Source organism: Pseudophryne corroboree, chromosome 2, assembly GCF_028390025.1.
Source record: "Pseudophryne corroboree isolate aPseCor3 chromosome 2, aPseCor3.hap2, whole genome shotgun sequence".
In the NCBI taxonomy this organism is placed as follows: Eukaryota; Metazoa; Chordata; class Amphibia; order Anura; family Myobatrachidae; genus Pseudophryne; species Pseudophryne corroboree.
Window position 1 is genome coordinate 636305032 of NC_086445.1, and position 144179 is coordinate 636449210.

The 144179-nt window shown below is 44.5% G+C and overlaps 1 protein-coding gene and 1 long non-coding RNA gene across 3 annotated transcripts; one reads left to right on the forward strand and one right to left on the reverse strand.

Moving 5' to 3' along the window:
• Positions 1-4311: 4311 nt before the first annotated feature.
• Positions 4312-104871, reverse strand: LOC135041395 (uncharacterized). The gene is made up of 5 exons (XR_010235038.1): positions 104621-104871; positions 101820-101901; positions 98414-98567; positions 98001-98136; positions 4312-4460 (listed from the first exon to the last, which is right to left on the reverse strand). It is a non-coding gene; the product is annotated as an uncharacterized LOC135041395 (long non-coding RNA).
• Positions 94070-102127, forward strand: ELF3 (E74 like ETS transcription factor 3). Of its 2 annotated transcripts, none has more exons than XM_063954932.1 (9): positions 94070-94170; positions 95475-95645; positions 96241-96468; positions 96790-96870; positions 97086-97172; positions 97317-97397; positions 98046-98162; positions 98432-98627; positions 100883-102127. In XM_063954932.1, exons 2-9 carry the CDS (start codon positions 95483-95485, stop codon positions 100995-100997), a joined length of 1068 nt encoding a protein of 355 aa, XP_063811002.1. In that variant the 5' UTR covers positions 94070-94170; positions 95475-95482; the 3' UTR covers positions 100998-102127. The 2 variants fall into 2 exon arrangements, with proteins under 2 accessions (XP_063811002.1, XP_063811003.1); XM_063954933.1 differs by lacking the exon at positions 94070-94170 and adding an exon at positions 94808-95143.
• Positions 104872-144179: the final 39308 nt, after the last annotated feature.

The window sequence follows — 144179 nt, forward strand, 5'->3', positions numbered from 1 at the left end:
GGGATTCGATACCGGGGACACAGTACCTCAAACAATTCTCTAAGTCCCTGTGAACTAATGGTGGATACCGGATGCACATCTAACACCAACATAGCTGGCAAGGCCTCAGTTATCCGCTTTGCAAAAGGATGACTGCGGTCATATTTCATCTTCCTCACAAAGGGCTGTTGGACAGTCAATTGCTTAGTTGAAGTAGTACAAGTGGTGTTCTGACTTCCCCTCTGGGATGACGATCGACTCCCAGCAACAACAACAGCAACGGCAGCAACAGCAGGCGTACCACTCAAGGATCCTCCGGAGTAATCCCAGTTAGTAGAGGACTTGCCAGTGGCATGGCCTGCAGGAGGAAGAGGAAGTTGACAATGAGGGAGTTGGTGGTGTGGCTTGCAGGAGCTTGGGTACTAGAGGAAGAAGGTATTTAGGTGTCAGTGGACTGCTTACGCTCTTACCCAAAGTTTTACAACTTGACACTGACTTATTATGAAGCGCTGCCGGTGACGTATGAGGGTGGATGTTCCTAGGTGGTTAACATCCTTACCCCCTACTTATTACAGATTGACAGAGGCAACTCACGGCTTGATGCCTGTTGTCCGGATTTGTGGAGAAATAATTCCACACCGAAGAGGTGGCTTTTTTGGTATATTGCCCAGGCATCATAATGGGCTTCTTCATCCCACGGACCACAGGTGTCTCCCCCGGTGCTTCATTTAAACAAACCACATCACCATCAGACTCCTCATCGTCAACTTCCTCCTCAGTGCCAGCAACACCCATATACTCATCCTAGTGTACTTCAACAGTGACATCTTCAATTTGAATATCAGAAACTGGACTGTGGATGCTCCTACCAGCACTTACATAGAAACATAGAATTTTACGGCAGATAAGAACCACTTGGCCCATCTTGTCTGCCCCTTTTTTTTTTACATTATTTTTTTTCTCTAACCTTGTTTGATCCTTATTTCTTTGTAAGGATATCCTTATGTCTATCCCACGCATGTTTAAATTGCTCCACTGTCTTAGCCTCTACCACCTCTGAAGGGAGGCTATTCCACTTATCCACTACCCTTTCTGTGAAGTCATTTTCCCTCAAATTTCCACTGAACCTCCCCCCCCCTCCCCCTCCTACAGTCTCAGTGCATGTCCTCATGTCCTATTGCTTCTCTTCATTTGGAGAATGTTTCCTTCCTGGACTTTGTCAAAACCCTTGATATGTTTGAAAGTTTCTATCATGTCCCTCCTTTCCCTTCTCTGCTCCAAACTATACATATTGATATTTCTTAGTCTTTCTGGGAATGTTCTGTGATGTAGGCCATGCACCATTTTAGTTGCCCTTCTTTGTACAGTTTCTAATGTATTAATATCCTTTTGAAGATGTGGTCTCCAGAATAGAACACCGTATTCTAGATGAGGCCGTACCAATGACCTATACAGTGGCATTATTACTTCTTTCTTTCGGCTGCTGCTGATTCCTCTCCCAATGCAGCCAGGCATCTGACTAGCCTTCCTCATTGCTTTGTTACATTGCTTACCTTCCTTTAAGTCACCTGAAATAGTGACTCCTAGATCCCTTTCCTCCTCAGTAGTTTCCAGTATAGTGCCATTAATACTATATTTAGCCTTTGGATTTTTGAGACCCAAGTGCATGATTTTGCATTTTTTGGCATTAAACTGTAATTGTCACACTCTGGACCATTCCCCTAGTTTACCTAGATCCTCAATCATTTGTTTTACCCCACCTGGTGTGTCTACCCTGTTGAATACCTTTGTGTCATCTGCAAAAAGGCATACTTTCCCTATAATGCCATTTGCAATGTCACCAATGAAGATATTAAAAAGCACTGGTCCAAGTACAGATCCCTGGGGTACTCCACTGGTAACATTTCCCTCCTGTGAATGCACACCATTTACCACAACTCTCTATTTTCTATCCGTCAACCAAGATCTTATCCATTCAATAATCCTAATATCCAATCCCAAACTTTCAAGTTTATTTAGCAGTCTGTGATGTGGAACAGTGTTAAAAGCCTTACTAAAGTCTAGATAAGCTATATCCATGGCTCCACCTTTAGCCATCACTTTAGTGGAACTAGCAACAGACACCTCCCAGTTTACATCAGGAAGATTAAAGTCTCCCGTGATTATTACCTCTCCTTTTAAACCACTAAAGTGATGATTTTTCCCTTCAAAACCATTCATAACATTGTTTTTTAAATAATGTTTAATTTAATATAGTTTAAAAAGTATTTTTAGAATATTTAAATACTATATTATGCACATCTGCAGAACGGATGTCCTCGTCAAAAATTTGGGGATACAGTGGGGCGGAGCAGTTGCATGTCATCTGACCGTGCCAGTTAAGGTGTTAATGCCATTTTAGTTATGTCCTGCAATAGGTTCTTGTCGAGTTTCTCTTCCTGACCTGCTGGCCTGTATATCATGCCAATACGAATAATCGACTTCTCCCCTGTTTTTATGGTCAGCCAAAGGGCCTCAATTTTTTCTTCAATACTTTGTATTGAGGTAGTATTTATGCTTTTTTTACATATATTGCTACCCCTCCTCAGATTTTTCCAATTCTGTCATTCCTACATAAAGTATATCCCGGTATAGCTATGTCCCAGTCATGATTTTCATTGTACCATGACTCTGTAATTGCCACAATGTCTAGATCATCCCTTGTCATTATTGCAATTAGTTCTGGGATTTTACTTCCTAAGCTCCTAGCATTTGCACACATAGCTTTTAGAGTTTTGTTTGTGCTTTTTCTGTTCCTAGCTATGTTCTTCTCTCTGCCTGTTTGGTTTTGATCTGAATTATCTTCTGTGGCTATGCTTCCTATTCCCTTTGCCTGCAGAAACAATACCTCTGTGTTGGGGAAGCAGATTTCTTTATTCCTGTTTGGTTCACTGCCCCCCTCTGTTAGTTTGCAGGGGGCATGCAAATGGTGGAAGGAGCCACCTCTTCCCGTCCAGTGTTGGGAAGGCCAGACATCACAACCGCCGACACACTTGGACTCTCCTTGGGGATTTGTGATACCATCTTAAAACGCACAGTTCTTTTCTGTGCTTTTTCCATCTTAACTCTTTTCATTTTTCTAGCGGGAGGGTGAGGGCTTCCATCGTCATGTGAAGCTGAACCACTAGTCATGAACATAGGCCAGGGCCTTAGCCGTTCCTTGCCACTCCGTGTCGAAAATAGCATATTGGCAAGTTTACATTTCTCCTCAGACCATTTCCATTTATTTTTTAGGTCATTTTACTGAACCTTGGCTTTTTGGATTTTACATGCCCTCTACTATCACATTGGGCACCGGCCTTGGCAGACGACAATGATGGCATTTCATCATCTATGTCATGATTAGTGGCATCAGCTTCAGCACTAGGAGGAAATGGTTCTTCATATTTCCCTATTTTATCCTCCAAATTTTTGCTCTCCATTATTTTTCTGGAGTTATATAACAATATGCGGTACAGGAGAGCATACATCACACAGGGCAACCCCTGTGAAAAGTATTTAGATTAAATATTAATAACCCCTTTATTTGGAGTGAATAATATACAGCACAGGACAGCACCACTGCACTTATTTATATGGCAGCACCACTGGACTGGATTTATACACAATTATATGGCTGTATATGGAATTATACAGCAGGATCACTGGATTTATACGCCAGTACCACTGGAGTTATACAGCAGTACTACTGGACTGGAGTTATATGCCAGTACCACTGGAATTATACGGCAATATCATTGGAATTATACGGCAATATCATTGGAATTATACAGCAATATCATTGGAATTATACAGCAATATCGCTGGAATTATACGGCAGGATTGCTGGAATTATACGGCAGGATCACTGGAATTATATGGCAGGATCACAGGAATTATATAGCAATATCACTGGAATTATACGGCAATATCACTGGCATTATACAGCAGTATCACAGGAATTATACAGAGATATCACTGGAATTATACGGCAATATTACTGGAATTATATGCCAGTATCACAGGAAGTATATGGCAGTAACACTGGATACAGAGGACACCACCACTGTGACTGGTCACTGGACTGATGCTGCACAAGACACTACCCGTGGTCTGATGCAAGACAACACAGCAAAACTGCAAGGGACTTATACAGCAGCACTGGGGACATATAGCAGCAGAGGACACCACCACAGTAACTGGCTGGACTGATGCAGCATAAGACAGCACTGGAATCGCCACCCCACTTTCCTCACTTTCCCACCCACACTTCAAATATGTAAAGGGACATCACAAAGAGTTATCAGAGGAATTATTTATTAAAAGAACACAGTTTATGACACGTGGGCACTCGCTGCGGCTGGAGGAAAGAACGTTCCGAACGCGACGCAAGAAAGGGTTCTTCACTGTTAGGGCAATTAGGATGTGGAATTCCCTGCCAGGGAACGTGGTAATGGCGGACTCTGTAAATGGATTTAAAAAAAAGGATTGGATAAATTTCTGAATGAAAATGATATCTAAGGTTATAATATTTAAAATATCAACATGATTAATCCAGGGGTTACATGAGTTATAGTAGTTAACTAGTCATAAAACATTATTCAGCGGGTATGTAGATTAATCACAACTTAATACACACGATGGGCAAATTGCCTCTTTTCAACCTCAATTGCTATGTTACTATGTTACAGACACTGGGGACACATCCTCTCACTACACTCTCAGAGACTGGAGTGAAAATGGCGGCGACGCGCGGCTCCTTATATGGAATACAAACTCCGCGAGAATCCGACAGCGGGATGATGACGTTTTGCCTTGTTCTGGTTTCCGAGTCAGGCAGGAAAACCCGAGCCTGACTCGGATCCGGGCTCAGAGCATGAAGTCCGGTAGGGTTCGGTTCTCTGGGAACCGAACCCGCTTGTCTCTAGTTCACAGTATCCTGATTCAGGTCTGGAAATTCCTTGCCTTCATTCACAGTCTGCTCACAGCTCTGGACTCTTGTCTGAATTCTGGACATTTATCAGTATTTTATGCCTGCTAAACTTTCATTGCTGCAAGTATATGCTGCCTTGCCTTGAACTCACAGCTAATTGTCACAGACCCTTACAAATTATTTACAGTAAGTGAACTTCGTTCCAGCATTACTGCAGGCCAGTGAGCTATGGTTTCAGGGGCAAACGTAGGGTTTACTGTGGCTGGTTTGTTTCTTTATTTACTGGAATCCGTGAGTGCCGCAACTTTTGGTTTCTGTACATTACATTGTGGAGGCACCGGGACAAGTTTCATTATTAATATTTGGAGTGCCGGACCTGGCTCTTGTGTATATGTGTGTGTATATATATATATATATATGTATATATATATATATATATATATGTATATATATATATATATATATATATATATATATACACAAACAAACAAAGAACCCAGCACTCACCAAAGTAAACTCACTTATCCTCAACAATTCAATAAATAAATGATGGGGGTTTAGTTAGTGGATTGGCCAATGCACGGAAGCCTGCACACCGATCTCCAAGGTACCCCACCTTCATGCAGGTCCTACACTATCACAGAGTCTTAAAACCTGACTACTTCACTGCTGTTACACACATCATCTGCCTGCTAGATTTAATGTGTACCTGCCACACCTTTATGGCTTTTAAAGGTACACTAGTCACCTTTTGCACTGGCTCAAAGATGATTGCTATATATATATATATGTGATGCAGTGTTTTCCACAATTGTGGAAATGATAGTACTCTCCAGACTTCTTAGATATTTAAAAGTCAAACAATTTATTTGCCAAAATCGTGGTAATAGTTCAAACAGTTCCAAGGTAGGAAAATGCTCACAGAAAAAACCTGGTTTCCAGTTCCACATTATCTACTGCTGCTGTACTGTTGACATTTGTGACTCTGCTAGACTTGCTGTTACCTTGAAAAAGGTCCTAGAACGGGACCGAAACGTTGGTGAGCATATTTCCTGTGAGCATTTTACTACCTTGGAACTTGTTGAACTATTACCACGATTTTGGCAAATAAATAAATTGTTTGTCTTTTGAATAGCTAAGAAGTCTGGAGAGTGCTATTATTTCCACAATTGTGGAAAACACTGCACTGGACTATGCGTCCCTCTCTATATATTATATAATATATATATATATATATATATATATATACACACATACATACATACATACATACATACATACATACATACATATATATATATATATACACATACAGCACTCAGTCAAAAAAAAACACGTTTACGCATTAGTGTGGTGCCAGGTCAAAAAGTATTATAATATCACTCACTTTTCCATAGAGAGAAAAAGCAAAAACCAGCACTCACGATTCAGTTGAAAGCAGAAGAGGATTTATTCTTCAATACAAGTCCATCAGTGATACATCCAACAACTGTGGCCACAGTTGTTGGATGTATCACTAATGGATTTATATTGAAGAATAAATACTCTTCTGCTTTCAACTGAATCGTGAGTGCTGGTTTTTGCATTTTTTTTCTCTATGGGAAATTGAGTGATATTAAATGAATATATATATTTGTCTCCGGCTGGCACTCAATAGCTAATGATATATCTTTCACCGGTGCCCTCGCAAAAACTGCATTTGTAGATACTAGTGATGTGCACCGGAAATTTTTCGGGTTTTGTGTTTTCGTTTTGGATTCGGTTCCGCGGCCGTGTTTTGGATTCGGACTCGTTTTGGCAAAACCTCCCTGAAAATTTTTTGTCGGATTCGGGTGTTTTTTTTACAAAAAACCCTCAAAAACAGCTTAAATCATAGAATTTGGGGGTCATTTTGATCCCATAGTATTATTAACCCCAATAACCATAATTTCCACTCATTTCCTTTCCAGTCTATTCTGAACACCTCACAATATTATTTTTAGTCCTAAAATATGCACCAAGGTCGCTGGATGGCTAAGCTAAGCGACCCAAGTGGCCGACACAAACACCTGGCCCATCTAGGAGTGGCACTGCAGCGTCAGACAGGATGGCACTTAAAAAAAATAGTCCCCAAATATATATATATATATATATATACTGGTGGTCAGCAAAATTCTGCACTGTCCACCTACTATAATACTGCGCACAACTACAATGCAGCACAGATATGGATAGTATACTTGATGACACAGAGGTAGAGCAATGGACTACTGTACCGTACTGCTATATATATATATATATATATATATATATATATATATATATATATATATATAGATAGAATGAACAGCTGCTCCGGCACTCCATGTAGTCCAATGCTGGACTGATGCTGCTCTGGTGCCCTCCCCGACCGGGAACCGGTGGCATGCAGAGAAAGAACTGAAGCGGCACTCAGAGACTTGTAACAGCAATCATATATTTGTGCAAATAGTGCAAATCATATCAACTTTTCGGGGACCTGGTCCCCTTCTTCAGAATAACATAAGTGCCAAAAATGGGTGTTTAAATAGACAAGACAAACACTTACCCCCTGACCCCATCCAATCTGCAGCTGCAGCGTGTCCGTCTGGCCGCCCTTTCATGACTTCCGCCCGGCTGCTCGCGTCTCGGCGGGACCGGAAGTGATGTCACGAGTGCGAGCCGCGTTACCATGGCTACCACTCGAGGCTTTGCTCGCTACCCGAGTGTCATGCCCTGGCCGCGTCACTCAAGCTACCTCCAATGCGTCCGCCGATCCCGCGAGATCTGGAGCCCTGGCTAGGAAGACATTTGCGTTACCATAGAAACGCTGTCAACTGTACAACAATACGAACAAAAGAAAAAAACGTAAAATAGGTGACATGTTAAGATGACTTTTGACAGTCAATGTTACATTAAAACATCAATCTAAAAATGCTGGTGCAAACTCTACTATACAAACACTTAGGGACATCTGAAGGTGCAAACAGGAAAATGTACACAAACGGGTCCAATTATTAAAAAAAGAAAAAGAACCTGCTGGATGTGACAAAAATTCTAAAATGGGCACCTCCTGTATAGCAGCTAGAACTAATGTTAATGCCTTATATTTTGAGAATAAACTATTAGTGACATCGACACAGAGCCCCCAAACTGAGTTTCACTAAGCGTGGTGTCGACAAGCTAGGACTTAACCACATTCACAAAAAATTGATTAATCCCTGATTGTCATTAAGCCCCCCAGGTTTCAAAGTGTTAAGCCTATGGATCCACATGGACTCCAGCTGTAATAGCTTACGTCCCCGATCACCCCCCCGCATTGACTCGGGGACGTGATCGATGATGCGGTGTTTGAACGTGGCCATCGAATGTCTGAATGTCACGAAATGCTTGGCCACGGGCTGTTCCCCACTACCCGATGCCAAAGCATTCCCGGATGGCTAGTCTGTGCTGTGCCATTCTGATTTTAAATTGGCATTCTGTTTTGCCGACATAATATCACCCACATGGGCAGATGATGGCATAAATGACGAACTTCGTACTACATGTGAGGGGCCATTTGATTTTATACAACTTCCCTGAAAAGGGATGAGCTATGGTAGTCCCTGTTGACATGTGGGAACAAGTAGTACAACCAGTGCACTTGAAGCAACCATTACGTCTAGTGAGAAAATGTGTGGGATTCACTCTCAATTTTGCCATATCAGTTTTCACTAATATATCCCTGATACTTCTTCCTTTTTTATAGTTGGGCATGATGCGTTTATCGTGTAGCATTTTTTACTCCGGATCTGATGTTACAATGGGCCACAGCTGGTTTAGTTGGTGTTGCCTTTCCCTGCTTGTCACATCGTACTCACACACCCAAGGGATGATTTTAGACATGTCTTTGGTGTGCTTAGGTTTCTCCAAGGCATCTCTCTGAGTAGCCTCTGCTTTCAAGCGGGCCGATCATATTAATGACCGGGGGTAGCCTCTTGCCAGGAATCTATCTTCCATTTCCTTTAACTGACCTGTCTTAATGGAATCACTGTTGTTGGCCCTGCACACCCTCAGAAACTGGGAGTATGGAAGGCCCCTGACGGTAGATCTGGGGTGGAAGCTGTCGTATTGCAAGATCGTATTGCGATCGGTTGGCTTTCTGTAAAGACATGTCAGGATTTTACCCTCCTGAATTTTAATTAAAATGTCCAGAAAGCAAATTTCGACTGGGCTACTGGTCATAGTAAGTTTAGCCGGGTTGTCAGATTGATTGTGTGAATCAATCAGCGCACCTAACTCCTGTATCTCACCTCGCCAAAAAATCAACACATCATCTATATATCTGTAATAAACAAACAATCTGTCGGCAATGGTTCTATTGGCTAGAAATAATTCACGTTCTGTTTCCCACATAAAGGCATTTGCGAACGAGGGTGCCACGGAAGACCCCATGGCACACCCCGTTCGCTGCCTGTAGAATTTACCGTCGAAGATGAAAAAATTGTGTGTCAACGTGAAACATAACAACTCAAGAAAAAACTCAATGTCTGGCCCAGTGTACCGTGCATTCCCCACTATGAGACGTCTCACAGCCTGCAACCCCTGTTGGTGAGGAATGCAGGTATACAGGCTGGTGACGTCCACAGAGGCCAAAGACACATCAATGGGAATTTCATCAAAAGTGCAAAGTGTCTGTAGCAAAGTGCTGGAGTCCTTTAAATATGTGCAAATACCTTGAATACAAGGTTGTAAGTAAGTGTACAAAAAGATGGCCACCGGCTCACACAGAGACCCACGAGCAGATATGATGGGTCTGCCCGGGGGTCTCTGTGCGTCCTTATGGACCTTGGGAATGGTATAGAATATGGGGACCACCGGTTTGTCAGGTAACAGCTTATGGAGGATGTCTGTTGAAATCAAATCTTGCAATTTAGCCTTTTCTAGCAATGATGTTAGTTCTGCTTTGTATTCTGCGGAGGGATCTTTGTCCAAAATACAGTACGTCTCGCTGTCGGCAAGTAATCTCAAGCACTCTGTTGTATAATCTGTGGTGTTCTGCACCACTATGGATCCGCCTTTATCGGCTCCACGGATTATAATATCCTTTCTGTTGCTTAACGCTTTTAGAGCTGATCGCTCATCATGCTGCAAATTGTGAAATTGACGTTTCTTAGGATGGACATCTGGACTCTCCAGCATTCTGTTAAAGGTTTTAAGGGAAGCGTTGGTGGAGACTGGATCGAACCGTGACTTTGGGCCCAATTTCTGAACTCTTGGGGGCAGTGGTTCCTTGGATGGCAGTGCAGGTTGTTTACCAAAGTGCTCTTTAATTTTTAAAGTGCGGTGCAGTTTAAACGTGCTAATTTTGTTTTTGAACTCATCACCATAATTGGTGGGGACAAACGTCAAACCTTTGTTAAGCACACGTATTTCAGATGGTGATAATGATGTGCTAGACAAATTAAAAATTAGTGCTTCTTCGGTTTCGGAGGCTTTGCTTTGTTTTTGCCTTTGGTTTTGTCTCCCTCGTCTGGTGAACTGATGTTTCTTCCTCGACCCGCGATGATAGCGCGGGTCCTGACCCCTAAAGGGGTATTGCGCTTGGAATTTGTTGCAGCCGCGCCATGGGTGTCGTCAGAGTCGCTGGCAGAAGTTGTGCTGGTACCTTGCCACCTCCTTTCGCGGCGACCTTGGAAAGGTCTGGGTCTACCCTGAGTGTTGGAAACATTGCCCAACCACGGGTACACCCTGTGTTGAGAGTAATCCGTTTGCACTTTGTGAAGTTTTTCCTTTTTAAACTTTAATAGGTTCACTCTATACAGCTCTACCTGGTCTTTTAATTTAGACAACCATCCACTGGCATCCTCGGATGCTAACAATTCAGCATGGTCTGTTTTAAACTGTGCAATGAGGGCTTTGGTTTTTTCAAACTCCTTAGTGGATTCCTCCACCACTAGTAAAATTAAGTCCATTGAGCACTTATTTAAAACCGAGACCCATTTCCTGCAAAATTCCATGCTGTAGCGCCCAATAGTTGGGACATTGTGCACCCTGAAGCCACGGGGTAGCTGTTTTGCTCTGTAGTAGTCGGATAATGTCCTGCTGTGGTATAAATAAATAATCCACCTCCCTTTTCATGAGGCGCAACAAGTCCAGCTGTGCCTCCTCTACAGATGTAATTGCATTCTCAGTAAACGCTGGATCTTTGTGGAGAATGCTTTCGGCTTCTAAATCCGAGAAACTCAGCGTCTCATGTGTGTCACAGTGTAATAAAAATGAGGTAAAATCAGTCTGTTCCAAGACCGGAGCTGCCATGTCGAAGTCTGTGCCCAACTCAGTACTTGAATAGTGCAAATAACGCTGTGCAAATTGTCGCTGTACACACCTAAGATGTAGTGCAAATGTGCAAAAAAGTGAATGGTGACCTGGAGAAGAAGCATTCCTTTAGAAACAAAGATGTGGGTGCCTTGAGCTGGAAACCTTAATGCATTGCACATGCAGCAGGAACCAAATGTAGAATGAACAGCTGCTCCGGCACTCCATGTAGTCCAATGCTGGACTGATGCTCCTCTGGTGCCCTCCCCAACCGGGAACCGGTGGCATGCAGAGAAAGAACCGAGGCGGCACTCAGAGACTTGTAACAGCAATCATATATTTTTACAAATAGTGCAAATCATATCAACGTTTCGGGGACCTGGTCCCCTTCTTCAGGATAACATAAGTGCCAAAAATGGGTGTTTAAATAGACAAGACAAACACTTACCCCCTGACCCCATCCAATCTGCAGCTGCAGCGTGTCCGTCTGGCCGCCCTTTCATGACTTCCGCCCGGCTGCTCGCGTCTCGGCGGGACCGGAAGTTGTACAGTTGACAGCGTTTCTATGGTAACGCAAATGTCTTCCTTGCCAGGGCTCCAGATCTCGCGGGATCGGCGGACGCATTGGAGGTAGCTTGAGTGACGCGGCCAGAGCATGTCACTCGGGTAGCGAGCAAAGCCTCGAGTGGTAGCCATGGTAACGCGGCTCGTACTCGTGACATCACTTCCGGTCCCGCCGAGACGCGAGCAGCCGGGCGGAAGTCATGAAAGGGCGGCCAGACGGACACGCTGCAGCTGCAGATTGGATGGGGTCAGGGGGTAAGTGTTTGTCTTGTCTATTTAAACACCCATTTTTGGCACTTATGTTATCCTGAAGAAGGGGACCAGGTCCCCGAAACGTTGATATGATTTGCACTATTTGCACAAATATATGATTGCTGTTACAAGTCTCTGAGTGCCGCCTCGGTTCTTTCTCTCTCTCTCTCTCTCTCTCTATATATAACCACAGAACTAAAAGACATACATTAGATAAACATACAAATATCTAAATAAAGTATATAATGATACATGAATATACTCCACCTAGCAAGGCAATACATAAACATTGGAACGGGGGAAGCTGATGCAAGTGATGCATGCATTAATCTAAGTGGCCTCTGTGTGGATATTATATGTACTCTCCAAGCCTTAAAGTCAATGATCAAATTATTCTCTCCCCACATATTAATTAGTTGAACTAGGACTACTTCATTTGTAAAAAATTCCAATTAATCTTCTCATTAAGCCCTAAAGGTTGCAAAGTATTAAGCCTAATAATCCACCTAGCCTCCAATCTATGTAAAGCTAGGACTCTATCACCTCCTCTTGGTGATTCCGGAACGTGATCAATCATTTGATATCGAAGATCAGATAGTGCATGGGACTTATCCCAACAATGTCTAGACACTGGTTGTTCATTTGCGTTACCCGTTAAAGCCTGACTGATATTAGAGCGATGTAACGCCATTCTTTCTCGTAGAGTGCGGGTAGTCAAACTCACATATATTAATTTGCAAGGGCAGATAATAACGTAAATAATGAATCTAGTTGTACAATTTAGAACATGTTTGATGTCGAATCTATGGTTAGTAACTGGATGGCTGAACCATGTTCCTGTGATTAAGGCTGAACATGTAATGCAAGAGGGGCATCTATAGCACCCTGGTTTTTTGACCGATCCAAAGATGCCTGGTTTGGGAGTGTAATCAGTGATATCAGTTTTCACTAATATGTCGCGCAAATTGCGACCACGTTTATAACTCATCATGACCTGTGTGTTCTGAAAACACGGTAATAACTTGTCAGTTTTGATTATAGGCCATAATGCTTTGCTGGCTCGGGGTATAACCGGGCTGGCAGTGGAATATCTCGTAGACCAAATAAATTTATTCTGGTCGTCCTTCTTCTCAGATGAAGCCTGAAGTATGCTCATCCGATCTTTACTCAAAACCCGGGACTTAGCTTTACTCAAATCTCTAATGTCATATCCCCAACAGCTAAATTTATTGACAACCTTCTCTAAGGCCTCGTCCAACTGATCAGGATCGCTGGTGATACGGGCTACCCTAAGCATTTGGGAATAGGGCAATCCTTTCTTTAATGCCACTGGATGGTGACTACTGGCATCAAGCAGTGAATTACGATCCGTGTCTTTATAAAACACAGTGGTACTCAGTGTACCTTTTTTCAGATGGACTGTAACGTCCAAATAATCAATTTGATCAGGTTTACAGGAAAAAGTAAATTTGATGGGACCTGGCATCTGATTAATCTTTTGCACCATTTCACAGAACAAAGTAGCAGTACCCTTCCATAACATAAATAAGTCGTCAATATATCTAGTAAACCAGATAATATTGTCACTATATATCGCATTTTCAAAAATTAATTTCTGTTCTTGGTCAAACATGAAGACATTGGCATAGGCCGGTGCCACGCTATTGCCCATGGCACAGCCCGCCAGTTGAAGGTAAAATCTACCATTGAACAGAAAGTAATTTCTGGTAAGTACCAATTCTAATAGTTTAAGAAATAAATTTTTTTCAAGACCAAACACGACATCAAGCTGACTGATGAATCTATCCATGGCTTCTAACCCCTCTCTATGTGGGATAGACGTATAGAGAGAGGTAACATCCATGGTGCATAATAACGTGTTATCAGGCAATCCTTCAAATTCTCTGATCTTTTTGAGGAACGTGGTGGTGTCTTTCAGATAAGTATGTCGTGTGATCACGTGCGGTTGGAGGAGGGAATCCAAAAATTCTGCTGTCGGTTGGTATAAAGATCCCCTGGCCGACACTATGGGGCGGCCCGGGGGATTTACAAGGCTCTTGTGGACCTTAGGCAAGGTATATAGGCAGGGAACGATGGGATTTTTCGGAATGAGTACATCCTTGAGCTTCAGATCCAGCAATTTATCAGAGACCGCCTGGTCTAACACAGTATTAAGTTCTTTCTGAAATCTCCTAGTCGGATCATTCTCCAGTCTCATGTAGGTGTCCGTACAAGCTAGTTGTCTCGTAATCTCCTGAACGTACTGTACTCGATCTTGCAGTACAATCCCCCCACCCTTATCGGCCGGGCGGATTATAATGGACGTATCCCGACTCAGATCTTTCAAAGCCTTACGTTGGTCATATGATAGATTATGATATATTGGTTGTGGAGTGCTGATGAATCTATTAACTGAGTCGTCCATAAGCCGTCCGTACGTTTTAATCGATGCGTTGTGGGAGATAGGGTCAAATTTAGAGATATGATATTTCCGAAAAATATGACTCGCTGAATCAGATGGTAGTTGACTGCTTGTGTGTTGATAAAATTTCTTCAAACGTAATTTCCTATTCATCTGATGCATATCGGCCTGCCACTCAAACGGGTCATGATGATTGGTGGGGACAAAGGAAAGTCCTTTATTCAATACTTCTTCCTCAACGGATGTTAGGTGTCTTGAAGATAAGTTGAAAATCAAGTTTTCTTGGACTTGTTCCCTTTTGTTGATCCTTTGGCTTTGTCCACCTCGTCTCGTGGGCTTGGACCAGCCTCTGCTCTGGCCCTGGTGGTAGCTCCTAAAGGGGGACGTTTTGTTAGAGGGACATCATCTGAGTCTGCGACTACAAAGTCGCTGTCGCTATTAGATGAATAATGTCCTTTATCAGGACGTCCTCGGCGTTGTCGACTTGTGCTACGTGACTGCGCTCTATTGTTGGATTTAGCAGAATCCGTACCCGTCAGCCATCTATAGACTTGAAAATCCTCATAGTCATTCTGAACCACCTGTAGCTTAGATTTCTTGAATTTAAGCAATTCTTTTCTGTGATGTTCTATTTGTTGTGTTAATTTCGCCCAGGTGGCTGCGTGACTCGGGTCAGAGATGATCGCTGCGTGTGTGGTATTGAGAGCTTCAATTTTAGATTTTGCCACTTGTAGTTCCCGACCAGACTCCTCTATAACGAGAAGCATCAGGTCAAAACTGCATTTATTTAATACAGAGATCCAACGCCGGCAAAACTCCGGATTCGTCCTCCCTATAGTCGGGGTGTTGCGGATTCGAAAGCCCCGCGGAATCAATTTTTGTCTGAAATAATCTGACAAGGTCGAACCATGCAATAGGTAATCAGTCTCTCGTTTTTTCAAACGTAGTAATTGTTTAAACACATCGTCAACAGTGTCATCTAATGCTTCCGGCACACAATCCTCAGCAAATAAAATGCGGTCAGCTTGTGCTTTGCTGAAGCTCAATGTGTCACAAATCTGTGATAATGTATCCGTAGATGGGCCGGCTTCCACTCTGTCCACGTCTGTAATCTCCATGTTAGGAATAATGTCCACAAAAAGTGGTCCTTCGTCACAAAATGCCAAAAGTGTAAGAAACAGTATTCAAAAGTCAATCGGTGCCTTGATACGTAGGGGTATCACCCCAATGTAATAGTATCCAAATGATCCGGCACTCTAATTAATATCCATCTGCCTGGGTGCCATTGTCTAATGTAATATACAGAGCATAAGGAACCTCGTCGGTCAGCAGCTTGAACCTGACACTCAGAGACTCAGGAGTGAAGGCAATTCAAATGGGTATAATGTCTAACCAATTTAGAACACGTGGTAGACCCTCCAGTGGTGCAGTGCTGACAGCCAAGTCTCTGCTGACCGACGAGGTTCCTTATGCTTGCGAACCAGTTAGATTCTATACACATATGAATCTTCCCCATATTCGAATATCTGAATGTCAGACTCAAGCTGATGATATATGAGGTATGGTCCTCGCTGTATCAATCAAGTCCCATTGAAATATTGAAACGTTGTTCATACATCTTTGAATGACCTTTTATGTGCTGACAATATGTTCTGAAATGAAGAGATTTTACCCCTGATGAAGTCTTGGAACAAAACGAAACGCGTTGGGTTATTTATCTATCTATTATCTGATGTTACCTCCGAATCTACAATAAGGAGAAGGAGGAAATCGTAGTGATATATCTACGCTTTTTCCTCATCACTACAAACTGATTGTTCAAATTGTGCGACAAATGTAAATGTATCAACTCTGTATACTTATGAACATTTGTGTCGGGTTTATATGTTGTTTTAATAAATTTTTATGTTAGTATTTGTTATCTGACGTAATTTATCCGGAGAGTACTGTGAGGGTCCGTTTTTAGGTAGGGCGTTGATATAACTCCCTTGGCGCCATCTCCTCTATTTCATTTCATATATATATATATATATATATATATATATACATATACATATACATACACACACACGTATATATATATATACATATAGAACATGCAAGCATCCGCACTGTACTGAATCTCCAGGGGACAACACGGTGGTGCTCAACTCCAAGGAATTTTTTGGGTTCCTGATAATAGTCTTTTGAAAAAGAGGGCACTCACCAATTATTTCTTAAAAAGGTCAGAAGGTCATTTATTGGTACATTCTCTGGTCGACGTTTCGATCACATCCCAGTGATCTTTGTCAGGACAGCAAAGCGGTGTTGTGTGGTGACAGAGCACCAGAAGCAGAGTGCCAGACATGTTCAACATCTACAAGTATTTATACCATCATCAATTTGAGTATCACGCCCCTCCTACATATGTCACTTCCTGTTCTATACTAAACTGTCAATTAGGAGCTAAAACCTGATATGTATACAATGCAACTACTATGTGGGAAGGGTGTATAGCACCTTCGTGTTAACCCCCATGGAATATGCTTTTTATTTTAAACGGTGCTGGTTATCAAAAACCGCACCACATACAAGATTCAAAGAAACCAGGAAGTGGTCCATGCGTTCCAGCAGTTGCTGGAACGCACGCGCTAACCGGAAGTGACTTCCGTAAACCGGAAGTGGGGTAATAAGAGCCAAAAATAGGAAGTGGAGAATCAAAATGCGTTCCAGCGGTACCTGGAACGCACAACTATACAAAGGAGATGACATACATGTCAATAGAGATGACAACAAGTCCAAAAAAACCGGAGAATAATAAAAATATAGTAACATGAGCAGATGTTACTTAGTAGGTCGGCCGAGGATCTCAAATAGATGGTGGTGTACAATTTCTCCCAACAAATTAGAAAATTAAAAATTTATAATAAAACGTAACTTTTAATACATCATTAAAGGAAAAATGAATGAAAAAATATTTTAAACAATAAAAATATATATATTATGCAGGCCACGGGGTATATAGGGCTTTAATGAGGCCGCCATATTACTGGCTGGTATCAAAGGAGCCACAATATAAACCCGGGTCACAGAACTATATATACAAATATGCCTGAGACAAAGTCAGATAAAATGTAAATGTAAATACACCATGACTGCAAATTATCCTAGGAAGATACCATATGGATTTGTCTCATTGAGACCTAATGGAATAAGTGTCTCTAATTCAAAAATCCACCGTGATTCACGTCGTTTCAATTTCAATTCTCTATCACCACCTCGGATCGTTGATGGAATATGATCAATTAACATGCATTTTAGACTTGAGACTGAATGTTTTTGTTGTAGCCAGTGTTTAGCTACTGGTTTATCCGTCTTATTGGTCTCTAATGCCTGTCTGATGGAGTAACGGTGGTTCGCCATGCGTTCACGGAAACACCGTGTAGTGAGTCCCACATAGTATAGCCCACAAGGGCAGATGATAATGTATATCACAAAGTCAGACGTGCACGACAACTTGTGTTTAATTGGAATTCGTTTTCCACTTTGTGGGTGAACAAAGGAAGATCCACTCATCATAGATCTACATGTTGTACAGTCCGGACATCGGAAACAGCCCAATTTTCTCCTCGCAAGCCATGTTTGGTTTGTGGTGCATGGTTGTAGGGTCGGACGCATCAGCAATTGTCGCAAATTAGGCCCCCTGCGATAGGAGTGCATCGGTGGTCTTTGGCTCAGACCCACCAGTTTAGCATCTGATGCAACTATAGGCCAGTGTTTCCTGATCGTTTTTTCAGCATCCTTGGACTTTGTGTCAAATGTAGAAGTGAAAATGAGTCGACCAGACTCAAGTCTTGATGTAGGTTTCTGACCAATATTCTTGAATTTGACCTTAGCCTTCCTGAGGCATCTAGTGACCACCTTCGGTGAGTACCCTCTCGCAAGGAATCTCTCCGACATTTCGGAAAGCTGTTGGTCAGCAATGTCCATTGAGGAGTTGTTTCGTAACACACGTAGGAATTGAGATATAGGCATATTTTCTTTTAGGCTTTCTGGGTGGTGGCTTGTTGCAAACAACAGTGTATTCCTATCTGTTTGTTTGCGGAAAAGTGTAGATCCTAGATGTGTACCTTCCCGGAAAATGGTGACATCAAGAAAATTGATACAGTCATGGTGTATTTCATAGGTAAACCGAATTGGGCCATCAATTGCATTCAGATACTGAACCATTCCATGAAACTCAGACACAGTGCCTCTCCATAAGACAAATATGTCGTCAATATAACGACCAAAATATGCTAACTTATCACCAAATTTGGGGACAATATGTGTATTCTCATACTGATGCATAAATAAATTAGCGTAGGCTGGCGCTAAGTTAGAACCCATGGCGGTCCCATTGCACTGGAGATAAAAATCAGTGCCATAGCAGAAGTGATTTTTACTTAGAACAAGTTCTGCCAAAGTAATCAAAAATTCAGTGGGGGGACCGCCATGAGTACCACTACCTAGCGCCACCCTCAATGCTTCAAGACCAGTGGAGTGGGGGATCACTGTATATAATGAATTGACATCCATTGATGCCAAAAATATGTCATCATTGATATCACCAATTTTATGGATTTTGTCGAGAAAATCACCCGTATCCCTGATATAGCTCCACATATTGCTCACAAGTGGTTGTAAGAAACTGTCCACAAACCGGGCAATCGGCTGCAATAATGAATCATTTGCTGATATAATAGGGCGTCCGGGGGGGGTTTCAAGGGATTTGTGAATTTTTGGCAATGTGTACAGGACTGGGCACACCGGGTGTTCAACAGTGAGATATATGGCAATCTGTGCATCAATCCAGTTGTTCTGGAGACCCATTGAGATAGTGGAATCAACAAGTTTTTTTATCCCTGGCATGGGATTCTGTGTGATTTTACAATAGGTCTGAGTGTCTGACAACTGTTGCATTATCTCCTTATTGTATTTGGCCCAATCCTGTACCACTATTGCCCCGCCCTTATCAGCTGGGCGGATCACAATTTGGTCATTATTTTTAAGTGCCTGTAATGCGAGCCTTTGTTGTTTGTTGAGATTATCATATAGACGATCACCCCTTTGTTGTTTCATGTCATATTCAGTAAGTCTAAGGAATGATTTAATGCTCGGATTATGAGAGATAGGATCAAAGTTACTGGGTTTAGAAAAAGTATGCTCACGGGGATTCTCACAAAGTTGATTTGAAAAAAATTCCCTGAGCCTGAGTTTCCTACCAAACTTAAAATGATCAACAGACCATTGAAAAGCGTCGTGTCTGACTGTAGGGACAAAGGATAGTCCTAAAGATAGGACTTCCATTTCAGTTGAGGAAAGTGATGTGGTAGACAAATTTAAGACGGTAGTTAGGTCTTTGTTCCTTTTGCTTTTTTTGTGTTTCCTCCCGCCCCTCCTTGTCGGGTGTTTGGGGGACGCCTCTCTGGGGGGGTAGTATTTTTGCGGGTACCCCGGCCTAAAAAATCACCCCTAGGTGGTCTAGAGTCAGTGAATTCGCTATCAGAGTTAGATTGAGAAGAACTATCATATTGTCTCTGTGATCTATACCTAGGATTATATTGAAATCTACGAGTGGAGTTTCTAGTATCACCTTTCAGCCACCTATACACTTGATGATTCAAATAGTCAGCGTTTACGGTGTCTAGTTTTTTCCTCTTAAAGGCAATAAGGTCACGTTGGTATGTAGTAACCTGCTCCTTAAGTTTCTCAATCCAATTCTCAGTTTTTTCACGTGTGAGTGTACTCAGATGTAGTGTATTAAACTCAGTGAGTTCTAGTCTGACCTTACTCAATTCGGTGCCCACTTCCTCGATCACAAGGAGAATCAAATCAAGTGAGCATTTATTCAACACTCCACACCATCGTGTACAAAATGTCAAATTATTACGTCCAATGGTGGGAGTGTTGCTGACCCTAAAACCACGGGGGATTTTTTTGTTTCTATAGTAGTCAGATAAAAATTGACCATGAAGAGTAAGATCTACCTCCCGCTTCCTTAGTTTTAACAATTTATGGTACAAATCAATGGGTGTATCATCTGGTAGTTTCTGAAAATCACGGTGATCAAATAAAACTTTTTCAGCGTCATCATCAGTGAGTGAGACAAAATTGTTTTGTGCCAAGTTTAGCGTAGCCTCATCAAGTACATTGCTTGCCCCGAGTGACATACTAAGCAAACAATATAACACTTAGAGGAGTATTGCTTAAATTGACAATAGAAAAATGGGCCTAAACCAGATCACATGGAATGGTTAGAAATGAAGCAATGATGGCTGGGTAAAAACCCTAAAAACAGGCATATATTTTAAAAACAACAGAACAAGCTGGTATAATCTGCAACCTGTCGCACTGTAACAATCAACACATGCATAAAGACTATTTTTCTTATAAATCTGACAGGGAAATCATGAAAAATAAGTCCACAGGTGCTGGATGAAGGCAAAAGGTATATCATACACGTTGCCAAATTATAGAACATGCAAGCATCCGCACTGTACTGAATCTCCAGGGGACAACACGGTGGTGCTCAACTCCAAGGAATTTTTTGGGTTCCTGATAATAGTCTTTTGAAAAAGAGGGCACTCACCAATTATTTCTTAAAAAGGTCAGAAGGTCATTTATTGGTACATTCTCTGGTCGACGTTTCGATCACATCCCAGTGATCTTTGTCAGGACAGCAAAGCGGTGTTGTGTGGTGACAGAGCACCAGAAGCAGAGTGCCAGACATGTTCAACATCTACAAGTATTTATACCATCATCAATTTGAGTATCACGCCCCTCCTACATATGTCACTTCCTGTTCTATACTAAACTGTCAATTAGGAGCTAAAACCTGATATGTATACAATGCAACTACTATGTGGGAAGGGTGTATAGCACCTTCGTGTTAACCCCCATGGAATATGCTTTTTATTTTTTTTTATTTTTTATTTTTTTATTTTTTATTTTTTTACATATCAGGTTTTAGCTCCTAATTGACAGTTTAGTATAGAACAGGAAGTGACATATGTAGGAGGGGCGTGATACTCAAATTGATGATGGTATAAATACTTGTAGATGTTGAACATGTCTGGCACTCTGCTTCTGGTGCTCTGTCACCACACAACACCGCTTTGCTGTCCTGACAAAGATCACTGGGATGTGATCGAAACGTCGACCAGAGAATGTACCAATAAATGACCTTCTGACCTTTTTAAGAAATAATTGGTGAGTGCCCTCTTTTTCAAAAGACTATTATCAGGAACCCAAAAAATTCCTTGGAGTTGAGCACCACCGTGTTGTCCCCTGGAGATTCAGTACAGTGCGGATGCTTGCATGTTCTATAATTTGGCAACGTGTATGATATACCTTTTGCCTTCATCCAGCACCTGTGGACTTATTTTTCGTGATTTCCCTGTCAGATTTATAAGAAAAATAGTCTTTATGCATGTGTTGATTGTTACAGTGCGACAGGTTGCAGATTATACCAGCTTGTTCTGTTGTTTTTAAAATATATGCCTGTTTTTAGGGTTTTTACCCAGCCATCATTGCTTCATTTCTAACCATTCCATGTGATCTGGTTTAGGCCCATTTTTCTATTGTCAATTTAAGCAATACTCCTCTAAGTGTTATATTGTTTGCTTAGTATGTCACTCGGGGCAAGCAATGTACTTGATGAGGCTACGCTAAACTTGGCACAAAACAATTTTGTCTCACTCACTGATGATGACGCTGAAAAAGTTTTATTTGATCACCGTGATTTTCAGAAACTACCAGATGATACACCCATTGATTTGTACCATAAATTGTTAAAACTAAGGAAGCGGGAGGTAGATCTTACTCTTCATGGTCAATTTTTATCTGACTACTATAGAAACAAAAAAATCCCCCGTGGTTTTAGGGTCAGCAACACTCCCACCATTGGACGTAATAATTTGACATTTTGTACACGATGGTGTGGAGTGTTGAATAAATGCTCACTTGATTTGATTCTCCTTGTGATCGAGGAAGTGGGCACCGAATTGAGTAAGGTCAGACTAGAACTCACTGAGTTTAATACACTACATCTGAGTACACTCACACGTGAAAAAACTGAGAATTGGATTGAGAAACTTAAGGAGCAGGTTACTACATACCAACGTGACCTTATTGCCTTTAAGAGGAAAAAACTAGACACCGTAAACGCTGACTATTTGAATCATCAAGTGTATAGGTGGCTGAAAGGTGATACTAGAAACTCCACTCGTAGATTTCAATATAATCCTAGGTATAGATCACAGAGACAATATGATAGTTCTTCTCAATCTAACTCTGATAGCGAATTCACTGACTCTAGACCACCTAGGGGTGATTTTTTAGGCCGGGGTACCCGCAAAAATACTACCCCCCCAGAGAGGCGTCCCCCAAACACCCGACAAGGAGGGGCGGGAGGAAACACAAAAAAAGCAAAAGGAACAAAGACCTAACTACCGTCTTAAATTTGTCTACCACATCACTTTCCTCAACTGAAATGGAAGTCCTATCTTTAGGACTATCCTTTGTCCCTACAGTCAGACACGACGCTTTTCAATGGTCTGTTGATCATTTTAAGTTTGGTAGGAAACTCAGGCTCAGGGAATTTTTTTCAAATCAACTTTGTGAGAATCCCCGTGAGCATACTTTTTCTAAACCCAGTAACTTTGATCCTATCTCTCATAATCCGAGCATTAAATCATTCCTTAGACTTACTGAATATGACATGAAACAACAAAGGGGTGATCGTCTATATGATAATCTCAACAAACAACAAAGGCTCGCATTACAGGCACTTAAAAATAATGACCAAATTGTGATCCGCCCAGCTGATAAGGGCGGGGCAATAGTGGTACAGGATTGGGCCAAATACAATAAGGAGATAATGCAACAGTTGTCAGACACTCAGACCTATTGTAAAATCACACAGAATCCCATGCCAGGGATAAAAAAACTTGTTGATTCCACTATCTCAATGGGTCTCCAGAACAACTGGATTGATGCACAGATTGCCATATATCTCACTGTTGAACACCCGGTGTGCCCAGTCCTGTACACATTGCCAAAAATTCACAAATCCCTTGAAACCCCCCCCGGACGCCCTATTATATCAGCAAATGATTCATTATTGCAGCCGATTGCCCGGTTTGTGGACAGTTTCTTACAACCACTTGTGAGCAATATGTGGAGCTATATCAGGGATACGGGTGATTTTCTCGACAAAATCCATAAAATTGGTGATATCAATGATGACATATTTTTGGCATCAATGGATGTCAATTCATTATATACAGTGATCCCCCACTCCACTGGTCTTGAAGCATTGAGGGTGGCGCTAGGTAGTGGTACTCATGGCGGTCCCCCCACTGAATTTTTGATTACTTTGGCAGAACTTGTTCTAAGTAAAAATCACTTCTGCTATGGCACTGATTTTTATCTCCAGTGCAATGGGACCGCCATGGGTTCTAACTTAGCGCCAGCCTACGCTAATTTATTTATGCATCAGTATGAGAATACACATATTGTCCCCAAATTTGGTGATAAGTTAGCATATTTTGGTCGTTATATTGACGACATATTTGTCTTATGGAGAGGCACTGTGTCTGAGTTTCATGGAATGGTTCAGTATATGAATGCAATTGATGGCCCAATTCGGTTTACCTATGAAATACACCATGACTGTATCAATTTTCTTGATGTCACCATTTTCCGGGAAGGTACACATCTAGGATCTACACTTTTCCGCAAACAAACAGATAGGAATACACTGTTGTTTGCAACAAGCCACCACCCAGAAAGCCTAAAAGAAAATATGCCTATATCTCAATTCCTACGTGTGTTACGAAACAACTCCTCAATGGACATTGCTGACCAACAGCTTTCCGAAATGTCGGAGAGATTCCTTGCGAGAGGGTACTCACCGAAGGTGGTCACTAGATGCCTCAGGAAGGCTAAGGTCAAATTCAAGAATATTGGTCAGAAACCTACATCAAGACTTGAGTCTGGTCGACTCATTTTCACTTCTACATTTGACACAAAGTCCAAGGATGCTGAAAAAACGATCAGGAAACACTGGCCTATAGTTGCATCAGATGCTAAACTGGTGGGTCTGAGCCAAAGACCACCGATGCACTCCTATCGCAGGGGGCCTAATTTGCGACAATTGCTAATGCGTCCGACCCTACAACCATGCACCACAAACCAAACATGGCTTGCGAGGAGAAAATTGGGCTGTTTCCGATGTCCGGACTGTACAACATGTAGATCTATGATGAGTGGATCTTCCTTTGTTCACCCACAAAGTGGAAAACGAATTCCAATTAAACACAAGTTGTCGTGCACGTCTGACTTTGTGATATACATTATCATCTGCCCTTGTGGGCTATACTATGTGGGACTCACTACACGGTGTTTCCGTGAACGCATGGCGAACCACCGTTACTCCATCAGACAGGCATTAGAGACCAATAAGACGGATAAACCAGTAGCTAAACACTGGCTACAACAAAAACATTCAGTCTCAAGTCTAAAATGCATGTTAATTGATCATATTCCATCAACGATCCGAGGTGGTGATAGAGAATTGAAATTGAAACGACGTGAATCACGGTGGATTTTTGAATTAGAGACACTTATTCCATTAGGTCTCAATGAGACAAATCCATATGGTATCTTCCTAGGATAATTTGCAGTCATGGTGTATTTACATTTACATTTTATCTGACTTTGTCTCAGGCATATTTGTATATATAGTTCTGTGACCCGGGTTTATATTGTGGCTCCTTTGATACCAGCCAGTAATATGGCGGCCTCATTAAAGCCCTATATACCCCGTGGCCTGCATAATATATATATTTTTATTGTTTAAAATATTTTTTCATTCATTTTTCCTTTAATGATGTATTAAAAGTTACGTTTTATTATAAATTTTTAATTTTCTAATTTGTTGGGAGAAATTGTACACCACCATCTATTTGAGATCCTCGGCCGACCTACTAAGTAACATCTGCTCATGTTACTATATTTTTATTATTCTCCGGTTTTTTTGGACTTGTTGTCATCTCTATTGACATGTATGTCATCTCCTTTGTATAGTTGTGCGTTCCAGGTACCGCTGGAACGCATTTTGATTCTCCACTTCCTATTTTTGGCTCTTATTACCCCACTTCCGGTTTACGGAAGTCACTTCCGGTTAGCGCGTGCGTTCCAGCAACTGCTGGAACGCATGGACCACTTCCTGGTTTCTTTGAATCTTGTATGTGGTGCGGTTTTTGATAACCAGCACCGTTTAAAATAAAAAGCATATTCCATGGGGGTTAACACGAAGGTGCTATACACCCTTCCCACATAGTAGTTGCATTGTATACATATCAGGTTTTAGCTCCTAATTGACAGTTTAGTATAGAACAGGAAGTGACATATGTAGGAGGGGCGTGATACTCAAATTGATGATGGTATAAATACTTGTAGATGTTGAACATGTCTGGCACTCTGCTTCTGGTGCTCTGTCACCACACAACACCGCTTTGCTGTCCTGACAAAGATCACTGGGATGTGATCGAAACGTCGACCAGAGAATGTACCAATAAATGACCTTCTGACCTTTTTAAGAAATAATTGGTGAGTGCCCTCTTTTTCAAAAGACTATATATACATATATATATACACACACACACACACACACACACACACACACACACACACACACACACACACACCTTTATATATTAAAAGATTCACAGACACACACTGCACACAAACATACATACATAGCTCAACACACTTTAAAACAAACAAATACAGTGCACTGCACAGTGCACTCATACCCGAAAGCTGCAGAGAACACACAGCCACGGCACAGTGAGGAGGACGTATGGAGTTGCTGTGCACGAGCAGCAGCTCCCACTCACTGACAGACGCTATAGGGAGACTTTGCTGGCAAGAGCTCCCTGCAGCGGTCGCGGCTTTTCTTTTGACGGAGACACAGCTGTCTCCGTCTCTAAAAAGCAATTTCAGTCCATCGGGGGGGGGGGGGTTTGGGGGTTCTGCGCAACCAGAAACCCCCCCCCCCCCCCTCGTGTGTGCTACTGGGTTCCCTTGCATTATTTCATACTGGTTGTGGGCTGCCCATACAATAAAAATATCCTTTTCAACACAATTGCAATTCTGATGTTTCCTGAGAACTCATATTTGGTTTCATGTAAAGTGCAATTTGGATTTGGCCTGCTTCCTAACACCTACAAGTAAAGTAAAGCAAATAGCAAAAACAAACCAATATCTGTATCAGATGGTAAGTAGGCTGACCATATTATCCCTTTAACCTGGGACACTCATGAATTACACAGGTTCTGTGGCTGCTTAAAACCAGGTGAAATGTAGGCTTGTAGTCAGCCAGCCAGAGAACCTGTGTTATTCATGAGTGTCCCTGGTTAAAGGGATAATATGGTCAGCCTATGAGTAAGGTATATGGTGCAATAGAATACAATTTAAATTGAATAACCTAGCCCAGGAGCAAGACATCACAGGGTAAAGCCTGGCACTCTCCTCGTTTTGTTTTTTTTACTGTAGCTAGCAGTGGCCACCAGGTGTCTGGTGGGAGGAGAGACTAATGGTGGGCTGCGTCAGGAGGGAGCGTGCCAAAAGTGGGGGGAGAGAAGAACGGGGAGAAAACCCCTACCCTCTGGGTGACCCCCCACACTGTCATATGAAACAGTGCCCTTTTATGCAGTACAAGTTTAGTATCCCATATCCAAATATTCCGAAATAAGGAATATTCCGAAATACTGACTTTTTTGAGTGAGAGTGAGATAGTGAAACCATTGTTTTCTGATGGCTCAATGTACACAAACTTTGTTTATTACACAAAGTTATTAAACATATTTTACTAAATGACCCTCAGGCTGTGTGTATAAGGTGTATATGAAACAAATGCATTCTGTGCTTAGACTTGGGTCCCATCACCACGATATCTCATTATGGTATGCAATTATTCCAAAATACGGAAAAATCCGATATCCAAAATACTTCTGGTCCCAAGCATTTTGGATATGAGATACTCAACCTGTACAAGATGTCAGTGGTGATCCAGTGAGAGAGCGGCAGACTGAGCCCTCACTGCCCTGCCCCTGCCATAACCTCCACAGAGCAGGAGTCCTGCCACGAGTACCCCAGCTCCCCACCAGCGGGGACCTGTTTACTAGTTTCCAGACATCTGGACGCTGCCGTAGGTCTGAGAAGCTGCATATGGAGAGCTACAGTACAGTCTCCAGCAATGAAGCTTTGCCTACTGATGCCAGGAGATGAGCCAGAGGGGTGAATGGCTGCCCGGGATGGGAGGAGCGGCACTAAAAGCTTTAACTATCTAGTGCCAAGACTCCTCAGCACCAGCTATATCCAATGGTTTCCAGTGTCTCCAGTAGCTGTAAGAGACAAGGATGATTTACTGGTAGACCAATCAGCTGGCAGGATAAAAGAGTTAAACGTTACTTACTCTGGTATCTTCATAAGCTCACAAATATATTGCAATTGGTGCAGTATATTTTGTTGACAATATGTATGTCTACATTCAGATTGTCAATAGCAGAATGTCAATATGTTCAGAATGTTGACCTTTGACTTGTCAACATTGACAAAGACAACATTGACATAATATTGGCAAAGCTTTATCTGTTCACAAGCATATATCTCATATATAGGTAAGGCTCTGTCCTTAGTGAATTATATGTACCCCAGTCATTCACTTTAAATGGATCATGACATAAACAATATTTCAGATCTCAGGCAAATGTATTCAAAGGTTGTAGATAATCTGAAAAATAGTGAGAACGACACAACTCCCTTTAACAGTGTATTATGGACAGCTAATGCTCACTGTGTGCAGTGCATTATACAGTAAGTGACCATACCTTCTATACACCAGGGGATGAGAATAAGTGCAGAGAGCTTCTGCAGCCACTACTCATGTAAGTCAATTCGGTTCAGCGTAGGGACCCTCTGGGCCAGTACTACAATGAGAGTGCCCAGACTGAGCATAGGGGAATAGAATGAGGGCGAGGGAGGCCAGATTCCACTACCTAGTGACCGTGACAGATGCAGCTGCTCTCCATGTACCCTATAAACATGCACTTATGCAGAGTGACACAATGCAATAGCTATAGCAGAACCTCCACTTATTTGACCCTCATATTTTCTGTCCAGTTGTACCTTTACATATACTGTATGTTCCCAGGGCTTTAGTCTCATTACCCATTTAACATCACACTTTTACATTAATTAAACAAAATGCAAGATTTATTGTGTAGAGAGGCAAGTTTATATAGGCTGAGCCATTGAATACCTGCACCAGGATGATGCGTTTAGTCATATGACTATAAAGTAATACCCTATCCCTAATACCCTAGCTCCATACCCTAAACTAACCCTAATAACCTAACCCAAACCACTAAACCGACTCTAATACTATATCCCTAATATTCTAACCCTAAAAGGGCAAACTGGATGGGCCAATTGGTTCTTATCTGCCATCAAACTCTATGTTTCTATGTAATACCCCTTTTACAATGCCTGGAAAAACCTGGGTTGTTGCTCAGTGTAAAAGGGTTCCAATATAAAAACCAGAGTCCAGTTACCCAGGAACCCAACCTGGCATGCCTACAGCCCATACCTCCCTGACTGCAATGTCCCTCAGCAGTTTGGGAGACACGGTGCATGCGGTCAGAGTTGCTGTCTGTCCTGGTATGCAGACAGCAGCACTCACCAGGAAAGGTGTGTGTGGGAGGCTGGGGGCAGCCCAGCAGCTTCCAGAATGCTGGGCTTGCCCCCAGCGTGACGTGGGACAGCTTCCAAGAGTCTGTCGGTTTTCCCGACGCTTGGAGATTACATCATCTCCAAGCGTAGCCAGAAGACACTGCACCCAGGTGCAATGTAAGAGGGGTCCTGCCCTGGGTCCGACCCAGCTTGGAAACAGGTTTCAAATCCCGGGTTGGATTCAGGAGTTTGGTGTAAAATGGGTATAAGTGTGAATAACACACAATACTAAGCTACAGTGCACTCACGTATCTATAATGCGTACAGAGGGGCTAATTCAGTATGGATCAATATCGTGATCCCCTGCACAGTTTCCTGATTAACTGGAAACTGAGTGACTCTGCCTACTTGACAGTTAGAAGCATTCAGGAGACGAGGGTTGCCCCCAGTTACCAGGAATCGCAAATGCAGCAAGGTGTTAAGCACCTCCTACTGCATTTGCATTAGTATTAATTGCATTTGCAAAGCTGCCTGCAAGCAGCTTTACAAATGCGATCCATGCTGAATGAGGGCCAGAGTCTATTGTGTATATGTAACTATGAGACATACCCTGCCTGATGGCTAGATTTTCATTGACACATTTCACATGCACAGTAAACTCATAAACAGAGTCTTAAGCACTTATTTCTTCCAGATGGGACTGTGAAGATTGCACACAGATACTCTGCTCTGATAATATGCCCCTACTACAGCGAAGTAGAAAAGAATGCTGGCCAGAAGAGCACGTGGCAAAGAGGAGAGCAAGGAAATAAAGAGACAATGGCTTATTCCTTTACAGTATAATGATTATTGCCTAGAATAACACTTGTCTGGCATGTTCGCATCAGATGTGACCATACCTGCAAGTGCTTTATCTGACCTGGTCGCACAGGATGCGACCAGTCAGATAAGCCGTGTTAGCAGCGGCAGGGAAGAGAAATTTCCCTCCACTGCTGGTCCCTCTGCCTTCCAGCACCCAGCCCCCAGTGTTGCCGATCATTGCTGATCAGTCAGCACGGCAGGATCCCCCACCCCCAGTGGCTGCGGACAATAGCAGTCGCTGGTAATTGAAAATCATCTCCCCCAGGCCCCCCTGTGTACCTGGCAGAAGTCTGGGTTCTAAAAACTAAAGTCACAATGTTACCGATATTACCGATGGTAGCGATGTTCCTATGTTTGAAAAAAAATGATTATTTTTTTTATTTTTTTACTAAAATCATATTGGATAGGGTTAAATTCATGTTCTTCACCTAATTCACTTATAAAAACACCCGACAATTTCTGAGCATTTTTTGGGGGTAAAAAAAACATCAGTTAAGTGGTTAATACTATATACCAGCATTCAGTATATATAAATTTGTACATTTACATACATAATTTAGCAAATAATTTAGCATGTACAGCTCGTATTCATTTAGACATAAAGCATTAAATCAAAGTCAATAATTGTGGCCCTGTTAGCCTATATTTTTTTTTCCACTTTTATAATGGTGGGAAATACTGCTCCTTGTTCTTTCCTGGCAGGCTGCATTTTGTGTCCTATCCATAACATACCTTTAAAAGCAGTGCAGGTGGTTATTATTGTACTGAAAAGGGACCTTCACCTTGAATATGTTACAAAATTTCAGGAGGTACATATGGGAGAAGATGCCTCTTCTTCCATATGGTCAGAGACACCAAGATGGAGGGCAACAACTCTTGGAAACAACTCTCCAAGAATAGTAAGCCTCTATGGTCTAGGGCATTGGGATGGGGGATCAGGGAGTTTGAAACCAGCCTACATTAAGATGCAGCCTCTTTGGTCAAGGGCACCAAGATGGTGGTGGTGGTGGAGTGGAAGGGGGGTGCAGGTAGTCAGAAAGAAGTTACCAAAAAGGTGCAGCCTCTATGGTCAAGGGCACCAAGAGAGGGGGCCAGGCAGTCAGACACACGCCACCAAGGTGCAACCACGGGAACCCTTGGACATACCACTACAAAATTAACATATTTACCAAAGACTAAGGGGTCTAAAGTTGCTGAAGATAAAGTACCAGCCAATCAGCTCCTAACTGCTACGCTACATGCTGTGTTTGAAAAATGACAGGAGACAATTGGCTGGTACTTTATTTCCAGCGACTTTATCTCTATCCAAGGCTTAGTAAATAGACCCCTGAGTCTCTGTGAAGAGATTTACATTTATGGTTATATAATACAAAAGTTGACTATAAGGGCACTAAGAACTGAACAGAGTGCTGAAAATAGTTGTGCTACTAAAGACTAAGCTATACTACAAATAATAAATTAATATTTGACAGCTGAAACTTTTGTTTTCTCTGAATCAAGGATGATCAACATTGGATAAAACTAGAGATGTGCGGAGGACACTTTTCGTGTTTTGTGTTTTGGATCTGGATGATTTAAAAAACAACAACATGAAAACAGCTAAAATCACAGAATTTGGGGGTAATTTTGATACTACAGTATTATTAACCTCAATAACATTCATTTCCACTCATTTCCAGTCTATTCTGAATACCTCACACCTCACAATATTGTTTTTAGGCCAAAAGGTTGCACCAAGGTCGCTGGATGACTAAGCTAAGCCACACAAGTGGGCGGCACAAACACCGGGACCATCTAGGAGTGGCACTGCAGTGGCAGACAGGATGGTCGTTTTAAAAACTAGGCCCCAAAGAGCACATAATGCAAAAAAAAAAAAAAAAAAAAGGAGGAGGTGCACTGAGGTTGCTGGATGACTAAGCTAAGCGACACAAAGACCTGCCCCATCTAGAAGTGGCACTGCAGTGGCAAACAGGATGGCACTTTTAAAAACTAGGCCCCAAAGAGCACATAATGCAAAGAAAAAAAAAAAAGGAGGTGCACCGAGGTCGTAAGCTAAGCGACACAAGTGGGCGGAACAAACATCTGGCCCATCTAGGAGTGGCACTACAGTGGCAGGCAGGATGGCAGTTTTAAAAACTAGGCCCCAAAGAGCACATGAGAAAAAAAAAGAAGAGGTGCAAGATAAAATTGTCTTGGGCCCTCCCACACACCCTTATGTTGTTTAAACAGGACATGCACAGTTTAATAATCCCATCATTTCAGTGACAGGTGGTCCCCCTGGAAAAAGCTCACCAAGTTCTCTGAATCATAGCTAGCTACAAACATACCACCTCCATATTTGATGACTTTTCACATTATGAGAAGAGGCAAGAGTAAGAGGACAGTGTCAAGAAGGTGATTAAAAATTAGGCACATGCAATCAGGAACAACACACAGGCTTTCACCTCCACTCCTATATTAGTATGGAACAGAAAGGACTTCAACCAAGCAAATATTTAAAATTATTAATCACCACATTACTTGACAAACTGAAAAAATAGGGGTCAAAGCCTCCTTCTCCATTTTCAGGGATTAAGATAATCTTGGATTTAATTCTGGGATGCAAATAAACTGGTGTATACTACAGGATCAAGATTGTATATTTTCCCCTCCACATAGTCTGGAGACATTTTTTGTGAAAATCTTGTGGGTTTCTTTAAAAAAAAAATAAAAAAAAATTATTGCATTTTATTTACATATTTTGTGGCAGATGCCTTATTTTTGTTTTTCACAGCTCCCATTTACACGCATGTGAGCATACCTGTGTGTCCCGGTAACACACGTGAGCATACCTGTGTATCTTGTTTATTTTATTCATATTAAGTACTAAGCATGACTGTGCAGTAAATTTTTTTGTTATTGAGCCCCTGCCCTAGTGGAGCTTACCACTCTACAGTCCAAACTCATTTCATGCTATAAGTAGGACTGTGGGAGGAAGCAATGCTAACTCACGTGCCCACAGCATGCCTCAGCCTGCAAACAAGACATCTTCCGGACTGTAAGCCACCATGAGACTCCATACTGGGCCTTATTCAGTAACTGTGCCTCACAGGAGCTCCTGGCCCATCTAGTGCTGCAGTGCAATGGAAAGCTGATGCAATGCAAGATCACTGAAACTCTGTTTTTCTAACACTGCGAGGTCTTGCAATAACCCTCAGGAAAAGAAGATCCCTGTACAACAAATGTGCATCTTCTAAATAAATAATGCCAAAATGTGGAACATCAATAATAAATCAAAAATTAAGGTTGATTAATTGTAGCCATTCATTTGAGTGAGTCCCTAACATGAAATAATTGAGAAGAACCTCTCTCTAATGCACCGGCAGAAAACATCACGCTTACCTCTCCGGCAGTTGCGCTGGATTATGATTCAGTCTCTTTTGAGTCACACTGGTCTCTCCCCACTTTATTTAAAAACACTTCGGCAATTTCCAATTCCACCTTTGCGGCTCGTTTTCACAAATCTGTTTGTGATGTTGAAGCTTGCTTCGTATGTGCTCTAGGCTTTCATTTTAACCTAGGATCAAGTACAGCTGCACCCCTGGACTTATACAGCATAGGCAGCACCCCTGGAGAATTATACAGCACAGCCATCAGCAGCACCCCTGGACTGGTAGGGCAGAGGTGCAGCACCCCATATAAAGCAGAACCCCTGGAATGATGTGGCAGACAAAGAAAAGACGTGTAAGATGGAATTGTCCTTGGGCCCTCCCACTCACCATTATGTTGTATAAACAGGACATGCACACTTTAACAAACCAATCATTTCAGTGACAGGGTCTGCCACACGACTGTGGCTAAAATGATTGGTTTGTTTGGGCCCACAACAAAAAAGAAGCAATTAATCTCTCCTTGCACAAACTGGCTCTACAGTGGCAAGATGTCGTCCTCATCCTCAGATCCCCCCCCCCCCCTTTCAGTGTTTACATCCTCATCGAGAAATAATACTCAAACAAACAAAACCACATAATTTAGGTGTCAGTGGACTGCTTACGCTATTACCCAAAGTTTCTGAACTTGACAATGACTTATGATGAATGTGCTGCAGGTGAGATGTTCCAAGGTGGTTAACGTCCTTACCCCTACTTATTGTGGATTGACAAAGGCACCAGATGGCTTGACACCTGTTGTCCAGATTTGTGGAGAAATAATTCCACACCGAAGAGGTGCCTTTTTTGGTATTTTGCCCAGGCATGACAATGGGCTTTTTCCATCCCATGGCCAACAACTGGTGCCTTATTCAACAAACCACATCACCATCAGAATCATCATCGTCAACTTACTCCACAGCACCAGCTACACCCATATCCTCCTCATCCTGGTGTACTTCTACAGTGACATCCTCAATCTCAATGTCAGAAACTGGACTGGTGGTGCTCCTCCTAGCACTTGCAGGGGGCGTGCAAATGGTGGTAGTAGCCTCCTCTTCCCATACATTGTTGTGAAGGTCAGTCCTAGACATCACAACCACAGACAGTGCCAGCACCCCTGTATTTTCACAACACCCCTGTAATTTTACAGCATACAAAACAGGGCCAGTGTACATTGATTTTCACTGCACCCTAGAATTATTACAGCATACAAGACAGGGCCAGTGTACATTGATTTCACTGCACCCCTGATATTTTATAGCATACAGGGTGTCAGAGACTGGGTAAGTGTCATAGACTTGGTGCAGAATCTGGAGTTTGGGATCAATGTCAGGGACCGGTTGAATGTCAGAGACTTGGTGAAGAATCAGGAACGTGGGGTCAGGTACCAAGTAGTTGACGTTACCCAGAACAGAGGTGTGGAGTCTAACACGCCGGGAGGTTTTCACCAGGGAACCCCGCAAGGGGATATGGGCTACACAGCTCCCGATGTGCAGGTCGCGGCCCCCTGTCTAGGTCACTTGATACCTGAACTGGACTAGAATTATGTCAGAGTTGTTGTATGATAGTCCAGATGTATGTGACAACCGCAGGGGTACGCAGGAACAAGCAGGAACTGGAGAAGGTGGCAGGGTGCACACAGCCAGATGGTATACTGGGGCCGTGGAGATGGGACAACAGCAGGAACTCTAGGAGAGACACAGTGGTACACGGACGGACTGGGGTGCAGACACTTGGAGACAGGGTAATGGTAGTCGGCAGACTAAGTTCGTCAGCAAGATGGTGAAGCTGGAATTCAATGCAGGAACAAGGCAAAACCCATTGAACAGATAGCTGGAGCCAGAGACATGAACCATGGAGCTGAACACAGGAAGCATGAGCTATAACTGGCAAGGCATCTTGGGATTGAGAGGCTTAAAAGAACAAGCTGGGCCAATTACCTGAGAGCACCAGACAGGCCCCCCAGTAATTGATATATCATGCAGCTGCAGTGCACACTGAGCAGACTGAATACAGGTTGAGTATCCCTTATCCAAAATGCTTGGGACCAGAGGTATTTTGGATAGAGATGAGCGCCTGAAATTTTTCGGGTTTTGTGTTTTGGTTTTGGGTTCGGTTCCGCGGCCGTGTTTTGGGTTCGAACGCGTTTTGGCAAAACCTCACCGAATTTTTTTTGTCGGATTCGGGTGTGTTTTGGATTCGGGTGTTTTTTTCCAAAAACACTAAAAAACAGCTTAAATCATAGAATTTGGGGGTCATTTTGATCCCAAAGTATTATTAACCTCAAAAACCATAATTTACACTCATTTTCAGTCTATTCTGAATACCTCACACCTCACAATATTATTTTTAGTCCTAAAATTTGCACCGAGGTCGCTGTGTGAGTAAGATAAGCGACCCTAGTGGCCGACACAAACACCGGGCCCATCTAGGAGTGGCACTGCAGTGTCACGCAGGATGTCCCTTCCAAAAAACCCTCCCCAAACAGCACATGACGCAAAGAAAAAAAGAGGCGCAATGAGGTAGCTGTGTGAGTAAGATTAGCGACCCTAGTGGCCGACACAAACACCGGGCCCATCTAGGAGTGGCACTGCAGTGTCACGCAGGATGGCCCTTCCAAAAAACCCTCCCCAAACAGCACATGACGCAAAGAAAAAAAGAGGCGCAATGAGGTAGCTGTGTGAGTAAGATTAGCGACCCTAGTGGCCGACACAAACACCGGGCCCATCTAGGAGTGGCACTGCAGTGTCACGCAGGATGTCCCTTCCAAAAAACCCTCCCCAATCAGCACATGATGCAAAGAAAAAGAAAAGAAAAAAGAGGTGCAAGATGGAATTGTCCTTGGGCCCTCCCACCCACCCTTATGTTGTATAAACAAAACAGGACATGCACACTTTAACCAACCCATCATTTCAGTGACAGGGTCTGCCACACGACTGTGACTGATATGACGGGTTGGTTTGGACCCCCCCCAAAAAAGAAGCAATTAATCTCTCCTTGCACAAACTGGCTCTACAGAGGCAAGATGTCCACCTCATCTTCACCCTCCGATATATCACCGTGTACATCCCCCTCCTCACAGATTATCAATTCGTCCCCACTGGAATCCACCATCTCAGCTCCCTGTGTACTTTGTGGAGGCAATTGCTGCTGGTCAATGTCTCCGCGGAGGAATTGATTATAATTCATTTTAATGAACATCATCTTCTCCACATTTTCTGGATGTAACCTCGTACGCCGATTGCTGACAAGGTGAGCGGCGGCACTAAACACTCTTTCGGAGTACACACTTGTGGGAGGGCAACTTAGGTAGAATAAAGCCAGTTTGTGCAAGGGCCTCCAAATTGCCTCTTTTTCCTGCCAGTATAAGTACGGACTGTGTGACGTGCCTACTTGGATGCGGTCACTCATATAATCCTCCACCATTCTATCAATGTTGAGAGAATCATATGCAGTGACAGTAGACGACATGTCCGTAATCGTTGTCAGGTCCTTCAGTCCGGACCAGATGTCAGCATCAGCAGTCGCTCCAGACTGCCCTGCATCACCGCCAGCGGGTGGGCTCGGAATTCTGAGCCTTTTCCTCGCACCCCCAGTTGCGGGAGAATGTGAAGGAGGAGATGTTGACAGGTCGCGTTCCGCTTGACTTGACAATTTTGTCACCAGCAGGTCTTTCAACCCCAGCAGACCTGTGTCTGCCGGAAAGAGAGATCCAAGGTAGGCTTTAAATCTAGGATCGAGCACGGTGGCCAAAATGTAGTGCTCTGATTTCAACAGATTGACCACCCGTGAATCCTTGTTAAGCGAATTAAGGGCTGCATCCACAAGTCCCACATGCCTAGCGGAATCGCTCCGTGTTAGCTCCTCCTTCAATGCCTCCAGCTTCTTCTGCAAAAGCCTGATGAGGGGAATGACCTGACTCAGGCTGGCAGTGTCTGAACTGACTTCACGTGTGGCAAGTTCAAAGGGCATCAGAACCTTGCACAACGTTGAAATCATTCTCCACTGCACTTGAGACAGGTGCATTCCACCTACTATATCGTGCTCAATTGTATAGGCTTGAATGGCCTTTTGCTGCTCCTCCAACCTCTGAAGCATATAGAGGGTTGAATTCCACCTCGTTACCACTTCTTGCTTCAGATGATGGCAGGGCAGGTTCAGTAGTTTTTGGTGGTGCTCCAGTCTTCTGTACGTGGTGCCTGTACGCCGAAAGTGTCCCGCAATTTTTCTGGCCACCGACAGCATCTCTTGCACGCCCCTGTCGTTTTTTAAAAAATTCTGCACCACCAAATTCAAGGTATGTGCAAAACATGGGACGTGCTGGAATTTGCCCATATTTAATGCACACACAATATTGCTGGCGTTGTCCGATGCCACAAATCCACAGGAGAGTCCAATTGGGGTAAGCCATTCCGCGATGATCTTCCTCAGTTGCCGTAAGAGGTTTTCAGCTGTGTGCGTATTCTGGAAAGCGGTGATACAAAGCGTAGCCTGCCTAGGAAAGAGTTGGCGTTTGCGAGATGCTGCTACTGGTGCCGCCGCTGCTGTTCTTGCGGCGGGAGTCCATACATCTACCCAGTGGGCTGTCACAGTCATATAGTCCTGACCCTGCCCTGCTCCACTTGTCCACATGTCCGTGGTTAAGTGGACATTGGGTACAACTGCATTTTTTAGGACACTGGTGAGTCTTTTTCTGACGTCCGTGTACATTCTCGGTATCGCCTGCCTAGAGAAGTGGAACCTAGATGGTATTTGGTAACGGGGGCACACTGCCTCAATAAATTGTCTAGTTCCCTGTGAACTAACGGCGGATACCGGACGCACGTCTAACACCAACATAGTTGTCAAGGACTCAGTTATCCGCTTTGCAGTAGGATGACTGCTGTGATATTTCATCTTCCTCGCAAAGGACTGTTGAACAGTCAATTGCTTACTGGAAGTAGTACAAGTGGGCTTACGACTTCCCCTCTGGGATGACCATCGACTCCCAGCGGCAACAACAGCAGCGCCAGCAGCAGTAGGCGTTACACGCAAGGATGCATCGGAGGAATCCCAGGCAGGAGAGGACTCGTCAGAATTGCCAGTGACATGGCCTGCAGGACTATTGGCATTCCTGGGGAAGGAGGAAATTGACACTGAGGGAGTTGGTGGGGTGGTTTGCGTGAGCTTGGTTACAAGAGGAAGGGATTTACTGGTCAGTGGACTGCTTCCGCTGTCACCCAAAGTTTTTGAACTTGTCACTGACTTATTATGAATGCGCTGCAGGTGACGTATAAGGGAGGATGTTCCGAGGTGGTTAACGTCCTTACCCCTACTTATTACAGCTTGACAAAGGGAACACACGGCTTGACACCTGTTGTCCGCATTTCTGGTGAAATACCTCCACACCGAAGAGCTGATTTTTTTGGTATTTTCACCTGGCATGTCAACGGCCATATTCCTCCCACGGACAACAGGTGTCTCCCCGGGTGCCTGACTTAAACAAACCACCTCACCATCAGAATCCTCCTGGTCAATTTCCTCCCCAGCGCCAGCAACACCCATATCCTCCTCATCCTGGTGTACTTCAACACTGACATCTTCAATCTGACTATCAGGAACTGGACTGCGGGTGCTCCTTCCAGCACTTGCAGGGGGCGTGCAAATGGTGGAAGGCGCATGCTCTTCACGTCCAGTGTTGGGAAGGTCAGGCATCGCAACCGACACAATTGGACTCTCCTTGTGGATTTGGGATTTCAAAGAACGCACAGTTCTTTGCGGTGCTTTTGCCAGCTTGAGTCTTTTCAGTTTTCTAGCGAGAGGCTGAGTGCTTCCATCCTCATGTGAAGCTGAACCACTAGCCATGAACATAGGCCAGGGCCTCAGCCGTTCCTTGCCACTCCGTGTGGTAAATGGCATATTGGCAAGTTTACGCTTCTCCTCCGACAATTTTATTTTAGGTTTTGGAGTCCTTTTTTTACTGATATTTGGTGTTTTGGTTTTGACATGCTCTGTACTATGCCATTGGGCATCGGCCTTGGCAGACGACGTTGCTGGCATTTCATCGTCTCGGCCATGACTAGTGGCAGCAGCTTCAGCACGAGGTGGAAGTGGATCTTGATCTTTCCCTAATTTTGGAACCTCAACATTTTTGTTCTCCATATTTTAATAGGCACAACTAAAAGGCACCTCAGGTAAACAATGGAGATGGATGGATTGGATACTAGTATACAATTATGGACGGGCTGCCGAGTGCCGACACAGAGGTAGCCACAGCCGTGAACTACCGCACTGTACTGTGTCTGCTGCTAATATATAGACTGGTTGATAAAGAGATAGTATACTCGTAACTAGTATGTATGTATAAAGAAAGAAAAAAAAACCACGGTTAGGTGGTATATACAATTATGGACGGGCTGCCGAGTGCCGACACAGAGGTAGCCACAGCCGTGAACTACCGCACTGTACTGTGTCTGCTGCTAATATATAGACTGGTTGATAAAGAGATAGTATACTTGTAACTAGTATGTATGTATAAAGAAAGAAAAAAAAACCACGGTTAGGTGGTATATACAATTATGGACGGGCTGCCGAGTGCCGACACAGAGGTAGCCACAGCCGTGAACTACCGCACTGTACTGTGTCTGCTGCTAATATATAGACTGGTTGATAAAGAGATAGTATACTCGTAACTAGTATGTATGTATAAAGAAAGAAAAAAAAACCACGGTTAGGTGGTATATACAATTATGGACGGGCTGCCGAGTGCCGACACAGAGGTAGCCACAGCCGTGAACTACCGCACTGTACTGTGTCTGCTGCTAATATATAGACTGGTTGATAAAGAGATAGTATACTCGTAACTAGTATGTATGTATAAAGAAAGAAAAAAAAACCACGGTTAGGTGGTATATACAATTATGGACGGGCTGCCGAGTGCCGACACAGAGGTAGCCACAGCCGTGAACTACCGCACTGTACTGTGTCTGCTGCTAATATATAGACTGGTTGATAAAGAGATAGTATACTCGTAACTAGTATGTATGTATAAAGAAAGAAAAAAAAACCACGGTTAGGTCACTGGTATATACAATTATGGACGGGCTGCCGAGTGCCGACACAGAGGTAGCCACAGCCGTGAACTACCGCACTGTACTGTGTCTGCTGCTAATATAGACTGGTTGATAAAGAGATAGTATACTACTAATATTATATACTGGTGGTCAGGTCACTGGTCACTAGTCACACTGGCAGTGGCACTCCTGCAGCAAAAGTGTGCACTGTTTAATTTTAATATAATATTATGTACTCCTGGCTCCTGCTATAACCTATAACTGGCACTGCAGTAGTGCTCCCCAGTCTCCCCCACAATTATAAGCTGTGTGAGCTGAGCAGTCAGACAGATATATATAATATTATATATAGATAATAGATGATGCAGCACACTGGCCTGAGCCTGAGCAGTGCACACAGATATGGTATGTGACTGAGTCACTGTGTGCTGTGTATCGCTTTTTTCAGGCAGAGAACGGATTATAAATAAAAGTGGTGGTCACTGGTCACTATCAGCAAAACTCTGCACTGTACACTACTGAGTACTCCTAATGCTCCCCAAAATTAGTAAATCAAGTGTCTCTCTAATCTATTCTAATTCTAAACGGAGAGGACGCCAGCCACGTCCTCTCCCTATCAATCTCAATGCACGTGTGAAAATGGCGGCGACGCGCGGCTCCTTATATAGAATCCGAGTCTCGCGATAGAATCCGAGCCTCGCGAGAATCCGACAGCGTCATGATGACGTTCGGGCGCGCTCGGGTTAACCGAGCAAGGCGGGAAGATCCGAGTCGCTCGGACCCGTGAAAAAAAACATGAAGTTCTGGCGGGTTCGGATTCAGAGAAACCGAACCCGCTCATCTCTAATTTTGGATATCGGATTTTTCCGTATTTTGGAATAATTAGATACCATAATGAGATATCATGGTGATGGGACCCAAGTCTAAGCACAGAATGCATTTATGTTTCATATACACCTTATACACACAGCTTGAAAGTAATTTTAGCCAATATTTTTTATAACTTTGTGCATTAAACAAAGTGTGTCTACATTCACACAATTCATTTATGTTTCATATACACCTTATATACACAGCCTGAAGGTCATTTAATACAATATTATTAATAACTTTGTGTATTAAACAAAGTTTGTGTACATTGAGCCATCAAAAAACAAAGGTTTCACTATCTCACTCTCACTCAAAAATGTCCGTATTTCGGAATATTCCGTATTTTGGAATATTTGCATATGGGATACTCAACCTGTAGTAGGATTCAGGTAACCAGCTGTAATTACAGAATGCAGACACCTATGGAGTCAGTTGCTGAATGCAGGAGCTAAGGCAATGGGAGAGAACTATGCAGGACCTAGCTGTGACCTATAGTTCCACAAACTGAAGCAGAGGTAAGTCATAAGAATAACCAGCAAAACATGAGTAATATATTAGTTAACAAGTTACTCCACATAAGCTGTGCAGCTAGTATCCTAATTACCAGGAACAACCTGAAATACAAAGAAGAGAGAGCAGCAGCAGCATCCAGGTGCTTGATCAATGCTGAAAGCTGAACTGACAGATTTGCTGATGCTGCATATGACACAGGGCCAGTGTAATGTTATATGAACAGCAACATCCCTATATTTTACAACATACAGCAGTGAGCTTTTTATTTTTAACTGCACCCCTGAATTTTTAAAACATACAGGGCCAGCAGGACCCATATATTTTACAGCATACAGGAGCAGTGTGCTATTAATTTTTAACAACTACACCTCTGAATTTTTACAACATAAAGGGCCAGCAGCACCCCAATATTTTCCAGCATACAGGAGCAGTGTGCTTTTAATTTTTAACAACTGCACCCCTGAATTTTTACAACATACAGGGCCAGCAGCACCCCTATATTTTCCATTATACAGGAGGACAGTGCCCCTGCACCCTGTACAACACAGTGTTGCAGTGTAACATTTATCAACTAATTTTAATCCTAATTTTGATTGTTGTCATTTATATGTATTTTTATTAAACGCATTGATACTAACATAATCCATCTCATTTAGCGCAGGCTTATTGTTGTTTTGTATGTATCTGGTATTATAGGTGTGACTAACCTATTCCAGGCAGCTGCTTACACATTAAATTGGAGATACACCCCTAGTGCCCCTTTCCAACTTAGGTTGGTTTATCCTTTTCTTTACAGTGACAGCCAGGACAGCAACTCCCGTATACAGCTGCAGCACATGAAACACCAGTTACAGCCAGGACAGCAATGGACAGCACCCCTAACACAGCATGGGTATACCACAGTGACTGCAGCAGTACCCCTACAGAGCACACACCCACAGAGTTACCCGACGCCACCACCCACAGAGAGAAACAGAGGTCTGTCTCCCTCACTCTCCAAGTCCAGAATTAAAATGGCAGCGCGGCTGTTTATATGGGATTCCAAACCCGCGAGAATCTGGCAGCAGGATGATGATGTTTTGCCTCGTTCTGGTTTCCGAGTCTGGCGGGAAGTCCCGAGCCGGACTCGGATCCGGGCTTGGGACGGGCTGTTAGGGGGGTTTCGGTTCTCAGGGAACCAAACCCGCTCATCTCTAATAAAAATATACAAATAGAGTGCGCTGTCAACGGCAGCCTGTACAGGGAAGGTCAATTCCCTTAGAAATATATATATAAAGAAGAAAAGAAGTACTGGCGCCGGCTGAAATTCAAAAGCACAATATATAAAAAATATAAAATATATCTTTAATAAATTTATCTGGGAGATTTTCTTATCTCTCAAGGGTAAAACAACAACGATAAAAATGAACACTGTAGGAAACCACAAAGGATTAGCCCTTTCAATTTGAATGTCCACAGTTCCTGGCTAGGACACTAATCCACATTTGCCCACAAGTTATTTCATGTATAGCTTTTTACCAGACTTGCTTCCGGATAGAGTCCCCTAGGAATCCCATGCAAATGGAGTCCAGAAGGCAATTGGGGATAAGTCCGGGTCTGTAGATAAACTTGTGCCGGAATTTGATCCAGTGGATGCTAATGGGTCCAGATAACGCCAGGAGGTGGATATGGGTGCTGGTACTTGTGGTCCTACAAGGAAAAGCTCAACGCGTTTCGCTGGTCTAATGGGTGCCAGCTTCCTCAGGAGCATGAGTCCAGTGTCCAATTGATGAACTATATATACCCTTAATAATTAGGGATTGATTAGAAACATCTGTTAACCCTGCTAACACATTAAAATCTATTACACAAAATCAATGTATGGCTACAGCAGAAGGCAATCAATAATAAAGTATCATTAATAGAGATCTTTATTTGTAAAAACGAGTTGTCAAAATGTCGGATTGTATTCAACTCGATTGTCTCATTCAGCCCATCTGGGTGCAGGGAGCCGAATTTTAAAATCCAGTATACTTCCCTGCAACAAAGCTTATTGAACCTGTCACCCCCCCTTGATGTGGGTGCGACATATTCCAAGCAGATCAGAGACAGACTTTTCAGATCTCCCATATGTGCCTGTGAGAAGCGTCTTGATACACTATGTTTTTCATATCTCCTAATAATATTCCTGCGGTGCTCCATAAATCTTGTGTGTATGGGTCTTGTGGTTCTCCCCACATAATTAAGCCCGCACCCGCAGGTTAGGAGATATATTACATAGTTGGTATCGCAGTTCATAAATGTTTTCAATTTATATTGTTCATTATTCCCTGGTATAATCAAAAAGCATGTTTTTTTGGGCATATATGTGCATGTAGTGCATCTAGTTTTCCCACATCTAAAGCACCCATTCGGTTTAGTTGACAGCCACAAACATCCTGTAGGTGTTTCCTGTTTTGGCCCTATGGGATCCAAGAAGGAGGGGGCGAGTATGGTTTTCAAGGAACGATTCTTTTTAAAAACCACTGAAGGTTTAGAGGGAAGTATTTGGCTGAGAGTACAGTCTGTCTCTGATCTGCTTGGAACATGTCGCACCCACATCAAGGGGGGGTGACAGGTTCAATAAGCTTTGTTGCTGGGAAGCATACTGGATTTTAAAATTCGGCTCCCTGCACCCAGATGGGCTGAATGAGACAATCGAGTTGAATACAATCCGATAATACTGATAAGGGTCTCCATATGTGATATTCAATTGATATATTGATTTTATCATTATATCCGTTTTCCTGCTCTCCCCTATCCCCCTTATAGCTGTTATATTCCCTCCCCTCTTCTAATCAGATATATATATATTTAAGTCCAATAGAGATAGAAATAAGATTGTGCTTTATATGTGGGTCTCTTTGGAATATATGTAACTAAAGGTTAGATAAGAAAAATGATATATGTTTTTTAACAATAGCACTGTCCTCTCATCCAGTATGATGATAACAGTAATATATGTTTTATAGAGTCTGACAGACTAGAATCTCTATATGCTGTTTCAATTGAGGTCTCTCTGACATCCCTGTTTAAATATGGTTGGATGCTTTATCTATTCATATGTGCTGTCTAACTCTAAACTATAATATATGAATACTTTGGGATTTATTATATTTTTTCATCTTCCATACCAATATGTGTTTTTACCCAAATTGTGCCTATTCTTGGTATCCACAAATGATAACTGTATTCCAAGGATCTAGGAGCGCGGGATGCATTACCCTATTCGTGTGTGTGCGCTCCACGGAGCGATGTCATCTCTTCCTGGTCCGTGAACCGCATGACGTACTAGCGGGAGCACGTGATCGGAGATAGTCACGTGGTCCCGGGCGGAATTACATGAGACAAGCAGCAGCGTGGGACGACCCTCTCTGGGTCTGTGAGACGCATGACGCGCCAATGTGACCACGTGATCGGAGCCGGTCACGTGGTCCGGGGCGCGATCATATTGAATTAGTAACACCAGTCTCATTGGCTATTGAGCATCATGTGATCGGGAGCGATCACATGATACAAACTCTGTATTTTTAAATCTACATTTTTATGACATTTTGACAACTCGTTTTTACAAATAAAGATCTCTATTAATGATACTTTATTATTGATTGCCTTCTGCTGTAGCCATACATTGATTTTGTGTAATAGATTTTAATGTGTTAGCAGGGTTAACAGATGTTTCTAATCAATCCCTAATTATTAAGGGTATATATAGTTCATCAATTGGACACTGGACTCATGCTCCTGAGGAAGCTGGCATCCATTAGACCAGCGAAACGCGTTGAGCTTTTCCTTGTAGGACCACAAGTACCAGCACCCATATCCACCTCCTGGCGTTATCTGGACCCATTAGCATCCACTGGATCAAATTCCGGCACAAGTTTATCTACAGACCCGGACTTATCCCCAATTGCCATCTGGACTCCATTTGCATGGGATTCCTAGGGGACTCTATCCGGAAGCAAGTCTGGTAAAAAGCTATACATGAAATAACTTGTGGGCAAATGTGGATTAGTGTCCTAGCCAGGAACTGTGGACATTCAAATTGAAAGGGCTAATCCTTTGTGGTTTCCTACAGTGTTCATTTTTATCGTTGTTGTTTTACCCTTGAGAGATAAGAAAATCTCCCAGATAAATTTATTAAAGATATATTTTATATTTTTTATATATTGTGCTTTTGAATTTCAGCCGGCGCCAGTACTTCTTTTCTTCTTTATATATATTCATCTCTAATAAAAACCTTGCCTATTGTGGATCCCTTGATGGTATGATGAAGGTACAGTATCTAGTAGACAGTCCCTATGTCAACATGAAAGTGTCTGCTCTGGGATCTCAATCTAGTTGTTACGTTACTTAAAGCATTTTAACCATGCAGGCATGAGGAGAATTTACAAACAGAGTTAGGGCCGTGGTGGGAATCAAGTCCATGACCTCAGTGTTGTAAAGCAGTAATGCTAACCATTACCTAGAGGTTGCCATTTGCACAGAGCCCAAGTAAGGCTAGAGGACTGTCAGACAGTCCAGGTCAGACTGCAATCAGAGTCAAGCAGGCCAGGTGGTCAGGATTCTTATCTGCAGGGAGATCCCTGAACTCTGATCTGTGGAGCTGTGTCAGCGAGCCAAGCTGGGTCAGGGGTGTGTGATATGATTTACCTGTGTTTGGGATGCTAGCAGTCAGAAGACTGACCATGGCATCCTAATGGAGAGACTCCCAACAGGGGCTTGGTAAGTATACTACTGTGAGTAGCTGTGGCAGCCAGCTAAAGACAGGCAGGAGGCTGGGTTACCCTGCAGGAAGCAGGATTGAGACTGTGTATTTGAGAAGCCAGACAAGGCTGACTATACTCTGTGGGAGACTAAGACTTTTCATTTAAGAGACTTTATTTTTGCAGATTAGCTCCCCAAGGTTAGTCAGGGGCGAAGAAGTGAGTCATTACCTTGAATGGGGGCTAGGCATTTGTTATTTTCTGTTCATTTGTGTTATTCCATCTATGCTGAAAGTAAAGCACCATTCCGTTCATTTACCTAAAAATCTGTGTTGAATCCTGTTTGAACACCTAGACACTGCACAAATTTACCCCTCTACCCCATGGCATCACAAAACATATACTGTAAAGTTATCACAAAGCATTGTTACAAATCATATACACATATGCATTGGCACAAAAGCCTATATGACCTCTAATATCACACTGTCAGGAGAAAAGGGGGCTTCCAGCAGACTAAACCCTAGTCTCAGAGGTTGACCCCCCTGAATTTGTACACAAACATGGTACTTTTTGTACTGCTCTATTTTTCTGTTTGCTACTCTTTTGTTCTTTGCATTCTACAATGCATAGTCTCCATTGTTTCTATGGCAGGGAGGCTAAGTAAACAATCAGATAACCTGTGAGCTCTTTCACTTTCTACTGGAATGAATTTCAGTTACACTTGACACATGCAAGAACTAGTTTTGCCACATTCTAGGACAGGAGTGCAGGGTGGAGCATGACATGTCCTTGAATTTGCATGTTAGATAAATACTTATTGATAGATAAAGACTCATCGTAGGTAATTTCCCAGAACATTTATGGGTAGACCCCCAAGCTGTATGCTATTTTTTTCTAAAAATGCTTTCTAAATCACTGCTCTCCTAATCATTTTCTGTAAATTTGCTTGTAAAAGACCTTTTGTATCATTGTATCCAGCGACTAACATGAAGTTGCTATGGTTGGCCCCCCTCCTGTGTGACTGTGTCCCCCACTCCTGTGTGACGGGTCTGGGACTCCAGGTCGACAACAAAAAGGTCGACACACCTTAGGTCGACGCCAATTGGTCGACACACCTTAGGTCGACATGGACAAAAGGTCGACAGGAACAAGGTCGACTACTCTTAACCTGCCCCCTACTTCCCACTACTATTCTTAGCCTGCCCCCTGCTACTTCCATCACATTCTTTTCTACAGTGTTTATACAGTTTACAGTTTCGTCTAGCATACCAAAAGAGAGGCAAGTAGGCCATTACAGTTGCATGCAAAAATTTTTAAGGCATATCAAGAATACTTATCACAAGCTAACAGATGTCCACATCTCCATTGGAACACATTAATGGTACCCATATCAGTATCCTACAAGGACTGAGAAACATAATGGGCTGATATACAGTAGTGTAAACTTTTGGATTTATGGAAACATTTCAGGCTGTACAACAATGTCCGCTTATGAGTAAGACCTATAAAACTTTATCTAAAAGTGAATGAGGAGTTATCAAAGCTCTTGTCCATTGTAGAGCACTCCAGAGGCCCAGATCCAGGCTTCAACAAAAAGTATTTTTCAGTTTTTATTTTAAAAACAAAAACAAATGCAGACAAATAATGAATTATGAGTTTGAAAATTACAAATTTCCCATTAGGCACGTGAGGCACATGGCTAGGGGCAGCACTTGTTTGGGGGCGGCACTTGGATGCTTGTGTTGGTACTGTCAGCCCGAAATGTACTAGTAACTGCAAAATATTTCCACTGTACCATATGCAATCTTGTATGGAATATAAACGGGTAGGACATGTACATTCTGCCCCTGTAAGATGTCCCCAGCTGTATATGTATACATAATTAAAAATAAAACAAAAGTCATAGTTAGTGCCTTTTTTTTATTATTCTATTAAATTGGCTATCATCAAATGGCTTATAACTAGAGATGTGCGGCATGTTTTATGTTTTGGTTTTGGATCTGGATCCCCGCTCGTGTTTTGGATCTGGATTGGTTTTCACCTAAATCACCCTATCGGGTTTTGGTTTTGGATCTGGATGATTTTAAAAAAAAAGACAAAAATAGCTAAAATCACAGAATTTGGGGGTAATTTCCTACGGTATTATTGACCTCAATAACATTCATTTCCACTCATTTCCAGTCTATTCTGAACACCTCACACCTCACAATATTGTTTTTAGGCCAAAAAGTTGCACAGAGATAGCTGTATGACTTTGCTAAGCGACACAAGTGTGCGGCACAAACACCTGGCCCATCTAGGAGTAGCACTGCAGTGACAGACAGGATGGCACTTTTATAAATTAGGCACCAAACAACACATCATGCAAAGAAGAAAAAAAGGTGCAATGAGGTAGCTGTATGACTAAGCTAAGTGACACAAGTGTGCGGCACAAACACCTGGCCCATCTAGGAGTGGCACTGCAGTGGCAGACAGGATGGCACTTTTAAAAACTAGGCACCAAACAGCACATCATGCAAAGAAGAAAAAGAGGTACAATGAGGAGCTGGATGACTAAGCTAAGTGACACAAGTGCGCGGAACAAACACCTGGCCCATCTAGGAGTGGCACTGCAGTGGCAGACAGGATGGCACTTTTATAAATTAGGCCCCAAACAGCACATCATGCAAAGAAGAAAAAAAGGTGCAATGAGGTAGCTGTATGACTAAGCTAAGTGACACAAGTGTGCGGCACAAACACCTGGCCCATCTAGGAGTGGCACTGCAGTGGCAGACAGGATGGCACTTTTAAAAACTAGGCCCCAAACAGCACATCATGCAAAGAAGAAAAAGAGGTGCAATGAGGAGCTGGATGACTAAGCTAAGCGACACAAGTGTGCGGCACAAATACCTGGCCCATCTAGCAGTGGCACTGCAGTGACAGACAGGATGGCACTTTTAATAAAAACTAGGCCCCAAACAGCACATCATGCAAAGAAGAAAAAGAGGTGCAATGAGGAGCTGGATGACTAAGCTAAGCGACACAAGTGTGCGGCACAAACACCTGGCACATCTAGGAGTGGCACTGCAGTGGCAGACAGGAACTAGGCCCCGAAAAGCACATCATGCAAAGAAGAAAAAGAGGTAACTAAGCTAAGCGGCACGTGTGTGGCACAAACAACATTGGATGTGCTGGAATTTGGCCAGATGTAATACATGCACAAAATTGGTGGCACAGGAGAGCATACCCCTAAACCACAGCACATCATGCAAAGAAGAAAAAGAGGTGCAATGAGGTAGCTGGATGTGTAAGCTAAGCGACACAAGTGTGCAGCACAAACACCTTGCCCATCTAGGAGTGCCACGCAGTGGCTGAATGTTGAAAGTGGCCCGCAATTTTTCGGGCCACTGACACCATCTCCTGTATCCCCCGTCATTTTTCAAAAAAGTCTGCACCACCAAATGAATTGTATGTGCAAAACATGGGACGTGCTGGAATTTGCCCAGATGTAATGCACGCACAAAATTGGTGGACTTACTGTATACAGCAGTACCCCTGAACTTATATGGCAGTACCCCTGGACTTATATGGCAGTACTCCATGACTTATATTGCAGTGCCCCTAAACTTATACGGCTGCACCACTGGACTGGACTTATACGCAAGTGTCCCTGGACTTATACGGCAGTACCCCTGGACTTAAACAGCAATACCACTGGACTTATACGGCTGCAACACTGGACTGGACTTATACGGCAGTACCCCTGGACTTATACGGCAGTACCCCTGAACTTATACGGACTGCACCACTGGACTGGACGTATACGGCAGTACCCCTGGACTTATATGGCTGCAACACTGGACTGGACTTATACGGCAGTACCCCTGGACTAATACGGCAGTACCCCTTGGCATATTCAGCAGTACCCCTGAACGTATATGGCTGCACCACTGGACTGGACTTATACGGCATTACCCCTGGACTAATACGGCAGTACCCCTGGACTTATTCAGCAGTACCCCTGAACTTATAAGACTGCACCACTGGACTGGACTTATATGGCATTACCCCTGGAATTATACGGCTACACCACTGGACTGGACTTATATGGCAGTACCCCTGGACTTATATGGCAGTACCCCTGGACTTATTCGGCAGTACCCCTGGACTTATACGACAGTACCCCTGGACTGGACTTATTCGGAAGTACCCTGGACTTATACGGCTGCACCACTGGACTGGACTTATAAGGCAGTACCCCTGGACTTATATGGGTGCACCACTGGACTGGACTTATATGGCAGTACCCCTGGACTTATACTGCAGTACCCCTGGACTTATATGGCAGTACCACTGGACTGGACTTATACGGCAGTACTCCTGGACTTACACGGCAGTATCCCTGAACCTATACTGCAGTATCCCTGCACTTATACGGCAGCACCACTAGACTTATGGCAGCACAGGACACCACCACTGTACTTATGGCAGCACAGGACACCACCACTGGACTGATGCAGCACAATACAGCACCACTGGACTGGACTTATACAGCAGCACCACTGGACTTATGGCTGCACAGGACACCACCACTGGACTGATGCAGCACAACACAGCACCACTGCACTGGACTGGACTCATACAGCAGCACTGGACTTATGGCAGCACAGGACACCACCATTGTGACTGGACTGATGCAGCACAAGACACCACCACTGGACTGATGCAACACAAGACAGCACTGAAATGACACAAAAGAGCTGGTCACCACCCCACGAGCCACACTACTTTACCGCACAGACACTGAGGAGACACGTCCTGTTGCTGCACTCTCCAAGACTGAAGTGAAAATGGCGGCGACGCGTGGCTTCTTATATGAAATCCAAAACCTGCGAGAATACGCAAGCGGGATGATGACGTTTTGCCCCGTTCTGGTTTCCGAGTCAGGCGGGAAGTCCCGAGTCGGATCCGGATCCGGGCTTGGGACGTGAGGTTCGGGGGGTTTCGGTTTTCAGAGAACTGAACCCGCTCATCCCTACTTATCAATCAATTAATAAAATTATGCAGCAAATCCGTTCCTGACTGTAAGAGCTTACTGGTTCGCAGTAAAAGTACTGTCTTAAGCAATCTGTGCATTTGTATTTTGTAATACAGACCGATAAATAAACTCCATCCAAATAATTAAGATGATTACAGGGCTGATTTATAATATCCCACATTTTAAATGCAACTGGGATATTATAATATCGCCTAAATTCACGACATGAAAAATAAGATTTTACTCACCGGTAAATCTATTTCTCGTAGTCCGTAGTGGATGCTGGGAACTCCGAAAGGACCATGGGGGAATAGCGGCTCCGCAGGAGACTGGGCACAATTAAAGAAAGCTTTAGGTCACCTGGTGTGCACTGGCTCCTCCCACTATGACCCTCCTCCAAGCCTCAGTTAGGACACTGTGCCCGGACGAGCTGACATAATAAGGAAGGATTTTGAATCCCGGGTAAGACTCTTACCAGCCACACCAATCACACTGTATAACTCGTGATACAATACCCAGTTTAACAGTATGAAAACAACTGAGCCTCTCAACAGATGGCTCAACAATAACCCTTTAGTTAGGCAATAACTATATACAAGTATTGCAGACAATCCGCACTTGGGACGGGCGCCCAGCATCCACTACGGACTACGAGAAATAGATTTACCGGTGAGTAAAATCTTATTTTCTCTGACGTCCTAGTGGATGCTGGGAACTCCGAAAGGACCATGGGGATTATACCAAAGCTCCCAAACGGGCGGGAGAGTGCGGATGACTCTGCAGCACCGAATGAGAGAACTCAAGGTCCTCCTCAGCCAGGGTATCAAATTTGTAGAATTTTGCAAACGTGTTTGCCCCTGACCAAGTAGCAGCTCGGCAAAGTTGTAAAGCCGAGACCCCTCGGGCAGCCGCCCAAGATGAGCCCACCTTCCTTGTGGAATGGGCTTTTACTGATTTAGGATGCGGCAGTCCAGCCGCAGAATGCGCCAGCTGAATTGTGCTACAAATCCAGCGAGCAATAGTCTGTTTAGAAGCAGGAGCACCCAGCTTGTTGGGTGCATACAGCATAAATAGCGAGTCAGTTTTCCTGACTCTAGCCGTCCTGGAAACATAAATTTTCAAGGCCCTGACTACGTCCAGTAACTTGGAATCCTCCAAGTCCCAAGTAGCCGCAGGCACTACAATAGGTTGGTTCAAGTGAAAAGCTGATACCACCTTAGGGAGAAACTGGGGACGAGTCCTCAATTCTGCCCTATCCATATGGAAAATCAGATAAGGGCTTTTACATGACAAAGCCGCCAATTCTGACACACGCCTGGCTGAAGCCAAGGCCAATAACATGACCACTTTCTACGTGAGATATTTTAGATCCACGGTTTTAAGTGGCTCAAACCAATGTGATTTTAAGAAACTCAACACCACGTTGAGATCCCAAGGTGCCACTGGAGGCACAAAAGGGGCTGAATATGCAGCACTCCCTTAACAAACGTCTGAACTTCAGGTAGTGAAGCTAGTTCTTTCTGGAAGAAAATCAACAGAGCCGAGATCTGTACCTTAATGGAGCCTAATTTCAGGCCCATAGTCACTCCTGCTTGTAGGAAATGCAGAAATCGACCCAGTTGAAATTCCTCTGTTGGGGCCTTTTTGGCCTCACACCAAGCAAAATACATCCGCCATATGCGGTGATAATGCTTTGAAGTTACATCTTTCCTGGCTTTAATCAGCGTAGGAATGACTTCCTCCGGAATGCCCTTTTCCTTCAGGATCCGGCGTTCAACCGCCATGCCGTCAAACGCAGCCGCGGTAAGTCTTGGAACAGACAGGGCCCCTGCTGCAGCAGGTCCTGTCTGAGCGGCAGAGGCCATGGGTCCTCTGAGATCATCTCTTGAAGTTCCGGGTACCACGCTCGTTTTGGCCAATCCGGAACCACGAGTATTGTTCTTACTCCTCGTTTTCTTATTATTCTCAGTACCCTTGGTATGAGAGGCAGAGGAGGGAACACATAAACTGACTGGTACACCCACGGTGTCACTAGAGCATCCACAGCTATCGCCTGAGGGTCCCTTGACCTGGCGCAATATCTCTCTAGTTTTTTGTTTAGGCGGGACGCCATAATGTCCACCTGTGGCCTTTCCCAACGGTTTACCAACAGTTGGAAGACTTCTGGATGAAGTCCCCACTCTCCCGGGTGTAGGTCGTGTCTGCTGAGGAAGTCTGCTTCCCAGTTGTCCACTTCCGGAATGAACACTGCTGAAAGTGCTAAGACGTGATTTTCCGCCTATCGGAGAATCCTTGTGGCTTCTGCCATCACCATCCTGCTTCTTGTGCCGCCCTGTCGGTTTACATGGGCGACTGCCGTGATGTTGTCTGATTGGATCAGTACCGGCTGGTTTTGAAGCAGAGGCCTTGCCAGACTTAGGGCATTGTAAATGGCCCTCAGTTCCAGAATATTTATGTGTAGGGACGACTCCTGACTTGACCAAAGTCCTTGGAAATTTCTTCCCTGTGTGACTGCCCCCCAGCCTCGAAGGCTGGCATCCGTGGTTACCAGGACCCAGTCCTGTATGCCGAATCTGCGGCCCTCTTGAAGAGGAGCACTCTGCAGCCACCACAGTAGAGATACCCTGGTCCTTGGAGACAGGGTTATTAGCCGATGCATCTGAAGATGCGATCCCGACCACTTGTCCAAGAGGTCCCACTGAAAGGTTCTTGCATGGAACCTGCCGAATGGAATTTTCCTTCGTAAGAAGCTACCATTTTTCCCAGGACACGTGTGCAGTGATGCACCGATACCTGTTTTGGTTTCAGGAGGTCTCTGACTAGAGATGACAGCTCCTTGGCTTTCTCCTGCGGGAGAAACACTTTTTTCTGTTCTGTGTCCAGAACCATCCCCAGGAACAGTAGGCATGTGGTAGGAACCAGCTGTGACTTTGGAATGTATAGAATCCATCCGTGCTGTTGTAGCACTTCCCGAGATAGTGCTACTCCGACCAACAACTGCTCCTTGGACCTCGCTTTTATAAGGAGATCGTCCAAGTACGGGATAATTAAAACTTCCTTTCTCGAAGGAGTATAATCATTTCTGCCATTACCTTGGTAAAGACCCTCGGTGCCGTGGACAGTCCAAACGGCAGTGTTTGGAATTGGTAATGGCAATCCTGTACCACAAATCTGAGGTACTCCTGGTGAGGATGGTAAATGGGGACATGTAGTTAAGCCTCCTTGATGTCCAGGGATACCATGTAATCCCCCTCCTCCAGGCTTGCAATAATCGCCCTGAGCGATTCCATCTTGAACTTGAATTTTTTTATGTATGTGTTCAAGGATTTCAAATATAAAATGGGTCTCACCAAACCGTCCGGTTTCGGTACCACAAACAGTGTGGAATAGTAACCCCGTCCTTGTTGAAGTAGGGGCACCTTGACTATCACCTGCTGGGAATACAGCTTGTGAATTGCCTTTAGCACAGTCTCCCTGCCTGAGGGAGTAGTCGGCAAGGCAGATTTGAGGAAACGGCGGGGGGGAGACGCCTCGAATTCCAGCTTGTACCCCTGAAACACTACTTGAAGGATCTAGGGATCCACCTGTGAGCGAGCCCACTGATCGCTGAAATTTTTGAGGCGGCCCCCCACCGTACCTGGCTACGCCTGTGGAGCCCCCGCGTCATGCGGTGGACTCAGAGGAAGCGGGGGAAGAATTTTGATTCTGGGAACTGGCTGACTGGTGCAGCTTTTTCCCTCTTCCCTCCTTTTACACGTTTGCATTTCTGAAGCCGAAAGGACTGTACCTGATAATACAGTGCTTTCTGAGGCTGTGAGGAAACCTGAGGTAAAAAAATTTCTTCCCAGCTGTTGCTGTGGATAAGAGGTCCCAGAGACCATCCCCAAACAATTCCTCACCCTTATAAGGCTCTATGTGCCTTTTAAAGTCAGCATCACCTGTCCAGTGTCGGGTCTCTAATAACCTCCTGACCGAATGGACATTGCATTAATTCTGGATGCCAGCCGGCAAAATATCCCTCTGTGCATCCCTCATATATAAGACGACGTCTTATGTTCGCAAACTAGTATCCCTGTTTGACAGGGTTACAGACCACGCTGCAGCAGCACTATCTGCAGGTCTCAGTCTAGTACCTGAGTGTGTAAATACAGACTTCAGGATAGCCTCCTGCTTTTTATCAGCAGGTACCTTCAAGTGGCCGTATCCTAAGACGGCAGTGCCACCTTTTTTGACAAACGTGTGAGCGCCTTATCCACCCTAGGGGATATCTCCCAGCGTAACTTATCCTCTGGCGGGAAAGGGTACGCCATCAGTAACTTTTTAGAAATTACCAGTTTCTTATCGGGGGAACCCACGCTTTTTCACACTTCATTCACTCATTTGATGGGGGAACAAAACACTGCCTGCTTTTTCTCCCCAAACATAAAACCCTTTTTTTTATTGGTACTTGGGTTAATGTCAGAAATGTGTAACACATTTTTTATTTGCCGGGATCATGTAACGGATGTTCCTAGTGGATTGTGTATATGTCTCAACCTCGTCGACACTGGAGTCAGACTCCGTGTCGACATCTGTGTCTGCCATCTGAGGGAGCGGGCGTTTTTGAGCCCCTGATGGCCTTTGAGACGCCTGGGCAGGCGCGGGCTGAGAAGCCGGCTGTCCCATAGCTGTTACGTCATCCAGCCTTTTATGTAAGGAGTTGACACTGTCGGTTTATACCTTCCACCTATCCATCCACTCTGGTGTCGGCCCCCAGGGGGCGACATCACATTTATCGGCATCTGCTCTGCCATCACATAAGCCTCCTCATCAAACGTGTCGACACAGCCGTACAGACACACCGCACACACACAGGGAATGCTCTGACTGAGGACAGGACCCCACACAGCCCTTTGGGGAGACAGAGAGAGAGTATGCCAGCACACACCAGAGCGCTATATAATTTAGGGATTAACACTATATTGAGTGAATTTTTCCCAATAGCTGCTTGTATATACAATATTGCGCCTAAATTTAGTGCCCCCCCTCTCTTTTTAACCCTTTGAGCCTGAAAACTACAGGGGAGAGCCTGGGGAGCTGTCTTCCAGTTGCACTGTGAAGAGAAAATGGCGCCAGTGTGCTGAGAGAGATAGCTCCGCCCCTTTTTCGCTGACTTTTCTCCCGCATTTTTATGGATTCTGGCAGGGGTATTTATCACATATATAGCCTCTGGGGCTATATATTGTGATATATATGCCAGCCAAGGTGTTTTTATTGCTGCTCAGGGCGCCCCCCCCCCAGCGCCCTGCACCCTCAGTGACCGGAGTGTGAAGTGTGCATGAGGAGCAATATGGCGCACAGCTGCAGTGCTGTGCGCTACCTTGGTGAAGACTGATGTCTTCTGCCGCCGATTTTCCGGACCTCTTCTTGCTTCTGGCTCTGTAAGGGGGACGGCGGCGCGGCTCCGGGACCGAACACCAAGGCCAGTTCCATGCGGTCGATCCCTCTGGAGCTAATGGTGTCCAGTAGCCTAAGAAGCCCAAGCTAGCTGCAAGCAGGTAGGTTCGCTTCTTCTCCCCTTAGTCCCTCGCTGCAGTGAGCCTGTTGCCAGCAGGTCTCACTGTAAAATAAAAACCTAATTATATACTTTCTTTCTAGAAGCTCAGGAGAGCCCCTAGTGTGCATCCAACCTCGGCCGGGCACAAAATCTAAGTGAGGCTTGGAGGAGGGTCATAGTGGGAGGAGCCAGTGCACACCAGGTGACCTAAAGCTTTCTTTGATTGTGCCCAGTCTCCTGCGGAGCCGCTATTCCCCCATGGTCCTTTCGGAGTTCCCAGCATCCACTAGGACGTCAGAGAAATTAACATTTCCACGCAAATTTAGTGATAAAAGATTTCACAGGCTCCAATAAGAATGGCCATCGGGCTATGCATGCATCATATGTGGCAGACGTTGATTTTGATAATTCCGGAGTTTGGTAAATCCAACAGCATTGCAGTCTCCATTTAACTTCATACATGATATATATAATCACTGAGGGCTTAATTCAGCATGGATTGCAAATGCAGGAGGAGGTGCAGACCACCTACTTCCTGCTTTTGCAATGTGATTGCATATGTAATGAACATAGCGATAATTGGTCACGATGTTCATCTGTGACGGCAGGCTGAGTAAGCCTGAGTTTACTCAGGCTCACCATGAGAGCGTACCTTGCAAGGCCAAGGAAATTGCGTCTTACAGTCCTTGGCCTTGCCAGCCCGGAAAATGGTGGTGACAGTGACACCCCTGTTTTTAACAACCCCAGCCACCCTCACCCTTCTCCCTCACTCCAAATGCCTTTGCCTGTCATTAAGGCAGAAGAGGTTGTATTTCTGAATTGCGATCGAAGGACCGGTTCTGCACATGTGCAGAATGGGTCCAGTCCATGCGCAGTTTTCTGACCATTGAGTCCACAGTGTGAGGTGCCATCTGTAAAAAAAAAAAAATGTATATAAGCAACGTGAGTCCGCAGTGTAACTTAAATATGTGAAAAAAACAAAAAAAGTTTTTTTTTAATAACTTTGTGTGTTCATCAATATGGATCACGATCATTCGAGAGAAGAGCAGCAACCAAATACTAGCACTGCAGCTGATGCTACCAGTCATGACAATACTATTCCTTCAACGTCATCTACTAAAGTCTATGCTCAAGTGCATATAGGATTTAAGTCAGGGCATCTGAAATAAAAAAAACAATATATTACATTGACAAAAACCCCCCCCACCTCTAATAAAGGGAAAGTATATTGCAGAAAAAACATAAAATTGCCAACATGACATTCACCACACACGGGGTCATTCCGAGTTGATCGCTAGCTGCCGTTGTTCGCAGCGTAGCGATCAGGCTAAAAATTGGCACTTCTGCGCATGCGTACAGGCCGCAGTACGCACGCGTAAAGTACTTTCACACAAAACTATGCAGTTTTACACAAGGTCGAGCAACGCTTTTCAGTCGCTCTGCTGATCGTTGAGTGATTGACAGGAAGTGGGTGTTTCTGGGTGGAATCTGAGCGTTTTCCGGGAGTGTGCTAAAAAACGCAGGCATGTCCGGTAAAAACGCAGGCGTGCCTGGGGAAATGGGGGAGTGGCTGGCCGAACGCAGGGCATGTTTGTGACGTCAAAGCAGGAACTAAATTGTCTGCAGTGATCGCAAGGAAGGAGTATGTTTGGAGCTACTCAGAAACGGCATAAAAATTTTTTTGAGCAGTTCTGCTAACCTTTCGTTCACACTTCTGCTAAGCTAAGATACACTCCCAGAGGGCGGCGACTTAGCATTTGCACTGCTGCTAAAAGCAGCTAGCGAGCGATCAACTCGGAATGACCCCCACAGTGTTAAGGAAAGTTTAATGCCTTGACCTTTATTTATGAGTGTGGTTCTGCAACTGTCAGTGAGGCATCTTCTTCTGCCTCTAATGATGATGCAAGACCTTCTCACAGTGTCAAAGATGTGTCAGAAAATGAAAACCAGAGAAACTGTGTCATCAGAAATGTTACAAATCCCTGAGAAGAGTCTAAGTGTGTCAACAAGTGCTATATGCGAGTTTGACCTTTCTGATACTGCATTCGTAGAGAATTCTCCTTCCACTATTTCTGCACACTTTGCAAATGTGGGGATGAGCAGCACAAGTGTAGCTGGTGATATTGAAATGAATGGTGCCACTGTGGAAGTGAAACAGGATGAGAGGGATATTTGTGTAGCTGATGCTGGCACTAATGAATATGTTGTTTGTGTAAGTAAGGAACCAGTGGAAGCAGTTTTTGTCTGTGATAAGAATGTCATTGTCATGACTGGGCATAAGACCAAAAATCCACCTCTTATGTGTGGAAGGGATCGGTATGCGTGACTGGCGGATGGGATACCGGTGGTCATAATACCGATGTTGGCATCCTGAAGGTGACAATCCTGACATTGGCAAGGTAAGTTTTCTAACTCCCCCTCTAATCCCAAAACCATAACCCTCCCAAACCGCAGCCTAACCCTAACCTCTCCCTAAGTGCCTAACCCTAACCTCCCCCCTCAGTACCTAAACTTAACCCCCCCTTTCCACAGCCAAACCCTCCACCCTTTTTCCACAGCCTAACCCTCCACCCTAGGTGATGCCTAACCCTAACCCTCCTCCCCACATCCTAACCCTAACCTATTTCCCCCACAGCCTAACCCTATCCACCTAAACCTAAATATCCCCCCTCACAGCCAAACCCTAATCATCCCGGCTATACTTTCCTTCGGGATTCTGGCATTGGGATGTTGACCTGTTCGGGATTCCAGAGTCGGTGTTCTGATAGGTGTCGAGATTCCAGCATCAGGATTCTGATTGACGGGATCCTGACAGCTGGTATCTTGAACATATACCGTGTGCGATTATTTTAACCCAAATCCTGACAAAATTGTCTAGCCATCTGGAACATTTGTAAAGCCAAAATACGTAGAGTTAGGGACTTTAACTATCTGCAAATCTCCTTCCTCATGTGCAGCGAGTTCATGGAAAGTTTTTGGTAAAGTCAGAAACTAATATTTAAAAAAAAAATAACAGCAAGCAGTCTAGCATCAGCTACCTCCCTTCTCTCAGCTAGATCCCAGCATCTGCAATCTCCACTGCCAACACCTTCCTCATCAATATCCTCACCACTGAGGTAGTACTGTATCCAATTTGATAAAGCTAGGTTGATCTTAATCCCAGAAGTGGATCAAGAAGAGTCTAGGGGAAAATGTACTAAGAATTGATTTTGGGTGGGATTACAAACTGCCCTTAATTGTCCCTTATCGTCCCTAATCGTCAGATCAAAAATTACACATTTTCTAACAAGCGTTTTCATTAGTATTTTTGTCTTTAGATGGTGTATGTTGTTGATTTTTGATGTGTGCGATTATGACAATATTGCAGTTTTCAAATGGGACGTTGCTTCAGAAGTCGCATTTGAATATACTATAATTCGCAGTAGAATGCTTCAGAAGTCATACCAACACAAACCTTAATTTTCACCACAAGTTGCACCTTAATTCACATCACAAGTCACCAAAAAGTGGCAAAATACCCAAACATACAGATGGAGCCACGCTAATCGTGCCGGGCGCACCGCCGGAACAAATGGGACGTGTGTGCATCGTAGATGTGCACACACCCCATTAACTTTGAATGGGAGCATCACTGTACGCACGGCAGTGGGCCGAGGCGCAGGAGCGCCTTGGCATGCCGCGCGCCCCTGCCTGCAATGCAGGCATGCTTAGTGAGCGTGGCTCCTACTGTATTCTGATTGGTCAAAAAACGCACATGCTACAGTGATATCACCATGTTGTTGTAAAAATGCCCCCAAATTGCCCTACCTAGTGATTCCTCCGTTCTGCTTCTAGCACCTGGGCCCTTTCAGTCAGCTTTTACAGATGTGTCCTGGTATGTTAAATAGCTCTTCTAGTCACACCATGCCGTGGCGTGACTTGGTAGTTCATAGCATCTTTACGTGTGACTTTTCCATTACAATATGTATTTTTTTGTATCACTATGTGCATAAGACGCACAACTAGCTTATGCTGATTAAAATTATGGGCCTAATTCAGAGTTAATCGCAGCAGCAAATTTGTAAGCAGTTGGGCAAAACCATGGGGGTCATTCCGAGTTGCTCGCTAGCAACTTTTTGCAGCGCTGCGATCAGATAGTCGCCGCCTATGGGGGAGTGTATTTTCGCTTTGCAAGTGTGCGAACGCTATTGCAGTCGACGGCACAAAAAGGTTTTTTTTAGATTCTGAGTAAGTCTGGACTTACTCAGCCGCTGCGATCACTTCAGTCTTTTTGGTCCCGGAATTGACGTCAGACATCTGCCCTGCAAACACTTGGACACGCCTGCGTTTTTCCAAACACTCCCAGAAAACAGTCAGTTGACACCCACAAATGCCCTCTTTCTGTCAATCACCTTGCGATCGGCTGTGCGAATGGATTCTTCGTTAAATACATCGCCCAGCACTGATCCTCTTTGTACCCATACGACGCGCCTGCACATTGCGGTGCATATGCATGCGCAGTTTTGCCAAGATTTAACCTGATCGCAGCGCTGCAAAAAGTTGCTAACGAGCGATCAATTCAGAATGACCCCCCATGTGCACTGCAGGTGGGGCAAACTCCCACAGAAAGGGCTTTAGTGATTTTAAATTCAGAATGGGCCTGACCGAACCATACGGTTTCGGTACCACAAAAAGGTTCAAATAGTAACCTTTGTTTTGCATCTGTGGAGGAACTGGTACAATAACCTGTGCCTCCACCAGCTTCTGAATGGCTCCCTGTAGGGTAGCCCTGTCCGCCGGCAAAGCTGGCAGGCCTGATATGAAGAACTGGTGAGGAGGGAGATCTTGAAATTACAGCCGGTACCCCTGGGACACGATATTTAGTACCCAGGGATCCAGGCCGGATGACACTCAGACGTGACTGAAATGTCTGAGTCTCGCCCCCACCTGCCCTACCTCCAGGCCGCGCTGTCCACCGTCATGCTGGGGACTTTGGTGTACCAGAAGCAGGTTTCTGATCCTGAGAACCTGTGGCAGCAGGTTACTTGGATTTTGGCCGACCTCCCATAAAGAAGGTGTTGGGCGGTTTGGCCTTTCTTGTTTTATTAACACGAATGGACTGTGATGTCACTGAAGGAAAAGGTTTCTTTGCAGCAGGTGCAGCTGAGGGAAGAAAAGGTGACTTACCCACTGTACCCGTGGAGATCCACGCATCCAACGCTTCCCCAAAGAGAGCCTGACCTGTGTAGGGTAGGCTCTCCACGCCTCTCCTGGATTACGCGTCGGCAGACCACTGGCGCAGCCACAGTCCTCGACGCGCTGAGACAGACATGGAAGAAATTCCTGCAGCCATTGAACCCAGGTCCTTCATGGATTCCACCATAAATCCTGCAGAATCCTGAATGTTACGTAAAAACAATTCTACTTCACTTTTATCCATAGTATCCAATTCCTCAAGTTAAGTGCCTGACCACTTTACTATAGCTTTGGAAATCCATGCACAGGCAATAGTAGGACGTAGTATTGCCCCTAAAGCTGTGTATATGGATTTGAGCGTAGTATAAATCTTGCGATTAGCCGGCTCCTGTAAGGCGGTTGATCCTGGAACAGGTAAAACCACCTTTTTTGAGAGTCTGGATACAGACGCATCCACTATGGGTGGGTTTTCCCATCTTTTCCAATCCTCCTCAGGGAAGGGAAAAGCAACCAGAACCCTTCTAGGGATCTGGAATTTTTTCTCCGGGTTTTCCCATGCTTTCTCAAATATAGCATTTAATTCTTTGGATGCAGGGAAGGTTAGCGAGGCTTTCTTATTATCAGTGAAGTAAGCCTCCTCAACCTGCTCAGGTGTGTTATCAGCTATATTCAACACCTCCCTTATAGCCTCTATCATCAACTGCACCTCTTTAGCAAGAGATGCGGCCCCCCTAAGCACATCCCCATCACCGTCTGCTGTGTCAGAGTCGGTATCCGTGTCATCCTGCATAATCTGTGCAAGAGCACGTTTATGGGAACCTCCTGAGGGGGGCCCTGAGGTAACAGAACCGGACCAAACTGCCACAGAGTTCTGTATAACCTGAGTTGCAGATTCATTCTGTGTAACCCTAGTAGAAATCTGAGAAATCATGGATTTGATAGAGGATAACCATTCAGGCTCCCTTGCTGGTATCTGTGCTAAAACAGTGCAATCCTGATTACATGGGATCATCCTGAGAGGACATATCCTCTGCAGCATATGACACAGAGTCCCTGGACATAGCTAATGACCACAGACACCACACACACACACACACACACACACACACACACACACACACACACACACACACACACACACACACACACACACACACACACACACACACACTTTCACCCCCAAGAATGGCAAGAGAGACACAGAGATTGGAGCCAACCCACACACAGCGCTTTCCAGGTATAGGGAGACCCTAAACCTGCGCTGACTGTGTACCTTAATAGGTTACACAGTCTTTACAAAGCCTCCCCCCTTCTACAACTCCCTGTTACTGTGAGAGATAGCTGGAGTTGCTCTGGAGGGACTGCACATCACTGACAGCGTTTCTGCAGGCAGGAAAAGGCGCTGAACGCTGCTGGGTCTGCTCTGAGGAGAAGCTCTGCCCCCTTAATGGCGCTGTCTTCCCGCTCTTCATAGGATTATACTGGCCTGAGGATTTATGCTGGCAGAGATCCCGGGACCCCGACAGGCTGTGTGACCAGTGTAGGGTGTAGGCGCTGGGCCAGGGCGCCCCTCACAGTGCCACATTATGTACCGCTGAGCCCCGGAGAGCCCCATACCCTGTTGCCGCCATCTTCACACCAGCTCCCCGCTTGCTAGGGGGGGGGGGGGGCGGTGAATTACTCGCCACTTATCTTCTGGCTCTGTAAGGGGGTGGCGGCATGTTGCGATCCCCTGTGGCATGGAACGTTCTATCCCCTCTGGAGCTCAGTGTCCAGTCAGCAGAGATAGTGGCTCAGACCTCGCAGGGTGGACACGACTTTCCCCCTTAGTCCCACGAAGCAGGGAGGCTGTTGCCAGCAGCCTCCCTGTAAAATAATAATCTCTAAAATAAACATTTTTACTAAAGAAGCTCTGTAGAGCTCCCCTAGCTGTGACCAGCTCCTCCGGGCACATTTTCTAAACTGAGTCTGGTAGGAGGTGCATAGAGGGAGAAGCCAGCCAACACTCTCAAACTCTTAAAGTGCCAATGGCTCCTAGTGGACCCGTCTATACCCCATGGTACTAATGTGGACCCCAGCATCCTCTAGGACGTAAGAGAAATAACCCACCCAAATCTAACTCTCTCTGCAAATGTTATATCTGCCACACCTGCAGTGCACATGGGGACTAATTCAGACCTGATCGGTGCTGTGCGTTTTCGCACAGCAGCCAATCAGGTCTGAACTGCGCATGCGCCGGTGCTGCAATGTGTCGGTGCATTCCAGACAGCCGACAGCTATTGGCAGAGGCGGTCGTTGGGTGGGAGGCGGTGGGCAAGCGGCATCTGGCCGCTGTTTAGGGGGCGCAGTCTGGGCAACGCAGGCTCACCCGGACCGTTGGGGGAGCGGGCCGCGGTGGCTGCATGATGTCACACGCAGCCGCTGTGACCCTCACAGCGACGAGTAGCTCCTGCCAGCGTGCAGGAGCTGCGCTGGCAGGGAGCTACTCCTAAAGTGCAAAAACTTTGCTGATCAGGTCTAAACTGCGCATGCGCCGGTGCCGCAGTGCGCCAGCGCATGCCAGATAGCCGACAGCTGTCTCAACCCTGCGATCACCTCAGTCTAAGGTGCCTCATACGGAGTGCTGTCATCATTGTTTGGCACCTAAGGATTCTCCATGTACATGTGAGTGACTTTCATATAACTTTTATTTTACATAACATCTAGCGCTGGAGTGCACATCTGTGTGATTAGATCATATTAATATATACTATACAGCAGTTATGGCCATCATTGTATAATGTTACAACCATTTATCTTATATCAGTATAGCCAGTATATGATCTAGCGAGCATCTATCAGGCTCCTAACTGTGGTGTGGATTTTATATTTATTTTATATTGTTTACTCCCGGGAGTTTGTGTTACCAGTGTATACTACACTATATTATCTATTTTTTATCAATAATAAACCAAAATATTTTTTATTTTAACATGTCTAATTGTTTTGTGTACTTTTAAGCGCCACCTAGAATATTTATTTGTGTTGTTTCTGTTTGTCTGGATTCGGCATCTCCAGCTCCAGGTGGCTGCTGATTTACAGAATTTTACACTTATTAATTATACACCACTCACCTTAGCGCCATAGACCATTTCCTTGCTTTTCCTGCGATCACCTCTGCCTGATTGACAGGCAGAGGCGGTCGCTGGGTGGGAGGGGGCGGTCCGGCAGCGTCTGCCGATCAGGTCTGATCAGGTCTGAATTAGGAATTTAGCACATCTATGATCAGGTCTGAATTAGGAATTTAGCACATCTATGATCAGGTCTGAATTAGGCCCATGGTTTTGCCCAACTGCTAACAAATTTGCTGTTGCGATCAACTCTGAATTACCCCCTATATGCGGCCTATGTGCCCGATTCAGACCTGATCGCTGCTGTGCATTTTCGCACAGCGGGCGATCAGATAATAGCTGCGCATGCGTTTGCACTGCAATGCGCACACACATCGGCCAACGACGGGCATCGCTGGTCAGCGAGAGGATGGTGCAAAAATTCCATTCGCATGGGCGTTCGCAAGTTGATCGACAGGAAGAGGCCGTTTGTGGGTGGTAACTGACCGTTTACTGGGAGTGTCGGGAAAAACGCAGGCGTGCCCAAGCATTTTCAGGGAGGGTGTGTGACGTCAGCTCCTGACTCGATCAGGAAGTACTTTTAGCACTGCAGGAGTAAGTCCTGGGTAGCGCTGAATCATGCCCAATGGTGGTCATTCCTAGTTGATCGCTCGCTAGCAGTTTGTAGCAGTCATGCAAACGCTATGCCGCCGCCCACTGGGAGTGTATTTTAGCTTAGCAGAAGTGCGAAAAGAAAGGATCGCACAGCGGCTACAAAATAATTTTGTGCCGTTTCAGAGTAGCTTCAGACCTACTCAGCGCTTGCGATCACTTCAGAGTGTTCAGTTCCTGTTTTGGCGTCACAAACATGCCCTGCGTTCGCCCAGCCACGCCTGCATTTTTCCTGGCACGCCTGCATTTTTCCGAACACTCCCTGAAAACGGCCAGTTGACACCCAGAAACGCCCACTTCATGTCAATCACTCTGCAGCCACCAGTGCGACTGAAATGCTTCGGTAAACCTTGTGTAAAAATACATCGGCCGTTGTGAAAGTACGTCGCGCGTGCGCATTGCGTCGCATACGCATGTGCAGAAGTGCCTTTTTTTGCATCAGCGCAGCGAACATTTTCAGCTAGCGATCAACTCGGAATGACCCCCAATATTCTTTGTGCAAACGTGACTATATCTGTATATGAAATGGTATGCTACAGAGTTTTCCTAGTAAACACTGTAACATAGCATTTGGTATGCAGATACAGTCGCAGATACACAATTAATATAGGCATGCCGCATGCCATCTTAATCAGCATAAGGAACTTTGTGAACAAATGGTTTTCACATGTCAAGACGCTAAAAAAAAACCCAGTGCATTGATGTCGTGCTCATTTTCAAAGACGATTTTTAGTAAATGTGCAATTACCACTTATACTAATGTTATTTTGACGATCTTTGTACCAATAGTGATTTGTTGCCATTTGGAGTGCTGAGTCACATTTGTAAATTCGCAAAATTGCGGCTTTTTTGCAAAAAAAAAAAAAAAAAAGGGGGAAAATCGTCCAAATTCAGCCTTTAGTAAAATTGTCTATAGTGGTTTCAAACAACAATTGAATGTTAAACAATCCTTTTGCAAGAGAAAGCAAGTATGACAGCTATCACTCAGTTGCATAGTAGATCAATGACACCAGGGGGTATATTTACTAGAATGGGAGTTCTGTTTAAGATGGGATGTTGCCCATAGCAATCAATCAGATTCCAGGTATTATCTTCTAGCAGGTGCTAAATAAATGAGAAGTAAAATCTGATTGGTTGCTATGGGCAACATCCCATTTTAAATAGAACTCCTGTCAAAGTCAGAAAAATATCTCTATGCACACTACCATATTTGCACCTCACACAGGTCCGTGCTGCGCATGCGTACGCTCTCCCGTACGTGCGCATACTCACAGTCGCGGGCACCCGCAGGCGCACGGTATGCGTATTTACGGTAGAGTTTATGTGATCGTAGCGTGCGACTCAATCGTTACATATTTTCACTATATAATGTATTTTGTAGATCATGGTCCCTTTGATAGATTCTGAAAGTTTGGTTAATGTAGAATGTTCATGAACAGAGAAGTCCCTCTTTGTTTGATACGAAGGGACAGACAGGAGTAATACAGTGGTGTTTAGTACCCATCGGAAGAGTATTTAATTAGCAATATTCCGGTGTTGGTTTGGAGCGGATTAATCGCTCGTGCGAATAGTTATGGACATAAGAAGTTTATGAACATTTACTGTATTTGCACTTACTTATCCATGCGGCGGGAAACCCAGTTTCCCTCCCACCTGAGCTGTTGGAAATAGTCACGGCCCACCTGTATGAATCAACCTATGACCTTTTGTTATAATGCGAGGAGGAATTCCTGTGTCCAATGAACAATGAGATTGTAGGGACCATTGAATTGTATTGTGTGTGGGGCATAAATAGACAAGCCGATCACATCCAGCTCTCACTCTTCAACGGTTATCATTGCTGAAAATCGGGAGCTGGATGTCCAGAGCCGCATGCGATCGTTTCCCCTTGTGCGTAAGTGTTTCTCCGCAACCATATTGTTCTTACTGTTATTGTGGGCCATTTCTCTCTCTCCCTCTCTTCTCCTCTTTCTCTCTTATTTTCCCTTAAAACGTAATTGTATTGTATTGTATTTCCTGTGTAGTTATCTGGTTAGGTAGTCTATGTTATATTGTAGTGTATGACTTGTATTGTGTTAATTCTTTTGCAAGTATATCATTCATAATATATATTTATTAGGCGTTGGACCCTAAGCCCAGGTATCTGTGTATTTCTTATAGTGTTTAGTATTCTCAGAGCGTCGGTGACGCTCGAACAGCATTCGAGTTAATAAGGTTACACTAGGTTGCATCTACACCCTATTTCTACACTAAGGTTTTACTGCATAATATACTGTTTATGGTTTAGATATAAAGGTTCAACATTGTGAGCGTCAGCGCCGCTGGTGATCTCCTCGTGGTCCCGAGCGTCCGCTACGCTATAGCGAATTATTACGTTAGACGGCAGCCAATAGCGTGCCTGCCTGTGATCTCTTGGCCGTGAGCGAACGTGACGCTTGAGCGTCTCGACTACGGCTAAGCGATTGCTACGCAACGAGCGTACCCTTACGGTACTCCATACGTGAATAGCGTACAGTGTTCTTAGACCTCACAAAGGGTTTTATATAAGATAAATATCTAGCTTTATCAATTGGCGGCTCGCCCGTCCTTCACATATCTGCACTAGGTAATTTCAGCAGACATTATCCAGCAGCAAAGGGCGGGAGGTCATATTCCTCGTAGTGCTGTTTGGATAAGCGTCTGCTTCGCTTAGTAAAGGGTGCTGAAGGAATCCGGGACCGGAGGTAAGAACAAAACGATAGTGTCTTTTTAAAACTGTTTATTTCTGTCTTGCGTACACACGCACGCATATCTGCATTTCTTTTCATTTGTGTATTTTCGTATATCACTCTCCTGGTTGCCAGTTTTATAGTTGATAAAAGTGCTAAGAGAGATTTGCCGCTATTTCAATAGTTTGAGTAAAGGTAATATAGTTAAAGTATAGACAAACACACAGCTCTACCTAAAGGTAAAAGGAGAGATTGGTGTGGTGTGCGGTAGATGATCGAGGATCATCTACATTGATAAAACGTGTTAGTTGTGTTACGGTAGACAAAGACTGGTGTACACGTGTCTCTAACAAAGGGAGAGACTCGCGTACGCAAAGGCCGACGCACGCAGCGTAAATTACGCAACGGAGCGTCTGGGTACGCCCACGTAACTCAAGTCACACGATAGTGTTGATTTTTAAATAGCGCAAAAAGCGATAAATAGCGCAACAGGCGATAAGTAGCGCAAATCTATTTTAAATTCTAAATTTAAATTAACAGATCCTTCTCCTAATTTGTAACACATCTGGTCTAAAGAGAAATTTCTGCGCAGAAATAGAAATAGAAACAAAAGTGTACATGTGGTGAGTGAGTGTTTTTACATACAATTTTGAGGTTGAACCAAAAGAAATCATCGAGTTCTCGTGAGGTACATACGTGTAAGTGACATGCACGGTGGCTAGGGAGGCATCCTTGGTTAAACATAGAAAAAAATTGAGCATTAGAGTATAGCAGACCAGGAGGTCATACTGTAACAGACCAGGAGGTCATAGCAGACCAGCAGGTTCAGGTACAGCAGACAAGGAAGTCCGCTATACAGTCCACAGGCACAACACCAAAAAAGGGTTGGTGCAACACCCATATAGGCCATACAAGCTCTTGCTGAAGGAATTCGCAGCCGCAATTTTCGATTCCGCTGGTCGCTCCGTACATAAGATTAGTTGCTTATGTGCTGAACGATTGTACCGCACGTAATTGTGTGCATTAGTAAACCTGACCGGTACTATTTGTGTACGAAGGTCATAAACGCTATTTGTACATTCTGACGTGATTTGTGTAATTTTTTATTTTTACAAAGGGAAGTTCGCTGGTCACTCAGGAATTATCCAACAACCTCACCTTTACTGGAAAGAGTAAGTGTTCTGCGGATATCCCTCGCATGTTCCAGTAAACAAAGGTTAATAGGTGCCCTGGGTCGAGTACGCCAGCACCATATCGGTGTGATCAGGTCGTATTGGTCGGCGTGGGCAGAGTGAGTAAGGTGCTCGGTAAACCTTACCGTCAACCTATCGTGAATATCTTGGTTTTTTGTAAGGGTCCGTAACACCTGCAAATTATGGGGGCCAGTTGTTCAGGAAGGGGGCGATCAACCTCGGTTCGGGTTGATTCCATAAACCGACCAGTCGGGTCGGCAAGGTACGTAATGTGTGAAAAGTACGGAAGTCACACAGAAGCTTTATGTGATGAATGGGAGAGAATGACAGTACATGACGGGGAGAAATTCCCAAGAGTAGGTAGCTTCAGCACAGAAGTGTTAACGAATTTAAGGAGAAGAATATGTCTCATTAAATCAGCAAAGAGACGAATCAAGCATTATGATTATTTGCAGTTGTGGCAACAGGAGGGTGACACACAGAGAGGATTGGCTCAGGCGGCGGGATCTGGCTCGATCAGGAAACTGATAGCCACGGCCCCACCGCCACCATACATATCAGGAGAGAAATTGGTTGCGGAGAATGACGCACTAAGGTGTAACAAACAAACACTTAGCAACTGTGTAAATGTTAAAGATAATGTTAACCAATTAACCAATGCAAGTATTAACCCGTGCAAGTTGTACCCTGTTTTGAACTTTCCTCAGGAGTGTGATCAAGAGGACGAATCGGCAACAATTTCAGCGCTCTCTCTAGCAGCCACCATAGCAGAGACCACAGTAGGCACAGCTCCACCCCCGAGATTAGTAACAAAGGCCCCTAGCGGAGGGATAGGTGAGGTCGTATCAACGGGTAAGTACGGCACCATACACTATGCTGAAACTATTTCACCACAGCCTGTAGAATCTACACAGAATGAGGTTGTTAGAGTTAATCCTGTTAAGGTAATAGTAGTTCCAAATGGGAAAACAGACACTTCAGGAGTCACTCCTGTTAGGAACATTGCCATGTATAGCCCATTTTCCCGAATGGAATTAAGGACCATAGTGTCTGAATTCCCTGACCCTAGAAAAGACTTAGTTGCCAGCCAAAAATACATCAGAGACCTAGGTAACACGTTAGAGCCCAACAACAAAGACTGGCAGATATTGCTGAGAGCATGTTTACCCTCCAATGTTGACGCAACTCAATTTTTAGCTGACTGTGGATTAGATCAGGATGTACCTCTTACAGAAGTGTACAACAAAGACAATGTAAAAAGAATAAGCTTACAGTTAAAAGAGTATTTCCCAGCGGTAGTTAAATGGAACAAGATATTCTCCATTAAACAAAAGGAGTCAGAAACAGCTACAGAGTATTTTCACAGAGCATTATTAGAGATGGCAAAATACACAGGCATAGAGGACATTAAAACAAACATAAACCATCGAGAAGTAGCAGTATCGGTACTGATGGATGGTTTAAAAGAGTCATTAAAGACTAGGGTACAGACCACACAACCATGTTGGCGAGGTCTGTCTGTGGCTACTTTGAGAGAGGCTGCTATTGGTCACGATAGGAACATCACCAGACACAGGGAACAACAAGGTGATAAGTTAATGGCAGTAAGTATACAGGCCTTGACCACAAAACAGCCTGTGTTAATATCACCAAACCCTGTGGGTAAGTCAAATGTGGTAACATGTTATTTTTGTCACAAACAGGGACACTTTGCATGAGACTGTAGATCGAGAAATATACAAAAATCTTATCAACCCCCTAGACAGCGACACGACACACGACGTTGGGATCAGGGTCCGCAGAAACGGAGTTATGAGCCACATGCAGGGGAAACAAAAAGATATCCCCCGAACAGAGACTGGCAAGCCTCTGGTAGCTCCCAATTAACTCCATCACAAGTAGTTGCTGCCAGCGGGATTCAGGGAGGTCACCATACCCAATAGGGGTGTGGCCATACCTGTAATCTGCAGCCAGTAAAATTGATTGCAAGCCTTGGAAGTGAACCCGAAATTGCAATTAATGTAGCTGGTAAATCATTAAACTTTCTTGTAGATACGGGGGCGGCCAAATCAGTGATAAATTCGACAGTGGGCATGAGAACCACTGGTAAGACAATTCCAGCCATAGGGGTAACGGGAGTAGTCCAGCACTACCCTGTTAGCAAACCAGCCGAGATTACAGTAGGGCCGTTACATACCAAGCATTCCTTTTTGCTGGCTGCATCGGCACCGACCAATCTCCTGGGTAGAGACTAACTGTGTAAAATGGGGTGCGTCATTTATTGTACTCCTGAAGGTGTATTCTTGGACATACCTGAGAATCACGCTCAGGAAGTGCGAGACATGTTAGACTCCCCATCAAAATTAATGTCACATACCATTATGACAAATAGGACTCCCTCCCAAGTAGAAGAAATGACATCTCAGATACCAGAGTCACTTTGGACTAAAGATGGACAGGACACTGGATTAATGGCAAACGTAGCTCCGGTAGTTGTACAAGTAAAAGATGGTAGGATAGCTCCAAAAATCCCACAGTACCCTCTGAAGCCAGAGGTGGAGTTAGGAGTTTACCCAGTAATAGAGCGCTTGCTACAACAGGGCATTCTGGTAAGAACGTCCAGCACTGCCAATAGTCCCATCTTCCCTGTGAAAAAGAGTGGGGGGAGGGGTTACCGGCTAGTGCAGGATCTAAGGGGGATTAACAAAATAGTTGAGAGTCAGTTCCCCGTAGTGCCAAATCCAGCTGTCATCCTAATGCAAATCCCTCCCACTGCAAAATTTTTCACTGTTATTGACCTCTGCTCCGCTTTCTTTTCGGTACCTCTGCACCCTGACAGCCAATATTTGTTTGCATTTACATACAGAGGAGTCCAATACACATGGACTCGATTACCACAAGGATTCATAGATAGTCCAAGTATATTTTCCCAGGCTTTGCATGATTGTTTACAGTCTTTCCAGCCAGAGAGTGGATCAGTATTAATACAGTACGTGGATGATCTACTACTGTGTTCTGATTCATTGGAAGCATCCCTGAAGGATACGAAACAGCTCCTGTTTCATCTTTCAGACACAGGACACAAGGTTTCCAAAGACAAGTTGCAATTATGCCAAACTAAGGTAAAATATTTGGGACACTGTCTAACACAAGGACTGAGACACCTGACCGCTGATAGAATTCAAGCAATTAGAGACATGACTCTGCCACAAACCCAGCAACAGATCAGAACATTTTTAGGAATGTGTGGGTATTGCCGTAATTGGATCCCAGGGTTTTCCATTCTAGCGTTACCCTTGCAGGAGATGGTCTCCTCAAACAAACCTGATCGGATTTCGCATACAGACGAGTCTGAGACAGCATTTGAGAGACTTAAACAGTGCCTAACGCAGGCACCAGCATTAGGTATGCCAGACTATGGGAAACCCTTTGAACTATACGGAACAGAAAGTGCTGGTTGCGCGGTAGGCGTACTAACCCAAAAGCACGGTGATGCCAGCAGGCCAGTAGCATATTACAGCGCTCAGCTAGACACGGTAGCGCGATCCCTCCCCACATGCTTGCGAAGCGTTGCTGCGATAGCATTGCTAGTAACGAAAAGCGAAGATGTAGTGCTAGGTCACAACCTCACAATTCATACACCACATGCAGTGTCAGCCTTGCTGAATTCTGCCCAAACCAGGCACGTCTCATCAGCGCGGTTTACAAGATGGGAATTGGCACTAATGGCCCCCGTAAACATCACCATAAGGAGATGCAGTGCATTAAATCCTGCAACATATCTCCCAGGTGTGCCTGGACAGGCACAAAGGGTGGAGGATGAGAGTGGTGGGGAAGGAGGATTTAATACAAAGGAAGACACACATGATTGTATGGAATATTTGACCCAAAATTTTACCGCAAGGCCTGACATCAGTGACAACCCACTGGAAGATGTAGAACTTACGTTCTACACGGACGGTAGTTGTCATAGACAGTCAGACTCGGGAGACTTGTGTACTGGATACGCAGTCGTAGATGACCAAGGCACCATAGAAGCGGAACCGCTAGGCCCACCTCACTCAGCCCAGGTTGCTGAACTGGTCGCCCTAACCAGAGCATGTGAATTGGCTAAGGGCAAATCAGCCAATATCTACACCGACTCTAGATACGCATTCGGGGTAGTCCATGATTTCGGAGCCCTATGGCGCCTCAGAAATTTCATGACGGCAGCTGGTACACCGGTAGCGCATGCAGCTCACATAAAAAGGCTTCTAACAGCGATACAGGAACCCGACAGAGTGGCTGTTATCAAATGTAAAGCACACACATATAGCCAAGACCCAGTATCACTTGGTAACAGCCGAGCAGACGAAGCTGCTAAGTTAGCAGCTGCTACCCCCAGACAGACAGACACCACACAACTGATGGTATTTAATACCATCAACACACAGAAGTTGTGTGAGATGCAAAATTTGTGTTCCACACAGGAAAAGGCAGTCTGGAAGGCAAAAGGATATGGCCAGGAGTCCTCAGGACTCTGGACGGATGGACACGGTAAACCAGTGGCCCCCAGAGCATACCTTCCATGTTTAGCTGAGGCAGCTCACGGGCTGACTCATCTGGGCAAGGAAGGGATGTGCAAGTTGGTAAGAGCATATTGGTGTGCCCCAGGATTTTCATCTCATGCGAGTAAAAGAGCAATGTCATGCCTTACTTGTTTGAGAAAGAACATCGGAAAGGCAATACCTACAGAACCATCTCATATCCCACCTGCCGGCGGCCCTTTCCAGGTAATACAGATTGACTTTATTCAATTACCCCCTTGTCGAAATTTGAAATATGTACTTGTTTGTATAGATGTTTTCTCAAATTGGGTCGAAGCATTTCCGGCGGCCACAAATACCGCTATGTTTACTGCTAAGAAAATTGTGCAGGAATTTGTATGTAGATATGGTATCCCTAGAATTATCGAAAGTGATAGGGGTACCCATTTTACAGGTGATGTCTTTCAAGGAATGTGTAAATTGATGGGAATTGATAGCAAGCTGCACACTCCATACCGTCCACAGGCGAGTGCGAAAGTGGAAAGAGTGAACAGCACTATTAAAAATAAACTGAGTAAAGTGATGGCAGAGACAGGATTGACATTGCCAGAAGCTTTACCCATTGTACTGTACAGCATCAGAACCACTCCCAGGTCCCCTCTTAATCTGTCTCCCTTTGAAATCTTGTTTGGTCGACAACCGCATGTTATGATTAACCCTCAGGATGATTTGAAGTGTAACAATGAAGTGACTGTAAAATACTTGATTAACATGAGTAAACAGTTAAGGAATCAAAATGATAATCTGAAGTTAGTGATTCCTGATTTACCAGATAGTAATTGTCATGACATTGAACCTGGGGATTATGTAATGATACGGAATTTTCTACGCTCAGGTTGCCTTATTGACAGATGGGAAGGACCATACCAGGTCTTATTGACTAGCACTACAGCATTGAAGGTTGCTGAGAGAGAGACTTGGGTTCATTCGTCCCACTGTAAGAAGGTTGCTGATCCAGAGAGGTCCCGTGATAAGGAACAGACGGTAGAGGTTGTATCACTGGAGTGTCTGTTCCAGGAGGATTGAGGCGGCACCTGAGCATTGAAAATCACAAGACCAAAAGCAGTTGTCGATCCCCTGTTCCCTTTTATTGTTTTTCTCCAACTTCCCATCCCCTCTCCCTCAAATTATTTTTTCCCCCTTCTCATTCTTCTCCGTTTCCTCCTACAAGATGGACTTGCCCCAAGAGACTGTGATCCGGATTTTCCTGTTGACCATGATGTTGACCAGAGCAGTCTGTTCCGGCGAGAGTACCATGGAGGTCGAGAGAGGTTCTGGAATGGGTTCTGATGATAAAGATGGAGGCGTAGTTTTCCAAGAACAACTTAACCAACAAGTAAAGGCGAGTATCAGAAAACGATCCGATAGCATTGACCATAGAAGGAATTGTGAAGGATTGTTAGCTGAAGAAAACTGTATCTGTCGGCTCTGTAACAATGTCATTGAGGATGGGTGCATAAAGAAATGCCAATCCAGTTTTAATATCCATATGGACCGGCATCCATTGAGTGACTATCACTCCTTAGTGGGTAGTGTGTTAAATAAAACAGATTGTTGGGTATGCTCTCAAGTACCTCAAGGTCATAGCAAATCAGGGCTAGTACCATTTCCTTTAACGTTAGGGGAGGTACTTGAGTTAAGTGGGGGGAGACCGGTGGACAGGAGGTTTAATATCTCCAGCCCTCCTAGTTTGAAGCTCCACCAATACCATGTGGATAGGTCCCTATTATGTTTTAACATCTCCAATCCCCGAAAGCCGGGAAATTGGGAAGTGTCATGGAGTAATCAAACCATGACCTTTTCGCATAGAGCAGATAGAATGCCTACAGATACAGAGCTTATACGCCACATAGCCAGTAGAGGAAAATCTTTCCGATATAGGTATACCTTAGGAAATAGGATTACGAGAGTTGGAGAGGTATCACCAGGATACTGTGCACATATCGTACAACCTGATACGTGTACTAAGCAGATGGAAGAATTAGGGTTAGGAGATTTCACATGGAAGGTGTGTAATATGGTTATGTCCTACTCCGTCCCATATGTTCTCCCCGATGATGCATATTTCATATGCGGGAGAAAGGCGTATAAGTGGCTTGCCCCAAACTCTGAAGGATTGTGTTATATTGGAAAAGTACTGCCTGAAGTAATGACTGTATCACATGACAAAATGAAAGACATACACCGTGTTGCCCAAACTCCTTATACTCACACCCATTACGAGCACGTAGTTAAACGGCACCTGATAGAAAGAACAGAGCATCCGGCCTCTGACATGATCCATGAATCCACCGGGATTCAGTTTCTAATCGCGTTAGACATCACTCGCACCGCCAGAGGAGTGTTGAATTATAAATACATATCTGTGCTTGCAAATTTGTTAGATAATATCACTGAAATGTATGATGACACGTTTAGGTATACTGGAAGAGAACTTCAAGCTTATAAAACAGAACTGGTACAGCATAGAATGGTTCTTAATTACCTCACAGCAGTGACAGGCGGATATTGTGTCACACTGGCAACACAATACGGCGTGAAATGTTGCACATATATTACGAATAGCACCGAGGACCCGGTCGAGGTCATAGATCAAAAGATGGACGATATTCTCCAACTGAAGTGGGAATTTCGCAGGAGACACAATCTCACTCTTGCTGCTGTAGGTAATGAGCTGACTGGTTGGGTGTCATGGTTGAACCCGCGAAATTGGTTCTCTGGTTTAGGAGACTGGGCTCAAGGAGTCATAATGGATGTTGGGAAGTTTCTCCTATGTATCTTAGGTGTTATCATAACGATTGGCTTGATATTTAGATGCGGTCAGGCTTTAACGAAGTGTAAACGAAGTACCAGGGTGATGAGTTTAAGGAGTGAGGAAACTGTAATTCCAATGGATTTGATTTATGACCCAAATGTAGAAACAATGATGTGATGAAAATGCGATTTCTACGGTCCGTTTCTTTCACCTGTTTTTCCGTTTTCTCCAAGGTAAAAAGACCCACTTGGACGAGGAATTTGATGAGCCGATATACAGACAACGGATGGATTAAAGAAGAAGTTTTGACAACCTGATACACAGATTTTTGATGAACTTTGCCATAGATCCCCAGTTTCCCTAGAAATTTTAAAATTACGCTAGCCCAACACTTTTGTAAATCTATGGACATTGACAAAGCTTTTGCTCGCACCTTATGGGCAAAAGCACAAAGAAGACTGCATTCAACAGACACCAAACAAGACCTCAATCGACGAATGTACATTTACCTGACATAGAATACCACCGCATTTACCGTAATTATGTCTTTTCTTCATTTCTACAACCCTCAGGTAATGACACACATAGTCGATAGGGAATACAGGCACAGATATCAGCAATCACATATCTCCCCCATTCATGTATCATCAACTAAAATGTGCTCCCCCATTTTGTTACAACCAAAGCCGAAAAGAGCTCGGTAAAGTTTGACAGCCCATCCACAGACCCGTACCACGGGATAAGAAGGAATTCAAATGTATACTTCGCAATGCCTCGAAGCTTGATGTACAACACGTACGGCACGATGATACATGACCCCCCCAAACATGGATTCATACACACATGCTTCTACTATCTCACTAGGTCATACCCTCTTCACACCTTCTCCACTCTCCTCCCTTACCCAACCATGGAAATGTATTAACCCCTGACATATATTTTTCTCTTTTTGAAATGTTTTAGAAGGTGGCAGTTATTGTTGACTGCCAAAGGGTGGACTGTCAAAGTCAGAAAAATATCTCTATGCACACTACCATATTTGCACCTCACACAGGTCCGTGCTGCGCATGCGTACGCTCTCCCGTACGTGCGCATACTCACAGTCGCGGGCACCCGCAGGCGCACGGTATGCGTATTTACGGTAGAGTTTATGTGATCGTAGCGTGCGACTCAATCGTTACATATTTTCACTATATAATGTATTTTGTAGATCATGGTCCCTTTGATAGATTCTGAAAGTTTGGTTAATGTAGAATGTTCATGAACAGAGAAATCCCTCTTTGTTTGATACGAAGGGACAGACAGGAGTAATACAGTGGTGTTTAGTACCCATCGGAAGAGTATTTAATTAGCAATATTCCGGTGTTGGTTTGGAGCGGATTAATCGCTCGTGCGAATAGTTATGGACATAAGAAGTTTATGAACATTTACTGTATTTGCACTTACTTATCCATGCGGCGGGAAACCCAGTTTCCCTCCCACCTGAGCTGTTGGAAATAGTCACGGCCCACCTGTATGAATCAACCTATGACCTTTTGTTATAATGCGAGGAGGAATTCCTGTGTCCAATGAACAATGAGATTGTAGGGACCATTGATTTGTATTGTGTGTGGGGCATAAATAGACAAGCCGATCACATCCAGCTCTCACTCTTCAACGGTTATCATTGCTGAAAATCGGGAGCTGGATGTCCAGAGGCGCATGCGATCGTTTCCCCTTGTGCGTAAGTGTTTCTCCGCAACCATATTGTTCTTACTGTTATTGTGGGCCATTTCTCTCTCTCTCTCTCTTCTCCTCTTTCTCTCTTATTTTCCCTTAAAATGTAATTGTATTGTATTGTATTTCCTGTGTAGTTATCTGGTTAGGTAGTCTATGTTATATTGTAGTGTATGACTTGTATTGTGTTAATTCTTTTGCAAGTATATCATTCATAATATATATTTATTAGGCGTTGGACCCTAAGCCCAGGTATCTGTGTATTTCTTATAGTGTTTAGTATTCTCAGAGCGTCGGTGACGCTCGAACAGCATTCGAGTTAATAAGGTTACACTAGGTTGCATCTACACCCTATTTCTACACTAAGGTTTTACTGCATAATATACTGTTTATGGTTTAGATATAAAGGTTCAACATTGTGAGCGTCAGCGCCGCTGGTGATCTCCTCGTGGTCCCGAGCGTCCGCTATGCTATAGCGAATCATTACGTTAGACGGCAGCCAATAGCGTGCCTGCCTGTGATCTCTTGGCCGTGAGCGAACGTGACGCTTGAGCGTCTCGACTACGGCTAAGCGATTGCTACGCAACGAGCGTACCCTTACGGTACTCCATACGTGAATAGCGTACAGTGTTCTTAGACCTCACAAAGGGTTTTATATAAGATAAATATCTAGCTTTATCACTCCCATCTTAGTAAATTTACCCCCAGGATAGGTATGTAAAATCCAAATGCAGTCCATGATTGGACTGGCTTCACTGTGACTGGTAGTGACTTCCTATTAGGAGAGGTGTTTTCTCCTCTGGGACTGCCAGACCAGGCTGCGATTAGCAGAGAGCTTGCTTCCAGTAGGAAGCCACTCTATGCCTTTCGTGCAGCTCAATACGGCTTCTATGGGCTGCAGACGTTTCTGAAGATGTCGGTAATCTCGGCATTACATAGCGAGATTGTATAGCAGGGGCATGGCCACGATGATACGATCATGGAAACCATGCCCCTGACCAGTATCATTAGTTTTGCTGCACCCCCTATGATTCTCACGCCCCCCGCACTGCTCTGTGTTATGCTGACCTGGCTGCCCTCTCCCAGAATGGGCAGCGAGAATGTTGGCAACCCTGCCTTAGTTTCAGAGGAGGACAATCGAGGTGATCTGCTAGCAGCAGATATTCAGCTTCCTGAAACAGATTAACACTCACATTACATTTGATGCCAGTCACTAAGGCAAACACAATGCCACCAATGCTGCCTTCACCACTACCACAGTTCAAGCCGACACCACCAATGTTTTGGACCACAATGTCTCACTACCAAAAAGAACAACGTAAATGTTTGGTGAACCAAGTGAGGCAAATCAGTGACCTGACAAAATACAGCCACAGGTGCAATATAAACATCTCAACAGTCAATACTGAGGTGGCCAGAGTAGCGAAAACAATGGAGCAGATTCGCAATGACAACAAAAGTTTCCACGATTCCTACGCATGATGGAGGATAACCAACAATTCCATCAGGTGAATGTTGGAGGCAAACATGTCCAACCAGTATGCGGTCAGCATACCAATGGACGGGATCCCGGCTGTTCACAATACTGATGCCTGGATCCCGCCAGGGGCACTATACTGCATCCGGAATACTGGCGAGGTAGGTGATTCACCCTCTATTGGTGTGTTCACGACAAACATAGAGGGAGAATAGAACCTGTGACGAGCAAAGCTCGCCACCGAGCCCGCAGCGTGGTGAGTGTCACGTGGCAAGTGTAGTGAGCCCGGCTTCATTGCGCTCACCCTCCCTGCCGGCATTCTAATGGCCGGGATCCCGACATTGGTATAATGACCACTGGGATCCCGGTCGCCGGGATCACATACTGATCCCATCCAACCATCAGTCTGTCATACGCATGATGGAATCACAAGACAATGCACCATGGGACTTAAATGTAACCCTTTAAACTTATGGACTTAATTAATTACCTGGTTACATGAGGCTTCTACAAGCATTTCTGCAGGTAGCACCCCACACACAGCACCCGTGGTTTCGCCAAAAAAAGGCGCATGTTCTACACTCGGGAACCAGAAGACACTCTATGAGTAGAGCTCATCCAGGGGTAAACAAGCATGATAATAAATGTTTGTTATGTTGTTTTTTCCTTGTTCTTTTTTAAATAGTTAATCAAAGATGTATATTTTTTTCTTACTTTTATTTTGTTTGTTGTAAACAATAACATGGGTACATGACCTTTGAATTTTTGGGGTTTGTTTTGAACCTTGTTGCTTTGCAAATATATTGTTGTTGTTTTTAAAAACTTGTTAATTGCATTCTTATATTTTTTTTTAAAAGATAAATGTACAGTGCATCCAGAAAGAATTCATAGCGTTTCACTTTTTCCACATTTTGTAATGTTACAGTCTTATTCCAAAATGGAATAAATTATTTTTTCCCCCTCAAAATCACTTGTACATAAGTATTCACAGCCATTGCCATGAAACTCAAAATTGAGCTCAGGTGCATCCTGTTTTTACTGATCATCCTTGAGATGCTCCTACAGCTTAATTGAGTCCACCTGTGGTAAATTCAGTTGATTGGACATGATTTGGAAAGGCACACACCTGTCTATATAAGGTCCCACACTTGACAGTGCATGTCTGAGCACAAACCAAGCATGAAGTCGAAGGAATTGTTTGTAGACCTCCGAGACAGGATTGTCTCGAGGCACAAATCTGGGCAAGGGTACAGAAAAATATCTGCTGCTTTGAATGTCCCAATGAGCACAATGGCCTCCATCATCCGTAAATGGAAGAAGTTCGGGACCATCAGGACTCTTCCTAGAGCTGGCCGGCTGTCTAAACTGAGCGATCGGGGGAGAAGGGCCCTAGTCAGGGAGGTGACGAAGAACCCAAAGGTCACTCTGTCAGGGCTACAGCATTCCTCTGTGGAAAGAGTAGAACCTTTCAGAAGGACAACCATCGCTGCAGCAATCCACCAATCAGGCCTGTATGGTAGAGTGGCCAGACGGAAGCAACTCCTTAGTAAAAGCACATGGCAGCCCTCCTGGAGTTTGACAAAATGCACCTGAAGGACTCTCAGACCATGAGAAACAAAATGTTCTGGTCTGATGAGACCAAAATTAAACTCTTTGTCGTGATTGCCAGGCATCATGTTTGGAAAAAAACAGGCACCGCTCATCACCAGGGCAATACCATCCCTATAGTGAAGCATGGTGGTGGTAGCATCATGCTGTGGGGATGTTTTTTAGTGGCAGGAACTGAGAAACTAGTGAGGATAGAGGGAAAGATGAATGCAGCAATGTACAGAGACATCCTGGATGAAAACCTGCTCCAGAGCACTTTTGACCTGAGACTAGGAACGACGGTTCATCTTTCAGCAGGACAACGACCCTGAGCACACAGCCAAGATATCAAAGGAGTGGCTTCAGGACAACTCTATGAATGTCCTTGAGTGGCCCAGCCAGAGCCCATACTTGAATCCGATTGAACATTTCTGGAGAGATCTGAAAATGGCTGTGCACCGACGCTTCCCATCCAACCAGATGGAGCTTGAGAGGTGCTGCAAAGAGGAATGGGCGAAACTGGCCAAAGATAGGTGTGCCAAGCTTGTGGCATCATATTCAAAAAGACTTGAGGCTGTAATTGCTGCCAAAGGTGCATCAACAAGGTATTGAGCAAAGGCTGTGAATACTTATGTGCATGTGATTTCTTAGTTTTTTATTTTTAATAAATTAGCAAAAAATTCAAAAACTTTTTTCACGTTGTCATTATGGGGTATTGTCTGTAGAATTTTGAAGGAAAAAATTAATTTATTCCATTTTGGAATAAGGCTGTAACATAGCAAAGTGTGGGAAAAGTGAAGCGCTGTGAAAACTTTCCGGATGAACTGTATATTATTAAAAATGTATTGATTAACAAGTAATTTTGTACTGTGTTTTTGAAAAAAAGTGCACTGGTCAAATGTTTTTAAACATTTTAGAGGAACCAAGGCACATACAATCCTTTTTTTATTTTTTTTATTTTAGCAGTGTACTTAATGTAATTGTGTGTACAATGTTTAGAAGTAGTCACACATGGCAACCACACTGGGGTAGATGTTGTGTGTTTGAAACTTCTATTTTGTCCTGATTTTGCAAAATCTATACCTGTGTTTGCAAACACGATTGTAGGTAAATAAATCCTCATGTTTCATTGATGTCTATGGAAAGTTCTTTTGAGTTTGGCTGATGGTGTATTTTACGGTATTAGCGGCTTTGGCTGTGTTTGAAAGTTCGATTCGGTAGAACATGAAAAATGGCTAAACGCCAGAGAATGCAAACTCGACCAAATATGATTCTTAATAAATTAAGCCCCTAGACCAGTGGTGGGGAACTTTTGGCCCTCCAGCTGTTGTTGAACTACACATCCCAGCTTGCCCTGCCTCAGTTTTGCTATTTGGCCATGCTAAAACTGGTGCAGGGCATGCTGGGATGTGTAGTTCAACAACAGCTAAAGGGCCAAAGGTTCCCCACCCCTGCCCTAGACTCTCCGCATTTATGAACACACAGTTTGTTCTTTAGCCATAAGTGTTGTTTTAAAGTTGAAACCTTTACTAGACTCAGAGCAAGAAGCTGTTGCATCAGCATCATATGAGGTTACAGAAAAAAATGAATGACTATTTTTGGCCCCAGCTAAGTTCTGGGTTAAGGGCAGGGTGGACTGGGCAGTCATCCAGAGGCCCCCACACACTAGGGGCTCCCACACATACCCTCTTATCCTGGTCCCAGCATAGCAATAGGTGTTCTCTGCATGTGGCTTAGCCTCTCTGCAGCAGCACTCCCCCGCTTTCCTGAGCAGCCAGCAGTCCCCCTCGCATGCATACATGTGAGCCGCTGGCATTGACAGCCAGCCCAGCCATGGACCACTCCCATTGGTCGGTGGGGATTCTTTCAACTAGAGCTGCTCTCCTGGAGTAACGAAACAGCCGCCGCTATTGAACAGTGCAGGACTGCCAATCACTGGTTCCAGCTGCTGGTGGGGGATGGACCATAGCTGCCAATTGCGGTGCTGGGGTGAACTTGTCCGCTGCTCTAAAGGCACCTAATTCAAATGTGGGGGAATGTGCAGTGGCAGGAGGTGCAGGAAGGGAAAGGGTCAGGGCAAGCGGAATGTGGGATTGCGGCTGGATAAGTGTCACTCACTGCATGATGGGACATGCACTGTTACTCCACAACCTGCTTAAGTGTCTCGACTCTCCAGTAGAGATGTGCACTTGAAATTTTTCGGGTTTTGTGTTTTGGTTTTGGGTTCGGTTCCGCGGCCGTGTTTTGGGTTCGACCGCGTTTTGGCAAAACCTCACCGAATTTTTTTTGTCGGATTCGGGTGTGTTTTGGATTCGGGTGTTTTTTTCAAAGAACCCTAAAAAACAGCTTAAATCATAGAATTTGGGGGTCATTTTGATCCCAAAGTATTATTAACCTCAAAAAACATAATTTCCACTCATTTTCAGTCTATTCTGAACACCTCACACCTCACAATATTATTTTTAGTCCTAAAATTTGCACCGAGGTCGCTGGATGACTAAGCTAAGCGACCCAAGTGGCCGACACAAACACCTGGCCCATCTAGGAGTGGCACTGCAGTGTCACGCAGGATGGCCCTTCCAAAAAACACTCCCCAAACAGCACATGACGCAAAGAAAAAAAAGAGGCGCAATGAGGTAGCTGTGTGAGTAAGCTAAGCGACCCTAGTGGCCGACACAAACACCTGGCCCATCTAGGAGTGGCACTGCAGTGTCACGCAGGATGGCCCTTCCAAAAAACACTCCCCAAACAGCACATGACGCAAAGAAAAAAAGAGGCGCAATGAGGTAGCTGTGTGAGTAAGCTAAGCGACCCTAGTGGCCGACACAAACACCTGGCCCATCTAGGAGTGGCACTGCAGTGTCACGCAGGATGGCCCTTCCAAAAAACACTCCCCAAACAGCACATGACGCAAAGAAAAAAAGAGGCGCAATGAGGTAGCTGTGTGAGTAAGCTAAGCGACCCTAGTGGCCGACACACACACCTGGCCCATCTAGGAGTGGCACTGCAGTGTCACGCAGGATGGCCCTTCCAAAAAACACTCCCCAAACAGCACATGACGCAAAGAAAAAAAGAGGCGCAATGAGGTAGCTGTGTGAGTAAGCTAAGCGACCCTAGTGGCCGACACAAACACCTGGCCCATCTAGGAGTGGCACTGCAGTGTCACGCAGGATGGCCCTTCCAAAAAACACTCCCCAAACAGCACATGACGCAAAGAAAAATGAAAGAAAAAAGAGGTGCAAGATGGAATTGTCCTTGGGCCCTCCCACCCACCCACCCTTATGTTGTATAAACAGGACATGCACACTTTAACCAACCCATCATTTCAGTGACAGGGTCTGCCACACGACTGTGACTGAAATGACGGGTTGGTTTGGACCCCCACCAAAAAAGAAGCAATTAATCTCTCCTTGCACAAACTGGCTCTACAGAGGCAAGATGTCCACCTCATCATCATCCTCCGATATATCACCGTGTACATCCCCCTCCTCACAGATTATCAATTCGTCCCCACTGGAATCCACCATCTCAGCTCCCTGTGTACTTTGTGGAGGCAATTGCTGCTGGTCAATGTCTCCACGGAGGAATTGATTATAATTCATTTTAATGAACATCATCTTCTCCACATTTTCTGGAAGTAACCTCGTACGCCGATTGCTGACAAGGTGAGCGGCGGCACTAAACACTCTTTCAGAGTACACACTTGTGGGAGGGCAACTTAGGTAGAATAAAGCCAGTTTGTGCAAGGGCCTCCAAATTGCCTCTTTTTCCTGCCAGTATAAGTACGGACTGTCTGACGTGCCTACTTGGATGCGGTCACTCATATAATCCTCCACCATTCTTTCAATGGGGAGAGAATCATATGCAGTGCCAGTAGACGACATGTCCGTAATCGTTGGCAGGTCCTTCAGTCCGGACCAGATGTCAGCATCAGCAGTCGCTCCAGACTGCCCTGCATCACCGCCAGCGGGTGGGCTCGGAATTCTGAGCCTTTTCCTCGCACCCCCAGTTGCGGGAGAATGTGAAGGAGGAGATGTTGACAGGTCGCGTTCCGCTTGACTTGACAATTTTCTCACCAGCAGGTCTTTGAACCCCAGCAGACTTGTGTCTGCCGGAAAGAGAGATCCAAGGTAGGTTTTAAATCTAGGATCGAGCACGGTGGCCAAAATGTAGTGCTCTGATTTCAACAGATTGACCACCCGTGAATCCTTGTTAAGCGAATTAAGGGCTCCATCCACAAGTCCCACATGCCTAGCGGAATCGCTCTGTGTTAGCTCCTCCTTCAATGTCTCCAGCTTCTTCTGCAAAAGCCTGATGAGGGGAATGACCTGACTCAGGCTGGCAGTGTCTGAACTGACTTCACGTGTGGCAAGTTCAAAGGGCAGCAGAACCTTGCACAACGTTGAAATCATTCTCCACTGCGCTTGAGACAGGTGCATTCCACCTCCTATATCGTGCTCAATTGTATAGGCTTGAATGGCCTTTTGCTGCTCCTCCAACCTCTGAAGCATATATAGGGTTGAATTCCACCTCGTTACCACTTCTTGCTTCAGATGATGGCAGGGCAGGTTCAGGCGTTTTTGGTGGTGCTCCAGTCTTCTGTACGTGGTGCCTGTACGCCGAAAGTGTCCCGCAATTCTTCTGGCCACCGACAGCATCTCTTGCATGCCCCTCTCGTTTTTTTAAATAATTCTGCACCACCAAATTCAAGGTATGTGCAAAACATGGGACGTGCTGGAATTTGCCCATATTTAATGTACACACAATATTGCTGGCGTTGTCCGATGCCACAAATCCACAGGAGAGTCCAATTGGGGTAAGCCATTCCGCGATGATCTTCCTCAGTTGCCGTAAGAGGTTTTCAGCTGTGTGCGTATTCTGGAAACCGGTGATATAAAGCGTAGCCTGCCTAGGAAAGAGTTGGCGTTTGCGAGATGCTGCTACTGGTGCCGCCGCTGCTGTTTTTGCGGCGGGAGTCCATACATCTACCCAGTGGGCTGTCACAGTCATATAGTCCTGACCCTGCCCTGCTCCACTTGTCCACATGTCCGTGGTTTAGTGGACATTGGGTACAGCTGCATTTTTTAGGACACTGGTGACTCTTTTTCTGAGGTCTGTGTACATTTTCGGTATCGCCTGCCTAGAGAAATGGAACCTAGATGGTATTTGGTACCGGGGACACAGTACCTCCAACAAGTCTCTAGTTGGCTCTGCAGTAATGATGGATACCGGAACCACGTTTCTCACCACCCAGGATGCCAAGGCCTCAGTTATCCGCTTTGCAGCAGGGTGATTGCTGTGATATTTCATCTTCCTCGCAAAGGACTGTTGGACAGTCAATTGCTTGGTGGAAGTAGTAAAAGTGGTCTTACGACTTCCCCTCTGGGATGACCATCGACTCCCAGCAGCAACAACAGCAGCGCCAGCAGCAGTAGGCGTTACACGCAAGGATGCATCGGAGGAATCCCAGGCAGGAGAGGACTCGTCAGAATTGCCAGTGACATGGCCTGCAGGACTATTGGCATTCCTGGGGAAGGAGGAAATTGACACTGAGGGAGTTGGTGGGGTGGTTTGCGTGAGCTTGGTTACAAGAGGAAGGGATTTACTGGTCAGTGGACTGCTTCCGCTGTCGCCCAAAGTTTTTGAACTTGTCACTGGCTTATTATGAATGCGCTGCAGGTGACGTATAAGGGAGGATGTTCCGAGGTGGTTAACGTCCTTACCCCTACTTATTACAGCTTGACAAAGGCAACACACGGCTTGACAAATGTTGTCCGCATTTCTGTTGAAATAATTCCACACCGAAGAGCTGATTTTTTTGGTATTTTCACCAGGCATGTCAATGGCCCTATTCCTCCCACGGACAACAGGTGTCTCCCCGGGTGCCTGACTTAAACAAACCACCTCACCATCAGAATCCTCCTTGTCAATTTCCTCCCCAGCGCCAGCAACACCCATATCCTCCTCATCCTGGTGTACTTCAACACTGACATCTTCAATCTGACTATCAGGAACTGGACTGCGGGTGCTCCTTCCAGCACTTGCAGGGGGCGTGCAAATGGTGGAAGGCGCATGCTCTTCACGTCCAGTGTTGGGAAGGTCAGGCATCGCAACCGACACAATTGGACTCTCCTTGTGGATTTGGGATTTCGAAGAACGCACAGTTCTTTGCTGTGCTTTTGCCAGCTTGAGTCTTTTCATTTTTCTAGCGAGAGGCTGAGTGCTTCCATCCTCATGTGAAGCTGAACCACTAGCCATGAACATAGGCCAGGGCCTCAGCCGTTCCTTGCCACTCCGTGTGGTAAATGGCATATTGGCAAGTTTACGCTTCTCCTCCGACAATTTTATTTTAGATTTTTGAGTCCTTTTTTTACTGATATTTGGTGTTTTGGATTTTACATGCTCTGTACTATGACATTGGGCATCGGCCTTGGCAGACGACGTTGATGGAATTTCATCGTCTCGGCCATGACTAGTGGCAGCAGCTTCAGCACGAGGTGGAAGTCGATCTTGATCTTTCCCTATTTTTGGAACCTCAACATTTTTGTTCTCCATATTTTAATAGGCACAACTAAAAGGCACCTCAGGTAAACAATGGAGATGGATGGATACTAGTATACTTATGGATGGACGAGCGACTGCCGACACAGAGGTAGCTACAGCCGTGGACTACCGTACTGTGTCTGCTGCTAATATAGACTGGATGATAATGAGATAAAAATAATATATATATATATATCACACTAGTACTGCAGCCGGACAGGTATATATATTATGTAATGACGGACCTGCTGGACACTGTCTGTCAGCACTGCAGACTCCTAAAGTAAGCTACTAGTATCAAGAAGATAGAAAAAATAAACACGGGTAGGTGGTATACAATTATGGATGGACGAGCGACTGCCGACACAGAGGTAGCTACAGCCGTGGACTACCGTACTGTGTCTGCTGCTAATATAGACTGGATGATAATGAGATAAAATTAAAATATATATATATATATCACACTAGTACTGCAGCCGGACAGGTATATATTATGTAATGACGGACCTGCTGGACACTGTCTGCAGAATGCGTTTATAAAAACACCACACGACGAGTGTTTAACTTTTTCAGGCAGACAATCACAATATACTGGTGGTCAGCAGACAATCACAATATACTGGTGGTCAGTGGTCACTGGTCAGTCACACTGGCAGTGGCACTCTGGCAGCAAAAGTGTGCACTGTACCTAAAATATGTACTCCTGCTATAACTGCTCCCCAGTCTCCCCCACAATTAAGCTGTGTGAGCAGTGAGCACTCAGCACAGTCAGATAATGATATACAGTATTACATATGATGCAGCACACTGGGCTGAGCACAGATATGGTATGTGACTGTGTCACACTGTGTATCATTTTTTTTCAGGCAGAGAACGGATTAATTAAACTGGTGGTGGTCACTGGTCACTGATCACACTATCAGCAAGTAGTACTCCGTCCTAAGCAGACAATCACAATATACTGGTGGTCAGTGTGGTCACTGGTCAGTCACACTGGCAGTGTGGCACTCTGGCAGCAAAAGTGTGCACTGTACTTAAAATATATTATTTATGTACTCCTGCTCTAACTGCTCCCCAGTCTCCCCCACAATTAAGCTGTGTGAGCAGTGAGCACTCAGCACAGTCAGATATACAGTATTACATATGATGATGCAGCACACTGAGGCTGAGCACAGATATGGTATGTGACTGTGTCACACTGTGTATCGTTTTTTTTCAGGCAGAGAACGGATTAATTAAACTGGTGGTCAATGGTCACACTATCAGCAAGTAGTAGTACTCCAGTCCTAATATGCTCCCCAAAATTAGTAAATACTAAATAGTGTCTCTAACTCTCTACTCTCTTCTCTATAAACGGAGAGGACGCCAGCCACGTCCTCTCCCTATCAATCTCAATGCACGTGTGAAAATGGCGGCAACGCGCGGCTCCTTATATAGAATCCGAGTCTCGTGATAGAATTCGAGCCTCGCGAGAATCCGTCAGCGGGATGATGACGTTCGGGCACGCTCGGGTTAGCCGAGCAAGGCGGGAAGGTTCGAACCTGCCTCGGACCCGTGTAAAAAGGCTGAAGTTCGGGGGGGTTCGGATTCCGAGGAACCGAACCCGCTCATCACTACTCTCCAGTAGGCCAAACAGTAAGTATATCTGGGGGGCTTGGGTGGTAGTGGGCAAGTGTACCATTGGTATGGGGGCCCCAACATGTTTGATGCCCTCGGCCCTCACAAACCTTATTCCGGCCCTGCTCCAGCTTCTGCAATAGGCATTCTTCTACTGCATGAAACAGCAGTAGCACCTGCAGGACCATCTCTTGCAAACAAAGGCCATTGCCTGAGCCTTTCCTTGTCACTGCGTGTGGTGTATGGAATGTTAGCAATTTTAAGTTTTTCAGCCGTAAAAGTTCACCTTATTATTAGATATTATGTTTTCTTTATCACTGTGAAATATTTAGATTTCATGGCCCTTTCTTAAACTTTGTGTCCGGGACTGACAAAATAGGCAGGGCCCCCCACTGAGATAAAGAGGGCGCGTAAACCAGTTTAAAATAAAAAATTCAAGTCAAAGTTTTGGGCTGTGGGGGTGGGTATTATTATAACGTCAATCTATAATAGAAATATTATTATACCCTAGCCCTGCCCCAGCCACCAGAGTATGAATCATAAATATTCTCATGGCAGCTCCACACACATATACCCAGCCCTACCCCAGCCCCATCCACCTACCTCATAATTACAAATACCTAGCCTTGTCCCAGCCATAGGTGCCGATTTATGTTTTTGCTGGTGGGTACTCGGCAGGATGCGGCAGATGGAATGAACGGGCGGCCGTGGCAGTGACTAATGCCCATTACACATTATTCAACACTCCGTTACATGTTATGCTACACACTGTAACACCCATTATGCGTTATGTCACACACTGTAATGCCAGTTACATATTATGCCACACACAGTTATGGCCCCTGACACCATTTTATGCCCTACACATAATAATGCCCCTAAGACTTCTAATTACTTTTAAATTACCTGCCTATTGTCAGGGGTCTCCTGCGTGTTGCCAAAGGTTTCATGCACATTATCAGAGGTTTCATGCTCTGGATTCCATGCTCGCAGGGGTCTCATGCGCATTGTCAGGGGTCTCCTGCGCATTGCCAGGCGTTTCATGTGCATTGCCAGGGGTTTCTTGCGTGTTACGAGGGGTCTCCTGCACTTTGCCAGGTGTTTCATGCGCGTTGCCAGGTGTTTCATGTGCGTTTCCAGGTGTTTCATGTGCGTTGCCAGGGGTCTCCTGGCCGCCTCCCCAGTAAAGTTTGGGAGGGTGGGTGTGGGCAGCAGTAAGTATACCGGCAGCCCCCGCAGTGGATTGAGACGTGCTGGGGGCTGCAGAAGTGCTACCGTCCATTGCAGTGTAAAAAAACTCTCCTAAAATGCCCACTGCTGAGGAGACAGGCGCTAGAGGTCAAAAGTAACTTCTAGCATCTGTCTCCTCTTTGGTGGCAGACCGTTTTGGTGGGTAGTTAGGAGACATATATACAAATGTTGCATAGAACCCCTATGACACTGAACATGCTCTGTGTACTCCACCCTTACAACAGCTAACACCAGAGGTGCAAGTAGAAATTTTTTCTTAGTGGTGCTGATAGTAAAAATGGGTGTGGCCATGTGTGATGAGGGTGTGTGGTCACACAAAACTAGGGGAGTGGCTACCCACTAGGGGCATGGACACATTATGCCACACACAGTAATGCCCCTTTACACATTATGCCAAACACCGTAATGCCCATTACACATTATGTCACACACCGTAATGCTTATTACACATTATGCCACACACCGTAATGCCCATAACACATTATGCCGGACACCGTAACACCCATTACACATTATGCCACACACCGTAATGCCTTACATATTGTACCACACATCGTAATGCCTATTACATATTATGCCACACACAGTTATGTCACTGACACTATGTTATGTTCCACACACAAAAATGCCCCTTATAAATCATGCCCCAGCTGTGGGCTGTTGGTACTGAGTAGCACCACCATATTTCTTAATGGTACTTCATACCACCCCGTACCACCCTACTTTCAGCACTGGCTAAAACAGCAAGAGATCAGTGCTACTGTATCTGCCTATGATGAATATGTCTGTGCCATAAAGGGCCATACAGGGGTCTCCCAGCATCACATGTACTGCTCTGTGGGGCTCCCAGCCTGCCCAGGGCCCTGACATTCACCCATATTTCCTCTTGGCTTTGACACATGACTGACTGTACAGTGTGAGTACTTCGTCCAACTTTGCAGCCCTCTGTACAGAAACAATATAACCCACCCAAATCTAAGTCTCTCTGCACATGTTATATCTGCCCCCCCTGCAGTGCACATGGTTTTGCCCAACTGCTAACAAATTTTCTGCTGCGATCAACTCTGAATTACCCCGTATATTGGGGGGTAATTCCAAGTTGATCGCAGCAGGAAATTTTTTAGCAGTTGGGCAAAACCATGTGCACTGCAGGGGGGGCAGATATAACATTTGCAGAGAGAGTTAGATTTGGGTGGGTTATTTTGTTTCTGTGCAGGGTAAATACTGGCTATTTTATTTTTACACTGCAAATTAGATTGCAGATTGAACACACCACACCCAAATCTAACTCTCTCTGCACATGTTATATCTGCCCCCCCTGCAGTGCACATGGTTTTGCCCAATTGCTAACAGAATTCCTGCTGCGATCAACTTGGAATTACCCCCCTTCTCTCCATCTTTGATTGCATGTGCTGCTTGACTTCCCTGCAGTGCACTGCCTTCTTCCATTCAATTTTCTCTGTTTTATGAGAAAGTTACTTTGAAAGCATTGGTTCACCAGGTCACTGATTTGCCTTTATTTCATTCTAAGATACAGGTTTCCCAGGGACAAAGTGTGATTTACCAGATTTGGAATTGTTTGGGAAATATAAATGCATTGCCGAATATTGTTTTTAACATAAATTGAGGTCCTACGATGTGTCTACTGTATTTCATTTTAATTGTCAGTCCCCTCCTTCAAGAGTCATTCTCTAATCTCTTATTAGTTTATTCCAAACCCTATACATACCATTTATTTACCTTCTTCTATTACTGTTTGTGTATTAAGTATTTGTACAGTATATACGTTTTTAATTAAATTTGTTATTTTACATATTTTGTTTCTATTTTTACAATATCTTACTTGCAATATGTAACAACCACTTGATTTAGGTTCAAAAATGACCCTTGTGTGGCATATCAATGACGCGATGCATGCACCTGCAGGTCATTCTTCGCTTCTCTAGGTCTCGAACATGCAGAAGGATCTCAGGAGGTAGTGAACAATGCCATGCTGCCAAACTCAGCATGGTCCTTATTTCCCCAGCATCGGCAAGTGTGTGTGATGCCGGCACCCCACCAGGTCCCGTCGCTCGCAATATGTGCCTGGAGGAGACACCACTCTGTGTGTGGGGGCCTTTACATCAACATACAGTACACTGCTCCCTTTATGTCTCCTGAGACTAAAATGATGTGTGAATTTATTAACTTTTTTTTCTGCTGACTAAAATCATGTACTGTAGCTGAAAAGAAATAACAATGAAGCAAGTGAAAGTAACATTAATGTGTTTGTGAATACAAAAAAGAAGTTGTTGGATGTGATCTACTTAAGCAAACATTACAGTGTTTAGACATATGTTGCCTCTAGCAATGATTAAACCACCTGTCCCCATTTTCCCATCAAGACTTGGATAACATTTGCTATGCAAATTTCTGTGCGGCCTCTGAACTGGCATCATGCACCCGGGAAAGCCCCATTCTTTAGCCTGTGTAGCTCAGGTAGAGTCAGGTGACATAGGTAGGGTGTATATAAGTACGAGGTTTCGTTTAGTTCTCTTAGTTTCTTCTTCTAAATTGTCCTGTGGATGACTAAGGTTGCTGGAAATCTGCACAGGTACAGTACCCACAGTCCTATAGCTGAGTTTTTAGATATTGTGATCATATTTTTCTGTGGCTATTCCTTTTCAGTTTATAATATGAGAGTACTAAGGGTGTTTGTCATATGTTTTCAGTACATATATTCCACATACAGAGTGTAATAAAGGTTTTCTGTGCAGCAAATTCTGGTTTATGAAAACATCTAGAATTTTATGGAATTTATAATGCAGCTTAGGGTATTGCTAAACATACAACAATGTGGTCCCCTGATACAGCTGATTAATCCTGATTTGGATTGATAGACTGTTCCTGCTGCATCCAATTTTTTTAAATCCTTAAGGTTCAGTTCATACCCTTTTACATTCATGTTCTGCATTAGCCTTTTACTTTTTGTGTATCCAGATTGGTGGACATTTAATATGCTGTTACTTTGTTATATATTATTATCATTCGTTATAGGTATTTGTAATTAGTTAAACTCTCTTGATTTATAACAGGATATATTTTTATAGGTGTGACCTTTGACCATATATTTCGATTTTTGTATGTTTATGTGCATCTTAATCGACAAATTACTTGTTGATGATAAAAATAAGGAAGCTACAGTTGATTAGTAAATAAAATACATGTAGTAAGGGAAAATTATCTTTAGGGAATTTGTAAATATAAAAATTAGTGTTTGTTGGACCTGAGCTACTGTAGCAAACATTACAGTGTTTAGACACCTGTTGCCTCTGGCAATGATTAAACCACCTGTCCCCTTATTCTCAGCATACAGTAGTGACTTGGATAACATTTGCTATGCAAATTTCTGTGCGGCCTCTGAACTGTCACGCACCTGGGAAAGTCCCATTCTTTAGTCTGTGTAGCTCAGGTGGAGTCAGGTTACATAGGAAGGGTGTATATAAGTACGAGGTGTAGTTTCATTCTCTTAGTTTGTTCTCCTAAATTGTCCCGTGGATTACTAAGGTTTCTGGAAATCTGCACAGGTACAGTACCCACAGTCCCACAGCTTGACTTTTTGTGATAATATTAGTCGGTAAATGTTCTCCTTTTTGTTGAAATCATCACATCTATTGTGGTTGAGTTTGTTATCATATTTTTGCATTAATAATTATTACTTTAAGGCTATGTGAAAAAAAGTGCTATAAAAAAAAGTGTTTTACATCTCATTTATCTCCTTTATACTAAATGTAGCAGTTTCAAAAACATTTGTTAGTATGGATTTCACTGCAATTATTCTGCAGTTATCTGATGTCAGTTTTATATGATCACCTATGAATTCAGAAATACAACGTATTATGTTTTTTTCACCCTTAGTGCCAACAATGGCAGGAGGCAGCTGTGATATCAGCAGCATCTATAACAATTATATATCTACCTTGTACCCATCGGTCCAAGCACACTCTGTGTCCGGAGGACTTTTGACAAACCCAGAAGATGATAAATTACTTACCTTTGTCACTGAAGAGACAAGCAGCGACTTTACAGGTAACAAAGTGGTATATGGAAGAAAGATTAACAAAATATACAATTAACACACCTGAAGAAAACAGAGAATTTCTCTAACAAGTAGAGACAGACAGATAGAGAGAAGAAAAATAGAGGGTGACGAAAGAAAGAAAGAAAGAAAGAAAGAAAGAAAGAAAGAAAGAAAGAAAGAAAGAAAGAAAGAAAGAAAGAAAGAAAGAAATGAGATATGAGAGAGAGGGAGGTGATAGAATGAGAAGTAAAGGCTTTTAGTAGGGAACTATAGACAGGATCCAGGTTTCCAAGCATTCACAAGCCCAACAGTCGGCATGCTGACTAACATGGACTATTTCCACTTGTGGGTGTCCACGACACCCATAGTGCAGGAATAGAACTTGTGTCGAGGACAGCGAGCTTGCAAGGGGCTCCATTGTACTTGCCCCGGCATTCTGCTGTCGTGCTCCCGGGGTCGGTATGCTGACTGCTGAGGGCCCCAGCACCGGTCTCGCCTACCCAACCCCTATAGACAATGTACATAAGAAGGCAGCACCCATATATGGATACATTTTGATACACAGATGGCACATTGACATTGATGACCTTATTTTCTGCACAGAATTATGTGGTTGGGGCCAGGACTTCCCAGCAATGTGGTCCCAGCAGCAGGTATTGGACTGGATCAGTTATAATGTAGAGAATAACAAGTGGGATGCCAGCACTATAGACCTGACCCAATGTGAGATGGATGGAAAACGCCTTTGCCAACTCAGCAGGGAAGATATGAGAACAGTGTTTGGTGGCCTTGGGGACAAGCTCTATGATGATCTACACCAGCATAAAGACTGTGAGTACTATGCCCTGCTTATTTTACATTTGATTATGCTATATGTAAAAAGCTTTTATTAAACATATATTGCATAGTTTGCTATCAAAAGTATTTGTAAAAAACATTTTGAAAATTCTGTATAAATCTTTGTTACCTCAGTTACATAATTGTACAGTTGCTCAGTAAGGAAGAACATTCCCTCTTATTCTAAAATATTATTTTGAAATGTGCAATTAGAAATTACAGTTTCACCTTACAGATGATTAGTTCTATGCCTTGTCCTCATTTTTACTTATTTGCTATCTACTTTACTTATGTCACTTTTCTGTCTTATTCCAGATGTTCCTTCGGATTGGGATCTGATAAATGACCTCCTCAAGAATGAAGACATTTTACAAATTGGATGCAAGAAAGAAATAGGTATGAAACTAAAGAATTGTCACTGCAAGTGAAAGGGACTGAAGCCAGTGACACATTAGGACTGTGATGTATCACTTGTGGCAAAAAAAATGTTTTAAGTAGTGTTTTAAATATATAAATACTGTAAGTTATTCATAAATACGTGACAAAAGAGAAAATAGAGACAGAGTGTTGAAATAGAAAATTAGGAATGATTTCAATACTTTTCATTTCAGAATTTGAGTCATGTGGAGGGAACACAATAGACCCATGGTATTACTCTGATCCAATCTCCCCAGCCAGCTCTTCGTCATGTGGTTCTGGTAAGTAATGAAGTGCGGCTAGTGAGGTAGAAATGCAACAAGGTCACTGAGTTAAAGGTTGCATTAAAATAGGCCTTTTATGAGGATGGTGGAGAATATACTGTAGAAGCATTTCAAATGACAACTCTTGTTTCTTGTTATCAGGAACAGTCCCATATAGCCCACAAATGACAAATTCTGCGGAAAGTGATCTTGACATGGAAGTCAAAGGCAATTTGAGCACAGGTCAGTTACTGCTAGACTCTAAATAACACTAAATATGCTGGAATGGACAAGGAAGAGAATGTAAATGACAGCTGTAGCCACGCTCATCCAGCCTGCAGCTCGGCCGCACGGACATATGCCCAGGCCGAGCCATGAGTGCGACTTAGTACGCCAAGTTGCGGCTTAGTACACTGCCCATGTATTCCGGTGGCCTGCGTACTTAGACGCATGCATGCATCCTAGTCGCGGGCACACTTGCCGCGCCTGGTATTGCCGCAAATATGGCAAACTGCAGGCTGGATGAGCATGGCTACATCTATATATAATAAGGATTTACTAAATGGCCATTTGTAAGTAATATTATTGACATTTTAAAATGGAATCTTGCAAAAGCTGTTACTAAATATAGCCCTACACCTTTTACAATTATGTTTGCTTATATTACTGTTTTTGGGTTATTTTTATTTAACCAATATTGAAAAAAACATATTTATAATAAAAGACATCATTTGATAAATTAGTTTTAGCATAAATTCATTTTCGTAATAAACAGTCAGTAATGATAGTGGTATAATACCTATGTACACAGGACAATTTTTGTAGTCTTGCACATCTTCAGTTTACCTTTTGGGTAGATTAATATGCTGGCATCTGTTTTTGCTTGATCAGATAGTTTCTCAAATTACAACAAAAGTGATGGAAATCCCAGTAAAAGAAGGAGAGGCCGACCTCGTAAACTGAATTCCGACAGCAAAGATATCTTGGAGACAAAGAAAAGCAAGCACTGTGAGTACAATACATAGGCTGTTATACACTGACAAAACTGTATGGTTTATATTGCATGCGCATTTGCTATGTATTGCGCTATAAACTATGGCCATCTGCTATCAGCTTTGCATAACTTCATATAGTGATTTTTTTACTTTAATTCTAGAAAATATTCTGCCATTTTTCCATATAAATTTGTGAATTTTATCAATAGTCCTATTTCACGAAGCTTGCTGATCCCACATACAGCGTTCTCTATATAGACTAACCAGTTTCTTCATTTCCAGCTGCGCGTGGTACACATCTGTGGGAGTTTATTCGAGATATATTACTGCATCCAGACTCGAATGAGGGTCTATTAAAGTGGGAAGACAGATCTGAAGGGGTTTTCAAATTCCTCCGTTCAGAGGCAGTAGCCCAGCTCTGGGGACAGAAAAAGAAGAATTCCAGTATGACATATGAGAAGCTAAGCCGAGCCATGAGGTTGGTGCCACTAACATGTTGTTATTATAGTTAATTTATATGATGTCACAGTACAGAAGACAGAGGGAAAACAGGGCAGACGTAAACAGGGACATACTGTACAAGATAAATGTAGCCAAAACAATGAATGGGACGGACCCTTCCCATGAGGGCTTACGTTTTAGTGGGATAGGGTACAGCTCAAATGAATGAAAAAAGCAATTAAAGATATGAATACTGTGAGGGAATCTGATTATTTGTGGTAGTGATTCCATAAGTGACCTGGAAGAAGCACTGTAAGCATGAGTGAGAGGTGGTTATCAGTGACAAACTAGGGGCAGGTCAGAGGTAGATCTAAGAGTCCATGCGGAAGAGTATTATGAGATGAGATTGGAGATGAATGAAGGGGTTGTGTTGCTAAGGACTTTGGACATGAAGGTGAGTCATTTGTATTTGATTTTGTAGGTTATGGGGAGCTACTAAAATGGATAGACATAAAGTACCCACCAACCAGCCCATTATTTCCATGATACAGGCTGTGTTTCACAAATGACAGTAGCCTATTGGCTGGTACTTTATCTCTCTCCACTTTATTTCTGTCCAAGAATTAGTACATAGACACCAGTATTCTGTAAGGATTGGGTATGAAATCCTAGCAGTTGGAATCCCAACAGCGGGAAGACCATCAGCAGAATCCCGATGGCCAGAATCCAGACTAATCCTGGTAAGTATTTTCACCCTACTTCTACCCCTACTCCTAACACTAACCCACCCCAACCTAAGGCTGGGTAGACATTAGAACAACAGGGATCATGACCGACAGGAAGAATGATGTAATAATACATCAGTCGCCCATACACACAAAACAATATAGAACGCGAACATGTGATATATCTTTCATTAGCTGCATTCAGCTGCATGCTGCCGGCCGTTGGATCATCTTATCTGACGTGCAGAACAGCAGATGGAACAGCCCAGATGTTGGTGGGCGGGAGCATGCAATCATGGGTACACATCAGATGATGACTATGATATGTTGCTCCAATTCATGAGACTGGACAACTTATGGTCTGATGTGTAGCCAGCCTTAGACTTGCCTTTATATTTTAGATGGAGTAATCCAGGGAGGACACATGATTGTTGGGAACAAAGTTAATATTTACCATGTCAATTTCAATAGGATGGGTTTTGTAGTGTAAACTTCTATATTTGAACAAGATATCAAGACACAAACTAACAATATTGTGTAGAGTAACAGTATATAACAAATATTGATTACTTTACCGTGGGATCAAGTAAACTAAAGTTAATGGAACCTTTCAACATGACTAATGCCATTAATATAGGGATTAATTTATATCTTTTGCTACTTGGTTATTACTTTTTCATGGTTTATAATAATAATAATAATAATAATAATATCAGGATCAGAGTAACTGGAAACAGTTGGGTGACTGGGCAACAGAGGTGCACTGGTGTTAAGGATAGTGCTAAGAGGAGAGAATGAAAAAGAGGCCCTACCAGGAAGACTTACAAACTAGTATGTTATGAGGAGGGTTGATTGGGTTTAATGAGAAGGTGAGTCATATGGGCTTGTTTGTACAGTAGGTGAGGTTACTGGAAGAGTAGTCTGATTGAGAACAGGAGTGAGTTCCAGAGCAATTTGGCAGCACTAGAAAAGTTTTGGATGCAGGAGTGAATGGAGGTGACCTGAGTTTAGGTATGGTGGCGGTCATTGGAGTAGGAGAGGGTAGGATGGAGTGTCAACAGAAATGAGATTAGAGATGTAGGAGGGAGTGGAGTGACTTGAGGGCATGATATTTGCGTGTCACCGTAGTTTGAGCTGTACTCTGAGGGGTCTCAGTGAAGCAGCTGGTAGAGGAGTGATGCCAACACATAGCAGGGAGAGAGGTAAATGAGATGGGCAGCAGCATTACAAAACAGATTTAATTGGCAAAGGTAGACAAAAGGAAAGTCAGATTGCAGTAGTCCAGGTAAGAAATGTCAAGTTGATAAAGGAGAGCTTTGGTAACATACATGATGAGAAGGGGTCTGATTCTAGAGATATTGCAAAGATGGAGTGACATAATTGTGAGATCCTTTTGATGTGTTTGTTGATGCTAGAACCAAAGAAGCAAAGCATGGTGCGGCCACCCAGGAAACTAAACCTATTGTTTTGATAAATGCATTTGTGCAGTGAATTACAGCAAATGTGGATCTTTGAAGTTGTTGTCAGAAGAAATATAAAGTATAAGTCTGTGTTTTTATCTTCCCAGATATTACTACAAACGAGAAATCCTTGACCGAGTAGATGGCCGCAGACTTGTATATAAATTTGGGAAAAACTCCAGTGGCTGGAGGCTGGAAGAAAAAGTGTCTATTGGATGTTGAAAAGAGAATGATATAGACTGTGTGGATGTACACTGTGCATGAAATCGTCAGACTCAGGCCTTTTTTTGAAGGACATTGTTGTAGCACCATTATTACGGTGCCAGTTACTTAAGCTGATATTTTAGCTTCAGTAGGTTGTTGTAAACCAGTTTTATTTTGATATTTGTTATATATTATCTGTTGTAAATAATTTTTTTTAGTGTTGAAAATCAATGTGAGATCAGAGAGCCAGAGAGAACAAAATAACACTAAAGCACAAAAGAAAGGATATGGTGTAACTATCTTTTAAAATAACATTTCATCTACAGAAAGACATGGACATCTATTTTTGTGCTTTTATCTTTACTAAAAGTTACTCAACAGCTATGATCTGTAACGTACTATAGTTCATACTGTACATTATCTACTATGGTAGTCCTAGTCAAAAAGACATACCTTTTGAGATCCACAAGGATATCCCATAATCTGGCCCTTTAAAAACTTTTCAAAATTAGATGGGTGCAATGTATTCATTTTTATTTTGTTGAAACGTGTTAACTGTGATGTGGTGTTGCAGTTGTTACATATTGTAACTTTGTCATTGTCACTTAATAATACCAAAAATCTAGTATTTCCCTTTATGCCCTCTAATGATATACTAAATTTTCAGTACCTCCAAATGCAACACAACTTGTGCATCTGAAAGGAACTATTTAGTTTAATTCTAGTTACCTAACATTTAGGACACTTTACATATTTCTTCACACAAATGAATACCTGATATTTAACCTAACATATGTTTTCATGCTACAGCAAGTGATGTAGAAAATTGTTTACACTTACCTTAGAAATACAATATTCTGGTTATCTAAAAATATTTTCAGACATTCCCAGTTTCAATTATATATAGCCTTAATAAAGGCATCTGTGAATATCAATGAAAGTATCATTATTCATGTAGATATGTACATTTTTAATAAATACAATTATTTTTTCTAAAATAAAAAGTTTCAAAAACTTAGAATTTTCCCTAAGCACTTATTTTGATTATTTCAATGGTTGTTTGCATTACATACTGTACCTGCTTTTTCAGCTGGACTGGCAAATGTCAATATTTTGTTATGTAAATATTATGGATTTTTTTTATATATGTGAAGTTTTTTATGTGTATACTATGAAGTAACTCATTAATCAAAATAAAGAGTACTTACATGTGCACAGTATAACGTTATTCAGTTTTCATTATTTTCATGAAAACAAAAATAAACTAATACAATATACACAAAGAGAAAATAGTAACATGATTACATAGATAGCATGTTTCAAATAAATAAAAGTCCATCAAGTTCAACCTACTGTATTCTTACATGTGGTTGCCGTATTCAGGGTTGGACTCGCTCACAGGGGCACAGGGAAACGCCCTGGTGGGCCCCACTGTCTGGCCCCCCACCCCCTCTAGGAAACAGATTCCAGACTGTGCACTTGAATTACATATTATGCATATATTACTTTATACTGCACAGGACTAAGGTGTATTTTCTAATGTACATTGCTGTTATTAATCTGGTTAATCTGGCCACACCCCCTCTGGAGAACACCCCTAAACATGGGCCCAGGCCCGACACAACCTGCTCAGCGAAGTTATGCAACGCAGGTAGCCGCAGTGCATGAGAGGCGCTCTCACCCATATACCGTTAGCCTGCTGCTGTCCATTTTACTGCTGGCCGCCACTGCGCGTGTCAAGCTATATGACAGGCAGCAGTGCTGGTAGCAGTCTTCCTGAACAGCGAGCTGCTGGGTTCGCTCATCCCTGATCACCCTGCAGACGGCTTCTGCTCCACTCAGAGCATGGAGGGAAATCCCAGGGACAGTGCTCCATCACACTGCATGACCGGGAGGAGGTGACGACTGTACTACTGTGGAGGGGTAACAGGAGAACTCGGGAAGGTGTCATATGGTGGCGGGAGCAGAAGTGGGGGCATCATGTAAGTGCAATGCAGTGTCTATGTGGCAAAATGTACAAGTGGCACTACTACTATGGGCGTAGTGTGCAAGTGGCACTACTTCTAAAGGCATAATGTACAACGGACACTATTACTGTGGACGTAATGTACATGTAACCCCCTTTTTCTGTATGCAGCGGATACTATCCCTGCAGAATGCTAAGACTATATGTGCCTCCACCCAAGCTATAAGAATTCTATGGGGCTTGCTTGGGAAAGCCCCCTAGCTACCAATGTAGTACTGTGTTTTCCTTTAGGGTTATACTTTTTCTCAATGGGTCACTTACCGTACACTGGTGTTTGTTTTCAGGAAACTACAGCGATCCCAGGGAATAAAGGTCCACCATCCGGTAAGTATAGGTAACATTTAATAGCAAATATTTTGTAAATAACAGTCTTAATGTCATAGCAATCACCCTCTAGCCCTTAGTACCCACCTATACATAGTACCTTGCATGCAATTACACAAAAATTACCTTGATACCAGAAAAACAAAAACAAATTTACCAATATAGAATGTACATGTACTTTAGCCTTGAATACCCGGGTATTTCAGCATTTGGTTTAACTGCAGTAGGTAAGTTGTTGGGCACTAAAGTTTTGCATTGGTTGCAATCCTCCGCTAATAGTGAAATCCTTGTTCAATGCTCTCATGGGATGTGAGATGACATCTGGATAGCCTCCAAGTACCTGACACTTATTAAACCTGCTGGGGTGAGGTGCTCCAAATAGGGATTGTCTTCTAGCGTAAACTGTCACTCTGTAAGCATTAGATGGTGTCGAAGTCCTTACGTTACTCTCTGGAGTGTCTGCAGGATTTATGTGCTTCAACAGACCCCATGCACACCCATACTAGTAAAGTCTTGGCTTTTATACGTCCTGTGCAGATAGAACAGGCACTCCCCTCTCTATCCTGCATGTATTTCTAGTCTGTACACCAGTAATACAGGGTCTCTGCTCACCTGTCCTGATAGAACTTCCTGTTGATCAGTTAGCCTCCAGTTTATTAGGGTAGGTGCGGATACCTATCACCTCTCCTGAGTCAAATTTGCTGGCAGTTCCCCACGTACAGTTCAACTAATGTGGGACATGATACATTAAGTACTTATGTGGTCTCATTATGGTACTTATCATAGAGCCGTACTGCAGTAGCTACTCTTTTTACATACTATCCATCCTTATATAATAGTGGCAGAATTTGCTGTAATGGCTGTCTCCGCTAATAATATATCACTTTGTAATAATGTGAAGCTTAAGGGGTGTAACTCTGGTGCACTCCCCCGGCCCCTGGGGCAGTCGGTTATCACTCTTGTAGTACTGAGTAGGCAGATGCAAAACAGAGTTCAGCCATACTTGGCTAAGGGGACTGGTTACGATCCCTTTACTGACACAGTCTCTAGTCACCTCTCTCAGGCAGGACAACCCAGATTATTAGTAGCTGAATGGGGTTAACTCAAGCAGGGGACTCTGTGAGCTAAAGGCAGTACTAGTCTCTTTTGCGCCACCCACTGCTGTGCTTATAGGCTGGGACACTCCTCCTCCCTCAGGCCGTTCCTATTATCTCCTCACAGCCACCTTTGGATCCCGAAAGCAGTGCTGCACACCAGCTCCGGCCAGACACTGACATCGGTAATCACTTACTCCGATCCCTGCAGTATCACTGCATAGCGCTGCCTCTCTCCTGTCACCAGCCCTCACTCACTCCTCGCTGCCTGTCACCTGCTTGCCTCCGGAGGACCCTGGGTCGGTTCACCAACCTCCGTCACCACGCCGCTGCCACCTCCAACCAGTGGCGATCAATCTGGTTCCATAGACACTGGCACCGGACACCTTCACTCCCCAGTCTCTGCGCCTTGCCTCCAGCTGCTGCGGCACCAACTGCTCCCTCCAACTGCTGCCTTCCTCCCTGCTCGCAGGGGCCCCTCACTCCTCTCTCTTGGTCCTTCCAGGCCTTTCTCCCCGGGTTCACCAATCATGTCAGCGGGCATCCCCTCGTGCTAGGCATGCTTAGGCACCACCAAATACAAGTACACTTCATGTCATTTAATATATTAATTATATACAGTATATACAGTATCTAATTAATAAAACAATCAATCTCTATTGTACATATAAACTATTAACGGGATTACACTCTCCCCCTGATGATTCCACCAGTTGCCAATGTGGATATCATCATCTATAAACCTTAACCCCAAACTTATTGCAGATAAGCTAGATAGTATAGTCAAAATATGGCCAAGGCATCACTACTCTCGGTTATAATACCAAAGGGGCATCATTAGGTACTCCTAATCTATCATAGGTGAGTATGTTCAGGGGCCTTCGAGCCCTTTGAGGCCGCGGGGCTTCTATTCCTGACCTTGGGGCCTCTACACTCATCTCTGATGGACTTTGTAATAGATTATGAGAATTGTCTTCTGACATGGGATCATCCTGAATATCCCTATCCCTTTCCTGAGTTGTACTACCACCTTCCACTTCCCACTCAGCTGTATTTGTGTTCCTAGATAGCTCTAGGTGATCAACCTCATTCTCTACTTCATTATCGCTAACCATCTGACCAGAGTCTTTATAATATCGTCCCGGCCCATACCATTCATCCTCTGTGAGACACTCGGTCTCATTAATTTCATTAGGGGATAGTATGGGTATTTCTCTGGCTGGGTCCACAGGATTATCCACAGGATAACATTGGGATATTGTCGAGCGACAGCAAAAATGGCACCAACACGGTCACGAGCTTTCTGGCCTCCCAGGATGCATTGGGGCCTTCACCATATAGTCTCGCCCACTGACTCAGTCAGATCAGTTTTTTGCTTGGTGCGGCAGGAAGCCGCATGGTTGCAGGGCTGCTGTGGAAGCAGCCTCAAGCTTTTGTTATTTTATTTTTATAGACTTACTATATTGTTTTTTTTGAGCGACTTATCCTAACAGCGTCTTATACGCATTCTGGAAAGAGTCTCTCCAACAACTCCCCACCGGGTTGCAACAACGATTACCTTCGGATATCAGTGCTGTCTCGACGGGCGTCTGTGTCAGATGTTCTAGCACGTCCAGCAGACGTAACCAGGCTGTGGCCGGAGCCTGGGGAGACGGTGAGTCTATGGACTTCCTCTTACTTGAGGGGTCAGGACACAGCTACACTGATTTTGGTGGAGACTACAAACAGTGTGTTGATGCGCCGAACATCAAGAGTGCGACAGCGCTACGGTCCGGGGATCATAGGCGCCAGGACTAGGTAGAGGCCGCGATCCTGGGAGTTTAAGTCAACAGGGGGATTCAGACGCTCTCCTGGCCGTCCCTCCTCCGAGTTCATGGCCAGTTCCCGCGGGTGTCTCGTTTCATGAACTGAATGACCTCACTTCCGGCTCAGACGCTACCACGAGGGTACTCGGTCGCAGCTTAGACGCTGCGGTTGTTTACACTGGAGATAAACCCGCCAGACCGAGTCGCAGGCCTTAGCGTCTGCATACACGTGGAAGTCGCTCAGCGTCCGTGTCCGTTGGTGAGCGTCCGTGTCCGTTATCAGTTATCAAGAGTGGCAGTGTATACCAGTAGCGTCTGAATCCACTCAGCATCTTACGAGCGTATTTGCTTGGATATGGAAGTGTGGTGAGTCTCCCTGTATCCCGCTCTATGGAGGCAGGGTATACAGTACTAAAAATCTCTCTACTTCTTAGTATGCATTGTTAATTTTTAGTACCTATTGCATATGAGACCTGTATATTACTGTGTTTTCTGCATGTTATGTTGAAAAAAAAGAACCAGTTTAAAACAGAAGTACAATTTTCCTACTTATGTATAAGTTGTTATGGAGGTTGTATTCTCATATGGTAATGTCTAATGCTTTAACATGTGACTGGCTGCTAGTATGCGTGCTGACTTTTCTGTGTAATGTCAGTCCTGTTCTGACCCTCAAATCAGGTGCACTGTGGTCAGATTGATCTCACCTCTATATACTGACATATAGGGTGATTTTCAGTCACAAATTGTGTAGTCAATAACAGGTTAATACAATGTCTGTGAGCGGCAAAAGTGATGAGGTGATCAAGCACTGCTACAGCCCTAACATGCTTATCTTGTAAGTCAGGGGTAATTGATATGAATCAATTGGTCACTTATGAGGGTTTGTGTGCAAACTGTTTCGCTTTTCAGCGAAGTAAAAAACAGGAGTTGGTTCAGCCACCAACAGAGCCACCATGGAATATGTTCGCAAAGACTCTATCTTCAATAACGGACAGGTTAACTCCGGTAGCACCACCTCAAGGGTTAAGTTACACTATGAACCCATACATGCAGCTCCCTTCCTATGGTTTGGTTCCAGTAGCCTCTACAAGCAACCAAGGGACAGGTAAGACTAAGGGGCCCTACACACTGGCCGACCCGCCGCCGAGCTGCCCGACGAGCGACCCGGCGGCAGGGGGGCAGTGACGGGGGGAGTGAAGTTTCTTCACTCCCCCCATCACGCGGCTGCATTGAAGTGCAGGCAAATATGGACGAGATCGTCCATATTGGCCTGCATGCACAGCCGACGGGAGACCAGCGATGAACGAGCGCGGGGCCGCGCATCTTTCATCGCTGGAGTCTCCACACTGAAAGATATGAACGAGTTCTCGTTCATTTATGAACGAGATCGTTCATATCTTTCAGAAAATCGGCCAGTGTGTAGGGCCTATAAGACAGATACGTCTGTGTGGCAGACTACACAAGATGATACATCAGATGATGATAATAAAATAGATTCAACTCCGTATGATGATCAGTCGCAGAGCTTTAGTTCAGAAGATGTAGCTGAACTTATTAATGCTGTGAAGGCTGTTCTCTCGTTGGAAGAAGCCAGCCAAGACAGTGTTAAAAGCTAAAGCACCTGTATTTAAACGAACAAAATCAGTGAAAGCTGAATTCCCAGCGTCAGAGGAGCTGACGGAAATGATGGATGAGTCTTGGGCAGTGCCCAGTAAAAAGTATAAGATTCCTAAGAGATGGGATTCTTATTATCCATTTCCTGCTGTGGATTGTTCGAAGAGAGAAGTTCCTCCAAAAGTAGATGCACATGTTCTGCGACTCGTGCATAAATCTGCTTTACCACTATCATCTACCTCATTGAATGATGTCACAGACAGAAGGGTAGAGAGCCTGTTGAAAAATATTTTTTCTCTAGTAGGAGCAGTGGTAAGACCTGCTATGGCTTCGGCCTCGGTAGCAAAGGCAATGGGCGAATGGATAGAGGAACTAGAGAATGACATCCCTTCTCCTACTAGGGAGCAAGAGGATCGTTTTTGCCGTTTAAGACAATCTGCCCAGTATTTGGAAGAAGCAGCAATTGATGTAGGTACAGTTGCTTCTAAAGCTTCAGCATTGACAGTAGTCGCTCGCAGAGCAGTTTGGCTACGTAACTGGAAGGCAGATGCGGAATCCAAGAAAGAATTGGAAGCATTGCCTTTTGTCGGTAATATATTATTTGGAAAACCTTTATCGGATATCCTAGAATCAGAGGCTGAATCGAAAAAGGTCAGATTTCCGGCTGCTTATAACCCTAAGTCCAAGGGTTTAAAATTTCGCTCATTTCGTTGGCAAAGCAAAGCGAAAGCTAAAGAGGAGCCTAAGCAACCCCAGTTTAAATCCAGGGGTAGGAAGCAGTGGGCTAGCAAAAAGCCAGCTTCCAAACCTGAACAGAAACCGTCAGCCTGAAGAGACGGGCCTCTGCCTGGAGGATTCCAGGGTTGGGGGCCGACTCCTTCTTTTTGCACACATATGGCAACATCAACAGCAGATGCTTGGGTGCAGAAGGTAGTATCTCAGGGGTATGGGTTCCCATTCAGGAGGCAGCCTCCTCAAAGATTTTTTTGCACCAGCCCTTCTCGTATAGAGTTGAAGACAAATGCCCTGCTAGGAGCAGTCCAAAAATTACTGCAGTCAGGTGTGATTGTCCCAGTACCTCCATCACAAAGGGGACAGGGGTTTTACTCCAATCTATTTCTAATCCAGAAGCCAAATGGGTCATATCGACCAATTCTAAATCTGAAAATGTTGAACAGATACATATGGATCCCGAAGTTCCACATGGAGACGTTACGCTCCATAATGTTGGCTATGGAACCGGGAGATTACATGGTATCTCTGGATGTACGGGATGCTTACCTGCATGTGCCTATAGCACTGTCGCATCAGTGTTACCTCAGGTTTGCCATCCTCCAGGAACATTTCCAGTTCCAAGCTCTGCCTTTCGGGCTAGCTACAGCACCCAGGGTGTTTACCAAGATCATGGTGGTTATGGCAGCATGTCTGCGCAAACAGGGGATAAGAATATTCCCATACCTAGACGACCTGTTAATCTTAGCACAGTCGCAAGATTTACTGTTGAGCCATCGTCAACAGATGATAGTTTGTTTACAGAGACACGGGTGGCTCATAAATTGGGAAAAGTCGTCCCTGAATCCGTCACAGCGGATGGTTCATTTGGGAGCCATATTGGATTCAAACCTACAGAAGGTTCTCTTACCAGAGAAAAAGATAGTCAAGGTGCAGGTCATGGCTCAGGAATCGTTGCAAGCCCAGACAATGTCAGTCCATGCAGCAATGCGACTGTTGGGTCTGATGGTATCAACCTTCAACATGGTGCAATATGCACAATTCCACTCCAGACCATTGCAGCACCTTATTCTGACCAAATGGAACGGAAATCATCAGACGATAAAGAAGCAGATGATAAAGATTCCAGTAAACGTAAAAAGGTCTCTAGCGTGGTGTCTACAGACAGACCATTTAAACAAGGGGAGACCCTTTTGGATAAAAGAGTGGCAAGTCCTGACAACAGATGCCAGCCTGCAGGGCTGGGGGGCGGTACTCGGAAGCCTATGGTTCCAAGGAAAATGGACCGCAAGGGAAAGGCGCCTGCCAATAAATCGGTTAGAAATAAGAGCCATTTACTTGGCTCTGGTTCAGGCAAAGGACAATCTACAAGGAAGACCAGTCCAGATCCGCTCAGACAATGCGACGGCAGTAGCATACCTCAATCAAGGAGGAACTCACAGCAAGAGATTGATGGAGGAAATAACTCCCATTCTAAAATGGGCAGAACTCCATCTCCCGGCATTGTCAGCAGTATTTGTCCCGGGTGTACTAAACTGGGAAGCGGACTTTCTCAGTCGGCACACCATTCAGGAAACCGAATGGGCACTACACCCAGAAGTATTTCAGACACTGGTGAACAGATGGGGTCTACCGGAGATAGACCTTATGGCGTCTCGTCTAAACAACAAAGTTCCAAGGTATGGATCGAGAACAAGGGACCCAGGAGCGGTCCTTGTAGACGCATTATCAGTAGAATGGAGGTTTCAGCTGGCGTATATGTTCCCGCCAATATCTCTGTTACCCAGAGAAGTGAGAAAGATAAAACAGGCAAAAGGAGCAATCATTCTAATAGCTCCAGCTTGGCCAAGAAGGCATTGGTACACAGATCTGTTGAGAATGTCCATGGAAGCACCGATACTGCTCCCTCAACGTCCACATTTGCTAATGCAGGGTCCTTGTTGTCACAGTCATCTGGATCGCCTGTTTTTGACGGCGTGGCTGTTGAAACCTCTATCTTAGAGGCTAAAGGTTTTTCAAAGCAAGTAATCCAAACTATGCTTAGAGCAAGACAGCCTTCTTCGGCCCGTGTGTATCATAGAATATGGCAAGCCTATATTCACTGGTGTACTGGAAAAAATTTCAATCCGAGATCTTTTAAAGTAGCTAGGATTTTGGATTTCCTTCAGGCAGGATTGGATAAAGGGTTGAAAATTGCTTCCTTGAAGGTTCAAGTCTCAGCGTTAACTGTATGGTTTCAGCAAAAGATTGCTGATTTACAGGATGTACGTACGTTTCTTCAAGGAGTAGTACATATTCAACCTCCATTTGTTCCTCCTGCAGCTCCCTGGGATTTTAATTTAGTTCTTAAATTTCTCCAGGGTCCTTTGTTTGAACCACTTGAGAGAGCAGATCTTAAGTCAGGCATGTCCAAACTGTGGCCCTCCAGATGTTGTGAAACTACATATCCCAGCATGCCCTGACACAGTTTTGCTGTCAGAGAATGCTAAAGCTGTGTCAGGGCATGCTGGGATGTGTAGTTTCTCAAAAGCTGGAGGGCCGCAGTTTGGACATGCCTGTCTTAAGTGGTTAACGGTTAAAGTTCTTTTTTTTACTGACAATGGCATCAGCCAGAAGAGTATCAGATTTAGGAGCATTATCATGTAAGTCTCCTTTCCTAAGTTTTTTTTCCAGACAGAGCAGTTCTCAGAACGAGATCTAGCTATCTTCCAAAGGTGGTATCAAAGTTTCACCTGAATGAAGAGATTGTGGTCCCAGCTTTTCAGGTATCGAGACTATCTGCGGGAGAAGCGTCGCTGGACGTGGTCCGGGCTTTAAGAATCTACATAGATCGTACTAGTGCCATCAGGAAAACAGATTCTCTCTTCATCCTCTACGGACTCCATAGAAGAGGATGGCCTGCTAGTAAACAGACGCTGGCGAGATGGCTCCGAGTGGTAATATCTGAAGCTTATACTCATGCAGATCTCCCTATTCTGGCTAATGTCTCTGCACACTCTACACGTAAGGTAGGTCCTTCTTGGGCAGCACAATAGGGTGCTTCAGCAGAACAGATATGTAGGGCAGCCACATGGTCTTCCATAAACACATTCTTTAGACATTATGCCTTGGATACTTTTGCCTCTCATGACGCAGACTTCGGGCGAAAGGTCCTCCTGTGCAATCAGGAGCGTCCCCACCACTAAAATGGCTTTGGGAATCCCAATGTTATTCTGTGGATAATCCTGTGGACCCAGCCAGAGAAATATACGTTATGGTAAGAACTTACCGTTGATAACGTGATTTCTCTTATGTCCACAGGTATCCACAGGGATCCCACCCTGACGCATCTGATTTGAGGATCTAGACAATCACTAAAACCTCTTCCTTGTATGGAAGGGTGTGCATGTGTGTTCTTATCGCCTAAACAGGTCTCTGCCTGATGTTCCTGCCTAAAATCGCTGTGGAAAGAACTGATCTGACTGAGTCAGTGGGCGGGACTATATGGTGAAGGCCCCAATGCATCCTGGGAGGCCAGAAAGCTCGTGACCGTGTTTGTGCCATTTTCGCTGTCGCTCGACAATATCCCAATGTTATCCTGTGGATACCTGTGGACATAAGAGAAATCACGTTATCAACGGTAAGTTCTTACCATAACGTATATATTTCTTTACTATAGCTCTTTTTAACTTTTCCCGTATCTAAACCAGTTTCTTCCCATCTAACTCCTGGCGCAATTGCTGTCTATGATACGTCAATATGGGTCCTTGATCATTTTCAGGCCTTTATTGATATACAGGGATATTGGGAAGTTGTCTCACGACAATATAAGGCTGAGATTTCCAGCGGTTACTGAGCTTCTGACGTCTAGGCAAACCTAGCAGTCTGACTAATACTTTATCCCCAGGTATTAACTTATTTTCTTTCACATGGGTGTTATATCTTTGCTTGTTCCTTTCCCCTAATTTCTGGGCTTCGAGCTGTGCAGTCCGATAGGCCTCCGCTAACTGTTGCTGTAACTGCCTGATGTATTGTGATAAAGCTAAATATTTATCTTTATAACATTCACTATGTGTGGGTAAGAGACTCAGTACGCAATTGGCGTATAAGGTACCGTAAGGGTACGCACTTAGTGTAGCAGACGCTTAGCCATGGTCGAGACGCACATGCGGCACGCTCGCTCACAGCTTAACACTTGGTGTCGAGCACGCTATAGGCGGCCGACTACCGTAATGCTACGCTACCAGCGTAGCGGACGCTCGTGACCACGAGGGGAACACGAGCGGCGCAGACGCTCACGGGATGACACTCAGTAAACCTTGTATGCAACACAATGAAAGGCTGAGCCTATACTGTAAACCTTGGTTTAGTAATGTGAGCACAATGCAATGCTAATTAACCTCTATTGTATGAAAGCCTCTTGAGCGATTGAGACGCTCTGAATACTCTCAGCAATGTAATAAACACACAATACCTTGCTTAGGTTCCAAAACCTTTACTAACAATATCTAGCTATGTAAAAAAGGGAAAACAGTTAACAGTTCATACACTACAGGCTAACATCAATATCTAAACATAATAACTACACATATACAATATACAACAGTTTAACAATAACAGAGAGGGAGAGAGATAGTATGGCAAATACAAACAGAGAATAAGTTGGTTACAGAGACTAACTTACACACTGGGAACGATCGCTGCGCAGTCCTGGTACCAGCTCCCTAGTTAGTCAATGATGAAAACCGTTGTGGAGAGAAGACTGAGCTGGCCAGGCTGGCTGTTCTTATATACACTGCGTACAGTACACTACAAAGGGACCTATAATCTCATTGTTCATTGGACACAGGAATGTCTCCTCGCATTATAACAAAAGGTCATAGGTTAGTTTGAACAGGTGGGCTGTGACTATATCGAACTGCTCAGGTGGGAGGGAATCTCAGGATTCCCGCCGCATGGATAATGAACTGCAAATATAGTAAATGTCCAGAAACTACTAATAGACATAACTATACGCAGGAGCGATTAATCTTTACCTAACCAGCACCGGATTGTTTCTAATAAAATGTTCTTTAGTTAGGTACCAAACACCACTGCTCAAACCCTGTCTGACCCTTCGTATCATGCAAAGAGGAATTCCTCCGTCCAGCGACCAGTTACAATAAACAAACTTTCAGTTATTATTAAGGGGAACATTACCTATAAAACATACTATTTGGATTTACTATGTAACACTTGAGTCGCCCGCTAGATGCACACAAACCCTACCGTAAATGCACATATCACGCGCCAATGCGCACGGCCGTAGAAGCTTCATTACGCAGTTGCGAATATGTGCACGCACGGGAGAGAATGTGCACGTGCAGCGGGCAAGCGCATGGGGTGAATATATGGCAGCGTGTAGCATGATATTTTTCGACTTTGACAGTCCACCCTTTGGCAGTCATCAATAACTGCCACTTCCTAAAACAGTTCAAAAAAAGAAAAATATATGTCATCATGTAAATACCTTTTTATGATTGGGTAAAGGGAGGAGAGGAGAAGGTGGGAAAAAGGTATGACCTAGTGAGATAGTAGAAGCATGTGTGTATGAATCCATGTTTGAGGGGTCATGTATCATCGTGCCATACGTGTTTTAAATCAAGCTTCGAGGTATTGCGAAGTATATATTTGAATCCTTCTTATCCCGTGTCAGGGATCTGTGGATGGGCTGTCAAACTCTACCGAGCTCTTTTCGGCTTTTGGTTGCAACAAATGGGGAGCACATTTAGTTGATGATACATGAAGGGGGGGACATGTGAATGCTGATATATGTGTCTATATTCCCTGTCGACTATGTGTGTCATTACCTGGAGGTTGTAGAGGTGAAGATAAGAAGCAATTACTATAAATGCAGTCGTAAACTATGTGAGTTTAATATGCATTAGCCGATTGAGGTCTTGTCTGATGTCTTGTCTTGATGTACATGTTGTCTGATGTCTCTCGGTGCTTTTGCTATAAATAGCGAGCAAAAGCTTTTCCATTGTCCATAAAGTTACAGTCTCTAAAGTATTGGGCTATCGTAAAAGTTAAAGTCACTAGGGATATTGGGGGCTTGTAGCATAGTTCATCAATGGTCTGTATAAAAGAGGTTGTCAAATTCTTCTTCCAAGCGGATGTCTTTGTACCTTGGAGGAAAACAAAGGAGAAACGGGTGAAAGAAACGGACCGTGGAATCACATTTTCATCACAACATTGTCTCTATCGTTGGGTCATACATCAAATTAGTTGTTGTTATTACAGTGTCCTCGCTCCTCAGACTCATCACTCTGGTACTACCTTTACACTTCGTTAAAGTCCGAACGCATCTAAATATCAGGCCAACCAATATGGCGACTCCCAGAATACACAAGATAAATTTTCCTACATCCATTATAATACCTTGGGCCCATTCTCCTAAGCCCGAGAACCAATTTCGTGGGTTCAACCATGACACCCAACTGGTCAGCTCATTACCCACAGCAGCGAGTGTGAGATTGTGTTTCCTTCGAAACTCCCACTTTAATTGTAAAATGTCATCCATCTTTTGGTCTATGACCTCGGCTGGGTCCTCTGTGCTGTTTGTAATGTACGTGCAGCACTTTATTCCATATTGAGTTGCTAGGGTAACACAATACCCGCCTGTCACTGCTGTGAGATAATTGAGAATCATCCTATGCTGAACCAGCTCTGTTTTGTAGGCTTGTAACTCTTTCCCAGTGTACCTGAACGTGTCGTCATACATTTCGGTGATATTGTCTAACAAGTTCGCTAGCGCAGATATATATTTATAATTTATCACTCCTCAGGCGTGATATCTAACGCGAGTAGGAATTGAATCCCGGTGGATTCATGGATCAGATCAGAGGCCGAGTGCTCTGTCCTCTCTATCAGGTGCCGTTTAACGATGTGCTCGTAATGAGTGTGAGTATAAGGAGCTTGGGCACCGCGGTGAATGTCTTTCATTTTGTTATGGGATACAGTCATTACTTCAGGCAGTACTTTTCCAATGTAACACAATCCCTCTGAGTTTGGGGCAAGCCACTTATACGCCTTTCTCCCACATATGAAATATGCATCATCGGGGAGAACATATGGGACGGAGTATGACATTACCATGTTACAAATTTTCCATGTGAAATCTCCTAACCCTAACTCTCCCATCTGTCTAGTACACGTATCAGGTTGTACGATATGTGCACAGTATCCTGGTGATACTTCTCCAACTCGCATGGTCCTACTTCCTAAAGTATACCTATACCGGAAATATTTTCCACTGTTGGCTATCTGGCGTATAAGTTCTGTGTCTATGGGCATTCTATCGGCTCTATATGAAAATGTCATGGTTTGATTACTCCATGGCACTTCCCAATTTTCCCGGCTTTCAGGGATTGGAAATGTTAAAGCATACTAAAGACCTATCCACATGATACTGGTGGAGCTTCAAACTAGGAGGACTAGAGATATTAAACCTCTTGTCCACCGGCCTCCCACCACTTAACTCAAGTACCTCTCCTACAGTTAAAGGGAATGGTACTAGTCCTGATTTGCTATGACCTTGAGGTACTTGAGAGCATACCCAACAATCTGTCTGATTTAACACTTTACCCACTAAGGAGTGATAGTCACTCAATGGATGCCGGTCCATGTGGACATTAAAACTGGACTGGCATTTCTTGATGCACCCTTCCTCAACTATATTGTCACAATGCCTACAGATGCAGTTCTCTTCAGCTAACAATCCTTCACAATTCCTTCTATTGTCAATGCTACCAGATCGTTTTCTGATACTCGCCTTTACTCAGAGATTATGTCGCTCTTGGAAATTTACGCCTCCATCCTGGTCATCAGAACACATTCCCGATCCTTTCTCGACCTCCATGGTACTCTCACCGAAACAGACTGCTCTGGTCAACATCATGGTCAACAGGAAAATCCGGATCACAGTCTCTTGGGGCAAGTCCATCTTAGAGGAGTAAAAGGGGACAAATAAGAAGGGGGAAGGAGAATAGGAGGGAGATGGGAACTGGAGAAAATAACAAAAGGGAAAAAGAAATCTGGCTCGACAAACGCCTCCGGTCTTATTATTCTCAGCGCTCAGGTGTCGTCTCAATCTTCCCGGAACAGACACTCTAGTGATACAACCTCTACCGTCTGTTCTTTATCACGGGACCTCTCTGGGTCAGCAACCTTTTTACAATGAGACGAATGGACCCAAGTCTCTCTCTCGGCAACCTTCAATGCTGTCGTGCTGGTCAATAAGACTTGATATGGTCCTTCCCATCTGTCAATAAGGCAACCTGAGCGTAGAAAATTCCGTATCATTACATAATCCCCAGGTTCAATGTCATGACAATTATTGTCTGGCAAATCAGGAATCACCAACTTTAGATTATCATTCTGATTCCTCAATTGCTTACTCATTTTAACCAAATACTTTACAGTGACTTCATTGTTACATTTCAAATCATCCTGGGGGTTAATCATAACATGGGGTTGTCGACCAAACAGAATTTCAAAAGGAGACAGATTAAGAGGGGACCTGGGAGTGGTTCTGATGCTGTATAATACGATTGGCAAAGCTTCGGGCCACAACAATCCTGTTTCAGCCATTACCTTGCTTAATTTGTTTTTAATAGTGCTGTTTACTCTTTCCACTTTCGCACTCGCCTGGGGGCGGTACGGAGTGTGCAGCTTACTATTAATTCCCATCAACTTACACATTGCTTGAAAAACTTCACCTGTAAAATGGGTACCCCTATCACTCAATGATTCTAGGGATACCATACCTGCACACAAATTCCTGCACAATTTTCTTTGCAGTAAACACAGTGGTATTTGTGGCCGCGGGAAATGCTTCAACCCAATTTGAGAACACGTCAATACAAACCAATACATATTTTAAATTTCTACAAGGTGGCAATTGTATGAAATCAATTTGTATTACCTGAAAAGGGCCATCTGTCGGAGGGATATGGGATGGCTCTGTCGGTATTGCCTTTCCGATATTCTTCCTCAAGCAGGTGAGACATGTCATCGCTCTTTTACCCGCATGGGAGGAAAATCCTGGGGCGCACCAATAAGCTCTTACCAACTTACACATTCCTTCTTTGCCTAGATGAGTCAGCCCATGTGCCGCCTCCGCTAGACTTGGAAGGTATGCTCTGGGTGCCACTGGCTTACCCTGTCCATCTGTCCAGAGTCCTGAGGACTCCTGGCCATATCCTTTTGACCTCCAAACTGCCTTTTCTTGTGGTGAACATAAATTTTGCATTTCATATAATTTCTGTGTGTTTACAGTATCAAATACCATCAGTTGTGTACTGTCTGTTTGTATGGGGTTACCGGCTGCTGATTTAGCAGCTTCGTCTGCTCGGCTGTTACCAAGTGATACCGGGTCTTGGCTATACGTGTGAGCTTTACACTTGATAACAGCCACTCTGTCGGGTTCCTGTATCGCTGTTAGAAGTCTTTTGATGTGGGCTGCATGCGCTACTGGTGTGCCGGCTGCCGTCATGAAATTTCTGAGGCGCCATAGGGCCCCGAAATCATGGACTACTCCGAAGGCGTACCTAGAATCTGTGTAGATATTGGCTGACTTGCCTTTAGCCAATTCGCATGCTCTGGTTAGGGCAACCAGTTCAGCAACTTGTGCTGAGTGTGGTGGGCCTAGGGGTTCCGCTTCTATGGTACCTTGGTCATCTACGACTGCGTATCCAGTACACAAGTCTCCCGAGTCCGTCTGTCTGTGACAACTACCGTCAGTGTAGAAAGTAAAATCTACATCTTCCAGTGGGTTGTCACTGATGTCAGGCCTTGCTGTGAAATTTTGGGCCAAATATTCCATACAATCATGTGAGTCGCTGTCCTTACTAAATCCTCCTTCACCATCACTCTCATCCTCCACCCTTTGTGCCTGTCCAGGCACACCTGGGAGATATGTTGCAGGATTTAGTGCGCTGCATCTCCTTATGGTGATGTTTACGGGGGCCATCAATGCCAATTCTCATCTTGTAAACCGCGCTGATGAGACGTGTCTGGTTTGGGCAGAATTCAGTAAAGCTGACACTGCATGTGGTGTATGAATTGTGAGGTTGTGTCCTAGCACAACATCTTCGCTTTTACTTACTAGCAATGCTATTGCTGCAACGCTTCGCAAGCATGTGGGGAGGGAACGCGCTACCGTGTCTAGCTGAGCGCTATAGTAGGCTACCGGCCTGCTGGCATCACCATGCTTCTGGGTTAAGACACATGCTGCGCACCCAGCACTCTCTGTTCCGTACAGTTCAAAGGGTTTTCCATAATCTGGCATACCTAATGCTGGTGCCTGCGTTAGGCACTGTTTAAGTCTCTCAAATGCCATCTCAGACTCGTCTGTGTGCGAAATCCGATCAGGTTTGTTTGAGGAGACCATCTCCTGTAAAGGCAAGGCTAGTATGGAAAAACCTGGGATCCAGTTACGGCAATACCCACACATTCCTAAAAACGTTCTAATCTGTTGCTGGGTTTGTGGCAGGGTCATGTCACGAATTGCTTGAATTCTATCAGCGGTAAGGTGTCTCAGTCCTGGGGGTATATTTACTAACATTCGTAATTCTCCCGATTTGGTGGGAGAATAATCACGAATGACATCGAAAGTGTAAAACTGCAACTTTTTGAATTTATTACGACTAATTTACTAAGCTGCCGTATTCTGCATTTTCGGTTTTCCGATGTCGATGTCATTCGTGGTTTTTTTTAGTTTTTTACGGCAGTGATTAGCAAAACACTGCCGACTTTTTCTAAATGAATCTCGGCCGGATCTGTATGATCCGTGCTGGGGTTCATTTTTTTTTTTTTTTTTTTTTTTAAATAAGCACTGTAAAACTGTTAAAAAAATTGCGTGGGGTCCCCCCTCCTAAGCCAAACCAGCCTCGGGCTCTTTGAGCCGATCCTGGTTGCAGAAATATGGGGAAAAAAATGACAGGGGTTCCCCCATATTTAAGCAACCAGCATCAGGCTCTGCGCCTGGTCCTGGTTCCAAAAATACGGGGGACAAAAAAAGCGTAGGGGTCCCCCGTATTTTTAAAACCAGCACCGGGCTCCACTAGCTGGACAGATAATGCCACAGCCGGGGGTCACTTTTATACAGTGCCCTGCGGCCGTGGCATCAAATATCCAACTAGTCACCCCTGGCCGGGGTACCCTGGGGGAGTGGGGACCCCTTCAATCAAGGGGCCCCCCCCCCAGCCACCCAAGGGCCAGGGGTGAAGCCCGAGGATGTCCCCCCCATCCAATGGGCTGCGGATGGGGGGCTGATAGCCTTTTTGTAAAAGTGTAAGATATTGTTTTTAGTAGCGGTACTACAAGGCCCAGCAAGCCTCCCCCGCATGCTGGTACTTGGAGAACCACAAGTACCAGCATGCGGCGGAAAAACGGGCCCGCTGGTACCTGTAGTACTACTACTAAAAAAATACCCAAAAAAAGACAATACACACACACCTTGAAAGTAAAGTTTTATTACATCTATCCACACAAACATACATACATACTTACCTTATGTTCACACGCAGGTCGGTCCTCTTGTCCAGTAGAATCCATGGGGTACCTGTTGAATAAATTTTACTCACCAGATCCAGGGTACCAGGCTCCTCGGATAATCCTTTTGTAATCCACGTACTTGATTAAAATAAAAAAACGGAGACCCGAGCCACGCACTGAAAGGGGACCCATGTTTTCACATGGGTCCCCTTTCCCCGAATGCCAGAAACCCACTCTGACTTCTGTCTAAGTGGGTTTCTTCAGCCAATCAGGGAGCGCCACGTTGTAGCACCCTCCTGATCGGCTGTGTGCTCCTGTACTGACTGACAGGCGGCACACGGCAGTGTTACAATGTAGTGCCTATGCGCTCCATTGTAACCAATGGTGGGAACTTTCTGCTCAGCGGTGAGGTCACTTTCGGTCAACCGCTGAGCAGAAAGTTCCCACCATTGGTTACAATGGAGCGCATAGGCGCTACATTGTAATACTGCCGTGTGCCGCCTGTCAGTCAGTACAGGAGCACACAGCCGATCAGGAGGGTGCTACAACGTGGCGCTCCCTGATTGGCTGAAGAAACCCACTTAGACAGAAGTCAGAGTGGGTTTCTGGCATTCGGGGAAAGGGGACCCATGTGAAAACATGGGTCCCCTTTCAGTGCGTGGCTCGGGTCTCCGTTTTTTTATTTTAATCAAGTACGTGGATTACAAAAGGATTATCCGAGGAGCCTGGTACCCTGGATCTGGTGAGTAAAATTTATTCAACAGGTACCCCATGGATTCTACTGGACAAGAGGACCGACCTGCGTGTGAACATAAGGTAAGTATGTATGTATGTTTGTGTGGATGGATGTAATAAAACTTTACTTTCAAGGTGTGTGTGTATTGTCTTTTTTTGGGTATTTTTTTAGTAGTAGTACTACAGGTACCAGCGGGCCCGTTTTTCCGCCGCATGCTGGTACTTGTGGTTCTCCAAGTACCAGCATGCGGGGGAGGCTTGCTGGGCCTTGTAGTACCGCTACTAAAACAATATCTTACACTTTTACAAAAAGGCTATCAGCCCCCCATCCGCAGCCCATTGGATGGGGGGGACAGCCTCGGGCTTCACCCCTGGCCCTTGGGTGGCTGGGGGGGGACCCCTTGATTGAAGGGGTCCCCACTCCCCCAGGGTACCCCGGCCAGGGGTGACTAGTTGGATATTTGATGCCACGGCCGCAGGGCACTGTATAAAAGTGACCCCCGGCTGTGGCATTATCTGTCCAGCTAGTGGAGCCCGGTGCTGGTTTTAAAAATACGGGGGACCCCTACGCTTTTTGTCCCCCGTATTTTTGGTGCAGAGCCCGATGCTGGTTGCTTAAATATGGGGGAACCCCTGTCATTTTTCCCCCCATATTTCTGCAACCAGGATCGGCTCAAAGAGCCCGAGGCTGGTTTGGCTTAGGAGGGGGGACCCCACGCAATTTTTTTTCCAAAAATTAACACTTTCCCACCTCTTCCCACTGATATACATGCACGGATCTCATGGATCCGTGCATGCCTATCCAATCACGGCTCAAAAAAGCAGGTCTGGTTTTTTTTAGCACTTTTTTACGAGTTGTATTTTTTCACAGCAGTGTTTTTTTTTTTTTTTGCTTTGCACTTCTTAGTAAATGACCGAGATTCATACTTAAACAGCCGCGTTTTGACCGATGGTGTATTTATTCGTATTTTTTTTGTTGGACTTCAAAAAAAATACGAATGCCCTCATCACTGCCGAGATTTGAGTTTAGTAAATGACCGAGATGACACTTTGAAGAAAAAACGGCATCTCGGTCAAAATCGGGACCTTAGTAAATATACCCCCTTGTGTTAGGCAGTGTCCCAAATACTTCACCCTGGTCTGGCATAATTGTAACTTATCTTTGGAAACCTTGTGTCCTGTGTCTGAAAGATGAAACAGGAGTTGTTTCGTATCTCTCAGGGACGCTTCTAGTGAATCAGAACACAGCAGTAAATCATCCACGTACTGTATTAATACTGATCCACTCTCAGGTTGGAAAGACTGTAAACAATCATGCAAGGCCTGAGAGAAAATACTTGGACTGTCAATAAAACCTTGTGGTAATCGAGTCCAGGTGTACTGAACTCCTCTGTATGTAAATGCGAATAAGTATTGACTGTCAGGGTGCAGAGGTACCGAGAAGAAAGCGGAGCAGAGGTCAATCACAGTGAAAAATTTGGCAGTGGGAGGGATTTGCATAAGGATGACAGCTGGATTTGGCACTACAGGGAATTGACTCTCAACTATTTTGTTGATCCCTCTTAGATCCTGCACTAATCTGTAACCCCTCCCCCCACTCTTTTTAACAGGGAAGATGAGACTATTGGCAGTGCTGGACGTTCTTACCAGAATGCCCTGTTGTAGCAAGCGCTCTATTACAGGGTAAACTCCTAACTCCACCTCTGGCTTCAGAGGGTATTGTGGGATTTTTGGAGCTATCCTACCATCTTTTACTTGTACAACTACTGGGGCTATGTTTGCCATTAATCCAGTGTCTTGTCCATCCTTGGTCCAAAGTGATTCCGGTATCTGGGAAATCATTTCCTCTACCTTGGACGGACACCTATTTACAACAACAGTGTGGGACATCAATCTTGTTGGGGAGTCTAGCATATCCTGCACTTCCTGAGCGTGGTTTTCGGGTATGTCCAAGAACACACCTTCAGGAGTACAATATATGACACATCCCATTTTGCACAGTAAATCTCTCCCTAGGAGATTAGTCGGAGCCGATGCAGCCAGCAGAAAAGAATGCTTGGTATGCAAAGGCCCTATCGTAATCTCTGCAGGTTTGCTTAAAGGGTAGTGCTGTACTACTCCTGTTACTCCCATGGCTGGAATTGTTTTACCAGTGGTTCTCAAGCCCACGGTCGAATTTATCACTGACTTGGCCGCCCCCATATCTACAAGGAAATTTAGAGATTTACCAACTACATCAATTGTGACCTCAGGTTCATTTCCAAGGCTCGCAATTAATTTCACTGGCTGCAGACTACAGGTGTGGCCCCACCCCTATTGTATGTGGTGGCCTCCCTGCATTGCGCTGGCAACTATTACCTGTGAAGGGGGTAAATGGGAACTATCAGAGACTTGCCAGTCTCTTCTTGGGGGATACCTTTTTGTTTCCCCTGCGTGTGGCTCATAACTCCGTCTCTGCGGTCCTTGATCCCAATTTCGTGTGTCATGTCGTTGTCTAGGGGGTTGATATGATTTTTGTGCATTTTTCGATCTACAGTCTCGTGCAAAATGTCCCTCCTTATGACAGTAATAACAAGTTACCACATTTGACTTACCCACAGGGGTCGGAGACTTATACTGTGGTGGCCTTGTGGTCAGGGCCTGTATACTTACGGCCATTAACTTATCACTCTGCGACTCCCTGTGTCTGGTGATGTTCCGATTATGATCAATAGCGGCCTCTCTCAAAGTAGCCACTGACAAACCTCTCCAACATGGTTGGGTGATCTGTACCCTCGTCCTGAATACTTCCTTTAAACAATCCATTAACACAGATACTGCTACTTCTCTATGATTCACATTTGTCTTAATGTCTTCTATTCCTGTATACTTAGCCATTTCCTGTAGTGCCCGATGAAAATAATCAGCAGCTGTTTCTCCCTCCTTTTGCTTGATGGAGAAAATTTTGTTCCATTTAGCAACAGCTGGGAAATACTCTCTTAACTGTAAATTTATTCTCTTTACATTATCTTGGTTGTACACATCCGTAAGGGGTACCTCTTCGTCTAATTTACAGTCAGCTATAAATCTCGCTGAGTCGACATTGGAGGGTAAACATGCCCTCAGCAATATCTGCCAGTCTTTGTTATTGGGCTCCACAGTATTTCCTAGCTCTCTAATGTACTTCTGGCTTGCAACTAGATCTTTCCTAGGATCAGGGAATTCAGACACCATTGATCTTAATTCCATTCGGGAAAAGGGGCAGTGCATGGCGATGTGTCTGACAGGAGTGACTCCTGAAGTGTCAGTTTTCCCATTTGGTACTGCAATTACCCTAACGGGATTAAGTTCAATAACATCATTCTGAGTAGATTCTACAGCATGTGGTGCAATGGTTTCAGCATATTGTACAGTGCCGTACTTACCAGTTGATACGACCTCACCTGTCCCTCCACTAGGGGCCTTTAATACTGCTCTTACTGGTTGGGACGTGCCCACTGTTGTTTCTGCTATGGTGGCTGCTAGAGAGAGTGCCGATATTGTTGTGGGTTCATCCTCTTGGTCACAATCCTGGGGAAAGTTTAAAACAGGGTACAGCTTGCACGGGTTAGTATTAGCATCAACAATCTTAGTTACATTATTCTTAACATTTATACAGTTACTAAGTGCATGTTTATCATACACCAGTGTGCCATTCTCTCTAACTGTTAGGCGCCGAGGGTCCGCTCGTCAGTGCGGCCGGCGCCTAGCAACGGGGACGCCACTGTCGGATCGTGTTCCCCGTTGCTGGGTCTAAGTTTATATCATCACTGGTTTCCTGGCTGTGTAGCATGCAGCTGCACGGCATGTTGTAATTATCACTCATCTGTTTCCCTGGCCATGCAGCTTGTCAGCTGCATGGCATTTAATCCAATCAGCCTCCAAACAGCTGATTGGAAGACTCTCTGTTAAAAGCACTCCCAGGACTCCTCACAGACGCCGGTGATAGCTTCCTGTTTGCCTGATTCTGCTGCAGAGAGAGTTCCCAGTCCCGGTCTGTTCGTTTGTTCCTGTTCTCAGTGATCCAGTACTCGGAAGTTACCATCTGTTCCTGGAGTCTGACCGAGCACCTTTAACATCTGGTGGTGTTCGTGAGTCGCGGCGCAGCCGTGTGTTGCGGCTTGTCCGCTACTATTTATTATTGTGTTTATTTTGAGTTCTGGTGCTTTGCGGAGGATTCCGCTTCCACAAGATCCACTCTGGTGTCCAGCGGTGCTGGATAGGAGTGTCGGATCCGTGGATCCTTGGTTGTCCTTTTCCCTGGCGGCTAGTCCGCACATACCTTTTGATTTAGTTAAGTTAGCTTGTAACCCCTGGCTTGGTTGCTTAGTCAGAGGGCCCCTTGTTATCTCCCTGTCTCGGACTTCCCCTTGTCTCCCATTAAGACCTGCGGGGGCATCGGGGTTGGGCAGACATAATCCGCCCTTCGAACGCGGCTGCCATGGGCTCAAGCAACCATAGTCTCGCAGGGGATTTCTGATAACACGGGCGAGACAACGGAGTTAGGGCGCCAGGGGTTACTAGGCTCTCCAGCTCCCACAACCTGTATTTCATTCCTGTACTCAGATCTCTGCCATAAGATCTTCTCCAGTCTGGAGTACAGGAATCGTAACACTAACCACCTTCTCTCCCGTTATGTATGCTGGTGGTGGCGCGGTGGCTATCAGTTTTCTGATAGGGTTAGATCCAGCCGCTTGAGCCAATCCTCTTTGTATTTCACCTTCCTGTTGCCATAACTGTAAATAATCATAATGTTTGATCCGTCTCTTTGCAGATTTAATGAGACATATCCTTCTCCTTAGATTTTGTAACACCTCGGGACTAAAACTGCCTACCCGTGGGAACTTTTCCCCGTCATGAACAGTCATTCTTTCCCATTCATCGCACAAAACCTCTGTGTGTGAACCGTATTTTCTCACACATGATATACCTTGCCGACCCGATTGGTCGGTTTACTAAGTCAACCTGAACTGAGGTTGATCGCCCCCTACCTGAACAACTGGCCCCCATCTTTGCAGGTGTTGCTTTCACTACCTCTGACCTTCAAATCAGGGTCTTCAGCGAACCCTTAAAAAAACCAAGATGTCCGGGGTAGGCCGGCGGTGGAAGTTTACCGAGTACCTCCACTCACTCCTCGCCCACGTTGGCCAGTACTGCAATCACTGACTCAGAGCTGTTGTACCCAACCTAGGGCCCCTATGAACCTTTATTTACTGGAACATGTGGATGTGATCCGAAGAGCACTTAACCCTTCCCAGTAACTATTGGTTGTTAGAGAATTCCCGAGTGACCAGCGAACCTCCCTTAAAATAAAAAAAATTACACAAATCACATTAGAATGTACAAATAGCGTTTATGACCCCTCTAGCGTACGCAAATGGTACTGGGTCAAGTTACTAACTAATGCACACAATTACGTGCGGTACAATCGTTCTGCACATAAGCAACTAATCTTATGTGCGGAGCGACCAGTGGAATCGAAAATTGCGGCTGCGAATTCCTTCAGCCAGAGCTTAATGGCCTATATGGGTACCGCACCAACCCTTCCTGGTGTTGTGCTCCTTTACTCTTTATCTATAGCGGACTTCATAGTCTGCTGTACCTGGACCTCCTGGTCCGTGACCTCCTGGTCTGTGCTACAGTAGACCTCCTGGTCTGCTATACTCTAATGCTCTTCTTTTAATATGTTTAACAAGGGATGCCTCCCAAGCCACCGTGCCGTCACTTACACGTATGTACCTCACAAGAACTCGATGATTTCCTGTGGTTCCACCCAAAAATTAGAAACTTATATATATGTATACACACTCTTTCACCTCATAATAAGAATTTACTTACCGATAATTCTATTTCTCGTAGTCCGTAGTGGATGCTGGGGACTCCGTAAGGACCATGGGAATAGCGGCTCCGCAGGAGACTGGGCACAAAAGTAAAGCTTTAGAACTACCTGGTGTGCACTGGCTCCTCCCCCTATGACCCTCCTCCAAGCCTCAGTTAGGATACTGTGCCCGGACAAGCGTACACAATAAGGAAGGATTTTGAATCCCGGGTAAGACTCATACCAGCCACACCAATCACACCATATAACTTGTGATCTAAACCCAGTTAACAGCATGATAACAGAGGAGCCTCTAGAAAAGATGGCTCACTACAGCAATAACCCGATTTTTTTGGTAACAATAACTATGTACCAGTATTGCAGACAATCCGCACTTGGGATGGGCGCCCAGCATCCACTACGGACTACGAGAAATAGAATTATCGGTAAGTAAATTCTTATTTTCTCTGACGTCCTAGTGGATGCTGGGGACTCCGTAAGGACCATGGGGATTATACCAAAGCTCCCAAACGGGCGGGAGAGTGCGGATGACTCTGCAGCACCAATGAGAGAACTCCAGGTCCTCCTCAGCCAGGGTATCAAATTTGTAGAATTTTACAAACGTATTTGCTCCTGACCAAGTAGCTGCTCGGCAAAGTTGTAAAGCCGAGACCCCTCGGGCAGCCGCCCAAGATGAGCCCACCTTCCTTGTGGAATGGGCTTTTACAGATTTTGGCTGTGGCAGGCCTGCCACAGAATGTGCAAGCTGAATTGTACTACAAATCCAACGAGCAATAGTCTGCTTAGAAGCAGGAGCACCCAGCTTGTTTGGTGCATACAGAATAAACAACGAGTCAGATTTTCTGACTCCAGCCGTCCTGGAAACCTATATTTCCAGGGCTCTGACAACGTCTAGCAACTTGGAGTCCTCCAAGTCCCTAGTAGCCGCAGGCACCACAATAGGTTGATTCAGGTGAAACGCTGAAAACCACCTTAGGGAGAAACTGAGGACAAGTCCTCAATTCCGCCCTGTCCGAATGGAAAATCAGATGAGGGCTTTTACAGGATAAAGCCGCCAATTCTGACACGCACCTGGCCCAGGCCAGGGCCAACAGCATGACCACTTTCCATGTGAGATATTTTAACTCCACATATTTAAGTGGTTCAAACCAATGTGACTTTTGGAACCCAAAAACTACATTTAGATCCCAAGGTGCCACTGGAGGCACAAAAGGAGGCTGTATATACAGTACCCCTTTCACAAACGTCTGAACTTCAGGGACTGAAGCTAGTTCTTTTTGGAAGAAAATTGACAGGGCCGAAATTTGAACCTTAATGGACCCCCATTTCAGGCCCATAGACACTCCTGTTTGCCGGAAATGTAGGAATCGACCTAGTTGAAAATTCCTCCGTCGGGGCCTTACTGGCCTCGCACCACGCAACATATTTTCGCCAAATGCGGTGATAATGTTTTGCGGTTATATCTTTCCTGGCTTTGATCAGGATTGGAATGACTTCATCCGGAATGCCTTTCTCCTTCAGGATCCGGCGTTCAACCGCCATGCCGTCAAACGCAGCCGCGGTAAGTCTGGGAACAGACAGGGTCCTTGCTGGAGCAGGTCCCTTCTTAGAGGTAGAGGCCACGGATCCTCCGTGAGCATCTCTTGAAGTTCCGGTTACCAAGTCCTTCTTGGCCAATCCGGAGCCACGAATATAGTGCTTACTCCTCTCCATCTTATAATTCTCAGTACCTTGGGTATGAGAGGCAGAGGAGGGAACACATACACTGACTGGTACACCCACTGTGTTACCAGAGCGTCTACAGCTATTGCCTGAGGGTCCCTTGACCTGGCGCAATACTTGTTGAGTTTTATAAACATGTGGAAGACTTCTGGGTGAAGTCCCCACTCTCCCGGGTGGAGGTCTCCCGGAATGAATACTGCTGACAGTGCTATCACATGATTTTCCGCCCAGCGAAGAATCCTTGCAGCTTCTGCCATTGCCCTCCTGCTTCTTGTGTCACCCTGTCTGTTTACGTGGGTGACTGCCGTGATGTTGTCCGAATGGATCAACTCCGGGTGACCTTGAAGCAGAGGTCTTGCTGAGCTTAGAGCATTGTAAATGGCCCTTAGCTTCAGGATATTTATGTGAAGTGATGTCTCCAGGCTTGACCATAAGCTCTGGAAATTCCTTCCCTGTGTGACTGCTCCCCAGCCTCGCAGGCTGGCATCCGTGGTCACCAGGACCCAGTTCTGAATGTGCGGCCCTCTAGAAGATGAGCACTCTGCAACCACCACAGGAGAGACACCCTTGTGCTTGGTGACAGGGTTATCCGCTGATGCATCTGAAGATGCGACCCGGACCATTTGTCCAGCAGGTCCCACTGGAAAGTTCTTGCGTGGAATCTGCCGAATGGGATTGCTTCGTAGGAAGCCACCATTTTTCCCAGAACCATTTCATTGATGTACTGAGACTTGGCTCGGTTATAGGAGGTTCCCGACTAGCTCGGATAACTCCCTGACTTTCTCCTCCGTGAGAAACACCTTTTTCTGGACTGTGTCCAGGATCATCCCTAGGAACAGAAGACGAGTCGTCGGAATCAGCTGCGATTTTGGAATATTGAGTATCCAATCGTGCTGCCGCAACACTACCTGAGATAGTGCTACACCGACCTCCAACTGTTCCCTGGATCTTACCCTTATCAGGGAATCGTCCAAGTAAGGGATAACTAAAATTCCCTTCCTTCGAAGGAGTATCATCATTTCGGCCATTACCTTGGTAAAGACCCGGGGTGCCGTGGACCATCCATACGGCAGCGTCTGAAACTGATAGTGACAGTTCTGTACCATAAACCTGAGGTACCCTTGGTGAGAAGGGTAAATTGGGACATGAAGGTAAGCATCCTTGATGTCCCGAGACATCATGTAGTCCCCTTCTTCCAGGTTCGCAATCACTGCTCTGAGTGACTCAATCTTGAATTTGAACCTCCGTATGTAAGTGTTCAAGATTTTAGATTTAGAATCGGTCTCACCGAGCCGTCCGGCTTCGGTACCACAACAGTGTGGAATAATACCCCGTTCCCTGTTGCAGGAGGGGTACCTTGATTATCACCTGCTGGGAATACAGCTTGTGAATGGCTTCCAAAACTGCCTCCCTGTCAGAAGGAGACATCGGTAAAGCCGACTTTAGGAAACGGCGAGGGGGAGACGTCTCGAATTTCAATTTGTACCCCTGAGATATCACCTGAAGGATCCAGGGGTCTACTTGCGAGTGAGCCCACTGCGTGCTGAAATTCATTGAGATGGGCCCCCACCGTGCCTGATTCTGCTTGTAAAGCCCCAGCGTCATACTGAGGGCTTGGCAGAGGCGGGAGAGGGTTTCTGTTCCTGGGAACTGGCTGATTTCTGCAGCCTTTTTCCTCTCCCTCTGTCACGGGGCAGAAATGAGGAACCTTTTGCCCGCTTGCCCACGAAAAGACTGCGCCTGATAATACGGCGTCTTCTTATGTTGAGAGGCGACCTGGGGTACAAACGTGGATTTCCCAGCTGTTGCCGTGGCCACCAGGTCTGAAAGACCGACCCCAAATAACTCCTCCCCTTAATAAGGCAATACTTCCAAATGCCGTTTGGAATCCGCATCACCTGACCACTGTCGTGTCCATAACCCTCTACTGCATCTTTTAAATGCTCTATAGGCAATAATATACTGTCCCTATCTAGGGTATCAATATTTTCAGTCAGGGAATCCGACCACGCCAACCCAGCACTGCACATCCAGGCTGAGGCGATTGCTGGTCGCAGTATAACACCAGTATGTGTGTAAATACATTTTAGGATACCCTCCTGCTTTCTATCAGCAGGATCCTTAAGGGCGGCCATCTCAGGAGAGGGTAGAGCCCTTGTTCTTACAAGCGTGTGAGCGCTTTATCCACCCTAGGGGGTGTTTCCCAACGCACCCTAACCTCTGGCGGGAAAGGATATAATGCCAATAACATTTTAGAAATTATCAGTTGTTATCGGGGGAAACCCACGCATCATCACACACCTCATTTAATTTCTCAGATTCAGGAAAACTACAGGTAGTTTTTCCTCACCGAACATAATACCCCTTTTTGGTGGTACTCGTATTATCAGAAATGTGTAAAACATTTTTCATTGCCTCAATCATGTAACGTGTGGCCCTACTGGAAGTCACATTTGTCTCTTCACCGTCGACACTGGAGTCAGTATCCGTGTCGGCGTCTATATCTGCCATCTGAGGTAACGGGCGCTTTAGAGCCCCTGACGGCCTATGAGACGTCTGGACAGGCACAAGCTGAGTAGCCGGCTGTCTCATGTCAACCACTGTCTTTTATACAGAGCTGACACTGTTACGTAATTCCTTCCAACAGTTCTTGGGGGTGACATCACTATTACAGGCAATCTGCTCCGTCTCCACATCATTTTTCTCCTCATACATGTCGACACAAACGTACCGACACACAACACACACACAGGGAATGCTCTGATAGAGGACAGGACCCCACTAGTCCTTTGGGGAGACAGAGGGAGAGTTTGCCAGCACACACCAGAGCGCTATATATATACAGGGATAACCTTATATAAGTGTTTTTCCCCTTATAGCTGCTGTATTTTTAATACTGCGCGTAATTAGTGCCCCCCTCTCTTTTTTAACCCTTTCTGTAGTGTAGTGACTGCAGGGGAGAGCCAGGGAGCTTCCCTCCAACGGAGCTGTGAGGGAAAATGGCGCCAGTGTGCTGAGGAGATAGGCTCTGCCCCCTTCTCGGCAGCCTTATCTCCCGTTTTTCTGTGTATTCTGGCAGGGGTTAAATTCATCCATATAGCCCAGGAGCTATATGTGATGCATTTCTTTTGCCATCCAAGGTGTTTTTATTGCGTCTCAGGGCGCCCCCCCCCCAGCGCCCTGCACCCTCAGTGACCGGAGTGTGAAGTGTGCTGAGAGCAATGGGGCACAGCTGCAGTGCTGTGCGCTACCTTGTTGAAGACAGGACGTCTTCTGCCGCCGATTTTCCGGACCTCTTCTGTCTTCTGGCTCTGTAAGGGGGCCGGCGGCGCGGCTCTGGGACCTATCCATGGCTGGGCCTGTGATCGGTCCCTCTTGAGCTAATGTCCAGTAGCCTAAGAAGCTCAATCCACTCTGCACGCAGGTGAGTTCGCTTCTTCTCCCCTTAGTCCCTCGATGCAGTGAGCCTGTTGCTAGCAGGTCTCACTGAACATAAAAAACCTAAAACTAACTTTTCACTAAGCAGCTCAGGAGAGCCACCTAGTGTGCACCCTTCTCGTTCGGGCACAAAAATCTAACTGAGGCTTGGAGGAGGGTCATAGGGGGAGGAGCCAGTGCACACCAGGTAGTTCTAAAGCTTTACTTTTGTGCCCAGTCTCCTGCGGAGCCACTATTCCCATGGTCCTTACGGAGTCCCCAGCATCCACTAGGACGTCAGAGAAATACTCTTTACTTTTGTTTCTGCGCAGAAATCCCTTTCATTCAGTATCGCAGGCTAATCCCGAAAGGAGTTACAACTAGAGAAGGATCTATTAGCTTAAAATTTAGGACACTGAGATTGACTTGTGCTATTATCTCGTTGCCTCCGTATCGCCTACTAAAACAATACTATCGTGTGATTTGTATTATGTGGGCGTACCCAGACGCTCCGTTGCGTAATATACGCTCAGTGCGTCGGCCCTTGCGTCGCGTACGCTAGTCCCGCCCTTTGTTAGAGACACATGTACGCAAGCCAGGTATATCCACAGAAATACAACTAACACGTTTATATCAAAGTAAATGATCTTTAACTGTAATCATTTACTGAACACCACACAGAACTTCCTTGTATCTTAGGCAAGCCATGCGCGTGTTTTACAAATTACTCCTTAACGTATTAATATTACTTTTAACTACCAATAGCAACAAATCTTTCTCAGCACGTTATCAATGATAAATGGCAAGAAGGAAGGTGAGGTGTGAAAATACACAAATAAAAAGAAATGCAGGTGTGTGCGTGTGTTGCGTACGCAAAACAGAGATAAACAGTCTTTAAAAGACAATAGCGTTTTGTTCTTACCTTCCGGTTCCGGATTCCACCAGCACTCCTACAGCGTAGCGATGCAGACGCTTATCTAGTCAGCACTACTGTATCCCTCACCACCAATACGGATACGAAGGGATACTGCCTTCCCGCCCTTGCTGACAGATAAAGTCTGTGTTCGCTAGTGCGGATATGTGGAGGACGGACGAGCCGCCAATTGATAAAGCTAAATATTTATCTTTATAACATTCACTATATGTGGGTAAGAGACTCAGTACGCAATTGGTGTATGAGGTACCGTAAGGGTACGCACTTAGTGTAGCAGACGCTTAGCCGTGGTCGAGACGCACATGCGGCACGCTCGCTCACAGCTTAACACTTGGTGTCGAGCACGCTATAGGCGGCCGACTACCGTAATGCTTTGCTACCAGCGTAGCGGACGCTCGTGACCACGAGGGGAACACGAGCGGCGCAGACGCTCACGGGATGACACTCAGTAAACCTTGTATGCAACACAATGAAAGGCTGAGCCTATACTGTAAACCTTGGTTTTGTAATGTGAGCACAATGCAATGCTAATTAACCTCTATTGTATGAAAGCCTCTTGAGCGATTGAGACGCTCTGAATACTCTCAGCAATGTAATAAACACACAATACCTTGCTAAGGTTCCAAAACCTTTACTAACAATATCTAGCTATGTAAAAAGGGGAAAACAGTTAACAGTTCATACACTACAGGCTAACATCAATATCTAAACATAATAACTACACATATACAATATACAACAGTTTAACAATAACAGAGAGAGAGAGAGATAGTATGGCAAATACAAACAGAGAATAAGTTGGTTACAGAGAATAACTTACACACTGGGAACGATCGCTGCGCAGTCCTGGTACCAGCTCCCTAGTTAGTCAATGATGAAAACCGTTGTGGAGAGAAGACTGAGCTGGCCAGGCTGGCTGTTCTTATATACACAGCGTACAGTACACTACAAAGGGACCTATAATCTCATTGTTCATTGGACACAGGAATGTCTCCTCGCATTATAACAAAAGGTCATAGGTTAGTTTGAACAGGTGGGCTGTGACTATATCGAACTGCTCAGGTGGGAGGGAATCTCAGGATTCCCGCCGCATGGATAATGAACTGCAAATATAGTAAATGTCCAGAAACTACTAATAGACATAACTATACGCAGGAGCGATTAATCCTTACCTAACCAGCACCGGATTGTTTCTAATAAAATGTTCTTTAGTTAGGTACCAAACACCACTGCTCAAACCCTGTCTGACCCTTTGTATCATGCAAAGAGGAATTCCTCCGTCCAGCGACCAGTTACAATAAACAAACTTTCAGTTATTATTAAGGGGAACATTACCTATAAAACATACTATTTGGATTTACTATGTAACATTTGAGTCGCCCGCTAGACGCACACAAACCCTACCGTAAATGCACATATCACGCGCCAATGCGCACGGCCGTAGAAGCTTCATTACGCAGTTGCGAATATGTGCACGCACGGGAGAGAATGTGCACGTGCAGCGGGCAAGCGCATGGGGTGAATATATGGCAGCGTGTAGCATGATATTTTTCGACTTTGACAATTGACTATGAGAGGAACCAATGGAATGGTTATGGTTTATCTAGGTTCCCAAGTTCACATCGATGGGAAGTCGTGCCTCTCGCCCAAACATTAAAAGATACGGGGAGTATCCGGTGCTCTCATTCTTGGTGCAGTTATAAGCATGAACAAACTGCGACAGATACTGCTTCCAACACTGTTTCTTGTCACCGCTTAATGTGCCCAACATGTTCAATAGCGTACGGTTAAATCGTTCCGGTTGAGGGTCTCCTTGAGGGTGGTAAGGGGTTGTTCTAGACTTACGAATACCGCAGCATTCACATAATTCCCTGATTAACCGACTCTCGAAGTCTCTTCCCTGATCCTTATGTAGTCGAGCTGGTAATCCATAATGGATAAAAAACTTGTCCCATAGGGTTCGAGCTATGGTTACCGCTTTCTGATTAGTTGTCACGTAAGCCTGGGCGTATCTGGTGAAATGATCAGTTACAACTAAGATGTTGCTATCCTTTCCCCCTGGACCCTCCAATGACAGAAAATCAATACATATTAGGTCCAGTGGACCATTACTAACTATATTAACCAACGACGCCGCTTTCTCAGGCAATTTCTTCCAAACGATGCAGTTTCCACATGTCTTGCAGTACCCTTTAATATCTCTATTCATGAACGGCCAGTAGAACCGCTCCGAAATAAACCCATGGGTTTTTTCATACCCCAAGTGCCCATGACGGTCATGGAAGGATTTCAACACAGTAGGAATGTATTTACTAGTTAGGACAAGTTGCAATCTATAAGAATCGTCCCTGTTCCAGGTTTTACGAAACAATATTCCTTGCCTTAACTTACGTTTCTGCCTGGCTAACACTTTGGCTTTGGCTGTCATAGGTAAAGCTGGGGTCTTGCACAAATGTAACTCTACCATCTGAATGATCGGATATAGGACTTTATCAGCATGTTGCTCATGACTCATCTGTTCCCGGTTCAATACGTCCAGACCATCCATGTCAGCATAATCCAGCCAACAGTACAAAGGAGGCAGGGCAGCAATCGAATCCCAATCCCCGCATTGAAACAACAGCAGGGATTGGTGTATACTGTAGTTCACTAATTTTAAAACATAATCCTTTCACTGTGGCCGCCGGAACTTCTACCCAATCATCAGGAGGGCTAGGGCTCTGATCGTCTTGTCGTGGCATTCGGGATAAAGCATCTGCATCTTTGTTGCTGAATCCAGGTTTATACTTGATAGTAAAATCGTAATTGGACAATGCCGCTAGCCATCGATGCCCAGTTGCATCGAGTTTGGCAGTCGTTTGCACATACGTCAATGGATTATTATCGGTAAGTACAGTAAAGGATACCCCATACAAATAGTCATGGAATTTGTCTGCTAAGGCCCATTTCAAAGCCAGAAATTCCAATTTGTGAACGGGATAATTCTTTTCACTAGCAGACAGTCCACGACTGATGTATGAGATGGGTTTAGTTTCACCATTCTGCTCCTGATATAGAACTCCCCCGAGTCCTTCGTACGAGGCATCTACGTGGACCTTATACAGAAGAGGAGGATCAGCATAAGCCAGCACAGGGGCGTTAATCAAACTTTGCTTTAAGGTGTCAAAAGCCTCTTCACATTGCCCATCCCACCTGTCACCGAAAGGATCCTGCGGCCTTAAATAGCTGTTATCCCCTTTCGGTTTAATGCCTTTCTTCATGTTATTAGGGGGGTATACTTTGGTTAATTCTGTAAGGGGTTGAGCCAATTTGGAATATTGTGAAACGAACTTCTGATAATATCCACAGAATCCCAGAAAAGATCGTAAATCCTTCAGACTAGTGGGGCCAATCCTTAACTTCCCGTACTTTGTCAGGATCAGTGGCTATTCCACGTCTACTTACAATGTGTCCCAGATATTTCACCACAGATTGACACAAGCGGCATTTCTCAATAGACAGTTTTAGCCCTCGAGCCTGCAGACGATCTAGGACCTTTAACAACCTTGTATTGTGTTCTTCGAGAGTTCTTCCAAATACTATTATATCATCCAGATATACCAATACTTCCCAATAACACATATCGCCTATTGTTTTTTCCATCATCCTTTGAAAGGTTGCGGGAGCCCCCTTTATTCCCTGCGGCATTTTCAGAAACTCGAAAAACCCTATTGGACAAATAAATGCTGTCTTGCACCTGTCATTAACCCTTAGGGATTTGATAGTACCCACTGCGTAAATCAAGCACAGAGAACCACTGACTCCCTTGTAGGCAATCCAGCGCCTCATCAATCTTGGGCACAGTATACTGGTCAGTCACTGTCCGGTTATTCAACGTGCGATAATCAATGCACAGTCGTATCTCCCCATTCTTTTTCTGGGCTACAACTATGGGCGATGCGTATGAACTTTCAGAATCGGCTATAACTTGATTTTCCAGCAGACCTCGCAAATGTTTCCGCACATCTTCAAAATCAGCTGGCGCTAGCCGCCGCGATCTTTCTCTAAAAGGGGTATCATCCATCAATTTGATATTATGTTCCACATCTTTGGCTGTCCCTAAATTCCAATCCCCCCGGGAGAATACTTTCTCTCGCACATACTACTGCTCCATTAACTTAAGTTTATCCTCTTGTTCAATATCACTACCAAGAAAGCATGCCTCCAGGCCGAGAGGTGTGCTGCGAGGCTCATACGCCCCCTTTACATCATTTTCCTGTGTAGCCAAATCACCGCTGATCCTATGGCATCTCTGGCTAGGACCAGATGAAGTTCCTAGGTGGGCTTGCCCTTGCTTCTCACACCAATCCTGGAGGTTTCTAAACAAATTAGTGTTGGTTCCCACAATTACTGGCAGCCGCCCATTGTCTCCAGGGGAGTCAGGACAAACTAATGCTACAAGGGGGACAGTTTCATTAGCAATACCCAAGCCGGGGTCAAAAGTTATCTTGGTTACAATATACCCAAGATAAGGATACTTTTGCTCGCTAAGACCCCATATGGTGAGCCCACTAAGTGGTTGTATGGGTATATCTGCCAAATGGGTCTGATACGAGGTTTCAAAAATAATGGACACTTGCGACCCACTGTCCATGAGTACAGAGCATTCGTGCCCATTTACCATAGCTTTCACTACTGGTGCAGGCCCCATCAGACTATCTGGTATATTGTCCAACCACTGAGCACTCCCCATTGCATTTACAGTTATTATTGGGGAGCCTGTGACGGGGTCACAGGACTCCCGTTGGAGTTTTCCGACGGATCAGACCTCCATTGATTAAATGTGCTACTTCCCCGTCGACTATGGTCATTCATAGGACGCTCAAAGGAACGATGTCCGAGCTGTCCACATGAATAGCATACCATGGGTGGTCTGATTTCTCCTCCACGCATCCTCCCACGTCCTATACCAGAAGGCATAATCGGTCTCACACTACTACTAGTTTGCAGAGCAATCAGCTGATCCATTTTCTTGTTTTGCTCTTCCATTAGCTTTATCAGTCGGTCATCCATGAGGGGTTTCTCTGGTTTTTCAGGAGCTGGTAACATTTCCTTTACTTTTTTTATTGATTTTTCCCGAGTTTCAATCTGAACCTCCTCCAATTTAACCACTCTTACCAACTTGGTCAAGGTAGGGGGAGTAGTTTTGGATAATGTACACCGTAATTTCTGTGCCACCGGACTACTGGTAAGTGCCCCTTTAAATACCTGTATGATCCGCCTTTCATCCACCTGCTCTTTGGCGATACCAACTTTGTCGACAATCTTATATATCAATCGATCCACTCGGTAAATATAGTGGGTCAAAGTTTCCCCATACTCCTGGTACGTACTATTCAGTTGTGATAAAAGATCGCCAATGTCTTCCAACGTTCCATAGGAGAAATCCAACGCTACAATATAATCACCTAAAGTAGCATTATGATTGCTTCTCCTGGTAGCTTGAATTACCCCCATGGCTGGCCCCCTCAAGCTCTCCACAACACGTTGTCTCTTGATATGATCGGGGCATTGCCACTCCTCAGAATGCTGAATGGCAGCCTCCCGCCACGTCATACGTCTCTTCGCCCGCCGGCACCGGAGTAATCCCAGAGAATATGCGCAACCGCCGATATCCTCCCTCATAATGCCATTGTTCCAATTGGCTCACGACTTTATCAACCACCACTTCTGCAGGTGACTCGGACGATGCAGCTTTACTAGTGGGAAGGTCTTTTCCGGTGTGGCTATTAATGGGATCCTCATTTGAATAGGGTTGCCCCGGACCAGTATTTTTGTCTTAAGTGACCTCCTCCATCTCATTACTAGTTTCGGGCCATATTAACTGAAATTTCCTCCCAGGAATGTTCTCCACTAGGATCATGCTAGGGAGTAAGGTAAAATCCAATGGGGAGCTATTGCTGATAAGCAAGGCAAAAGTATCCCTGACGGGTCCTCTCCACCGATCTACCACATAAGGGTGTGTTAACCTATACAATTTGGACAATGCTTTAATAACATTGTCAAAGTCAGAAAAATATCTCTATACACACTGCCATATTTGCACCTCATACACGTCCGCGCTGCGCATGCGTACGCTCTCCCGTGCGTGCGCATACTCACAGTCGCGGGCACCCGCAGGCGCACGGTATGCGTATTTACGGTAGAGTTTATGTGATCGTAGCGTGCGACTCAATCGTTACATATTTTCACTATATAATGTATTTTGTAGATCATGGTCCCTTTGATAGATTCTGAAAGTTTAGTTAATATAGCATGTTCCTGGACAGAGGGATCCCTCTTTGTATTGTACGAAGGGTCTAACAGGAGTCATACAGTGGTGTTTAGTATCCATCGGAAGAACATTTAAAGAGCAATATTCCGGTGTTGGTTTGGAGCTGATTAATCGCTCGTGCGAATAGTTATGGACATAAGAAGTTTATGTCCATTTACTATCATTTACTCTTACTTAGCCATGCGGCGGGAAACCCAGTTTCCCTCCCACCTGAGCTGTTGGAAATCGTCACAGCTCACCTGTATGAATCAACCTATGACCTTTTGTTATAGTGCGAAGCCGAATTCCTGTGTCCAATGAACAATGAGATTGTAGGGACCATTGAATTGTATTGTGTGTGGGGCATAAATAGACAAGCCGATCACATCCAGCTCACTCTTCAACGGTTATCATTGCTGAAAATCGGGAGCTGGATGTCCAGAGGCGCATGCGATCGTTTCCCCTTGTGCGTAAGTGTTTCTCCGCAATCATATTGTTCTTACTGTTATTGTGAGCCATTTCTCTCTATCTCTCTCTTCTCCTCTTTCTCTCTTATTTTCCCTTAAAACGTAATTGTATTGTATTGTATTTCCTGTGTAGTTATCTGGTTAGGTAGTCTATGTTATATTGTAGTGTATGACTTGTATTGTATTAATTCTTTTGCAAGTATAACATTCATAATATATATATATAAGGCGTTAGACCCTAAGCACGGTATCTGTGTATTTCTTATAGTGTTAAGTATCCTCAGAGCGTCGGTGACGCTCGAACAGCATTTGAGTTAATAAGGTTATACTGTGTTGCATTTACACTCTATCACTACACTAAGGTCTTACAGCATATTACATAGTTTATGGTTTAGATATAAAGGTTTAACATTGTGAGCGTCAGCGCCGCTGGTGATCTCCTCGTGGTCCCGAACGTCCGCTACGCTATAGCGAATCATTACGATAGACGGCAGCCAATAGCGTGCCTGCCTGTGATCTCTCGGCCGTGAGCGAACGTGACGCTTGAGCGTCTCGACTACGGCTAAGCGATTGCTACGCAACGAGCGTACCCTTACGGTACTCCATACGTGAATAGCGTACAGTGTTCTTAGACCTCATAAAGGGTTTTATATAAGATAAATATTTAGCTTTATCAATTGGCGGCTCGCCCGTCCTTCACATATCTGCACTAGGTAATTTCAGCAGACATTATCCAGCAGCAAAGGGCGGGAGGTCATATTCCTCGTAGTGCTGTTTGGATAAGCGTCTGCTCCGCTTAGTAAAGGGTGCTGAAGGAATCCGGGACCGGAGGTAAGAACAAAACGATAGTGTCTGTTTAAAACTGTTTATTTCTGTCTTGCGTACACACGCACGCATATCTGCATTTCTTTTCATTCGTGTATTTTCATATATCACTCTCCTGTTTGCCATTGTATTTTTGATAAACGTACTAAGAGAGATTTGCCGCTATTTCATAGTTAAAGAGTAAAGGTAATACAGTTAAGGTATAGAAATACACACAGCTCTACCTAAAGGTAAAAGGAGAGATTGGTGTGGTGTGCGGTAGATGATCGAGGATCATCTACATTGATAAACGTGTTAGTTGTGTTACGGTGGACATTGGTTTTGTGTACACGTGTCTCTAACAAAGGGCTGAGACTCGCGTACGCAAAGGCCGACGCACGCAGCGTAAATTACGCAACGGAGCGTCTGGGTACGCCCACGTAACTCAAGTCACACGATAGTGTTGATTTTTAAATAGCGCAAACAGGCGATAAGTAGCGCAAATCTATTTTAAATTCGAAATTTAAATTAACAGATCCTTCTCCTAATTTGTAACACATCTGGTCTAAAGAGAAATTTCTGCGCAGAAATAGAAATAGAAACAAAAGTGTATATGTGGTGAGTGAGCGTTTTTTTTACAATTTTGAGGATTGAACCAAAAGAAATCATCGAGTTCTCGTGAAGGTACATACGTGTAAGTGACATGCACGGTGGCTAGGGAGGCATCCTTGGTTAAACAAAAAATTTGAGCATTAGAGTATAGCAGACCAGGAGGTCATACTGTAGCAGACCAGGAGGTCTAGGTACAGCAGACAAGGAAGTCCGCTATAGAGTCCACAGGCACAACACCAAAAAAAAGGGTTGGTGCAACACCCATATAGGCCATACAAGCTCTTGCTGAAGGAATTTGCAGCCGCAATTTTCGATTCCGCTGGTCGCTCCGTACATAAGATTAGTTGCTTATGTGCTGAACGATTGTACCGCACGTAATTGTGTGCATTAGTAAACCTGACCGGTACTATTTGTGTACGAAGGTCATAAACGCTATTTGTACATTCTAACGTGATTTGTGTAATTTTTTATTTTTTCAAAAAGGGAAGTTCGCTGGTCACTCAGGAACTATCTGACAACCACACCTTTACTGGAAAGGGTTAATGCTCTGCGGATCACACTCACATGTTCCAGTAAACAAAGGTTAATAGGGGCCCTGGGTCGAGTACGCCAGCACTATATCAGTGTGATCAGGTCGTATTGGTCGGCGTGGGCGAGTGAGTGAGGTGCTCGGTAAACTTCACCGCCAACCTATCGTGAATATCTTGGTTTTTTGTAAGGTTCCGTAACACCTGCAAATTATGGGGGCCAGTTGTTCAGGAAGGGGGCGATCAACCTCGGTTCAGGTTGATTCTATAAACCGACCAGTCGGGTCGGCAAGGTACGTAATGTGTGAAAAGTACGGAAGTCACACAGAAGCTTTATGTGATGAATGGGAGAGAATGACAGTACATGACGGGGAGAAATTCCCAAGAGTAGGTAGCTTCAGCATAGAAGTGTTAACGAATTTAAGGAGAAGGATATGTCTCATTAAATCAGCAAAGAGACGAATCAAGCATTATGATTATTTGCAGTTGTGGCAACAGGAGGATGACATACAGAGAGGATTGGCTCAGGCGGCGGGATCTGGCTCTATCAGGAAACTGATAGCCACGGCCCCACCGCCACCATACATAACGGGAGAAAAATTGGTTGCGGAGAATGACGCACTAAGGTGTAACAAACAAACACTTAGCAACTGTGTAAATGTTAAAGATAATGTTAACCAATTAACCAATGCAAGTATTAACCCGTGCAAGTTGTACCCTGTTTTGAACTTTCCCCAGGAGTGTGATCAAGAGGACGAATCGGCAACAATATCAGCGCTCTCTCTAGCAGCCACCATATCTGAGACAACAGTAGGCACGGCCCAACCTATAAGATTAGTAACAAAGCCCCCTAGCGGAGGGACAGGTGAGGTCGTATCAACGGGTAAGTACGGCACCATACACTATGCTGAAACTATTTCACCACAGGCTGTAGAATCTACACAGAATGATGTTGTTAGAATTAATCCTGTTAAGGTAATAGTAGTGCCAAATGGGAAAACGGACACTTCAGGAGTCACTCCTGTTAGGAACATCGCCATGTATAGCCCGTTTACCCGAATGGAATTAAGGACCATAGTGTCTGAATTCCCTGACCCTAGAAAAGATTTAGTTGCTAGCCAAAAATACATCAGAGACCTAGGAAACACTTTAGAGCCCAATAATAAAGATTGGCAAGTACTGCTAAGAGCTTGTTTACCCTCCAATGTCGACGCAGCTCAATTTTTAGTTGACTGTTGATTAGATCAGGATGTACCTCTTACAGATGTGTACAACAAAGATAATGTAAAAAGAATAAGTTTACAGTTAAAGGAGTATTTCCCAGCGGTAGTTAAATGGAACAAGATATTCTCCATTAAACAAAAGGAGTCAGAAACAGCTGCAGAGTATTTTCACAGAGCATTATCAGAGATGGCAAAATACACAGGCATAGAGGACATTAAAACAAACATAAACCATCGAGAAGTAGCAGTATCGGTACTGATGGATGGTTTAAAAGAGTCATTAAAGACTAGGGTACAGACCACACAACCATGTTGGCGAGGTCTGTCTGTGGCTACTTTGAGAGAGGCTGCTATTGATCACGACCGGAATATCACCAGACACAGGGAGTCACAAGGTGATAAGTTAATGTCAGTAAGTATACAGGCCCTGACCACAAAACAGCCTGTGTTAATATCACCAAACCCTGTGGGTAAGTCAAACGTGGTAACATGTTATTTTTGTCACAAACAGGGACACTTTGCACGAGACTGTAGATCGAGAAATGTACCAAAATCTTATCAACCCCCTAGACAATGACACGACACACGACATTGGGATCAGGGTCCACAGAGACGGAGTTATGAGCCACATACAGGGGAAACAAAAAGATACCCCCCGAACAGAGACTGGCACGCCTCTGGTAGTTCCCAGCTAACTCCCTCACAAGTAGTTGCTGCCAGCGGGATTCAGGGAGGTCACCATACCCAATAGGGGTGTGGCCATACCTGTAATCTGCAGCCAGTAAAATTGATTGCAAGCCTTGGAAGTGAACCCGAAGTTGCAATTAATGTAGCTGGTAAATCATTAAACTTTCTTGTAGATACGGGGGCGGCCAAATCAGTGATAAATTCGACAGTGGGCATGAGAACCACTGGTAGGACAATTCCAGCCATGGGAGTAACAGGAGTAGTCCAGCATTACCCTGTTAGCAAGCCAGCCGAGATTACAATAGGGCCTTTACATACCAAGCATTCCTTTTTGCTGGCTGCATCGGCACCGACCAATCTCCTGGGAAGAGACTTACTGTGTAAAATGGGGTGCGTCATTTATTGTACTCCTGAAGGTGTATTCTTGGACATACCTGAGAATCACGCTCAGGAAGTGCGAGACATGTTAGACTCCCCATCAAAATTAATGTCACATACCATTATGACAAATAGGACTCCCTCACAAGTAGAAGAAATGACATCTCAGATACCAGAGTCACTTTGGACTAAAGATGGACAGGACACTGGATTAATGGCAAACGTAGCTCCGGTAGTTGTACAAGTAAAAGATGGTAGGATAGCTCCAAAAATCCCACAGTACCCTCTGAAGCCAGAGGTGGAGTTAGGAGTGTACCCAGTAATAGAGCGCTTGCTACAACAGGGCATTCTGGTAAGAACGTCCAGCACTGCCAATAGTCCCATCTTCCCTGTGAAAAAGAGTGGGGGGAGGGATTACCGGCTAGTGCAGGAT

Bases quoted from the DNA above. Each gene is read 5' to 3' on its own strand.
- ELF3 (XM_063954932.1), top strand. From the start codon at position 95,483: ATGGCAGGAGGCAGCTGTGATATCAGCAGCATCTATAACAATTATATA. The intron at 96,871-97,085 runs GTATGAAACTAA...TTTTCATTTCAG, and splicing joins TGGATGCAAGAAAGAAATAG to AATTTGAGTCATGTGGAGGG. The intron at 98,163-98,431 runs GTGAGTACAATA...CTTCATTTCCAG, and splicing joins GACAAAGAAAAGCAAGCACT to CTGCGCGTGGTACACATCTG.